Source organism: Staurois parvus, unplaced genomic scaffold (assembly GCF_062004578.1).
Source record: "Staurois parvus isolate SC_StPar_1 unplaced genomic scaffold, SC_StPar_1.0 ptg000436l, whole genome shotgun sequence".
Lineage (NCBI taxonomy): Eukaryota > Metazoa > Chordata > Amphibia > Anura > Ranidae > Staurois > Staurois parvus.
The window spans coordinates 4,611,443-4,748,462 of NW_028318232.1; the positions used below are offsets into that span (position 1 = coordinate 4,611,443).

Sequence of the window (137,020 nt, forward strand, 5' to 3'; positions counted from 1 at the left end):
ACTCAGGGACAGACACAGAATTGTTACTCAGGGACAGACACAGAATTGTTACTCAGGGACAGACACAGAATTGTTACTCAGGGAAACAGAATTGTTACTGAGGGACACAGAATTGTTACTGAGGGACACAGAATTGTTACTGAAGGACACAGAATTGTTACTCAGGGACAGACACAGAATTGTTACTCAGGGACAGACACAGAATTGTTACTCAGGGACAGACACAGAATTGTTACTCAGGGACAGACACAGAATTGTTACTGAGGGACACAGAATTGTTACTGAGGGACACAGAATTGTTACTGAGGGACACAGAATTGTTACTCAGGGACAGACACAGAATTGTTACTCAGGGACAGACACAGAATTGTTACTCAGGGACAGACACAGAATTGTTACTCAGGGAAACAGAATTGTTACTGAGGGACACAGAATTGTTACTGAGGGACACAGAATTGTTACTGAAGGACACAGAATTGTTACTCAGGGACAGACACAGAATTGTTACTCAGGGACAGACACAGAATTGTTACTCAGGGACAGACACAGAATTGTTACTCAGGGACAGACACAGAATTGTTACTGAGGGACACAGAATTGTTACTGAGGGACACTGAATTGTTACTGAGGGACACAGAATTGTTACTCAGGGACACAGAATTGTTACTCAGGGACAGACACAGAATTGTTACTGAGGGACACAGAATTGTTACTGAGGGACACAGAATTGTTACTCAGGGACAGACACAGAATTGTTACTGAGGGACACATAATTGTTACTGAGGGACACAGAATTGTTACTAAGGGACACCGAATTGTTACTGAGGGACACAGAATTGTTACTGAGGGACACAGAATTGTTACTGAGGGACACAGAATTGTTACTCAGGGACACAGAATTGTTACTGAGGGACAGACACAGAATTGTTACTGAGGGACACAGAATTGTTACTCAGGGACACATAATTGTTACTCAGGGACAGACACAGAATTGTTACTCAGGGACAGAGAATTGTTACTGAGGGACACAGAATTGTTACTCAGGGACACAGAATTGTTACTCAGGGACACAGAATTGTTACTCAGGGACACAGAATTGTTACTGAGGGACACAGAATTGTTACTGAGGGACACAGAATTGTTACTGAGGGACACAGAATTGTTACTCAGGGACAGACACAGAATTGTTACTGAGGGACACAGAATTGTTACTGAGGGACACAGAATTGTTACTGAGGGACACAGAATTGTTACTCAGGGACACAGAATTGTTACTCAGGGACACAGAATTGTTACTGAGGGACACAGAATTGTTACTGAGGGACACAGAATTGTTACTGAGGGACACAGAATTGTTACTCAGGGACAGACACAGAATTGTTACTGAGGGACACAGAATTGTTACTGAGGGACACAGAATTGTTACTCAGGGACACAGAATTGTTACTCAGGGACACAGAATTGTTACTGAGGGACACAGAATTGTTACTCAGGGACACAGAATTGTTACTGAGGGACACAGAATTGTTACTGAGGGACACAGAATTGTTACTCAGGGACACAGAATTGTTACTCAGGGACACAGAATTGTTACTGAGGGACACAGAATTGTTACTCAGGGACAGACACAGAATTGTTACTGAGGGACACAGAATTGTTACTGAGGGACACAGAATTGTTACTCAGGGACACAGAATTGTTACTCAGGGACAGACACAGAATTGTTACTGAGGGACACAGAATTGTTACTCAGGGACACAGAATTGTTACTCAGGGACACAGAATTGTTACTCAGGGACAGACACAGAATTGTTACTGAGGGACACAGAATTGTTACTCAGGGACACAGAATCGTTGAATTAAAGAGTATGTCAGACAACACGCAGAGGAGTGGCAGAGGAGGCAATGTTTTAGGAGCGAGCAGACATGGCAGCAGAGGAAGGGGTCGAGGCAGCACTAGTCGCAGCCAGAGGCCAGTGCTCCCGGTGTCATCCAGCGGTCGTGTCTCCACCAACAACCCTGCCGTCATCGATTGGTTGGCTCGGTTGTCTTCCTCTTCCCAGGTCACCTCTGACACCTACAGCCAACGGTCGGTGGGTACGTCAGACACAACCCTTAGTTGGCATGGCCCGGGAGCAAGCCCACTGAAATCACGTGTCCTCTACCTGCCCCTGTCCTTTGGTGTTCCCTCACCAAGCGAAGTATCGCATGCTGTGGGCTCAGCCCCACTGTACAGTGAGGAAGAGCTAACAGAGGGCGGTCAGGAACGGGGGGAGACATCCGCCTCTTCAGCAGCCAGGCGAAGAAGTACTGACGAGGAGAGTGGCTCGGTAGCCGGTCTAGAGACAGGTCTGTCTCCTGACCCACACGCAGCCGAGGGGGCTAGTAGTGAGGCGGAGACCCTAATTGATGATGATGAGGCTGATCGCACTTGGCAGCCTCGTCGTCATCAGGCTATTGCTTCCGCATCATCAGGAGAAGAGGGTGCCAGCTTGGCAGCGGGCAAAACAGTCGGTGGGTTGCCCAGGAGGCAGCAGGGTCGCAGCAGTGTCAGTGGAGGCAAACGGCCACGGAGTAGAGCACCAGCTCTACTGCAGCCTACCACCACGGCCAGTAGTGGTGCCGGTGTGCACGGAGGAAGTAGCAGTCAGCCAGTGAGGAGTAGCGGGGGCAAAGTTTCCTACTCGGCGGTGTGGCAATTTTTCGTCAAGCCGCCCGAGGAAGTAAACGTAGCCGTATGTTGACTATGTGGCCAGAAAGTCAAGCGTGGCCAGGGGGCCCATGTTGGGACTACAGCGTTGCGTCAGCATTTGCAGCGTCGCCATTTGGTGGCCTGGGAAAACCGTGATAAAGATACGGCGGTTCTGCCTGCCCCAGCCCCCGCTCCATCACCCGCTCCGTTACTTGCTCCGTCACCCGACGTCAATCGCCCTCTATCAGCCAGTCAAGGCTCCAACACCTCTGCTGAGGGGAGTTGTCGTTCGTTGGCATCTTCCGCTCGTTCAGATGCTCCTTCTCCTGCTACTCCTCTTCACGGATTCCGTCAGCAGTCTTTCTTGGAATCCGTTGCCAGGAGACAACAGTTTGCGAGCACGCACCCGACGGTGCAGAAGCTGAACGTCCTCCTGTCCAAGTTGCTGGTGCTGCAGTCCCTCCCTTTCCAAGTGGTGGACTCAGCACCTTTCCGAGAAATGATGGCTTGTGCCGCGCCGCGGTGGAGAGTGCCAAGCCGGAATTTCTTCGCCAAAAAGGCAGTGCCAGCCCTGCATTCACATGTAGAAGAGATGGTGGGCCAGTCTTTGAGCATGTCGGTCTCTGCCAAAGTGCACGGCAGCGCCGACGTGTGGAGCTGTAACTACGGTCAGGGACAGTACATGTCATTTACGGCCCACTGGGTGAACGTGGTGCCAGCACAGCCGCACCAGCAACTTGGACAGGTCACGCCGCTTTTGCCTCCACGTTTGCACGTCCTTGGTCCAGCAAAGATGTCCGCCTCTACCACCTCTTCTTCCGCCGTGTCCTCAGCCGCCACCCCCGTGCCAAGTCCCATTACCCGACCGGCATATCACATGTGCAGGGCGCAACGGTGTCACGCTGTGCTGCACCTGGTATGCCTTGGCGAACGTAGTCACACAGGGGAGGAACTTCTGAGTGTAATGAACAGAGAAATCGACAGATGGCTGTCTCCGCGCAAACTGAAAATTGGAACCATGTTGACCGACAACGGAAAGAACATGGTGTCTGCTCTGCGTCAAGGAAGGTTGTGCCATGCGCCATGCATGGCTCACGTGTTCAATCTGGTTGTCAAGCGGTTCCTAAAATCCACCATCCCACTGCAAGACATCCTTAAAATGTCACGTAAACTTTGCATGCATTTCAGCCATTTCTACACCGCAAAGCACACCCTCCTTGAGCTGCAGCGGCAGAACGGAATTCCACAGCATCGCCTGATCTGCGACGTTGCAACAAGGTGGAATTCAACCCTACACATGTTAGACCGCCTTTACGAACAGCGAAAGGCCATCACCGATTTCCTGATGTTACAAGCGGATAAAGGTACTCCCCTGTGTAACTTCGATGTCAGCCATTGGCAGCTCATGCGTGACACCTGCCGCTTGCTCAGGCCCTTTAAGGAGGCCACGCTATTCGTGAGTCGGCAGGACTATGGGATGAACGACGTCATTCCTCTGTTGCACGTCCTGGAACAAATGCTGTTAACAATGGCTGGTCAGGGTGCGGTAGACGTGGCGCACAGATCTCAACGCCACATGACCCCTGTGGGGGCAGGACAGGAAGAAGAGGAGGAGGTAGAGGAGGACATTGGTGCTCAGGAAATATTGAGTGAAATGGGTGGTTTTTCCACTCAGCGGACAGGAGTGGAGGAGCAGGAGCATCTGGTAGAGGAGGAGGAGGAGACAGAGGACCCAGACGCACCGTGGCAGTATGCTGTGGAGATGGAGGCAGGGAGTCCCTCGCATTCCTTGGCACAAATGGCCCATAGCATGCTCGGTTGCTTGCGTAGCGACAGCCGAATAATAACCATCAGACAGAGGGATGACTTTTGGCTGTCCACCTTGTTGGACCCTCGCTACCGTTCAAAAATGGTGGCCTTTTTCACACCTGCTGAGAGGGAGGCCAAAATAACGTACTATAAAAACCACCTATGTAGTCAGTTGGTCTCTGCCTTTCTGCGCCAACATCAATCCTCAGACACTGTGGGCTCTGTGCGCTCGCGTTCCGCTGCCATGGCAGCAGGGGAGGGGTGGGGTGGTAGGAGCAGTGGCAGCTCCACCAACAGCGGCTGCCTCAGTCTGCAGTCGATGATGAGTAGCTTTCTTCACCAGCGCAGTGAGGAAACTACTAACCAGCCGCAGCAGCAGCAGCATCAGGTGGACCTGGAGCAGGACCTCAAACAACAGGCTTGGGCCTACTTGAACAGCACCCTGCCAACCGAGGTAGACAATCCCCTTGACTACTGGGCAACGAAACTTGACCTTTGGCCCCAACTAGCTGAATTTGCCCTTGAAAGGCTGTCATGCCCGGCCAGTAGCGTGGCATCGGAGCGCGTGTTTAGTGCGGCAGGAGGTATTGTAACTCCGCGGAGGACAGGACTGTCCACCCAAAGTGTGGAGAGACTCACGTTTGTGAAAATGAAACCAGGGGGGGATTAGTCTGGATTTCAAACCACCAGTTCCTGACACAACTGACTAAATCCGCCATGAATCATGCCCCAAACATGTTAACTCTGCCATGTGCCACTTTCAAGTCTCCTCACACTGCTGGTGGGTTCCATTTTGTCATAGGGTGCTGGCAGATTATGGGCCTCCCATTGCTGCTGCCAGGCCCGTAATCTGCCATGGGCCCCCGTACCGACTCCTCATGCTGCTGCCAGGCCCGTAATTTGTCATGGGCCCCTGTACCGCCTCCTCATGCTGCTGCCAGGTCCAGAGTCTCTCATGGGTCCCTGTACGGCCTCCCATTGCTGCTGTCTCCATCGCCACACTCTGCCATGTGCCACTTTCAGGTCTCCTCACACTGCTGGTGGGTTCCATTTTGTCATAGGGTGCTGGCAGATTACGGGCCTCCCATTGCTGCTGCCAGGCCCGTAATCTGTCATGGGCCCCCGTACCGCCTCCTCATGCTGCTGCCAGGTCCAGAGTCTCTCATGGGTCCCTGTACGGCCTCCCATTGCTGCTGTCTCCATCGCCACACTCTGCCATGTGCCACTTTCAGGTCTCCTCACACTGCTGGTGGGTTCCATTTTGTCATAGGGTGCTGGCAGATTACGGGCCTCCCATTGCTGCTGCCAGGCCCGTAATCTGTCATGGGCCCCCGTACCGCCTCCTCATGCTGCTGCCAGGTCCAGAGTCTCTCATGGGTCCCTGTACGGCCTCCCATTGCTGCTGTCTCCATCGCCACACTCTGCCATGTGCCACTTTCAGGTCTCCTCACACTGCTGGTGGGTTCCATTTTGTCATAGGGTGCTGGCAGATTACGGGCCTCCCATTGCTGCTGCCAGGCCCGTAATCTGTCATGGGCCCCCGTACCGCCTCCTCATGCTGCTGCCAGGTCCAGAGTCTCTCATGGGTCCCTGTACGGCCTCCCATTGCTGCTGTCTCCATCGCCACACTCTGCCATGTGCCACTTTCAGGTCTCCTCACACTGCTGGTGGGTTCCATTTTGTCATAGGGTGCTGGCAGATTACGGGCCTCCCATTGCTGCTGCCAGGCCCGTAATCTGCCATGGGCCCCTGTACCGCCTCCTCATGCTGCTGCCAGGCCCGTAATCTGTCATGGGTCCCTGTACGGCCTCCCATTGCTGCTGTCTCCATCGCCACACTCTGCCATGGGCCACTTTCAGGTCTCCTCACACTGCTGGTGGGTTCCATTTTGTCATAGGGTGCTGGCAGATTACGGGCCTCCCATTGCTGCTGCCAGGCCCGTAATCTGCCATGGGCCCCTGTACCACCTCCTCATGCTGCTGCCAGGCCCGTAATCTGTCATGGGTCCCTGTACGGCCTCCCATTGCTGCTGTCTCCATCGCCACACTCTGCCATGTGCCACTTTCAGGTCTCCTCACACTGCTGGTGGGTTCCATTTTGTCATAGGGTGCTGGCAGATTACGGGCCTCCCATTGCTGCTGCCAGGCCCGTAATCTGCCATGGGCCCCCGTACCGCTTCCTCATGCTGCTGCCAGGTCCAGAGTCTCTCATGGGTCCCTGTACGGCCTCCCATTGCTGCTGTCTCCATCGCCACACTCTGTCATGTGCCACTTTCAGGTCTCCTCACACTGCTGGTGGGTTCCATTTTGTCATAGGGTGCTGGCAGATTACGGGCCTCCCATTGCTGCTGCCAGGCCCGTAATCTGCCATGGGCCCCTGTACCGCCTCCTCATGCTGCTGCCAGGCCCGTAATCTGTCATGGGTCCCTGTACGGCCTCCCATTGCTGCTGTCTCCATCGCCACACTCTGCCATGTGCCACTTTCAGGTCTCCTCACACTGCTGGTGGGTTCCATTTTGTCATAGGGTGCTGGCAGATTACGGGCCTCCCATTGCTGCTGCCAGGCCCGTAATCTGTCATGGGCCCCCGTACCGCCTCCTCATGCTGCTGCCAGGTCCAGAGTCTCTCATGGGTCCCTGTACGGCCTCCCATTGCTGCTGTCTCCATCGCCACACTCTGCCATGTGCCTCTTTCAGGTCTCCTCACACTGATGGTGGGTTCCATTTTGTCATAGGGTGCTGGCAGATTACGGGCCTCCCATTGCTGCTGCCAGGCCCGTAATCTGTCATGGGCCCCCGTACCGCCTCCTCATGCTGCTGCCAGGTCCAGAGTCTCTCATGGGTCCCTGTACGGCCTCCCATTGCTGCTGTCTCCATCGCCACACTCTGCCATGTGCCACTTTCAGGTCTCCTCACACTGCTGGTGGGTTCCATTTTGTCATAGGGTGCTGGCAGATTACGGGCCTCCCATTGCTGCTGCCAGGCCCGTAATCTGTCATGGGCCCCCGTACCGCCTCCTCATGCTGCTGCCAGGTCCAGAGTCTCTCATGGGTCCCTGTACGGCCTCCCATTGCTGCTGTCTCCATCGCCACACTCTGCCATGTGCCACTTTCAGGTCTCCTCACACTGCTGGTGGGTTCCATTTTGTCATAGGGTGCTGGCAGATTACGGGCCTCCCATTGCTGCTGCCAGGCCCGTAATCTGCCATGGGCCCCTGTACCGCTTCCTCATGCTGCTGCCAGGTCCAGAGTCTCTCATGGGTCCCTGTACGGCCTCCCATTGCTGCTGTCTCTATCGCCACACTCTGCCATGTGCCACTTTCAGGTCTCCTCACACTGCTGGTGGGTTCCATTTTGTCATAGGGTGCTGGCAGATTACGGGCCTCCCATTGCTGCTGCCAGGCCCGTAATCTGCCATGGGCCCCCGTACCGCCTCCTCATGCTGCTGCCAGGTCCAGAGTCTCTCATGGGTCCCTGTACGGCCTCCCATTGCTGCTGTCTCCATCGCCACACTCTGCCATGTGCCACTTTCAGGTCTCCTCACACTGCTGGTGGGTTCCATTTTGTCATAGGGTGCTGGCAGATTACGGGCCTCCCATTGCTGCTGCCAGGCCCGTAATCTGCCATGGGCCCCTGTACCGCCTCCTCATGCTGCTGCCAGGCCCGTAATCTGTCATGGGTCCCTGTACGGCCTCCCATTGCTGCTGTCTCCATCGCCACACTCTGCCATGTGCCACTTTCAGGTCTCCTCACACTGCTGGTGGGTTCCATTTTGTCATAGGGTGCTGGCAGATTACGGGCCTCCCATTGCTGCTGCCAGGCCCGTAATCTGCCATGGGCCCCTGTACCGCCTCCTCATGCTGCTGCCAGGCCCGTAATCTGTCATGGGTCCCTGTACGACCTCCCATTGCTGCTGTCTCCATCGCCACACTCTGCCATGTGCCACTTTCAGGTCTCCTCACACTGCTGGTGGGTTCCATTTTGTCATAGGGTGCTGGCAGATTACGGGCCTCCCATTGCTGCTGCCAGGCCCGTAATCTGCCATGGGCCCCCGTACCGCCTCCTCATGCTGCTGCCAGGTCCAGAGTCTCTCATGGGTCCCTGTACGGCCTCCCATTGCTGCTGTCTCCATCGCCACACTCTGCCATGTGCCACTTTCAGATCTCCTCACACTGCTGGTGGGTTCCATTTTGTCATAGGGTGCTGGAAGATTACGGGCCTCCCATTGCTGCTGCCAGGCCCGTAATCTGCCATGGGCCCCTGTACCACCTCCTCATGCTGCTGCCAGGCCCGTAATCTGTCATGGGTCCCTGTACGGCCTCCCATTGCTGCTGTCTCCATCGCCACACTCTGCCATGTGCCACTTTCAGGTCTCCTCACACTGCTGGTGGGTTCCATTTTGTCATAGGGTGCTGGCAGATTACGGGCCTCCCATTGCTGCTGCCAGGCCCGTAATCTGCCATGGGCCCCCGTACCGCCTCCTCATGCTGCTGCCAGGTCCAGAGTGTCTCATGGGTCCCTGTACGGCCTCCCATTGCTGCTGTCTCCATCGCCACACTCTGCCATGGGCCACTTTCAGGTCTCCTCACACTGCTGGTGGGTTCCATTTTGTCATAGGGTGCTGTATGGCCTCCCATTGCTGCTGCCTCCACCACCACACTGTGGCTCCACACTCTGGTTTTGGCCCCGTGACTGCCCAAATGAGTGAAGTGTGCCGTGTTTCTAAGATCGACGGCACTCATCTGCATGTCATACTGACTGACAGTATTATTTCTCTTCCCTAGCAGACTCCAAGGGCATTTAAATTAAAGGTACAGTGTTCTGCACTAATATAAAGGCTCTCTGAAGCCTAGAAACACCCTTTTTATAAGTTAAATTCACAGCGAATATATTCGCATCGAATCGAATTTATTCCTCGAATTTGCCGAATCAGCCGAATCGAATTTTTGAATACTTCGCTCATCTCTAATAATAATCTTCTAAATTATTGCAATTTCTCCTTAGATGTAAAAACTGTGCCTTGGGAATGTTGTTGAGCCATAAGGGACGATGACAGCTGTCTGTAGGGATGTAGCTATTTTGATCTATACATTTAAAAAAGGTCTTTGTGATAATTCTGGTACCAGTGTTAATAAGAGTTAGATCTAAAAAATTAATATACGTATAACTGTGTTGATAGGTAAAATTAATATTATGATCATTAAAATTCAAGGTGTTAAAAAAATTAATTAAAGTAAATTCGCTGCCTTTCCAAAGTAAAAAAATATCATCAATATATCTCCTATAAAATTTTAACTCCGGCCAGTCTCTAGCATAAATTATATCTTCCTCCCAATATGACATGAATAGGTTCGCAAGGCTGGGCGCAAATTTTGCACCCATAGCAACACCCGTAGTTTGAAGATAGTAATGGTTATTGAACCAGAAGTAATTATGGCTCATAGCGAAGTCTAATAATTCAAGTATAAACACTTTTTGCCTCTGCGGAATGTCTTCAGCTTTATCCAAATAAAACTCTGCAGCAATCATTCTGTCACTATTTTTGATATTACTGTATAATGAGGCGACATCCCCAGTTACTAAATATGTGGAGTTATTAATTTCAATATCCTTCAAATCATTTAGTAGTTGTTTCGTGTCCCTGAGATACGCTAGGGTATTAGTTACTAGAGGTTGAAAAAAGAAATCTGTGAACAAAGGGATCCAATGCCACTTATAATAGGCCTGCCAGGGGGGCATACAGGATCCTTATGTACCTTTGGAAGGCAATACAACACCGGGACTTTAGGGGCAGTCGGACACAAGAATTCTCTTTCTTTTTGATTAATTAACCATTATCAAACCCTTTCTTAATTAAAGTTTTCATAACTTTTTTATATTGGTATAAAGGGTTTTTAAACAAAGTCTTGTAAGTGCTCTCATCATTTAAGATGTCTTGTACTTGTTTCATGTACATAGATTTATCCAGCACAACCACACCACCACCCTTGTCAGCAGGGCGTATGACAAGATCTTTGCTTTCCAATAGTGTTCTGATACCCTCATTGATATTTTGTTTATACTAATTTTTAATTTTCAGATTATCTAAATCTTTAATTACCATATTCGTGAAGATGTTAACATGGGAATGGGGAGGGGGATTGAAAAGAGATGCATTCTTAAGGTGAGAAGATTTAATTACAGTGGGACAAGAGTGATCTCTAATTACAGGTTTACTAATAAAATGCCTTTTAATTGCCAGCTTCCTGGTAAATTTATGTATATCAATAAACGTCTGGAATTTGTTTAATTTAGTTTGGGTGAAAACTTTAAACCCTTATTTAATAAATTAAGTTCATTATCAGTTAGTTTGGCTTGACTCAGATTAAAAATACTATTTGTGCTCTTATTTTCCTTTTCTATGTGTCTGTTTGTCCTTTTTTCCCCCTCGCTTTCCTCTGCTCTTAAATTTCTTTTCCGGGATTGGCCTTCCCCTAATAAATGATCCCATTGGGGCTGAGATACGGGATTTTGATAAAAATTCCTACATGGAGTGTATGCACCAGAGTTATAATTATTATGAGTTTTAGTAAAATCATTCTGCTCATAATCATCATAATCATAATTAGGTCTCCTATAGCTTCCGTTTGGCCGGTAGCGTGGCCCTTGGTTTTTATCATAATAACGAGGGGAAGAGTGCTGGTTCCCATAGTAATCATTAGAGTTAGTATGATTATGATTGTTAACATAGTTATGTTGTATAGGATATTCAGTATTCCTAGGGCCTCTCCAGGAGGTGTTCCTGGGTCTAAAGTGGCTTGAGTGGCCATCAAACAGATCTATTATTTTCCCGATAAATTTGATTGTGGGGGTGAACCGTCATATCTCTGTCTCCAATATCAGCCTCATTGGAGTTATAAAGGGCCTCAAACTTATTTCTAACTGGAATGTTAAACCTTGGATACCTATTAGCCGGGGGCGTTTGGTATTGCTTGAATGGTGTATGGTGGTTATCATATGGCTTACGTATGTTCTGTCGAACTGCCTTGGTTTTCTTTTCAATGTTAGCTCTTTCAGAGAACAAAGAATGAGAAGATGAAACTTCACCATTAGGATCAGGTTGTGAAGTTAGTTTTTTGCTCTGCCATTTAAAAACAGTCTTATTTTTGTAATCATTAAGCACACCCCTTTTTTCCTTATCACGGAAGTCACGAGCACCTTACTACCATTAATGCAAGTTTTATGAAAATCATTGAAACCTTCCATACTTGAGAATATTTGACACACCTTTGAATATTTTGAGGACTTTTATACATTTATTTATCCATTTATTGTGTCATTATGAGATGAAATTTTTATGTCACTTTATATTGCTTATTGTCTTCATTAAGACACCACATATGTTTCACCTATTAGCGTATAACATTGCACAATTTATGTCACTATTTCACTTTATTATCCAATAGAGCACTGCATTCTTGATTTTATTTATGTTGCAGGATTTTAGGGGTTATCCTTATGCAAGCTGCTTTTATTACTATATCTAACAGCGCTCGCTTTACTATTATATATAAGCTCATTTCAACCTGCCTACAAGTGCCATACATGTAGCAGCCTCAATGTATTTGGGTATCCCACATAAAGCAGTGAGAGTGCTAATAGTAAAAGCTGACCTTCCACCTCCAAGGCAAGGCCATTTATTTAGGCATACTTACCTTCTTGACTTCCTAGGCAGTGCCTAGGTGAGGGTGACATCATTATGGTTCCAGTTAGATCTTGGAAATTGTTGATTAGCCCAAATCCTACAAGAAGACAAACCCATGTTGAAACACTATTTCATCAGATAAAAAAGTTATACTTACCTTTTTCCCAAGTGTCTTCTGTCTAGTCATGTCACAGGTCCTCTTTACCCTTTCCTTCTGTGGGTGATGAGTAATTTGGATTCTAAAGGCTACAGAGAAGCGTGCCACACATTGACATAGGGCAACTGTCTGCAGCATTTTCCTGTGAGTACGGAGCGGGGGCATAGCCTTTATACCCTCAGTGCACAGGATGTGTGTGGAAAGACGTTGGGTGTCATTGAGCTCGATAAAGTGGTGGTGTTACATTGCAGGATCAGTGAGTCTGGGGGACAGCATCAGATAAAGGGTGAGTGTAGCATATGGTACTCCTTTGTTATTTTTAGTTACACGGGGGTTGGAATTTTCAATTTACACCCAAGCTAGATTTGGGATATCACATACAAAGACCTATGCCTAGGAATGCATACCAAACTCTTGCTTGTTCATTCAAGGAGTACATTCCTTAATAAAATTGGGAAACACCAGAAAATAAATACAACTTGTAAAACAAAACTTTTTTTTTATCCTATATAAAACTTATTATTGTTCTACTGTGTTTCTTAAGTCTTTCATTGTCACGGCATTGCACAACAGCAATGTGTTATTATTTAATCACTAGGCCTTCTGTCTTGTCTTCTTCCTCTCCCTAAAATGATTCTGTAATCCATGTTCTTTAAGCTTTAAGCTCTTTCTTATTCTCACTCCACCCTATATTATTTGTGGCTGAGAGGAATAGTCCTCGTACCTCCTGAACTCATGAGTCATTACTCTGAAACCTCTCCACACAAGCATTCCCCTAGGTTTCAGCCATGTACAAATGACTGTTGTCACAACAACATAATTGTCATATAATGCTATAACAAATTCCTGAAGGGAATGTTGCAGTATGTGTACAATATGCATTGACTGCAAACTTCATTTTCCCTTTAAAGCCGGAGCCCGGGTTTTCTCTCACTTTTAATAGTTGGGCCATGCTATTTAAAGTGACAACCACAATATGTCCAATGCACACATTTCTTTGTTGTCGGATATCAATGGGTGCTGCAGCGATCCCCAGCTGGAAACCATCAACATTCAAAGGCACAGGCGTGTCACATGCCAAATAAAGGGGTCTTGCGAGGCCTCTGTAAATATAAAGTGATTGCTAAATAAAGCTTTGGACCCATTTGGACAATCTACATTGTGCTGGTGACATATTTTCCAATTTAAAGTGACAAGGAACCTGGACTTAAGCTTTAGGCCCATTTCACACAGGGCGGAATCTGCTTTGCTCAGCAGGGGATGTTTCCACCAATCCCCTACTGAGCAGAGCAGGCAGATAACAGGTCGCATGTCTTCTCAGTGTATGCAGAGCGGACACAGGCCAAAACCACTCTGCTCTATGGGTGGTCAGGTGTAAATGGACTGGCTGTCTGTTTAAATCTGATTGCCCCCTGATCTGCCTAGACGAAGTGAGACAGATTTCCTTCTGGTTTTATTTTTTTTAGTGGATTGGATCAGATTGGAGGTAGGCAAGTGTAAACAGACCATTTACACCCACCAGTCCATAGGGATACATGGACCATCTGCCATCTGACCAGTTCCGCCTGAAAAACTGATGCATTCCATCTATTCCTATGGAACCTCCTCTGTGGAATGCATTCCAGTGGTGGCAACATCTGATAAACACCTGCGGTTTTGTGAAGCATGCCATTTTTACTATACAGAGATGTGAGGTGAGTTGTGCCTTATGTTATTTTTCATTATCTGAAGCACACCTATATCCACATATGTTTTTTTTTTTCCCGCATATGATCATGTGATCAGTCTCAGTGTGTATTGTATAAAAAGCCCGTTTGAGTTTAAAATAAAGCGTTCCATGTGCAGACAGACTGGTGTTGTCTAGTCTTGTATGGTCAGCTGTGGTCTCTGTTGTCGGTGTTCGGACGGGGAAGCGGTATTCTAACAGAAGTACTCAAGCGCGGTCTGGGTCGGTTCCGTTACAGTGCCCCCTTGTCCTCTGTGATGATCTAAGGTTTAGTAACTCTACACCGAGTTCACTATATGAACCACTGATGTATTTATACATGTTGATCATATCTTCTTAATCTCCTCTTCTCAAGAGAGAATTAAATCAGTTCCTCTAATCTTTTCTCATAGCTGATCTCCTCCATGCCTCTTATAAGTTTGGTTGCCCTTCTTTGTACTTTCTGCAGTTCCCCAATGTTCTTTTTGTAAATTGGTGCCCAAAACTGAACTGCATATTCCAGATGAGGTCTTACTAATGATTTGTACAGGGGTAAAATCATATCTATCTCTCTCTGGAGTCTAATACAAGAGAGGATTTTGCTCACTTTAGAAACCACAGCTTGGCATTGCATGCCATTATTAAGCTTGTGATCTACCAGAACTCCCAGATCCTTCTCCACCATTGATTCCCCCAGTTGTACTCCCCCTAGTATGTATGATGCATGCATACTCTTAGCCCCCAAGTGCATAACCTTACATTTATCAACATTAAACCTCATTTGCCACACAGTTGCTCAATTAAACAGTGCATTGAGGTCAGCTTGTAAATTGAAGACATCCTGCACAGCTTGGTGTCTGCAAAGAATGAAATAGGATTTTTAATCCCAGACCCTATATTGTTTATAAATATACTGTATTAAAAAGTAAGGGTCCCAACACTGAACCTTGGGGTACACCACCGACAATCCTAGACCATTCAGAGTATGAATCATTAACCACTACTCTCTGAATACGATCTTTTAGCCAGTTTTCTAGCCATTTACATACAGATTTTTCCAAGCCCGTAGACTTTACCTTACACATTAGCCGTGTCTGGGGAACTGTGTCAAACGCTTTTGCAAATTCCAAGTATACCACGTCCACTGCCACCCCTCTGTCCAAGGTTTTGCTCACCTTCTCATAAAAAGAAATGAGATTTGTTTGACAACTTGTCTTTCATGAATCCATGCTGTCTGTTGCTTAAAATATTTTTTCCCAGCAAGAACTCATCTATGTGGTCTTTTATTAAACTCTCCAGTATCTGCCCAACTATAGAAGTTAAACTAACAGGTCTATAATTACTTGGTAAAGATTTTGACCCCTTTTTAACCAATTCAATACCAGGCAATTTTACACCTTCCTGCCCAGGCCATTTTTCAGGTTTCAGCGCTCTCACATTTTGAATGACAATTGCGCGGTCATACAACATTGTACCCAAACTAAAATTTTATCATTTTCTTCACACAACTAGAGCTTTCTTTTGGTGGTATTTAATCACTGCCGGGGTTTTTATTTTTGCTAAATTAACAAAAAAAGACCAAACATTTTGAAAAAAAAAACATGTTTTTCTTTGTTTCTGTTATAAAAGTTTACAAATAAATGATTGCTCTTCATAAATTTAGGCCGAGATGTATTCTGCTACATGTCTTTGGTGAAAATAACCCAAATTAGGATGTATTTTTTAGTTTGTAGGAAAGTTATAGATTTCACAAACTATGGTATAGATCTGAAAATTGATCAATCCTGAAGTACTGACAGCCAATCTAATTTCTTGAGGTCCAAGAATGTCAGAACAGTACAGATATCCCCCAAATGACCCCTTTTTGTAAAGTAGACAGTCCAACTTACTTCATAAGAGGAATGGCGAGTTTTTTGAAGTTGTATTTTTTTTGTCATAATTTTTCGGAAAATTATTTTCACTATTTTTTTTTTACATACTGTCACCGGTGCAGTACAGCATCATCATATAACTGGCATGGCAGTGACCAGGGACACTGACTGGTGGCAGTATGAAAAAAAAAAGTATATATATATATTTTTTTTATTATTATTTTTAATTGTTTATCACATTTTTTAATTTTTTTAAAGATTTTTTTTCATATTTTACTATGACCAAAGTAGTACAATGTTACCATAGTAACCATAGTAGCATAGTAACATTGTACTACTTTGGGGAAGTGATCAGTATTTTTTTTTTTACACAATTTGCTTATAGCAAAGAATTACTTTGCTATAAGCAAGCATTTACCTGAATGACATCGATTCATTCAGGGTCTTTTTTTTTTGCTTAGCTGTGATTTGGCCACAGCTAATCACATGACGTGCATGTGATCGCTGTGACCATTCACAGCTAGACACTAGTATACAATGGATGGCATGAATGAAACCATCCATTGAATACAACTGTCATGTGACCTGCTGTGATTGGTCACAGCAGGTCACATGGTACCGGCAACGGGGCCGATACTAAGATCTGTCATCGGCCGTGTCCGAGGTACATGGCCGGTGAAAGATCGCGCCGCTGCGCGGCTCTGCAAGCGCGAAAACTGCACATGTGTGGGAGGACGCCAAATGGCGTCCACCCGGAAAGCTAGTGCATTTTTGCGGCCTCCAAACGGCCATTGGCCGGGCGGCAAATGGTCAAATATAGGTACCGCATTGGCCTTACGCCAATCCAGAGGTACTATGCCAGTCATTAAAAAGTCCCTAAAAATTATAAACAATGGCTTTGAAATGACAGAGCTCAATTCTTTAAGGACCCGTGGGTGTGTGCCATCCAGTCAGGGTGCTTTAGTCACCTTTATTCTGTCTAAATATTTCTGGTTCATATCAATTGTGAACCAATGTGGATCATCCGGAGCTGTGTCAATACCTTGGCCATTATGGACAAGAGTTCCCCCATGCTCCTTTGTATATACAGAGCTGAAGAAGGTATTTAATACATTTGCCTTCTCTTTGTCCCCAGTCACCCACTCTAGATTATTTTGTAAAGGGCCTACATTCTCGGACCTGACCTTTTTACTATTAATATATTTGAAGAATTTTTGGGGATTTGTCCTGCTATCTTTTGCAATCTGTCGTTTGTTTTCAATTTTTGCGGCCTTTATTTCCTTTTTGCATATTCTGTTATATTCTTTGTAATGTTTAAAGAATGATAGCATTTTGTAACTTTGGCTGTAAGCCACATGGGTTTGATTTTTAGCCTTTTAAACTTGTTGCCCATGGGAATATATTTTGCAGTGTGTTCATATAGTCTTTTTGAAGAACTCCCATTTCTGTGTTGTGTTCATCAATGCCAATATTTCCTCCCTGTCTAGGTCTTGGAGAGCAACTCTCAGCCTTTGAAAATTAGCTCCCTTAAAGTTGAGCATTTTTATTTTTCCCTTATGTGCTTGATGTTTACAGCTAACAAGAAATTAAATCATGTTATGGTCACTGCTACCCAGATGTTCTTTTATATGTACATTTATAATAAGCTCTGCATGGTTTGAGATTGCCAGGTCCCGCAGAGCATCATTCCTAGTTGGTGCTTATACAGGGCGGACTAACCATTCGAGCACTCGGGCACTGCCCGAGGGCCCAGGGTCAGTAGGGGGCCCCATGAAATGCCCCTGGTACCTTTTTCTAGGCTTTTTTGGGTGTGCTTTGAGTGTGGGCAAAGACACAGGGGCCCCATGATCCCCTATTGCCCGGGGGCCCCATGAGTTGTCAATCCGCCCCTGGGCCTATGTGAACTGTACCATAAAATTCTCCTGCAGTAGGTTTATACATTTTTGCCCTTTAACTGTTCCTGCAGTACTATTACTCTAGTCAATTTCTGGGTAGTTAAAATCCCCCATTATTATCACTGTCCCAGCCCTTGCAGCCCTTTCGATCTGTGCAAGAAGCTGAGTCTCCGCCTCCTCATTAACACTGGGAGGCCTATAACAAACTCCAATGATTACCTTTGTAGTACGTACCCCCATGTGCAGTTCCATCCATAATGCTTCAGCATCATCACACTCCCCATCAACTAGGTCCTCTATCACTCTCACTCTGAGATTTGTTCTCACATACTGTAGAGACAGACACCACCACCTTTCCTTTTTACCCTGTCTCTCTGAAAGAGAACATAGCCAGGAATGTTAATGACCCAGTCATGTGAAGAATGAAGCCAAGATTCAGCAATACCAATTAAATCATAGTTCTGTTCATGCAGCAAAGCTTCCAATTCACCTATTTTGCTTGGCAGACTTCTGACATTGTTGAACAAACACTTTAATTCAGGGGTCCTCAAACTTTTTAAACAGGGGGCCAGTTCACTGTCCCTCAGATCGTTGGAGGACCGGACTACAGTTTTGAAAAAAAAAAAACTATGAACAAATGTGGACACAGTACAGGAGATGACCAGAGACTGCGGACATACAACAGCGGCGGGAATACTAGGCCGGCCGCTCCATAAGACGCACAGACATTTCCCCCAAGTGTGTCTTTTGGAGCGAAATAGTGCCCCATCATTGGTGTCAGTGGGAGGAATAGTGCCCCATCATTGGTGTCAGTGGGAGGAATAGTGCCCCATCATTGGTGTCAGTGGGAGGAATAGTGCCCCATCATTGGTGTCAGTGGGAGGAATAGTGCCCCATCATTAGTGTCAGTGAGAGGAATAGTGCCCCATCATTGGTGTCAGTGGGAGGAATAGTGCCCCATCATTGGTGTCAGTGGGAGGAATCGTGCCCCATCATTGGTGTCAGTGGGAAGAATCGTGTCCCATCATTAGTGTCAGTGGGAGGAATAGTGCCCCATCATTGGTGTCAGTGGGAAGAAATGTGCCCCATCATTGGTGTCAGTGGAAAGAAACGTGCCCCATCATTGGTGTCAGTGGGAGGAATAGTGCCCCATCATTGGTGTCAGTGGGAGGAATAGTGCCCCATCATTAGTGTCAGTGGAGGGAGGAATAGTGCCCCATTGTTGGTGTCAGTGTGGGGGGGGGAATAGTGCCCCATCATTGGTGTCAGTGGGGGAAGGGGATAGTGTCCCAACATTGGTGTCAGTGGGAGGAATAGTGCCCCATCATTGGTGTCAGTGGGAGGAATAGTGTCCCATCATTGGTGTCAGTGGGAGGAATAGTGTCCCATCATTGGTGTCAGTGGGAAGAATAGTGCCCCGTCATTGGTGTCAGTGGGGGGGATAGCAACATTGGTCTCAGTGGGGGAAGGAATAGTGTTCCATCGTTGGTGTCAGTGGGGGGGTGGAATAGTGCCCCATCGTTGGTGTCAGTGGGAGGGAGGAATAGTGTCCCATTGTTGCTGTCGGGGGGGAGGAATAGTGCCCCATCATTGGTGTCAGTGGGAGGAATAATGCCCCATCATTAGTATCAGTGACACCAATGATGGGGCAGTATTCCTCCCACTGACACCAATGACACTTAACTTGCTGACCCCTGTTCCAGCATGGTGGTGCTGCAGCCAGCATACAGTTGCAAGAAAAAGTATGTGAACCCCTTGGGATTACGTGGAGTTTTGCATGAATTGGGCATAAAAAGTACTCTGAACGTCATCTAAGTCACAACAATAGAAGAACACCGTCTGCTGAACATAATACTACACAAACATTAGATGTTGCCATGGTTTAATTGCACATAACATGTAAACATTCACAGTGCAGGGAGGAAAAAGTATGTGAGGCCCTAGCTTAATGACTTCTCCCAGACCTAATTGGAGCCAGGAGTGAGCCAACCTTGACTCCAATCAGTGTGATGATATTGGAGGTGTTGCTGACAGCTGTCCTGCCCTTAAAAAACACACATTTGTTTTGGGTTTACTGGTTTCAAGAAGCACTGTCTGATGTGAGCCATGCCTCGCAGAAAAGAGCTCTCAGAAGACCTACGATCAAGAATTGTTGACTTGCATGAAGCTGGAAAGGGTTACAAAAGTATCTCCAAAAGCCTTGATGTTCATGTGTCCACGGTAAGACAGACTGTCTACAAATGGAGAAAGTTTTGCACTGTTGCTACTCTCCCTAGGCGTGGTCGTCCTGTAAAAATGACTGCAAGAGCACAGCGCAGAATGCTGCATGAGGTAAAGAAGAATCCCAGAGTGTCAGCTAAAGACCTACAGAAATCTCTGGCACATGCTAACATTTTTGTTGACACATCTACAATAAGGAAAACATTAAACAAGAATGGAGTACATGGGAGGACATCACGGAGGAAGCCATTGCTGCCAAAAAGGAATATTGCAACACGTTTGAAGTTTGCAAAAGAGCACCTGGATGTTTCACAGCACTACTGGCAAAATATACTGTGGACAGATGAAACCAAGATTGAGTTGTTTGGGAAGAACACACAACACTATGTGTGGAGAAAAAAAGGCACAGCACACCAACATCAAAACTTCATCCCCACTGTAAAACATAGCGGAGGGAGCATCATGGTTTGGGGCTGCTTTGCTGCCTCAGGGCCTGGACGGATTGTTGTCATTGATGGGAAAATGAATTCCAGAGTTTATCAAGACATTTTGCAGGAAAACGTACGACCATCTGTCCGTCAACTGAAGCTCTGCAGAGGATGGGTGATACAACAGGACAATGACCCAAAGCATACAAGTAATTCAACAAAACAATGGCTGCAACAGCACAGAATATGCCTTCTGGAGTGGCCAAGTCAGAGTCCTGACCTCAACCCGATTGAAATGCTGTGGCATGACCTTAAGAGAGCGATTCACACCAGACATCCCAAGAATATTGCTACACTGAAACAGTTTTGTGAAGAGGAGTGGTCCAAAATTACTCCAGATCGTTGTGCAGGTCTGATCTGCAACTACAGGAAATGTTTGGTTGAGGTTATTGCTGCCAAAAGAGGGTCAACCAGTTATTAAGTCCAAAGGTTCACATAATGTTTCCTCCCTGCACTGTGAATGTTTACATGTTATGTGCAACTAAACCATGGCAACATCTAATGTTTGTGTAGTATTATGTTCAGCAGACTGTGTTCTTCTATTGTTGTGACTTAGATGACGTTCAGAGCACATTTTATGCCCAATTCATGCAAAACTCCACGTAATCCCAAGCGGTTCACATACTTTTTCTTGCAACTGTACCTGGTTGCAGCAGCACCATCTGCACGGCACACTTACCTGTCAGCTGTCCTTCTTCATTCCGTCCCTCTCCCTCACTCAATGTTCGCGGGGCCACTCGGCTGCCTCCTCGCAGGTGATTGGCCGTCTGTGCCTTTCCTGAGCTACAGTTCTGGCGCCCAATCACCGGTGAGAAGGTGGAGCCAAGCGGCAAGAGTGAGGGAGTAGCCGGAGTGAATGAAGGAGCAGCGCTTCCTGGACTGGATCATCGTGGGACTGGAACTGGAGCCAGGTAAGGTACAGCAGCCCCCTGTACTTAGTGTCCCTTCCTCGCGGAAAACACGCCCCTGCCGGCGGGCCGGATAAATGGCCTCGGCGGGCCGCATGTGGCCCACGGGCCGTAGTTTGAGGACCCCTGCTTTAATTCATTGACACCTTGTGCACACGTATTTAGCATTTTTTTTTTTTCCTACAAATGGTACCAATTCCAATGGTTGTTTGTAACATGGGAATCTTCTTATCATCTGCCATAGCCCTCGCCCCCATTATCTAATTCTCCTTCCCCCTCGATCCTAGTTTAAATACTCCTCCAGCCTCCCCATAAACCTCTCCCCTAGCACAGCAGACCCCCTTCCATTTAGGTGCAAAGCATCTCTAGCATATAGGTTGCACCCCAATGAAAAGTCAGCCCAGTGCTTTAGAAACACAAATACTTCCCTCTTACACCAGGTCTTTAGCCATGCATTGAGTTCTCCAATCTCCCCTTGTCTTTCCTGAGTTGCGCATGGCACAGGTAATATTTCAGAGAATATCACCTTGGAAGTCCTTCCCTTCAATGTGCAGCCTAGTTCTTTAAATTAATACTTAAGGAGCCTCCACATTCCATGTATTCTGTCATTGGTTCCAACATGGACCAAGACAGCTGGGTCATGCCCAGCCCCTCCCAGTAATTTGTCAACCCGGTCCACCACATGCCGAACTCCAGCACCAGGGAGACAACAAACCATTTGGTTGAGGCGATCCTGGTGACAAATTATTCAGTCCGCTTGATTATAGAATCCCCAACTACCACCAACTGTCTAGGCCTTCATGCACTACCCTCACCACCCCTCCCAGAGGGTGATTATTTGTCTATTGGTTTGAGGTCTGTCCAGAAAGTATCCTGTCATGTAATATGAACAATAAAGCATTAGTGAAGTAGTTTACAAGATGCAAGAAACATTGTACATAGGACAATGACGCCTCAGTCTCCTGAAAAGTAGGCATACTGAGACCTCACAACATGTTTAATACCAAGATCCTGCATCAAAATCTCAGACACAGTCGTTTCTGGAATCCCCAGCTCAGCTTCTAGCTCTTGCACTGTCAGTTGCCAATGTTTGTTGATAGAAGCCCATACATGTTCAACATTCTCTGGTGTTCGGCGTGTTGCAGGCCTACCAGAATATGGATCACTTTCAGAATATTCTCGACCATTTTGAAGTCTTTGTGCCACACTTTTACAAGTACAGTGAAGTCATGATTGTTTATGCATACGCATTGCAGTCCACTTTCCTTGGCTGCCATGTTACATTGATGTTGCGCAAACCAACTCGTTATAACAATGGCTGGACTTTTTCCAGTCAGACCTCATATTACGTTTTCAACACTAATTAGTGCTGCATTTAAAGTAGAACTAAAGGCAATTTTTTTTATTTTGGAGCAAGTAAGGGAAGGTTGTAACCCCTGTCAGTTTTTTTGCTGTCTCTGTGCCACTGGGGAGATTTTCCTTTGCTTCCTGTCTCATAGCCAAAACAGGAAGTGAAAAGAAATCCCTCCAAATTGACGGAATCCCTGGTTGTAACCAGGGTCACCAGTACCAGTGCCTTCAATGGAAGATTTCCCCTCTATTACTGTTTTATGGACAACCGAAAATATGGGATTTTATTTTACTTTCATTTTCAATGATAATGGTAACCAGGACAAATAGAGAGGATGAATCTCACTAACAGAGGCACGGTCAGCAATAAAGATCTGACATATGTTCTAATCCCTCTCCAGTCTGTTCTGAGGGGAAAAAAAGTTTTTCCTTAAGTTATACTTTCATTTTTGCTTGTTTTGTTTATTTCTTTGTGTTAGAATAGCACAATAGCACACTTATTAGGTTTATATGTTTTGGCTTTCTAGCACAAGAGAATATTTTTATACACGATACAAATAGGACAAGGGATAGAGGCTGTACAATATGTATTATTATGTTGTTATGATGTTAAGTTATAATGCACCATTCCTACCATATATTTTGTTAAATTGGCTCTTATTGAGGATGCCCCACCTGGGCGTAACGCATATAGGAGGACGAGCCACGCATAGTGTGCATCTTTAAGTCAGGTGGTAAAAGTTCCAGATTTGATTTTAATTCTTTTTTAAATTCTCTTTCACGGGTCGGCTGCGGTAGCGGCAGTGATGGCGGGCATCGTGATTGATGTTAGATTTACTGCGGGGGACATTCTTCTGTTTTTTTCTTTTAATAAAGGATTTGTCAAAGACCGTGACCTATTTTTTTCACACTACAATTTTTGTTTTTTGTGAATGAGTATTGGGGCCATGTACTCCATACTCATTAACATGGGGGGGTGGGATCTGGGGGCCCCCTTGTTAAAGGGGGCATCCAGATTCCGATAAGCCCCCTGCCCGCAGACTCCCAACCACCAGCCAGGGTTGTGGGGAAGAGACCCTTGTCCCCATCAACATGGGGACAAGGTGCTTTGGGGGGGAGCCCCCCTGCCTCAAAGCACACCCCCATGTTGAGGGCATGGGGCCTGGTATGGTTCACGAGGGGGGGCGCTTTCTCATCCCACCCTTTACTCACCTGCCGGGCTGCATGCTTGGATAAGGGTCTGGTATGGATTTTGGGGGCGACCCCCACACCATTTTTTTTTTTAATTTTAGCATGGGAGTTCCTCTCAAAATCCATACCAGACCTGAAGGGCTTGGTATGGATGGGAACCCCACTGACAGCTGAAACATTAACAGATGGTTGTCACTTCTAAAATACCGCATGACTTATTAAATTATCTCATGCGGTATTTTAGTGGCGTTTACTTTTTTCTGACCCCCAGAATGGATTAATTGGCTTTCAGTGCATTCCTATGGGTAACGGCGTTTCGGTTTACGAATTTTTCGCTATACGAAAAGTCCTGCAGAGCAAATTAAATTCGTAAACCGAGGAATTACTGTATTTGCATTCACCATTTTAAATGGGGGAGGTGTAATATAGCACCATAAACTATTTTAATATGATTTAGTTTCACCATAGATATATTTTGCAAGGTATTCCATATTTTGGAGGAGGTGCACTATAGCACTTACTAAACATTTTTTGACTAGGGGGGGAATTATAATTTAAATTTTATTTTCATCCACTTACTTTGTGGAATCAGCTGAGGAGATGAAATAGGAGGAGAAGCGATTTAACCTTAAACTGCATAGAGGGTTCTTTTGTGTCAGAGCGGTAAGGATGTGGAACTCCACAATCGGTGGTGTCAGTGGGAAGTGTTAATATTTAAAAAAAAACTCTTAGATGGGCATCTTAGCAAACGCAATGTACAGAGCTACAGGAAGTGGTATTGATATAAACACACACACACTTCCAAACCCACACAGGTTTATCTGGATTGACTGGTGCCTTTATTCAAACTTGCCAACTATGTAACTTTCACCCCCAAGCTAAACTGTGCTAACCCCTCACTGCACCCCCAGCTGCTTACTTACCTAGTTTAGGAGCTGCAACCTCCTCAGATAGCTGCGTATGCACATTGTGCCCTCACTGAACTGAATAGTGCTGCTTCTGATATTGATGATTCTTGGTATGTGGTCCAGTTCAAGTCAATGGGTCTGCAGTGCATAGGCATGGCTAGAGCTGAAGGGATTTCATCCAACAGGCTGGAAACACCAGAAGGAGGTGGAGACTCTGAAAGGTAGGTCAAAATCTGAGCAAGGTACTACAGTGTACCTTGGAACGGGTGGGGGATTTAGCAAAAGTAATAATAATGGTACATCTGTCCTTTTAAGAAGCATAAATGCATTGATACATTGACAGAACTTAGGAGTTTGGTCTGATAGCTGATAATAAAATGCAATTTTTATGCGTTGATATACCAGTTGTAATGTAAGGTGTAATTGTTCTAAAGACAAATGGGTTAATGTAGTGTTTGAGGCTATTTTAACCAGTTGAGGACTTTGCACATATGGTGAATGCTCCAAAAACTTCAACAAAGTACTTTGGGTGTTCCTGTCCACTTGCTACCACACTTGTTAGCAAATCCCAGCTGGCATTTTGGCATTATTTTAAAAAATGAAGCCTCTAAACAGTGATAAAAACCTTTATTGAGAAATGTGATGTAATAACTGTAGCACTACCCCCACAGGGGCCGCTGAGTCATTTTGGGATTCCCTGTCTTGCCTGACCCGTTCTGAAAGCCTAACCCCTGCTGCCACCACCTTAAACCTCTGGCTGCATTGTTTTAAGGTCAAAAGTAAGCACAGTAAGGCAAGAAAGAAATGTCTGCATGAAATAACAGTTGTTACTCTTATCTCCTCTTATATAAGGGTCACAACACAACACAATCTGAGTCAGTTCTAGATGTCCTGCAATTTAGAATGTAAACAGTGGCCCCAGTCTAATTTGTAGGTTACATTATCATTTTAGATTGTGTAAAACCTTTTCACTCACGAGTACTTGATTGAATTGATGCTTTATATCTATCTGTTAGTTATATAAGTTACAGGACATGGTGTATCATCATTAGGGCTGTGCTTCATGTTTGAGTCGAACATAAGTTCAACTCGAACATGGGCCGTTCGAACAGTAAGGGCATTCAGCGGGCTGTTCGTCTGCCACACCCCACAATGCACTGTGCCCTGACAGTGCATTGTGATTGGCCAAAGCAATGCACCTGACCACAGGTCAAGTACAATGCTTTGGCCGATCACAGTGCATGATGACATCACAAGTGGTCACAATATTTAAGAACCGCAGCTGTCAGATGGTGAGAGTGAAGCATTTTGTAGCACACCCTTAGGTGATGCTTGGCTAGATATATAGGTTCAGCTCCCACCTGAATCTGGTGACACCTCCGATTATATCCAGAACACTCCGACACTCTGAGAATATTTTTTCTTGTTCAAATATTTTATTGATTAAATGTAAAACAAGACAAGTTATAAGTAACCATATGGGACATTGGAGGTGTACAGTAGATGAACGATAAGAGATCCCATTAATACAGGGTCAGGTAGCACTAACATGAGTGAACATCAACTATCAATTAAGGCCTAACAAGAAGGGGGGGAGGAAGGATGGAGTAGGGCGTACAGCTCCAAGGAAAGGGGAGAAGGAAAATAGCCAGATAACCTCAATATCAGCACGGGATGGTACCAGTAAAGCAGAAGGCATAGATTACGGGTTGAGAAGGGAGTCGTCAAAATTGGATGGGAGGAAATGCTCTACCCAGGGATTCCAAATCTTTTTAAACTTGGGGATGGAATCTAAGATAGTGGCTTCTATTTTTGTGTGGATCATCGCCTGAGTGACCCTAATCATAACTGCAGTCATACTCAGTGAGGGAGATTTCCATGACTTAGTGATAACCTGCTTGGCCGCAGTGGTGACTTGTAGAATGAGTTTAAAATTTGCCTTCGTGATGTCCGGTGGTCGGTGGTTGAGAAGCACGACTAGTGGACTTGGTTGGAGGGTTATGGCACTGAGTGCAGATAGTATTCTAAAAACCTCCGCCCAAAAAGCTCGGACGATTGGGCAATCCCACCAAATATGAAAAAATGTTTTCAGGTCTGCGCAGCCTCTGAAACAAACTGGGGGGTAATCAATGGTAAATTTCGCAATTCTAGTTGGGACAAGGTACCAGCGGATCAGGACTTTGTAATTGGTCTCCAGGGCCAATATTCTGCGACGACTCTTTGGTATTGGACCAAATGAGGTCCCAATCTGATGGGTCAACTTGCCGGCCTAAATCCGCTTCCCATTTTTCCATATACGAGGGTAATGGAGATACGGTTGAGGTTGTAAAAAAGGAATATAAATAGGATATGAGGCCTCGTCTATGAGGGTCTCTGAGACATGCTCTCTCAAAAGGAGACAAAGTGGAAACTGGATTGGCAACCATTGTGTACGGAGAAAAGAAATGTTTCAACTGCAGATATCTGAATAACTCAGAGGTGGGGAGGTTATGGGACTCACATAGTGAGGTAAAAGATTTAAATTTATTTCTGAGTACGAAGTGTCGGGTCTGGGTGAGACCAGCCATAGCCCATCGGGTAAAGACATGTGGTGCGGACCAGGCTGGGGGGAAGGCTGGATTACGAAGGTAGGAAAGGAGGGGATTATGGGGTGATTGTAGGAGGTAACGAGACTTCAGTTTATCCCAGAAGGACAAAAAATGTGAGGTGATGGGATTCTCAATTGTGCGGCGGTCAATGCGTCTCAGCCAAAGAAGGTTTGCTGTAGAAAAGGGGTCTCACTCGATGGATTCGAGAATGACCCACTGCGGGATACTTCGGCAGTTGTGCCATATGTGCCGCTTGGTAGTATTTGCTGATCTCAGGGAGGCCCAGACCGCCATAGAGTTTAGATCGGTATAGAGTACAGCGGGGGACACGGGGGCGGACTTAGCCCCAAATGTAGTAAGAAATGCGGCGCTGCAAAACACGAAGGTAGTGGGCGGGTACTGGGATAGGGAGAACTCTGAAGAGATAGAGGATTTTGGGAAGGATCGACAGCTTCACGACCGCTATCCTGCCTAGTCAAACTAGAGGAAGGGAGGACCATTTAGTCATAAGTGCCGTTAGATGAGCCAGCATAGGGATGTAGTTAGCGGTATAAAGACCTGAGATATGCGGGGTGAGTTTTTTACTCAAAAAGGGAACGGAGTCTTGCGACCATGAGAATAGCAAGATCAGTTTTAGGTGGGTAAGTTCGTTAGGTGAGAGCAAGATATTAAGCGCCAATGATTTCTGGGGATTAATTTGAAGGCCAGAGAGCGCACCAAACCTATCAAGTAGACGAAGTAGGGTAGGTGTAGAAGTTAAGGGAGAGGTGAGGAAAAGTAGGACATCATCTGCAAATAAGCACAGTTTATGCGAGGTGCCTCCTATCTCAAGTCCGCGGATATCTGGGTTGGTTCTAATAAAAAGTGCCAGCGGTTCTATAGCTAGTGTGAAAAGCAAGGGGGATAGGGGACAACCTTGCCTGGTGCCACACAAAATTGGGAAATGAGCGGATCGATGTCCTAGGTATTTGATTCTGGCCGAAGGGCCCTGGTAGAGAAAAAAGATCCAGGTTTAGAAATGTGGGCCAAAGCCCCATCGGCGCAGAATGTAGTGTAAGTATGGCCATGAGACTGTGTCAAACGCCTTCCATATGTCCAAGGACAAAAAACATGTGGGAATATTGCGGGATTTGGCTAAATGTGCTAATAGGGATGCGCGTCGGACGTTGTCTCCTGCTTGCCTGGTTGGTATGAAGCCAACCTGATCATTGTGGATCAGGGATCCAATGCATGTATTGAGACGAGTAGATAGGATTTTGGCTAACAGTTTAACATCTGCATTAAGGAGGAAAATTGGTCTGTAATTAGACCATTGTGTGTCATCTGAGTTCGGCTTAGGAATCATAGAGATTTTGGCTTGCACTGTATCTGCGCTAAAGGTATGACCCGAGAGTATGGCATTAAACGCATTTGTCATAACAGGTATGAGAATGGGGGCAAACTTTTTATAGTACGTGGCAGAAAAGCCATCAGGTCCTGGGCATTTGCGGGGCTTCAAGGAATTAATAGCATTTAAGGTTTTGACTGTAGTGACGGGTCGTTCCAGTGCTGCAAGATGATTTTCGGCCAATTTCGGAAAAGGAAGGGAAGCGAAAAGGACTTCGGCCTGGGAAGACTCAAAGGGTGTGGAGGCAGAGTAGAGAAGCGAGAGGTGCTTGTGGAAAGTTCACAGGACCTGTTCCGGGTTGCTGGTGAAATTTGCAGATGAGGTCCGTAACCGTATGGGCTTAACGGTTTGGTCTAGTTTACTGAGAGAGAGAGAGCAAGAAAAGTGCCAGGTTTATTGGCTTTAGTGTAAAATTTGTGTCGAGACCTGCGAATGGAGAGCTCGGCTTGGTCTGTAAGGAAGAGATCCAGGGCTAGTCGAGAGTGCTCAAGGGCTTTTTATTAGCAGGGGTAGGGGATGTTTGAAAGGCACTATGGGATTGGTCGTACGCTTGTTCAAGGAGGAGGCGTTTCTGCCTCCTTTCTCTGCTCAGGAAGGAGGCTTTACTGATACAGAATCTGCGGAGTACTGGTTTGTGGGCTTCCCATAATAGGAGGGGGGAGATCTCAGGGGTTTGATTTAAGGAGAGATACTCTTTGAGCGCAGCTGCTATCTCTGTGCAATGAGCTGGGTCGGCCAGCAGGCGTTCGTTAATGATCCAAGAGGGATCAGGGGGAGAAGGAGCTAGAGAGGCAATGGTGGTGATCACTGCACAGTGATCCGACCATGGAATCGGAAGGATATCGTAAGCCAAAATACGGGGGGAAGAACTGGCGGTCATAAAAATGTGATCGATTCTTGAAAAGACTTTATGTGGATGGGAGTAAAAAGTGTACTGGCGTTTAGTAGGATTGAATTCCCTCCAAGAATCAACCAGTGAGTACTGTTGCAGAATGGATTGGAAGGAGTGTTTGGGGGTGTGCGGAGAAGGGGATTGCAGGGATTTGTCTAGAAAAGGGTATAGTATACAATTAGAGTCTCCACAGACTATGAGCGTGCCTCGTTTATGATGATCAATAACCAAGAAGAAATTAGAAAGAAATGGCAGAGGACCCTGGTTTGGAGCATAATAAGTGGCAATGGTGACCTCAAAATCCAGCAATTGCCCAACAAGTAGAAGGTAACGACCCTCTGGATCTTTAATTTCAGTGTATAATTTGAAGGGTGTAGTACGGTGAAGAGCAATTAAAACCCCCCTGCGCTTAGTAGTAGCAGAGGCCGCGTAGACCTACGTAAAGGGGGCCAAAAAACTTGGGAATAGAGGTAGGAGTGAAGTGTGTCTCCTTTAGGCAGACTGTGGGCATTATGGGACACAAAAGAACAGAAGGCTTTGTTGCGCTTCTGCGGGACATTAAGACCCTGAACATTCAGAGTGAGGATATTCAGGGAACCCATGGGTAGAGCAAGCAGTGATTAAGTAGATAGTGGGGTACCATCGGGAAGAATATCTTGCGAGTTGGGCAAAGGGAGAATATGCGGTTGCAGAAACTAGACATTAACGAGGAGCCGTACATAAGAGTAAGGGTAGGGATGGGGAGGGGGAAGGTTGGTCTATGGTAGGTAAAGAAGACCGTAAAGAGACCAAGAGAAAAAGGAAAAGAAAAGGGTCCCCGGGGATACCCAGAATCTGGGTGGCCTGGGGAGCGGTTGTAGCCCAAGCGGTGTCAAAAAACGGGACACCAAGGGGGCTAGTGGCAAGTGCACGGGTACGCAGGCGACTAGGAAGACAGCGTGTAGACATATATATACTTGGGCAATCCTGGTGAGAAAAAAAACATCAAAATCAGCGGGCAAGGAACCTGGAGAACCTTGGCGCCGGCGACCCCGACCAGTCCAGCACGGCCTCCAAGAGACCGGATCAACCAAGTCGCCGGGACCGAAAGTCCACCAGGTAAGGTAGAGGCCCAACAATAGCCCAAACATGGCAAACAATAAACCAAGTAATAAACCAATGCAATTCTCATCTAGGGCAACATGTATGCTAAGTTGGTCGGACGAAAGTAGAACAAAAACAAATGAAGCCCAGCAGACAAGTATAAGGATACAGGTGCACGACGTCAACAGTCAGGTGGGGTGTCAACTGACTAAACCCTGCGAGTAGCGACTGCGTGGGTGGTAACGGTCCGCCACCTGGGGAACAGGTTGGAGGAGCAGAAGTGGTCAACAGGATTCAGTCCATAGAGTCTTGTGGAGAGGGAGCAGGAGATGAAAAGCAACCCCGCTTGTGTGCGTTAAGGTAACCATTAGGGAGCCGTGGAGGCTGCGACTTCTGCGGTGAGCACGGCGCTGATTGCCTTCTGGAAGTCTCTGATGGTGTAGCGGGGGGTTGTAGCTGGAGGTTCCGTAGTGTGTCCAGAAGTTCGTCAGTGGTCTTGCATATGTGGTCCCGGGCTTGATACCTGAAATGCACTGCAAAGGGGGAGCACCATTTATATGGTATATTATGCTGCTGAAGCACTAGCAGGTGCGATTTCATGGCTCTGCGCTTGGTGATAGTAGTGGGGCAGAGGTCCTAGAATAGCTGATAGGCATGATCTTGGAACATGAGGGACTCAGAGTTGCGGGCGGCTTGTAGCAGTTGCTCTTTTGTTCGGAAAAAAATGGAGTTTAGCTATGATATCTCGCGGCGGGCCATCAGTACGCTTAGGAGCTAGTGCCCTGTGAACCCTATCCGTCTCAAGGCGTTCTATCGGAATAGCAGGGGCGAGCTCTTGGAATAGCGCAGTAACTGTAGAGTGGACATCAATGATCAACTCAGGGAGGCCACGAATACGTACATTGGAGCGTCTAGCCCGGTTCTCAAAGTCCTCTAAATACACCTGAAGTGTAATGTTTTTGTCGCGCAGCAGGTCAAGCTCGTCCCCCTGCGTTTGGAGTGATGCGTCAATGTCCTCCACTCTCTGTTCCAGGTCTGCATTGCGTTGCCCCAGCTCGCGGATTTCCCTGAACAGCTGGTCAGTACTGCCGTCAGAGGTCTGTTTCAGGGCCTTGTGCAGCATTTTTTCAATGCGAGCCAGGTTGTCAGGGGCAGTAAGGTCAGGCGTCATGACAGGCATGGAGGTCTCAGTTTCATCATCAGACTCACCCTCCGAAGAGCATGGGTGACTCGGCTGCTCTGGCTGTAAGGCTGCAAGCCTGGAAGATGCTGGCTGGGCGTTGTAGTTCCCCGCTGCGGCGGCCATCTTGGAGGAGGCCCGAGCTAGGGCCTCCTTTATGGGTTTGTGCGGCGGCGCCGCCTGGTGTTTATGTGCCCCCTGACCATTATAACAGGTGGCCGGGGAGTTTTAGAGGTGATCGGTGCCGCTCATAGAGCGGTGCGGGCCCGGATCGTGCGGCGGTGAGGCTGTCTTCCCAGCGGCACGGAGGAGCTTCAGGGAGACATGTCCCGTGCCGTCAGCCGCGCATGCGCACTCCCCCTGAGAATTTTTTTTATGGGTTTTTTTGAAGAAGACAAATACTGAAAAAGAACTAGCTGATTTAACACAGGTAATGTACATAAAACACAGATACCACTTTGCATAACACAGTTAGTAAGAAGTCACAATTCACTGGCCAAAGACTCCAAAAACTGACGAGTATCACACTGACTAGGGTGACATATGAGAGTGACATTGACACATGAAACAATAACTGTTAATGAGATTTAGCAGCTTATTGACATTTGTTATAGCAATACTATCTAGAGCAGAAATGTCCTACCTAACCACTGGCCAGTGGGATGAAACTTAAAGTCTCTCAACGTTGGGGCCCTTTAATCAATGGAAGAGTGCTCACTCTCTGGGAGAGTATTTGTAATCCAGGGGTAGCAGGATAGCACAGTCTCCTTTAACCTCCCTGGCGGTATTCCCGAGTGTAGCTCGGGGTAAAGTTTCAGTACCAAAAACGGTAACCCCGAGCTACACTCGGGCTTACCATGCGGCGTTGCTCAGGGATTCCCTACAGCGCTTACCTTGTCCTTCGCTGCCGCGATGTGCCCCCCTGCAGCATCCTCGGCCATCTCCTCCAGCCGATGCTGGCATCCGGCTTCCGTGTTCCGGTCCCTGTGACGTCGGGATGTACTGGCGCTGGAACCGGCAGCAAATGTGAAAGTTTTAAAAAATTTCATTTTTTAAAAAATGATTATTACATAGCAAAACATTGCTGTTTCAAAGTATTTCACATACATATTGTCCCTACTGCTTTGTCCTGTGCCCTGCCTGCATTTTGACTGTTCTTTCTGCCTGGAAACTGGGAAAAGTCCATGGCGTCCAAAAAGCAAATGGTTACCGCTGGATGTGCGGTAATACGGTAGCTTCGGCTACATACAGTATACAGTATATATACAGCCCGCTGGATGTGCAGTAATACGGTAGCTTCGGCTACATACAGTATACAGTATATATACAGCCCGCTGGATGTGAGGTAATACGGTAGCTTTGGGCTACATACAGTATACAGTATATATACAGCCCGCTGGATGTGCGGTAATATGGTAGCTTCGGCTACATACAGTATACAGTATATATACAGCCCACTGGATGTGCAGTAATATGGTAGCTTCGGCTACATACAGTATACAGTATATATACAGTCCACTGGATGTGCGGTAATACGGTATCTCCAGGCTACATACAGTATATATACAGCCCGCTGGATGTGCAGTAATGTACATACAGTATACTGCGCTGAGCCAAGCTGGCTGAAAACAAATGTCCCTATGACAGATTAATCTGTCAGCCCGCTGGATGTGTGATATATACAGTATACTGAGTATATACCACTGTGGTATATACAGTATACTGAGCCAAGCTGTTTCAAAACATACCGGTACGTCCCTACTGTAATCAGCCCGCTGGATGTGTGTATGTACAGTAGCTGAGGCTACGCTGGGCCAATCACGGTGAGCGATGTATTCTACTAATGAATACAAAGCCTGCTCGGATTAGCTGAGGTTGTGACATCATCAGCCCACCTCTCTGACTCAGCCAATCCGAGCAGGCTTTGTATTCATTAGTAGAATACATTACTCGCCATGATTGGCCCAGTGTATACTGTATGTAGCCGCAGCTACCGTACATACACGCATCCAGCGGGCTGATTACAGTAGGGACGTACCGGTAAACAGCTTGGCTCAGCGCAGTATACTGTATATACCGCACATCCAGCAGGCTGACAGATTAATCTGTCATAGGGACATTTGTTTTGAGCCAGCTTGGCTCAGCACGGTATACTGTGTACAGTATTACCACACATCCAGCCAGCTTCACCCAAACAAAATCAAGGTTCACATTTTATACCCCGCGTATAAGACGACCACCAATTTTTGGGGTATATTTTTAAGTATAAAAAGTAGTCTTATACGCCAGAAAATACTGTATTTATTAAATTATAATTTATGATTTCGTGTTTCAAGTTTTATCATATCCGGAATGTTTACTAGACTCTTGTTCGGACAGATTTCAGTGAGTTATTCCTAAAAATGACAGGCCTACAATAAAAGAACTACATATTTTCATGCAAAATAATGGTACCGCTTTCAGCACCAAAAATCTGAAATAATCATACAGCCAGGGAGGTTAAGCAGAATCTTCCAGTGAACATTGCAATAGGACAAAACAGCACTTCAACAAATCTTTACCATACAGGTGAAATCCTGATATACTGACACTTGCTCAGTATAATTAGAGCAGCAAGCTTCTGTGGGGACTTGGAACTAAACACACTTTTCAGCCACAGCACAAGTTTTGAGGAGACAATCACCAGTAATATACAGAGACAGAGTTCTCTCATCAATCATCAGCAGGAATAGCTAATTCTGAGCAGCTTGGGCTTGCCAAGATCTGTGTCACTCTGAGAATTAGAGAGCAGGTTTTCCCATGACCATTCTCCAGAGATGAACAGCAAATACAGAAATATCAAAATCCCCTTTCATCACAGAGTACTCACTGTTTCTGGATTGTCCTCTAGCATTAGACAGTAGTAGAAATCCTCTCTCTTTCAGCAGCTCCAAACTTTAAGAGACACATACACTTGAGTGGCTGTAATCCTGAGTGTCAGACAGGACAATCCTTGATTTGCACACTGTCCTCCTGCAACAATTCCTCTGCTACACACTCCAAGCCCAACCCATGGGCTCTAGCAGCACAGAGAGTGAGACTCTGTGACTTTACACCAGGAGCCCTTGCTCTATGTGGTCCCCTGAAAATGTCTGCTTCCCCACATGTGCTTCTTCTTCCCTTTTCCTCTCTCCTTTCCTCCACAGCCAATCATAATTTCAGCTGCAACAGTGCTGCTATGGGTGGATCCTTCTCAGCTGTAGCAACAACCAATCAGAGCACAGTCCTGCTTTTCCTGTCTGTCACTCACAAAGAGAGAAAAGAAATATAAATACTTTGCAACTGCTGTTTAAGATTTAAAGCAACCAGCACAGGTTTTTTCAGGTTGGTGGTGATGGCGGGCATCGTGATTGATGTTGGATCTACTTCAGGGGACATTTTTGTTTGTTTGTTTTTAAAAAAAAGTATATGTCAAAGTCTGTCTCCTGTCATTTTTTTTGCTACACTTTTTTTGTGACTGGGTAGCAGTACTATGTACCCCGTACTCATTCCCCATGGGGGGGGGGTCTGGGATCTGGGAGCCCCCTTGTCAGTGGGAGATTCCATATTCTGATAAGCCAGCCCCCCCTCAAAGCACCCCCCATGCTGAGGGCATGTGTCCTGGTATGATTCAAGGGGGGCACTTGCTCGTCCCCCCCTCTTTACTGACCTGCCAGGTTTCATGCTTGGATAAGGGTCTGGTACGCCATTTTGTTCTTAATTTTGGCATATGGGTTCCCATCAAAATTCATACCAGACCCCAAGGCCTTGGTATGAATGGGGGGGACCCCATGACATTTAAAAATTAAGAAGAATTGCTGGCATTGTTCAGCAAATATTTTTCATTCAGCTGTCATTGGGGAACCCTGCTGACAACTGAAACATTAAAGAATGTCTTCACTACTAAAATACCACATGATTTCATAATACAACTTGTGCAGTGTTTTAGTAGCTCTGCAGTATCTTACCCCATACTCAGATGCGGTAAGATACCACTTAATGAATTGTCCCTGTTCGAAGTTTGTGGTTGAACTTTCGGTAGGTTCGAATGTTCGACCACGAACTGGAGGGTGTTCAGCCCATCACTTATAATCATGTTGATTGAACTATTTTCCTGACTGTATCTTGCCTACCTAAGGAGGTTCACACCAGATGGTGTCCAGTGCATTTTTTTTCTGCATCAAAAATGCATGCACAGTGTTTTCCATGTATTTCAATGGCATTAGTTCACACCAGTGCAGTCAGCTTCAGCCCATTTCCAGTGCAGAAAAAAAGTAGAACATGCTACATTTTTTCTGCACAGAACTGTACTGGAACACAGCAAAACGCATCAAAAATACACCAGAACAGAGTATGGTGGGAACTATAAGCACAAACGTATGTGAAACACATCCAGAGTGCATTTTTGTGATGTGAACTGGTCCTACATGCACATACATACAGTACATACAAACACACACACACCCAGTATACATACACACTGTACATATACACATACCCACATACATACTGTATATACATAGGCAGCCTTTTTTTCTTTAAATGTCAGTTCTGTACCTGCACTCACGCTACCGGGTACTGCACTGTAGGGGGAGATGGAGAAGTCAGTGCTGAGGAAGACACCTCCCCCTTCCACTGCTTTTCCTTTCACTGTCCTGATCAAGCTCCTACTGTGCCAATGTACAGTTCAGCTCAGCAGTGGCAGCTCAGTCTAATTTGAATTACATTTCTTAACCGGGGTGCCTTGTGCAGTCATCAGGGGTGCCGTGGTATCCTGGTTGAGAAAAAGCTGACCTAGGTAATTGTTCAGGGCCTCCTATACCTGATAGTACCTCATCTGTACCTTTTAACCTGTGCAGCTATTCTATGAAAAAGGATAGACTCCTGATTTCATTTCAGGGTGTCAGCTTGACCTTGTGAATTTTCAGAGTAGCAGCATTTGCCACACTGGAGTATACACACAGAATTTATTCTATAAGGAACTACAGGCAGAATGAAGTGGGAAGGGAAGCGATGTCAGAAGGAAGTAAAGGCACCAAGCTCAGTGAGGTGAAAAACAAGAGAGGCGCTTTTCTATTCACATGAGGCTTTTCATTTCACAAAGAGCCCTTGCTACCTGGTACAGTATTTCAGCATATTGAGCCTCGCTTGATTTTTTTGTCTGAGGCCCCAGTTTGTCTAAAACTAACCCTGTGAGCCATGACCTTCTTTGTGGATTATTCCACATTCTATACTACTTAAATCTGTATATGGAATGCACTACAACTCATCTGTATCCACAGTGCTTCAGTCTTCATGAAAAGAAAAACATTTGTGGCAATCAAAGTACATTTCTTGTGGTGGCTGGAGCTTGGCAACATAGATAAAAAATTACACCTCAACAGACTTTGTCTGATTGACATCCTGCTGATGGAACAGCTTTAGAATACAGGAAATTAAAGGGGATTCCAAAATAAAATCTTTCTATTTAATGAGGGGTACTACCTCTCTGAAAGCCCTCTAGTAAATAACAATAATGTCCCTGTTCTGCACTTGCTTGGAGTGATGCTGTATGTGGATTTCTCTAATTCCATGTATCTGTCTTGAGAAAAACCAGATGCTACAAAAGTGTGGTATCCTCCATTTTGCTATGAAGAAGGGTATTTCCAGTTTTCCTTGTAAAGGTAGGATCACAAGTGATCCTAAAGCAGCCAAAAATGAGTCTTTTTTATTTGTTCAATCAGTGAGTTGAACAACTCCATTCCTGCATCCACACACTTGATGTGGATGGGGGAATCCTCTTGCTAAACTATTGAATTCTGATAGTGAAAAGGCTTCCATGCTGTCAGAATACACTGATCAGTACTATCGGGCTTAGCTGGCAGGGCTGGTCAAGCAGGAAAATTTAACTGGCTGGTTGTACACAAGTTGATCGGTTTGTGTACAACCAGCCTGTCCATACTTGGATCAAAGTTCAGCTGGTCCCTGCTGAACCAGTTAAATTTCAGTTCACTCCTGCTTAACAGACAATGTGGTCGGTATATATAAAGGAAGGGAATGGGAAGTGTTTGAATTACCAGCCAAGAGGGGCTTCAGCTTTCTGCCACTTTTTCTAGTGCTGATAAGAAAATGCATGGAAGCAACGCACTGATAATAATGGATACTGTCCCACTCTATTAACACTGTGGTTGTCAATCACAGAATTTCATTTAATAAAATGTATATAACTGTTTATAGTTTTAACGTAACTATGTAAATTAATTCAAAAGAAATGTACAGTATTTTTGCCAGTGTCCCTCGTATTGTAGCAGTGCAATGTAGTGTTACAGGACTTTTGAAAGAAATGTGTACTCTATATAGAAGGAACTTTAGGCCAGTTAGAGTAAGTGTTCAGTGTAGAAACAATATTTTGTTCTTATTGTTCCAAATCACTTAATAATAATGTTTGATGACAAGCATCTAAGGAGAAAACACATGAAATATGGAATGTCATTAACACATATCCATGTTTACTATTCATTTTAAAGTGTTACTAAATCCACAACAGTAAAATCAGTCTGTATATGCAGTAAAGCATGCTTGTTATACTCACTGTGGATCCTAGGGGGTTAATCCTCTGCATTGTGTAAAAAGGCTGTTTGATCCTGACTTCTCTAATCCTCCACTTCTTCCAGTGCCCCCCTTTTATCTCCTGATAAGATATATTGTGTGGAGTCACTCTGCACATGCTCAGTTTGGTGTGTACTGCTAGAGAGTTTTTTTTTCTTGGGAGAGTGCATGTGATCAGCACAGGGCCAATCAGCACTGTCCAGACAGAGGTCAGGGGGTCCTGCATCCTCCTGGAGCAGAATTAAACTCCTCCTACAAGCTTTAACCAGTGCTCTGGTGGACACTGATAGAAGTCACAAGACTGCTCTAACTGCTGATGAGAAAAGGTATTTAGCAGTTTATATTTACTAAAATAATTGCACTTCCATGTTCTGTGTACTGTGGGAGACCAAATATAGTGAATGCAGGGTCCAGGGTTTAGTAACACTTTAAGCACGAGCCATGTTTCAGATGAACATTTTGGTCAGCTGTTGTATGATCTGGATGTGTAGTCTAACAAGTCTAGGAGACTGTATTTTTTGTTTGGTTTCCTAAATAATATTTTACGTTTAACATAATATTTAACTTTAGGATGCATTGTGAGAAGCCTTTCATTATGTTCAGAATGTAAAAAAACCCATTTGCATCACACCTGCTGCTAACCTTCAAGCATTGGAAGTAGGGAAGGGTAAATGTGCCCGGGTTCGATTTGTCAAGGGTTTGGAAAAATCTTGTTTTAAAGGATCCAGTTTACAGACCTATTTCTACATACTGTAAGCTCGAAAGAGCAGGGCCCTCGATCCCCTCATGTTTTGCATTGTATTGGTATTGTTCTGTCACATGTTCTGTTCCCCTCTGTAATGTACAGCGCTGAGCGAACTATTGGCGCTTTATAAATACTGTATAATAATAATAATACTGCAGTGAGCTGCATTTCCCCACACTGAATTAATGCAGGTCACTGTTTGAACACATAGAAAGGTTAGCAGGAAAATGCTTTTCGGTATTTTGTCCCTTGCATGGATTGATAGGGCAGCCATCTTTGAGAAAAAGTGTGTGTAGAGAAGAGTGTGTATAGTGAGGTCTCTGCATCAAACACAGCAGTTGGGGGAAAATTGGTAAATCGGTGCAGGAGCACGAGGAGCCGTATGACCAGTAACACAATAACTGCAAGAAGGCCCTTGTATGGTGCCAGATTACAGCTGCAGTATACAGGGAATGGGAACAGCAGTCAAGGTCTCAACAAAATGCCACTAGTGAGTATCTACTGTATAGCATAGTGCAAGTAAGAAAACCTGCATGTGTTCCCACAAGATTTACACCAGAGTGATGTCCCAAAGAGGTTTGTTAGGGATTCTGGTTAAGGATGCCTTTGCCTCTCCACTTCTTACTTATTCCGCATACTGTTTGCAATAAATCACAGTGCAAACAACTATTTTTTAGTTCTATGCATTCACGGCTGGGTAAGAACTTTCTCCCACACTGACAATTAGTAGCACACTGGGTGGTGTCAGGTGACATCATGGCTGTGAATTTAGCTGTGATGTTAAGTCCTGCAGCAGGAGCTGTGCGGTCACATAAAAGTTCTGAAGAAGGGCAAAAAAAAAAAAAGATATGTAATGTGAGATTTCTTGTAAATTGTATCCAGCATGTTTATCGGCAGTGGGGAGGCAAGATTTTATATTTTATTTAATTTAGCCTTTCCTTTTATATTGTACATAAAGGATGGATCATGTGTCTATTTAGTAATGCACAAAAAAAGCATCTATTTGCAGTTTAATTAACAGACTTCTAACATTAACCACAAATCACATAATAGTCAAATATATCAAATACTATCATAGCATGAAAAGGGTTATAATCCTAAAAAGTTTAAGCAAACTGATCCTGCCAAGGTACTTGATCCTCAAGGGCAATGCCACTGATAAGGGGGTACCTCTGAGCTTCCTGTAGAGGGCCCGGGCCCTTCACTGTGACAGGGGGGGCCCGGCCAGCCAGCAACTTCAAATTTCATCTTAATGCAGGAGCTAAGACCTCAAGTGCTGGCCACTTGCATTGCCGCTCACTACTGTCAGCTGTCACTTATAAAACACAGAAGCAAGGCTTCTGTGTTCTATAAGTTACAGTGATCTTCTCCCAGCAGCACACTAAACCCTCCCTGCTCTCCCTGCACATTCATGGATGCTGAGGAGGGGACAGGGTATGCACAAAGCTCCAGCCTCGCACCCACAGCATTTACAGAAGCCCAGCTCGGCAGCCTGACTCCCTACTGTAGGTTACTGTACATTCCCTTCTGTGCGGTAGAGGAGTGCTGTGTATTGGACAGGGAGGAGAAGAAATGTCTAGAAGAGGAAGAGAGGTGCGCTCTGCACTGGGCAGGGAGGAGAGAAGAGCTCTGTACTGGGGAGGAGGAGGCAGAAATGTGGGAGGAGAGCTCTGTATTGGGGGGGAAGTTGTTACCAGGCCTGTGAGATATGCAGACCTGCACTCTGTACATAACACAATCTTTAACTCTGCGATCTGAATGTAACACACTCCTGAATCCTGCACTGTGAATGTAGCGCACTGTTGAACTCTGCACTCTGTAAGAGCACACTCCTGAGCCCTGCACTCTGTATGTAGCCCAATCCTGAGCCTCACGCTCTGTATGTAGCGCACTCCTTAGCCCCACGTTCTGTATGTAGCCCAAACCTGAGCCCCGCGCTCTGTACTTATCCCAGTCCTGAACTTTGCACACTGTACGTAGCCCAATCCTGAACCCCCCACTCTGTACGTAGCCCAATCCTGAACTCTGCGCTCTGTACATAGCGCACTCCTGAGCCCTGCACTCTGTATGTAGCCCAATCCTGAACCCCGCACTCTGTATCTAGCCCAATCCTGAACACCCCACTCTGTACGTTGCCCAATCTTGAACCACATGCTCTGTACATAGCCCAATCCTGAACTCTGCACTCTGTACATAGCGCACTCCTGAGCCCTGCACTCCATATGTAGCCCAATCCTGAACCCCGCACTCTGTATTTAGCCCAATCCTGAACCCCGCACTCTGTATCTAGCCCAATCCTGAACACCCCGTTCTGTACGTAACCCAATCTTGAACCACATGCTCTGTACATAGCCCAATCCTGAACTCTGCACTCTGTACATAGCGCACTCCTGAGCCCCGCACTCTGTATGTAGCCCAATCCTGAACCCCGCACTCTGTATCTAGCCCAATCCTGAACACCCCACTCTGTACCTAGCCCAGTCCTGAACCCCACATTGTGAGATATGCAGACCTGCACTCTGTACATAACACAATCTTTAACTCTGCGATCTGAATGTAACACTCCTGAATCCTGCACTGTGAATGTAGCGCACTGTTGAACTATGCACTTTGTAATAGCGCACTCCTGAGCCCTGCACTCTATGTAGCCCAATCCTGAGCCTCACACTCTGTATGTAGCCCAATCCTGAGCATCACGCTCTGTATGTAGCGCACGCCTTAGCCCCACGTTCTGTATGTAACCCAATCCTGAGCCCTGCGCTCTGTACATAGCCCAGTCCTGAACCCTGCACACTGTACGTAGCCCAATCCTGAACCCCATGCTCTGTACGTAGCCCAATCCTGAACTCTGCACTCTGTACATAGCCCACTCCTGAGCCCCGCACTCTGTATTTAGCCCACTCCTGAGCCCCGCACTCTGTATTTAGCCCAATCCTGAACCCCGCACTCTGTATCTAGCCCAATCATGAACACCCCACTCTGTACCTAGCCCAATCCTGAACCCCACACTGTGAGATATGCAGACCTGCACTCTGTACATAACACAATCTTTAACTCTGAGATCTGAATCCAACACACTCCTGAATCCTGCACTGTGAATGTAGTGCACTGTTGAACGCTGCACTCTGTGATAGCGCACTCCTGAGCCCTGCACTCTGCACGTAGACCAATCCTGAGCCTCGTGCTCTGTACATGGCGCAGTTCTTAGCCCCATGTTCTGTATGTAACCCAATCCTGAGCCCCGCGCTCTGTACATAGCCCAGTCCTGAACCTTTCACTCTGTACGTAGCCCAATCTTGAACTCCATGCTCTCTACGTAGCCCAATCCTGAACCCCGCACTCTGTACGTTGCTCAATCCTGAGCCCGCACTCTGTATTTAGCCCAATCCTGAACCACGCACTCTGTATGTAGTCCACTCCTGAAACCCGCACTCTGTATCTAGCCCAATCCTGAACACCCCACTCTGTACCTAGCCCAATCCGGAACCCCACACTGTGAGATATGCAGACCTGCACTCTGTACATAACACAATTTTTAACTCTGCGATCTGAATGTATCACACTCCTGAATCCTGCACTGTGAATGTAGCACACTGTTGAACTCTGCACTCTGTAATAGCACACTCCTGAGCCCCGCACACTGTATGTAGCCCAATCCTGAACCCTGCACTCTGTATCTAGCCCAATCCTGAACCCCCCACTCTGTACCTAGCCCAATCCTGAACCCCACACTCTGTACCTGACCCAATCTTGAACCCCCCTCTCTGTACCTAGCCCAATCCTGAACCCTACCCTCTGCACGTAGCCCAATCCTAAACCCTACATTGCATGGAGCCCAATCCTGAACCCTGCACTCTGCATGTAGCCCAATCCTGAACCCTGAACTCTGTACATAACCCAATCCTGAACCCTGCACTCTGTACATAGCCCAATCCTGAATCCTGCTTTCTGTATGTAGCACACTGGCGTGGGGGTATTGTGGATGATGTTGATGGCCAGTGATGCGATGGGGGCATGATAGAGTTCCTGCACCTATTTTCTGAGAAAAAAAGCCCTTAGTCCTGTAGCCTTAGGCCTCATTTACACCTGTATTTGTAACTGATCCCCCTTCTACTGCATACCTGACAAAGCTGCATTTTGTTTCCAGACGGGTTCAGGGGAGAGGTCAGTTGTGGGGTCAAAGGGGGTCCCGTCAGGTAGACCTCAGTCCATGATTTCTAACTGCAGCCCTACTCAATGGACTTGTAGTGGTCAAGCATTCTATTCCTCAACTGGAGCGCACTTGAAGGACCTCTATTCATTGTTTATTGTGTGTGTTGGAAGCTGTTGGACATACCGTCCTCCATATTGTAGCCCTTTCAGCCATGTACAGTATCTTGCAGAAGTGAGTACACCCCTCACATTTTTGTAAATATTTTATTATATCTTTTCATGTGACAACACTGAAGAAATTACACTGCTACAATGTAAATTAGTGAGTGTACAGCTTGTATGACAGTGTAAATTTGCTGTCCCCTCAAAATAACTCAACACACAGCCATTAATGTCTAAACCACTGGAAACAAAAGTGAGTACACCCCTAAGTAAAAATGTCCAAATTGGGCCCAAAGTGTCGATATTTTGTGTGGCCACCATTATTTTCCAGCACAGCCTTAACCCTCTTGGGCATGGAGTTCACCAGAACTTCACAGGTTGCCACTGAAGTCCTCTTCCACTCCTTCATGACAACATCACGGAGCTGGTGGATGTTAGAGACCTTGCGCTCCTCCACCTTTCGTTTGAGGATGCCCCACAGGTGCTCAATAGGGTTTAGGTCCGGAGACATGCTTGGCCAGTCCATCACCTTTATCCTCAGCTTCGTCTTGGAGGTGTGTTTGGGGTCATTATCATGTTAGCATACATCCCTGTGGCCCAGTCTCCGAAGGGAGCGGATCATGCTCTGCTTCAGTATGTCACAGTACATGTTGGCATATATGGTTCCCTCAATGAACTGTAGCTCCCCAGTGCTGGTAGCACTCATGCAGCCCCAGACCATGACACTCCCACCACCATGCTTGACTGTAGCAAGACACACTTGTTTTTGTACTCCTATGGTTGATGCCACACATGCTTGACACCATCTGAACCAAATAAGTTTATCTTGGTCTCATCAGACCACAGGACATGGTTCCAGTAATCCATGTCTTTAGTATGCTTGTCTTCAGCAAACTGTTTGTAGGCTTTCTTGTGCATCATCTTCAGAAGAGGCTTTCTTCTAGGACAACAGCCATGCAGACCAATTTGATGCAGTGTGCAGAGTATGGTCTGAGCACTGACAGGCCTTCAACCTCTGAAGCAATCATACGTCTGTTTCCCAAAGACAACCTCTGGATATGATGCTGAGCACGTGCAGTTAACTTCTTTTGTTGACCATGGCAAGGTCTGTTCTGAGTGGAACCTGTCCTGTTAAACCGCTGTATGGTATTGGCCACCATGCTGTAGCTCAGTTTTAGGTTTTTGGCAATCTTCTTATAGCCTAGACCAGTGGTGGGCAACCTTTTTTTTCAACTGAGCCAAATCTCGCCAAAACCACGATTGAAATTTATTTTGAGAGCCACATTTTTAAAACTGAAAATACATAGGATGGTACACTGTTTTTAGTTTCAATAGGTTTTTATAGTAATTCATCCCCCATAGTAATTCATCCCCCATATAGTAATTCATCCCCCATATAGTAATTCATCCCCCATAGTAATTCATCCTCCATATAGTAATTCATCCCCCATAGTAATTCATCCCCCATATAGTAATTCATCCCCTATAGTAATTCATCCCCCATATAGTAATTCATCCCCCATATAGTAATTCATCCCCATAGTAATTCATCCCCCATAGTAATTCATCCCCCATATAGTAATTCATCCCCCATAGTAATTCATCCCCCATAGTAATTCATCCCCCATATAGTAATTCATCCCCCATAGTAATTCATCCCCCATAGTAATTCATCCCCCATAGTAATTCATCCCCCATATAGTAATTCATCCCCCATAGTAATTCATCCCCCATATAGTAATTCATCCCCCATAGTAATTCATCCCCCATATAGTAATTCTTCCCCCATAGTAATTCATCCCCCATATAGTAATTCATCCCCCATAGTAATTCATCCCCCCTATAGTAATTCATCCCCCCTATAGTAATTCATCCCCCATATAGTAATTCATCCCCCATATTAATTCATCCCTCATATAGTAGTAGTAAGTAAGTAGCAAGTAGTAAGCCAAGTCCCCCCTGTGTCAATTCACTTACCTTTGCTCCGCGCGTTCTTCTCGCCGTGTTCCCGCACCGTTCCGGTCTTCAGGGCGGACTGTGAGAGGAGCCTAGCTCCTCTCACGTTCGTCACACTGCCCTGCCTACACACATCCTGACAGCCAATCACTGGCTATCAGGATGTGAGTGACAGCGAGACTGGCCAATCATTGCATTTGAGCGCGCTGCCCTGGCTGTTTTTTTTTTGGAGCACGCTCTGCGGGCTGGATTAAAAGGTCCGCCGGGCCGTAGTTTGCCCATTGCTGGGCTAGCTGCAGAGTCCTGACTTTTGGGGCGGCCGCCCGAGAGGAGGGAGGGGAGCGGGCGCCCGGCACACAGAAGAGCCGCATTAAAGTGTGTAAAGAGCCGCATGTGGCTCGCGAGCCGCGGCTTGCCGACCACTGGCCTAGACCATCTTTATGTAGAGCAACAATTCTTTTTTTCAGATCCTCAGAGAGTTCTTTGCCATGAGGTGCCATGTTGAACTTCCAGTGACCAGTATGTGAGAGTGAGAGCGATAACACCAAATTTTTCTCACCTTCTCCCCATTCACACCTGGGACCTTGTAACACTAAGGAGTCACATGACACCTGGGAAGGAAAATGGCTAATTGGGCCCAATGTAGACATTTGCACTTAGAGGAGTACTCATTTTTGTTGCCAGTGGTTTAGAGATGAATGGCTGTGTGTTGAGTTATTTTTAGGGGACAGCAAATATACACTGTTATACAAGCTGTACACTCATTACTTTACATTGTAGCAAAGTGTCATTTCTTCAGTGTTGTCACATGAAAAGATATACAATAAAATATTTACAAAAATGTGAGGGGTGTACTCACTTTTGCAACATACGGCGTAGTCATGCAGCAAACAGGTAGCCTTAACCACAGTTATCAGCATCCAAATTAAAGAATCAAGCATTCTCCATTTGTTGGTGAAGATGCCAAAAAAAGCATTCTATCATGCTGAAAGTGCAGAAGAGTCTTTAGTTGAAAATGTGCTTCTTTTGGCTAAGGACTCTTTAAAGTCTGGCATAACTTTCTCTAAATGGCTTTGTGGGTTGCGACAATGATGAAGTGTATTGTCAACTTTCCAAGGAGGAACTCAAAATACAAAGCAAAATAAGAATGTCCTGTACCTAGAAACCTGAAATTAAAAGAAAACATTGTTAAGATATTACACTTTTCAATTTTATTTGTAGTCAAGGTCCTGAAGGCCAAATGGAAGAGAATACAGGATAACAATAGAAAGGAGTTGATGTTAATGTTAGCTTCTATTTTCAGCACTCAGTGCACATTTGAATATGAGGCGGAAGAAAAGGAAGCACAGGGGGAAATTTGTCTGGCTGCCAAGTCTCGCTGAGTCTGTGGATGCATCAATGGATGTGTCTTATTCATCTGTCACCACACAGTATCCCGCAGTGCAAATGTAAGAGCAGTCTGGCCCATCCAGCACCAGGCCAAGAACTCAAGCCAGAGACTGCCTCCCTAGAGACAAGCACAGTGGGCTAACACCAGTGGAGATGCCATGAGGGCCATACACAAATTAGTTGAAAGAAGGAGCATGGAAGATGAATATTACCTAGCCATGGCTATAATCAGGATTGTCAAGTAAGTCAAGTGCCAGTAGAAAAGAGATCTACTGGGGCTCTTCAGAGTGTTTCATTCCCACATTCATAACCCCTACCTAAGTGCTACACTTGCATTTCTACTGCCACCACTTCCACCACCACCAGTGGCCCATTATTCATATTGGGCTCCATTCACAGGAGCAGATTGTACATAGTAGTTAGGTGTCTGGACACATAGGGGTTTATTTACTAAAGCTGGAGAGTCCAAAATCAGACTCCCTTCTGCATAGAAACCAATCAGCTTCTAACCTCAGCTTGTTCAATGAAGCTCTGGCAATGAAACCTGGAAGCTGATTGGTTTCTATGCAGAAGTGAGTCTGATTTTGGACTCTCCAGCTTTAGTAAATAAACCCCATATTGTATGTGATTCTAAAACTGTCAATACATTATACCGTTTTGCGGTATTTATAGCAAAATGCTCAAAACACTCAGTAAATACCACATGAAAAGGCATTAAGCTCAATTCACAGAAGGAATTAAATCATTAAATGCTTGCAATAATTAACCACTTGCCCTCCAGAAGATTTAATTCCCTTCCTGACCAGGCCATTTTCGCAATACGGCTCAGCGTTATTTTAACTGACAACTGCGCAGTCATGCAATGCTGTACATAAATTTTTTATTTTTTGTGCTATATTTTTGACTTTTTGCTATGAAATATATCCAATAAAAAAATGTAAAAAATAAAATGTCTTCATTAATTGGTTTATGTGAAAGTTATAGCATCTACAAATGGCGGTATATATATTAGAATTTTTGTTTATTAAGTGTTCTTGCATGGCAACACCACTTACTGTTATCTCACATATATATTCTTATTATTATAGCCAAATGTACCACCCTAACTCCTCCCACAGTTTTTACACTACATAGACAGTAATATACCGAAACGTGCAGATTGTTCCCGATTGGTGTGCTATTACTTTGTGGAACGTTTCGCCGAATGGTTCATGAAATATCAGCATTTTTGTGGTGAAATTGGTCCCATAGGAATGAATGGCGGAATGTTCAAAACTAGAAGGGGAGCTGACAAAAGCTAGAGTGTGAGCTGAAAAATCAGGACATGATTTCTAAACTGCCATCACTCCCTCATTTTCAAGCCCACCTACACAAATCTTATATCAAAACGTGGAGGCAAGAACAATTCACACAATCCCCAGAAATTGTAGCTTTTCTAGTTTATTTTTTTATACTAGTAATGGCGGTGATAAGCGACTTATAGTGGGACTGCACAGCAGAGAGATAGAAAGCAGCAAGTTCGTGCCAACAGGAGAGAGACTTGTGTTGTTTATACACAGATTTCTCCCCTCTCAGCTTTGTCAACGATCACTAAGTCCAGACCGGGAATCGCTGGCCAGGACCAGTGCAGCCGCCCTGTAGCAGTATATCTGCTATTCGGCGCCGGGAAAGCAGTTAAGTAGTGGTCCAGGGCAGGTATGCGGTATTTAAGAAGTGTAAAAATAATAATAGGCAATTTTGAGTGGTTTCTGCCTTTTTGGATCAGTTCTCTCAACAGTAATGCTTAGAAACTGGAATATGGAAATTATTGGGGTTGATATACTTAACCGCTTCATGCTGACCTAACACAAATATGCGGCCTCACGGAACTGGGCTTTTTTCTGTGGGGCCGCATATTTGCGTACCTGTCTTTGTGCTGGGAGCACGCCGCACAGCGCGCTCCCAGCACAAAGACCGGGATGTCACTAAGAGCCCCGGGTCCCGTTCTAACGATCGGGACCCATGACTCCTGATTCCGGGTCACATGATCACTGTGATAGCCTCTGATTGGCTATTACAGTGATCAGTCACTGTACAGCCCGCCCCCCTTGTTTTTGTTTTCTCTCTGAATGGAGAAGAGAGATACGTTGTATCTCTCTATCTCCTTGCATAGAGGAAAAAAAACATAAATAAATACATATTAAAAAATAAAATAAAAAATACCTAGATCAAGGTTTGATCTATTTCAGTGCCAGGGATAGTGTTTGGGTCAAGGTTAGGGTCAAAGTCAAAGGTCAGGATTTTTTTGTTGTTTTTTTTTTTATTGATATTAGTGTCAGTTAGTGTCAGTGTGTTTTAGGTAAAAAAAAAAAAAAAAAAAATGTGCACTATTGTTTCTGGGCTGTACTGTGGGTACAAACAATAAATAACATGCACATATATGGTATTGCTGCAATCGTCAAGAGCTGGAAAATTTATTCTAGGTTGTTCTTTGGTGGTAGGTTATGGTAGTAACAAGAAACACACAGCTAAATTTAAAAAAAAAATTTTTCTTTTTAAGTATTTTGGGCCAGTTTTCCTTTGATAATAAAAAAAAATCAGGAGATATCCATTAGCATTTACTACCAAATGAAAGCCCAATTTATCCTGAAAAAAAAACAAGGTGTAATCCACCTGGATGTACAAAGTAGTACGGTTTTACTAACACATGTCAAAGTAGCAAAATTGTGCTTTTACGTTAAGATTTGTTTTACCCTTAGGCGTGAAGGGGTTAAAGAATACCTAAAGGAATTTTTTTTTCACTTTTGAATAGAGTGGAATTGGATTCGAACGCCTGTCAGGTTTTTATTGCTGTTTGTGTCCCCTGATACTAATGTATTATGAGATGTAGATATAGTAATTTTTAGCATGAGATTCCTGAGACTGGAAAGTTATTTCAAGGGTTGCTCTGTGTTGAAAAGGTTGAGAAATGTTGCTTTAAAGTGTAACTAAAGGCAAAACTTTCTTTTTCATTTTGGATAGAGTAATGGAGGGTTAGAATGCCCTGTCATTTTTCTTTTTTTTTTTCTTTTTTTTTTTTTCTTTTTGGTAATTTGTGTCCCCATTTGAACATGTCTCCTCTATTACTTTTCTGGGGACAACCCACAATTTGGGATTTTCTATTCATTCCACTTTCCATGGTAACGGTAAACAGAACAAATAGAGAGGACAAATCTCCCTAATGGGGACAGACAGCAGTAAAAATCTAAGAGCTGTTCTAATACACCTCCTCACTATCCAAAACTAAAAAAAAGAAGTTTTCCTTTAGTTATACCTAAAGTAAATACAAAATATCTTTCTAAATGTCAAATTCTGAGTGAAAATAGAATAACAAATCACACATATATAATTACACTTCTTCTGCCTATAAAAAAGGCAAAATATTTTGGGTTTTTTTAATGGGTAAAGGGTAATTATACAGTATACATATACTGTATGTGTGTGATTTTTTATACTATTTTCATTCAATATTTGACATATAGAAAGATTTTTTGTATTTACTTAATTTAATGTAGTTATTTTTGATATATCTCATGTGTCTTGTGAAAACAGCCTCTCTTTGACTGAAAAGTATTCCTTTTTTTAATTCGTATTAATAAATATGCTGCAAGGACCACACTGACTTAGTGAGTTGCCATATTTCTACGGTTTAAACTGTTTGACCTCTTTATTAGCAACTGACAGGGGCTCTAATCCTTCTCCACTGTATCCATCACACTGGATATTGCACAAGATAAAATACCACATGGTTTCATGAGATAAATACAGCATATTTCATAAAAATACCACATGCAGTATTTTAGAAGCATTTTTTAGTGAATGCCAAAAATGTTTTTGTAAAACACTGAGTGGTATTTTACAGCATTTCTTAAAGTCATAGATATGCTTTGTGAATGGAGCCCACTGTTAGCAACAGTATCAATTTCTTCATCCCTAATCTACTCCAAATGTGCAATACCAGTTGCACGAGCCCTACTCTTCCCATTGCCAGGGCTCACATGCCATGTGCCATAGACCACAAAGCCAAAACCAGGGACTGGCAATGGCTCAATTCACCAATAAAAGGGACAGGAGGAGTAAAGTATGGTGTATGTAGTGCAGAGGGCAGTCAATCCGCACAGGGTCTGCACTCACCTACATCAACACCACCTCCATTCTTTGATTGAATTTACTTATTTGTTTTTGGTGGCTTTTGTACAGTTATTGTTATTTATGTTACTAGTTCTTATGCACTTTCAGGCACACTTTTGATGCCCTTGCTGAATTTGGGCCTAGTTTGTTTGCAATTAGAAACATTTACTTTTTTGCCTTTTATAAAGTGCTAAATAAAAAAACAAAAGAAACAAGCTTTGCAGCACATGATGTGAATGCACAGTATATTCTTTAGGTATATCAAGACCATGCTTTGTATATTTGGGATTAATTCTATATTAACTATGTGATATCTGTAAGGTATGTGTACAACAAAAACATATAGTTCTATGCATAGAGTGCTAACTGGAGTGTTACTAGCATGTGCTCTGAAGGTGACACAGTCTTCTGGTATGTTGTATCCCGCACCTCGAGGTCAGGAATGAGGATTTCTGGAGGATTGCCAAGACTGAAAAAAATTACATCATGAATTTTCAGTGCAGTGGGTTTGTGCACTATATAACTGGGATGTAAATTGTATACCCCATAGTTTACCCACATTTTCAGACTTTCCTTTCCATGTATAAGCAAATAACTTGTCTGCGTGAAGGTGCAAGTCCCAGTAAAACTGCCCTTTATTCTCACATTGTGTAAGCAATAGATGTACTCAGTAGCGCCTTTTGGCCTGACTCAATCTCATCTTCTTCCTCCTTCTCAATATAGCTAGCACAATCACTCTGATCAGGGCTGTTGCACTAGACATCACATTTGCCAACAAATGCCTCTTCAAAGCCCAAAAACCAAATGTGCTTCTCTCTGTCTCTAAAGCCCTAAAGATGAATTTAACAGAAGTCTATAGGAGGCGAATTGTGTTAGTAATTCTGCCTATTTTTAGAGCTAATAGGCAGGCTACTGTCAAAGAAGGCATGGAAAATTGGGCACTGCCATGGGACACGTACCAATACTAAAAAAAAAAAATAATACCTAACAGCAGGGAGAGGGTCATTTATGCAGTTTCGAGAGCAACATTAAAATTACACAAATAATTTAACCACTTGAGAACCATACTCATATATTGCTGGACTTCAAGTGGTTATACCAGGATGATGCTTGCAGCTTCAAGCATAACCCCAGTACGGGTTTTTTTAGAGCTCTCATAAGAGCCATGCAGAGTGGCTAACTAACTGCTCGAGTGCTTTTACAAGCAGTGGGAGGGGATCCCCCTCTAACCACCTTCTGCCACTCTCTTGGGATCTCCCGTCCCACTGGGAAACCAAAGCGGCCATCCGGCACTTCTGCCAGCTGACCCGACAGCCGAACAAAGCTGGGGTTGGCTTTGATCAGCTCTCTGTTATAGCAACCTGGAAGGAATGACCTGACATCACTTTACTTTGAACTAAACAATGCCATTTTTTTTAAAAATGAAGGCATTCAAAAACACAGAAATTGGTTATTTGAATGCTTTTAAGTGCAGAGGAAGGGTCTTATAGACCCCGGATCCTTGTATAAAGAGTATCTGTCTCATGCCTATTGCTGTCACAGGAAATGTTGCATCTGAAAAACCACTGTGCAAATATCATATGAAATAAAAAATTGTAAAACCCACCATTTGTTATTCTCTAGGGCCTCTGCTTAAAAAAAATATTATATTTGGGGGTTCTAACTCATTTTTAATAAAAAAAATACTGATTTTTACATGTAAACAAAGTGTCATAAAACTGGCCTGGAGCCCCAAAAAAACAACCCCCTGAAATAAAAGTCCATTTTTTTAAAGTGAAGTCTTGCAGCACAAAAAAAAAATACTATGGATGTGACCATAAATCAACCACAAAATAAAATGAAACACAAAAAAGAGAGACTAATAAGAACAGAAAAAGCTAGCAGTCAGAATTAAAGGAGAACTAAGTTCTCTTGGCCATACTTCTCCTGTGAGTCACAGTGAGTCACAAGAGTGCACTTAGCTCTGCATTCCGATTCAGGCAACATCAGGCTAAAGCCCATTGTCAGCTGATGTCACAGAGCTAGTAAACACTCTGCAGGGATCCCTAAAATAATGTCAGGATCTATCCAGATACCTGACTGTCTGCTAACTCAGCTTTTCAGTGTGCAAGCTGAGAGTCTGAGCCAGCCACTCTTGCCCCTCCACAGCCTGGAACCCCAAGGAGCACTGGAGGGACAGAACAGAATGCCTGCAGACCAGACCTGAGAACTGAGCAATCAGCGATCTCTGCGGTCTTTGATTTCTCAGTTCTAGGTGTAGAGCCAGAGGGGACAGCTGCAAGATTAGATTAGTTTTTTTTTTCAAATTCCTGCACTTCTCTTTTAAAGTACAATTACCTAACTGACTCTAATCTCTCTCCCTATGCACTTTGTCAACTTTCAAAAAAAAAAACAAAAGGAAAAGAGCGCAACCTATATATGATCTAGAGGTGGGGTAAAAACACAAATAGGAGCACCAATAAACATCAATATGCAGGAAAAAAAACGTATAAATAAATACCAAACAAGTGGAACCAAATAATGTTAGAGATAAAAAAATAATAAATAGGGGATGTTCTGTCAAGCTACCACTGACAGGTGTATAGCCAACAATCCTATTTGTAGTTTTCTGTGAATAGAAACTTGAGTCCAGAACGATACATGTAAGAAAAGAGAGGAGATCCTTGAGAGAAAACAGAAATATTAGAGAAGTCATTTGAGGAAATAGACTAGTATCATAAGAGTATTATCAGACAAAACTGTTCCAACACCATCAGCTTGACAAAGAAGTGCACTAGGACTGCCATCTCACAGCGCATGCTCAGGAAATGCGTTGCACGATGCCCGGTGATGTCATCAGCTGCTCCACTGTGCATTCCAAGCCTCGGTGCCAGACCTCTTCCATCTTGCTCATCTTGCTCATGCCTGACACTGACAGATGACAGATCATCATTCTGCACACTATGCTGTTCACCGAGACTAAAACCCCATTGATGGATGTTTAAGTGCCTTTTATCTACTCTCTTGTAAGTTGCTGTCTTTCATGTGCAAATAAATCAAGTTTTTACAGTTTACACTTAGAGGCGTCTTTCACCTCTTTTTTCTTACTTTGTCATCTTTCCCTTTCCTTTCCCTATAGCAGCCTCCAATACACTGACACTATCGATGTTCTGTGCCCCTTCCCCACCTCTTTTTATCCTTCTTAGTCTTCTGACTATAGTTCAAAGGCCATACAGTGCATTATGCTCAAAATTATGGCCTGCTGAATTTCTGCATTAATTCACTAAGATTGTGAATCTCAAGCCTGTAGATTTCACCTTCATCCCATGATAGCATCAAATCCAAACCTCATCCCTAATTGCAGTGTCGGTATCTCAATTTAGATATATGTAAGGTACCTCTAAGTGATTTTTAAGGCCACTCTTGTGCTTGGAGTTGCTTTGATTTTTCTGATTGCTATTAGGGGGTGTGAAAGCAAATGTCCCGTGTTCAAAGATTAGGAAACTCTAACCAGGGGATTATGATGGCTTTCTTTAACCGCTTCCTTGCCACCCTATAGCAGGGTGGCAGGGTTACACAAAATCATGTGTATATATACGTGATTTGCATTTCTGGGTAGGGGGTGCGCGCCGCCCTACCTGTGCCTCTATTGGCGGCTAAAGATGTTGATCACCGGGTCCTGGCCGGAGATTCCCTGCCGGCACCCAGCAATTGCCGAGAAACAGTGACAGGGGGGAGACCTGTGTGTAAACAACACAGGTCTCTCTCCTGCCAGCAACAACATGCTGCTGTGTATTTCTCTGCATAGCAAAGGAATACACAGCAGCATGTTTTCCTAGAAAAACACACAGCACACAGAATAAAACAGCACACAGTTAACCCTTTGATCGCCCCAGATGTTAACCCCTTCCTGCCCAGTGTCATTAGTACAGTGTCAGTGCTATTTATTAGCATTAATCACTGTATTAGTGTCACTGGGAATGTCAGTGGCAGTTAGTTCCCCTCCAGTGTCAGAATGCCCACTGCAGTCCCACAGTGCCATTGCTGATCGCCGCCATTGCTAGAAAAAATAAAATAAAATGAAAATTCCAGTATATATACCACCATTTGTAGACATTATAACTTTCACGTAAACCAATTAATTTACATGTATTGGGATTTTTCTTAGCAAAGACATGTAGCAGAATACATTTTGGACTAAATTTATGACAAAATATGTTTTTTTTTTTGCTGGATATGTTTTATAGCAAAAGTAAAAAATATTGGGGGTTTTTTTCAAAATTGTTGGTATTTTTTCATTTATAGCGCAAAAAATAAAAACCACACAGGTGATCAAATACCACCAAAGCTCTATTTGTTGGAAAAAAAGGACATACATTTCATTTATGTACAGCGTTGCATGACTGCGCAATTGTCAGTTAAAGTAACGCAGTGTCATATCGCAAAACATGGCCTGGTCAGGAAGGGGGGTAAATCCTCAAGAGGGCAAATTGGTTAAGCACATGATTAGTGGTGCATAAACATCATAACTCATATGGTCAGCTAATCTGGCTTCCGCCCCCTACACTCCACCGAAACCGCCCTACTCAAACTCACCAACGACCTGCTAACCGCCAAAGCCAATGGCCACTACTCAGTGCTACTGTAAGCCGTGTACCGGGGTGGGCTCCCCAGGATACAGTGAAGTCACGAACGAGGAAGGCAACCCCAACACCAGGTTTTGCAACAACAGAATTTTACTTAGATGTGGCAAATAAACACAACCACAAATGCTGGGAACATAAAATAAATTTACATACACCCAGCCCAAAGGCTGACACCCTTGTGCTGCACATCACGGCGCCTTCTGATGGATGAAGGTAGAAAGTGAAGTAATTCACCTACTGGCGGGCACAACTAAGCTGCCACACCTTACCTGTTATAACCCTAAAAGAGCAGGAATCAGTGTATGGGTGTATGGTATGGGCTAGCCTGCGGTGCAGCACAACAGCTTACAATCTTACACAAATCTACAGTATTCCCCCTCCCATAACTGGTCCTGTAGCACGTGCCTGAGTATTCCTTCTGAGCAAAACGCCAGTCTGGCTTGAGTTTGTAGGATTTTATCAGCTCTCCAATGTGAAATGTCACTTTAAGTTGTGGAGTCCTTCCAATAATCAGTAACAACACTTGTGGCATGACACAAACAGAGACCCTAACTAACTAACTATACGCCTGTCTCAGTCTCTGGGCGCCAACACTGAAATGAGGTGCGTGCACGATCTTACCGACCCGGGTCTGCCTTGTATACGCTGGTGACTCAGAACAGAACAAATGTCTCTCCAACAAGCATGCGATCTCATCAGCCTTCCTGGCAGCGATCTTCCTTTCTCTGAACAGGATCAGCGTCTTGAACACCATCAGCTTCACTAGCTGCAGTTCTCACACCTGGATGCCAACGGATTCTCTGCTCACATGTCTCTTTTCCTTCACCATCATCAAAACATGGCTGCAGTCTCTCTTCCTGTTCACTGAGCTCCCATGTGTAAAACCCCACCCCTTCCTGAATATAGAAATATCTATGCAGTCTGAGGCTGTGTTAGAAAAACAGTGACATCTTGTGGCTAAATCGCAGAATGTCAGTAAAACATTTCAAAACATTTAATTCACAATGAGAGCTGTTTCCCCATCTCACACTACTACTCCTCGACCTCTCCGCGGCTTTTGACACGGTAGACTACCCCCTCCTCCTCAAAAAACGATACTCTTTCGGCCTCAGAGACTCCGCTCTCTCCTGGCTCTCTTCCTATCTATCCCAACGCTCCTTCAGTGTTACCTATAACGCTGCCACCTCCCCCTCACTCCCTCTCTCTATTGGGGTCCCCCAAGGCTCTGTCCTTGGGCCCCTTCTCTTCTCCATCCATACCTCCTCCCTTGGCCAACTGAAGCACTCCCACGGCTTCAACTACCATCTCTATGCCAATGACACTCAAATATATCTCTCTACCCCTCACCTCACTCCTTCAGTCTCCGCCCAAATCACTAGCCTACTGAACGACATATCAGACTGGATGTCACTCCACTTCCTCAAGTTAAACCTTGCCAAAACCGAGCTCTTAGTTTTCCCACCAGCCCGCGTCCCCCCCCCCCAACCTCTCCATCACGACCAACAACGCCACCATCAGCCCCACCACGCAAGCCAGAGTACTAGGTGTTATTCTAGACTCCAATCTGTCTTTCCAGCCCCAGATCCAATTGCTGACAAATTCATGCAGACTCCACCTCCGCAACATCTCCAAAATACGCACAATCCTAACTCCAGAAACTACAAAGCAACTCATTCACTCCCTTATCATCTCCCGACTTGACTATTGCAACTCCCTCCTTGCCGGCCTACCCCAACACAGGCTATCCCCGCTTCAGTCTATCCTGAATTCTGTGGCCAGACTCATCCACCCTACCAGCCACTCCGTATCCGCCACCCCCCTCTGCCAATCCCTCCACTGGCTTCCGATTGCCCAACGCATAAAATTCTAAATAATAGCATTACCATACAAAGCTGTTCATAACACTGCCCCAAACTATATCACCGACCTGATATCCATCTACAACCCAAAACGCACTCTCTGCTCCTCACAAGACCTCCTTCTCTCCAGTTCCCTGGTCTCCTCCCATGCCCATCTCCAGGACTTCCCCCATCCTCTGGAACTCACTACCCCAATCCATCAGAGTGTCGCCTTCCCTCCTCACCTTCAGGCGCACCCTGAAAACCCATCTCTTCAGGGAAGCCTACCTCCCTCTCACCTAATTTGCTGATCTCCTCCGCTCTTCTCACCGCTCCATCCCCCACAGCTATTTCCTCCTGTACCACTATCCCCTCCCTCCTAGATTGTAATCTCTAAGGAGCAGGGCCCTCGAACCCCTCGTGTATTGTATTGTATTGTTACTGTACTGAGCCATAATGTACAGCGCTGAGCAAACCGTTGGCGCTATATAAATACTGTATAATAATAATATGTTGCAATGGGTTTTCTAATTCTAATTACATTTTTTAATCAAAACACAATTTTCCTTACAATTTTGCCATGGTCATGTTGCAGTAGCATGAAAAATCAGTGCACCTTAAAATGACTGGTTAACTACTTAACAGGAATGTGGTATAAAAAGCACAAAGTTTCCTCTTTAACCTCAGCTCATTCCAGTAACACATGGTCACCCACACATTGTTTTTCTTCCTAGTTGTAAATCTGTGTTTTCGTAAACAAAGACGTTTCCCGAGGTTTCTCTGCACATCATTGTGGCATGGTTTAGTCATTCATTTTTAGTCATTCTACCAAGAAAAATGTAGCTGTGACTAAGACAGTACAGAACATATTACAGCTCTCAGCCACCTCCCAATTCTTCTAGCTGTATGACTGCCAAAAAAACAGGGTGTTGCTGAATTCTTTCTCTGCTCTTTCTTTGCATATAGGTTCCAATAAAATACACACAGGCACCTCCCTAATTGCATCACAAAAGACCTATAACTGCTGGTGAAATATTACTATGAAAGTATTGCCATTTACACTAAAATAGAGTGAGGACTTCTGGAGCGATCCTAGTCGTGTAAGGTAAGCCTTGCAGTGTATTTTCTTTGACAATGACAAAATTGCAGTAGTTCTTCTTAAATGTATTCACGGATAATACACCAACAGCAACAGAAATAGTTTTATTATGCCAGATATATGAAAATAAATTTACTATTCAGATATATGAAAAAGAACTTACTATTCAGATAATTCTAATCGATTAGCTACACAATAAATTATAGGCCCTCTGGTGAAAAAATAGTTCAGAAAAATAGGGAAAAGGAAAAATGTAACTGTTTTGCTTCCAAAACCCTAAACAGTTTCTATTTTACTATATGAATTGAATACAACACTAATATTAAAGTCAACTCTAGATATTGTTTTCTTAAAAATAGATTTTAAAAGTTTTGCAAAAAAATGCTACAAATTGTAATATTAATGTTAGCATGAAGTTGATATAGATCAAAATGCAAAAAAAGTGCTTTTTCAACAATAGATTATACTGATAACTAATGCTAAACAGATTTTATTATTAACATTTTTTTTACAAAATTTATAAAAATTGATTGCATTAATATCTGAATGCACAACATTTATAAAAAAAAAACCCACTTCCAGGAACAATGTAATTGCTTACCCAAGAATGGAATGTAGCACTTGTCCTAGGTGCCAATTAATGCAAGAGAAGGGTAAAATGAGTAGGACTGAATCCTTAGCAGGAAATCCAGAAGGCATTTAATTTATGATTCCAGCCCTAGGCTGGCAAGATTGTGACAACATGAAATTTTGTTGTAATGAAATTATATTCCTTGTAAAAACAAACCTCATCATTTTGTAAAATAGTTTGTTATAAAATTATACCTCGGCGTGATTTTGCTACTTTGTTTGTACTGTACATTTTTCAGCAAATGGAAGAGAATCATTGACAATGATTAATGGATTGTTCCAAAACAGGGGTCCTCAAACTTTTTAAACAGGGGGCCAGTTCACTGTCCCTCAGACTGTTTGAGGGCCGGATTACAGTTTAAAAAAAAAAAACTATGAACAAATGGGGACACAGTACAGGAGATGACCAGAGACTGCGGACATACAACTGCGGCAGGAATACTGGGCCGGCTGCTCCATAAGACGCGCAGACATTTCCCCCCAAGTGTGTCTTATGGAGCGAAATAGTGCCCCATCATTGGTGTCAGTGGGAGGAATAGTGCCCCATCATTGGTGTCAGTGGGAGGAATAGTGCCCCATCATTGGTGTCAGTGGGAGGAATCGTGCCTCATCATTGGTGTCAGTGGGAATAATTGTGCCCCATCATTAGTGTCAGTGGGAGGAATAGTCCCACATCATTGGTGTCAGTGGGAAGAAACGTGCCCCATCATTGGTGTCAGTGGGAAGAAACGTGCCCCATCATTGGTGTCAGTGGGAGGAATAGTGCCCCATCATTGGTGTCAGTGGGAAGAATCATGCCCCATCATTGGTGTCAGTGGGAGGAATAGTGCCCCATCATTGGTGTCAGTTGGAGGAATAGTGCCCCATCATTAGTGTCAGAGGGGGGAGGAATAGTGCCCCATTGTTGGTGTCAGTGGGGGGAGGAATAGTGCCCCATCGTTGGTGTCAGTGTGTGGGGGGGGGGATAGTGCCCCGTCATTGGTGTCAGTGGGGGAAGGGGATTGTGTCCCAACATTGGTGTCAGTGGGAGGAATAGTGTCCCATCATTGGTGTCAGTGGGAGGAATAGTGTCCCATCATTGGTGTCAGTAGGAGGAATAGTACGTCATTGGTGTCAGTGGGGGGGGAATAGTGTCCCATCGTTGGTGTCAGTGGGGGGGGAATAGTGTCCCATCGTTGGTGTCAGTGGGGGGAGGAATACTGCCACATCGTTGGTGTCAGTGGGGGGGAATAGTGTCCCATCGTTGGTGTCAGTGGGGGGCAGGAATACTGCCACATCGTTGGTGTCAGGGGGGAGGAATAGTGCCACATCGTTGGTGTCAGTGGGGGGAGGAATAGTGCCCCATCATTGGTGTCAGTGGGAGGAATAATGCCCCATCATTAGTATCAGTGACACCAATGATGGGGCACTATTCCTCCCACTGACACCAATGACACTTAACTTGCTGACCCCTGTTCCAGCATGGTGCTGCTGCAGCCAGCATACCTGGTTGCAGCAGCACCATCAGCAAGGCACACTTACCTGTCAGCTGTCCTTCTTCACTCCGGCCCTCTCCCTCACTCGATGTTCGCAGGGCCGCTCGGCTCCGCCTCCTTGCAGGTGATTGGCCGCCTGTGTGCCTTTCCTGAGCTACAGTTCTGGCGCCCAATCACCGGTGAGGAGGCAGAGCTGAGTGGCAGGAGTGAGGGAGTGGCTGGAGTGAATCAAGGAGCAGCGCTTCCTGGACTGGATTGTCGTGGGATTGGGACCGGAGCCAGGTAAGGTACAGCAGCCCCCTGTACTTAGTGTCCCTTCCTCACAGAAAACATGCCCCTGCCGGCAGGCCTCGGCGGGCCGCATGTGGCCTGTGGGCCGTAGTTTGAGGACCCCTGTTCCAAAGGATAGGATGTGCGTCTCATACTTCTTTTTTGCAGACACCCATGCATTCAGTGGGATTGAGCCTTTCACTTTGCAAGGCGTATGTTCACTTACACATTATTGGTTATTCAAATAAACACAGGTTCACCTTATGTACTAACATTCACTTTGCAAAATGAACAGCCTGTACATCTTTATTAAATCAACCCTTATGTTTTGTCATACATTAAAGCAATATGGCACATTTGTTATTCAAATGAACTTTTCTCACCTCCAGCTTTTCAGTAAGTATGGAACAAATTCTAATGTTCCAGATGTCTTTTGTCCATAAAGCTCAGCTAACAGTCTAAGCTTTGTGGTCAAGACATCCTTTCTGGGTAAATGACTTAGAAGTATTTAAAGCGCTCAATACTGGAACAAAAATGGGGAATGCATCTGTTATGCCATAGAGCCATTTGTTGTGATTAACATTTTTGTCTCTCATGCTAAAGAACAGTGGTCTCCAAACTGTGGCCCGGGGGCTGGATGCAGCCCTTTGCCTGCTTTTATCCGGCCCTTGGAGCAATATTTCATCCTCTGACACCAACAATGGGACATATTTTCCCCCACTGACAGCAACAAAGGGGCACAATCCCTTCAAATGACACCAATGACCCCTGCTTCAGACCATTATAGCGTAAAATAAATCCAGAGTTAATGCACTAAAAGTTCTTATTAATTTTAAACACTGACTGGCAACACTTTACATTTGTTTACAAAAATCAGTTATCATGTTATATTAGCAGTACATATGGTAGACCAGAACTTTGTGCACATTTTAATACAGTGTATCGATGCAGGATCTGCCATATCAGAGCTGTTGTACAGTGACATTTTGTAGCCATTCACAGGTAATGACATTTAAAAAAATAAAACTGAAAAAAAGTAATGAGCTAAAAAAAAATAGCCCAACACTTACAAGCCCAATCTTTTTATTTGTAATTGGCGGTAAAGACATAATTCGTTCAATGGTTAAGATGTCCTATAAACTGCTAACTTGGCTTTAAAACTGCCTGTCATTTCTTCAGGCAGATTATGTATTTAACTGGTCTCAGCAGTGATGACTTTATGACCTGAGGGCTCCTGACATCTCACTGTCAATATTCTTGTGGAGGGATATTCCGGCAGGCTAGAACATGCATTTAAGTGTTTTGTCAGCGTGACATGTACAGAATATACAATTGTGTATGTGCATCTGTTTACTTTCAAACAACTTTTATATTCAATTTTGTTGGAAAAGTGTCAAGTGCATTCTAAGGGTGTGTATGGGATATATATTCCACTGAATTTGACAGAGGCATGTGAACGCTAAAAACTAATCAAAGAACCAGTCCCAGTCTGAGAACAATAAAATATGCCACAAGATAGGTTGGGTTGCTTAGGATTCTGTTTTGAAATATACAGTGAGTCAGCCATCTGTGAATCTGCCAGCTGGGTGGGGTGGGGGATGGTGTAATAGCTGAGATTTGGTATCACACAATAGTTCTAAGTCATTTGCATGACCTAACTTCTTAGCTTGACTTATTCTTGCAAGATACCTATAGACATTAAATGACAATTGAAAGGTCAACATATCTCGTGTTTGCTCTGTAGAATGATTGTTAAAAAATCCTGCATGCTCATTTTAGGCAAGCATGTATGGTTATGTACTGGGCAAATATCCCTAGTGCTGACCTTCTTATTAGATGAACAGCTGCTATGTACAGAAAGATTCACTTTAAAAATGTTTCTCGTCACCTGGAGTAACTGACCCAGTAGTGTCTGCTGGGATTGTATACATGATATAGACATACACACGACTCTGCTGCCTCTTAAAAAAAAACAAAACAGGAAATTCTTGTAAAAAAGAAGAATATTAAAGCTGTATTAAACCCAAAACCAAAAATGCAATTTATTGCAGCTTACAAATCATCAGATGCAGTGGCTGCATCTGTTTTTCTGCGCTTTTCACTCTGTTTTCATCTGGTGATCTGGCCTGTAACACACCTTCTGTATTTTTGAGACACAACTCTGGAGAAATGAACGCAGGAAGCACAGCAGACAGCAGCCTTATCAGTCTGGGGGAGAGGGGAGTGTTACATGTATTAGCCGGTTTGAGAACAGTAACTAATTGAAGCCAAACTCCAGCTCACAATTTATAATGAGTTACAGCAAAAAGTTATTTCCTATTGGAATAAAGAGTTTACATGAATAAATAAAAGCTGATCCTTTTAACCATCCCTGCCAGTGTTAAATGGTCAATCTCATCCTTGTAAACTGGTGCATTTCATTGGAGAGTTTGATAAAACAACAGATTTACTGGCTGAATCTCCAGATGAAAGTAGAAGGAAGAAAGCCTAAAAAAAGAAAATGAAAGCAGCCATTAAATCTAAGAATTAGTAAGCTGCAATATAATAAATGTTTTTGGGTTAATGCGACTTGAATACTTACTGTACATGTTCCACTTTTGGTGCCTTGGATCTTCATTCTCTTAAAAATCTATTTCAAGCTAAAGAATCTTCTCCATCTCCATCCACCACACCTCAATCCAATACAGAGTGACCGCTGGCCCTCACTTTCTTTCCTACAGGGCACAGTAATCACATAAAGGTCAGTGGATGGAACCAAAGCACATAGCGGCTGAACAGCCATCCAATACACCCAACATCTTTTTGTGACTGCTCTTGCAGATACTGCTGGCCAGGGATTCTTCTAATCCAGCAATCAGCTTTCCTGCATAGATTCAAACAGAAAAGCCTTTACTTTGAGTCCATTCAAGATTCTCATTTTTAACTGAAGACCTGATAACGGGGGAGTCCATTTGACACCCAAAACACATTGGCTGTCTACAATATCAATAAATTAATTTGAACTCTTTTATCTTTTGGTCTGGTGCTCCTTCCATGTAGGCATGTTTTTTTAGAACCTGTTGTAGTACCCACTGGAGGGTAGCCTTGTCTGTTGTGAGCAGCCTAACCTGAGCCAGCAGGCTCTTCAAATGTTTTCTCACTGCTTTGTATAAACTCATATCAAAGTCCTAGCTCCTGTCCTTTTTTTCATTAGGATCCAATACACCCAGAACTGTGTTAGATGCAGAAGATTTTGTAGCTTGTATAGTTCTTCAGCAGAGGAAAGATCTGAGGTATTGGCAGGGAAATTACTGTGTAACAGAAAGGCTTGGATTATTTCCTAAATGCACATAATACAACTGAATACTAATATTTATAGGTAAGGTTGATCCAGGGAATATTCAATTGCCTCTTGGGGGATCAGGAAGGAATTTTTTTCCTTTTTTTAAATTGAATCATGCTTTATTGGGGGTATTTGCCTTCTTCTTTAATCAAATGTGGTTACTGGATGATGCCTATTGGGGGTTTTCTATGTGTGTGTGTGTAATATCAATAGCATTTATCATATTTTATTAGCTGAGATGAATGGAGCTACTTGGAAGGCCTGAATGTAAACCAAAATTTAGAGAGGATAATATATTGCAATAGTCTAAGTAAAGAAACATAAGAGTATAGCTTATTATGCTATCATTATTGTAGAGTTCAATTATTTAATGTTTACCATAATAAACAGACAGAAAACAGGTTTCATCAATTCATTGTAACAAAAAAATGAAAGATGATTTTAATTACTAACATTCGGTCACTACGCTATGAATGTTGGTCTTTGCTTCACTAGAAGTAGTTTAGTACATGCTTTATACTCTAACTACTCAAACCTGTTATTTCAGTTTTTGGGTGGATACTGTACGATTGAGTTGCCCACCCTCTCACTATATTTTTGTCAAATTTGATTGACAAGACCTTGTTACTTATCTTATTCCCAGATCCACCCAGTTGTCCCTGGCCAGGAATATCAAATTATAGATGACAGATGCAGTATACCATAAACAGAATACGGTCAAATCCTTCTATACAAGCACAAGAAGGAAAGGCGTTAAAGAGTAATAGAAGAGAAGACCTTTTCTGGAGAAATTGCTCTTCCACGCATCCTCCTATGTTTCTCACTAAAATAAAAGCCTAGGCATTTTTTCATGTGATGATGTACTAAAGAGGAGGATAGGAGTTCATATTACCACATCCATATCTTCAGCAGAGATTATATGACCAAATAACTTGGCTTGTGGTGACTTATGTTTTTATACATTCTGTATTATTACCCAAAGCAGCATTCTTTGCAGAAATGCTTGCATTGTATTGTTCCTCTTTTATTAATTTAAAGTGGATGTAAACCCTTACATACAACCAGTGAAGTGACTAGCCTAAGGTGATACACATAAATGAAAAAACCCTCCTACATAAGTTGTATCTTTTTATCTGTAGTCTTCTCCTCTCTACAGCTGTTCAAAGTCCAGAATATATAAAGCTTGCGTGAGCTGTCAGAAAACAGGGTGTGTGGAGCTGAGGTTACACTCTGCAGAGCTGAGTGAGAACTGTTTGGAGGGAAGGGAGACCACCCCCTTCACACAGCACATGGGAACAGAGCTGAGGCTGTCGATAACAGGCTGTTTGTTGATGGTCCCTCCCCTGTCACCATTTTTCTCTTGGTGTCAGGAAAACTTGTCAGAAGCGACTCATGCAAATAGCAGAGAATCGAAGGAGCAGACAGAAATGACATGTAGGGATATATACACTGGTGTTGGCTATCGGAGGAGAAAAGCAGATGCTCTGGGTTATCAACTGTAGGAGAGGAGAGAAAGCTGCAGAGATTTTTAAATTCCCTTGGCTTTCTCTTCTCTCCTTGCAGGGATGACAGTACGGGCTAGACAGTTTTTAATTCGTCAGCACTGTCGAGGCCGTCTATTCCTGCACTGAGAGGAGAGAAAGCCTGCTGGGATTTGAAATCCCCATGGCTTTCTCTCCTTCTCTTGCATGGATGGCAGTATGGGCTAGACAGCTAAAGTCAGTTAGCCTGTACTGTCATCCCTGAACGGAGAAGCTGAGAATCTGGAGCAACAGCCTCCATCCTCTGATGGCCGACACCAAGATATACATCCCCACACGCCCTTCTCTCCAATTCTCCTCTCAGCATGGGATCAGTCCAGGGAGGTTTCCTTCAACGCTCCTGCGTGAACTCAGGCTATAACAAGCCTGGGTTCACACAGGAGCAGTGGGGAAACCGCATGCAATTTGGACAGGAATAGCATTCCTATTCAAATCGCATGCTATTCTTTGAGGTGCAATTTGCGTTCATACATTTTGTATTGATGCAAATCGCACCACAAAGTACTCGCTATCGGCAAGTACTTGACTGAAAGTATCGTTACTTATACTCGCTGATCAAAAAATGGTATCAGAGCATCCCTAGTTGCTAAAAAAAGTTAATGACAGATGTACAGTTACATAGTTAGGTTGAAAAAAAGACACAAGTCCACCTAGTTCAATCAATAAAAATAAAAAGCACAAACAAATAGAAAACCTCCATATACACAATTCTATAGCCACAGTTTATCCAGAAAAACATCCAATAAAACATGATCCAATTTTCTCCAGCGGGAGAAAAAAATCCTTCCTGATCTCTTAGGAGGCAATCAGATATTCCCTAGATCAACTACACATTTTGTTATTACCTACAAATGTTAGTATATAGTTATATTTTGTATATTCCACATTTTCACAGCTTTTACTGTGAAGAAGCCTTTCTGTATTTGGAGGTTACATCTCTTTTCCTCCATGATCTATTTGCTTCTGCAGGAGAAAAATTCCTTCCTGATCCCCCAAGAGGCAACCGGATATTCCCTGAATCAATTTAACATATAAATGTTAGTATCCAGTTATATTCTGTGTATCTAGGAAATAATCCAGGCCTTTTTTTTAAAGCAATATACTGAGCTGGCCAGAACCAATTCTTGAGGGAGTCTTTTCCACATTTTCACAGCTCTTACTGTGAAGAAGCCTTTTTGTAGTTGGAGGTTAAACCTTTTCCTCCAGATATCGAGTGCCTCTTGTAGTAATCATATCCCCCCTTAATCTCCTCTTCTCAAGAGAGAATAAATTCAGTTCCTCTAATCTTTCCTCATAGCTGAGCTCCTCCATGCCTCTTATCAGTTTGGTTGCCCTTCTCTGTACTTTCTCCAGTTCCCCAATGTCCGTTTTGTGAATTGGTGCCCAAAACTGAACTGCATATTCCAGATAAGGTGTTACTAATGATTTGTACAGGGGTAATATGATATATCTCCCTCTGGAGTCTTTACCTCTTTTAATACAGGAAAATATTTTACTTGAAAACTGCAGCTTGGTATTGTATGCTATTATTAAGTTTATGATCTACCAGAATACCAGGATCCTTGTTGTGCCTGTTCCTAGCCAGAAACTTACTTTTCAAAATGTTACAGTGATTGACCATTTTACTTTAAAATAGATTCCATCTTCATAAAGGCAATGGCAAGCTGAGTTTGGAAGGACCGGAAAGATGGGTCCAGTCATTCAGCTGTTTCAGATAACTTTTGAAAGCAGTCTTGAAAAGGATGCAGAGCTGTATGTGATGGTTGCTTCCCTTTAAACACATTGGAGTTCATCTAAAACAGCATTAGAGACTGTTCAAAAACTATCAGCAAAAATCCAGTTTTTTTTCCCTTTGCATATAATTGGGTAATCAAAATGAACACAGGTTCGCTACATTCACTACCATTCACTTTGCTAGTTGAACAGTCGTTATTTCTTTAGTAAATTAACACCACTGTTTTCTGAACTTGATCCTTAAAGGCTAAGTTTACCTTCTGAACATGTTACATGTCATACCTGTACTTAGTGAGTAACATGTTCAGCACCCCAACCTCACCCCTGACCCCTCCCCTGCCCTTCCTTGTGAGAGCATGCGGGTGTTCTTCTTTATGCAGCCACTGTCACATTTTAAAAACTCTGCCTACACAGCTACGTCATTCATTCGCAGAGATCTGTGAATGAATGAACGACAAGTCCTGGCTTGTAGTTCTCAATGAAGTATGATCTACTGATCAGCATCCTCATAGGTCATTGACTGTTCCTGCAGCTCAGTAACTTCGGAAGTACAGGCAGAGAGCTGTGCTTAGTGTCTGTAGGAGCCTGGCACCGCACCACTGATCATGGGTGCAATTCTTTGCAGGTTCCAGTGTAAAAAATAATAAATACTCATTCATTTAACTGCAAAATCATGTGCATTTATTATTTTTTTTACTAAAGGCAAACTTAGCTTTTAAAGTGATCTAGCATGGCATAAAGGGCATGTGATTATAAGCAACAATAGTACATATTCCTAATGAAGTGCATTTTGAAGGGAATTCTCTCAGTGAACATTTATTCCAAGGAAATTCATCTCAGAGTATTTTTAAATTCTTTGTAAGAGTAAAGCTTCAAATAACATACAACCTTCAGCTTTACGCTTCATTGCAATACTATATTTACAGCTACCTTTCCTTTATCAGCATCATTTTATTTTATTGCTAAGATTTTATGATTGGTGACATTTTATTTCTCCCTTTGCTCATCTGAAATTTTTTGGAAGGTACCAAATTATTAAAATAAAAGATTTTTTTTTGTTATTTACAGCAAAGATTTTGTAGTCATAGCAAATTTCAGCAAGAGTAGATAGATTAGTAGGATGAGATCTCTGATTGAACTTTGAGATATATTTGGTGATTTAGCAGCTAACATTCCGTCATGTTATATGAATATCCAGGGCACAAACTGATTGCTACAATGATTGAGGCTTAACACCAAAGCGAATGGGTACTTTTGATGTGCCATTTTGAGGATGCACTTTAAAAGACCCCTTCCACTATGAAGTTAAACCTCAGTTTTTGTATATATCTACCTGGGACATGGAGGCATACAAAGGTCTCCATCCACTTTGGCATTAGACCTCAATTTTTGTAGATAACTACATGGAATGTGGTGCTAAGATGAAATTGAGAGGTGGAAAATTAGCATTTTGATTGCTACAAAGGTCAAAATAGTATAAATGAACAATTAACATGAACCCATTTGAACTTTAATTTGTCTAATTATTTAATATTTTTAATACTGTAAGGTAAGCCCTTTGTGCTTGCTTTTATGTACAACAGCTTTTATCTACTGTAAAGTGACTTAAGAACACAAGCAGTACGTAGACTGTGGGATGAATCATCATCATTTTTCATTCTCATCAGGGTGTGGCACAAGTGGCCAATGCCGAAGAACCTGACATTGTTTCTGATGGTAACATATGTCTTGACATTTTTGGGGGGATTTATTTAGGATAGGTTCATACTAGCCATCATTTGTTAGATCAGTAAAGATGTAGGATTGGTAAGTAATCCACTTTGTACAGTGGTGTTTGCAGGTGAAAGATGGGACAACAAAGATGCTCTTTTTACATCCATACACAGCAGTATAATAAAGTTTATAGCTCTTTTATTGACTTGTATTACCAGTGTAAATAATACAAGGTGTTTTATTAATTGAGTAGTTTCACAAAATACTATTTACAGATTGATTACTTGCATGGTTCATGGTTCTATTAGCAGTTTATTCCAATGAGCAAGTTTATAGTTTACAAAACAATTTACTTTCCATCATTGTCTTAAGATGGTAACACACAATAGAGCTGACTTCTTTTACGGTGGCATACCTATACACTGCTCAGTACATGGCACTATGTTGGGTTACTTTTAAGTACACACAATTAGAATTTTGTAGAAAAACTCCTACTTGTCTGATCAAAAGCAAATACAATCATTCGTATTCACGTAATAAACCTGTAACATCTGTATTTTGTGATATCTCACTGTGTATGTCAATCTTACTCTTTCCTCTATTTACATTAAAAGCTCCTATATAGCTGTATTCTTTCTCCTTTCAAAACTCTCCTTCTTATAACTACATTGTTGTTGTAGGTTACGAGCCAATTATCTATTGATATACTGAATGTATGGTATTTATTGCAAAGGGAAGCAGCTTTTAAAGTGCCAGGCCCATGCTGTAAACTAAAGAACAATCATATTTTCAGAAAAATGTGGTATTCTGTATATAGTCTGGTAAAAGACCCACTATGGTTTTGCAAAAGATAAAGAGATGTTTAGCTTTGTTTATAGATGTATTGCCTTTTTTTACTGTGACTCAATGCATGTAGTGCATTCTCTGGGTCCTCCAGTTTTTTCCCACACTCAAAAGAAATACTGGTAGGTGAATTGATTCCTGTCTAAATTGACCCTTGTATGTGTGTATGTATGAATGTGCGATTGGGACCTAGATTTTAGGCTCCTTAGGGGGAAGGGAGTGATGCCCATCCATGGGCCTAAGATTACTGGGCCATCCATGTTGGTCCTTTCATAACCTGGTTATTTGGTCACACCCATCGGCCCAAAAGTAGTTAAAAATGAATAGTAATGCCCATACATTTTTTATTATCCACATAGGGAATTTTATAAAACATGTTACAAGCTTACCAGAAGGAAATAAGAGGGATGTGAAAAATGCAGAATTGCTGCTTTTTCCTGACATGTCTCTATAACAAACCAACAGTTGATTAAAAAAAGGAATGTGTCAGTTTTACTGGGGACTTTGGACTGGGCATGATTCGGAAGGCCCTGTCCCAATAATTCCCTCTGCACCTCTTGAATTTATATCCTAGGGTACAAACTGCATAAATTCTGAGGCAGTTTGGAGCCACCAATCTCAGAGGAGTACCATTGATTGCTAGTACTCTTGGCAGAGAATTTGGAAGAGGCTTGTGACCACACCCTTTGCAGATGGGTGTTGGCTCAGGCCAATAAATATTAGAAAGTGTTCTATGGAGCAACCAACTCTGACTAAGCAAACACATTAAGGGCGTAGAGATACAGTGAGTACAGAGTGGGTTTGTGCCAGTACTTGTACCCTAGACATTTCTGCACGTTTCCGTATAGTAACTCCACGTTTCTTCAAGTGTTTTAGAGCTCCATTCAGAGCACAAAAATAGACAACGCCTTAAAATAACATCATCCTTTTGTAAAAAATCCCAGTTAAGGAGAATTTTGGTGTATCCTGGTTATCCAGAGATAGTGACAGAACGTGATCTTTTTATCTTCAGAGGCCCAAATATTGTAACTTTTATCTTGTGTAAAGAACAATCACCTGCTACTCACTTTACATGGCCATTCCATCTTCTTTGAGCACACTTGCAATGCCAGCCCCTTTTCCTTATGACATGCACACTCTTAGGCTTCTTTTACGCTGGCAGAATGCTTACCACCTACTGAAATGCAACTCACGCTACTGCAGCCTCTTGAAACCTTTATTTTTCAAATTGCTGAATGGCAATTTTACATTGCAGGACCACAGTACAACTGAAAGCCGAATGTTTGACTCACGGTCAGGAGCGTATTTGCCGTGAGGCAAACAAGGCATTTGCCTAGGGTGGCACTTTTCAAGGGGGCGGCACGGTGGCATTGCCGCCCCCCCCTTTCCCACGGAAGGGACACTTCCGTGGGAAAGGGACAGGGGCTGCTGTGTCTTACCTGACTTTGTGTCCCACGTCGATACGGTCCACAAGGCGCTGCTGGAGGAGGGGTGCAGAGGGTGTCCGTCCGGTGTCTTCATCTTCCTGGATCTTGATCGTGATGTGGGCGGGATGACAAGCCGCCCCTCTAATCTGGTCACACCCCTGGGATCACTGGGCAGCCGCCATGGCTGATGGTACAGCAAGGAGGGTCACCCGGGCCAAGGGACCGGCTGCAAAGGAGAGCGGATGGCCAGAAGGTGCCAGCGAAGGAGGAAGCAGAAGAGGACAAGGTCAGGGTGGAGGAGCCCGCCCGCTCTTTTGCAACCACCGCCGGAGATCCTGGGGGAGAAGGGACACAGGCACCCGTACTGGAGTGATGCTGACACCATCTAGAGGAGTCGCTGCTGGACAAGTAAGTGCTTGGAGGACTGGTGCTTCCCCATTCCTGTCTCACTGTCCCCCCGATACACTGCCCCCCACCTGTTCCACTTCCCCCCTCCTGTCCCCCACATTGTCCAACTACCCCCCATCTGTCCCCACTGCCCCCCACCTGTCCCTCTGTGCTCCTCCTGTCCAGCTGCCCCTCACCTGTCCCTCTGCGCTCCTCCTGTCCAGCTGCCCCTCACCTGTCCCTCTGCACTCCTCCTGTCCAGCTGCTCATTCCTGTCCCATGCCCCCTGTCACGCTGCACCCCACCTATCCCTCTGCACTCCTCCTGTCCCACTGCCCCTCACCTATCCTTCTGCACTCCTCCTGTCCCTCTGTGCTCCTTCACCTGTCCCAGTGCGCTCCTCCTGTCCCACGGCCCCTCACCTGTCCCACTGCGCTCCTCCTGTCCCACTGCCCCTCACCTGTCCCACTGGGCTACTCCTGTCCTGCTGCCCCGATCCTGTCCCATGCCCCCTGTCACGCTGCCCCCCACCTGTCCCTCTGTGCTCCTCCTGTCCCACTGCCCCTCACCTGTCCCACTGGGCTACTCCTGTCCTGCTGCCCCGATCCTGTCCCATGCCCCCTGTCACGCTGCCCCCCACCTGTCGCTCTGTGCTCCTCCTGTCCCACTGCCCCTCACGCATCCGTCTGCGCTTCTCCTGTCCCGCTGCCCCGATCATGTCCCATGACCCCCGTCACGCTGCCCCCTACCTGTCCCTCTGTGCTCCTGCTGTCCCACTGCCCCTCACCTCAGGGGCGTATTTGCCGCGAGGCAAACAAGGGATTTGCCTAGGCCGGCACTTGTCAAGGGGGCGGCATGGTGGCAGTGCTGCCCCCCCTTTCCCATGGAAGGGACACTTCCGTGGGAAAGGGACAGGGGCTGCTGTGTCTTACCTGACTTTGTGTACCACGTTGATCCGGTCCACAAGGCGCTGCTGGAGGAGGGGTGCAGAGGGTGTCGGTCTGGTTTCTTCATCTTCCTGGATCTTGATCATGATGTGGGCGGTATGACAAGCTGCCCCTCTAATCTGGCCACACCCCTGGGATCACTGGGCAGCCTATGGCAGCCTGCCCCTCCCTCTGCAAGCTCCGCCTCCTTGCCGGTGATTGGCAGCCAGATCTGTAGCTCAGAAAAGGCACACAGGCGGTGGAGCTTGGAGAGGAGGAGCTGAGCGGCAGCGCGAAGATTGAAGATCGAGTGAGGGAGCAGCTGGAGCCGGTGAAGAGGAGGAGAGCGGCTGGAGAAGGAAGTCAGCTGATGGGTAAGTGTCTGTACCTGAAGGAGGGAGCCTGGGCTGGAGCAGGGATCAGCACAGCGATGTAAGTATAATTGGTGTCAGTGGGAGTAATAGTGCCCCATCATTAGTGTCAGTGTGGGAGAAATAGTACCCCCTCATTGGTGTCAGTGACACCAATGAGGGGGCACTTTTCCTCCCACTGACACCAATGATGGGGCACTATTCCTCCCACTGACACCAATGATGGGACACTATTCCTCCCATTGACACCAATGATGGGGCTCTATGCCTCCGGGCCTCCCACTGACACCAGTGATGGGGCACTATTCCTCCCACTGACACCAATGATGGGACACTATTCCTCCCACTGATAACAATGATGGGACACTATTCCTCCCACTGATACCAAAGATGGGGCACTATTCCTCCTACTGACATCAATCATGGGGCACTATTCCTCCTACTGACACTAATGATGGGGCACTTCCTCCCACTGATACCAATGATGAGGCACTATTCCTCCTCCTGACACCAATGATGGGGCACGATTCCTCCCACTGACACCAATGATGGGGCACGATTCCTCCCACTGACACCAATGATCGGGCACGATTTTTCCCACCCTACACTAATGATGGAGTACTATTCCTCCCACTGATACCAATGATGGGGCACTATTCCTCACACACTGACACTAATGATGGGGCACCATCATTGGTGTCAGTACCAATGGCCACAGTACTATGGCCACATTCTTGATATCTTCTTGCTAAAAAGAAGATCTGCAGGCACTTTAGTTGACTTACTAAAGCGATAGAAAAGATTCACTTAGCGTGGTGAAAGAGATGAAGCTATATTCACTTTAATAGAAGGGGATTTTAAAAATACCACCAGTTGGGGGGTTAAATAGCACTGTTTCTGAGCACCAGTGCAGGAGAAAGGGTTAATAGCACTGCCACTGACAGCAGTGCTGGGGGTCATTATTGCAGTTACTGACACCAAAGCTGGGGAAATTTATTGCAGGCACTGACTACAATGAAGACTTCAACTTTCTTTTTTGGTGTGTATTGTGGTATATTGTGGTATATTGCAAAAAATGCACAATAACATTTTCAGTTGTGTAATAGCCCATTCATTTTAATTCGCTGCCTAACTCAACACAATGCATCTCAGTGCACGGAAATATGCTTCCATGTGTGGCCCTCTAGAAGTGCTGATGGCCAAACTTGAGGTCTTCTATTTTTATTTATTTTATTTATTTGTTTCAGGTACTTATATAGCGCCGTCAATTTACACAGCGCATGGGTTGATTACCATTGCTATAGGCAGTCATGCAAGCACTCCTGGTGCCAGTGAAAACACTATTTTATTTAAAAGTCTATTCATAATATAGAACCAAAACTGTTTTACTATAACTGAAGTATGCAAAATCTGATGCAACTCTGCATAGAAACCAATTAGCATCCAGGTTTTATTGCCAAAGCTTAATTGAACAAGCCGAAGTTAGAAACTGATTGGCTGCTATGCACCACTTCACCAGATTCTGAGTGCAGCAGTTTTAGTAAATCTCCTTAGTTGTATTTTAAATTATTTTCAATACATGGTTAGCAGCCATTTAATAATTTAGTGCACATTAAATGTTAACGTCTGATAATGGTGCTTTTGCACAATGTATTACTTTCAATGAAAACTAAAATAATTTCCACACGTAGGCTAATATCTGACAATACTTGCAATAAATACTCATGTAGTCGTGTAGTATTACCAAAAGTGTGACTGATCAGTGAATGGGATGAATGCTGAGTTTCTTAAACTTTCCCTAATGGTATGAATGTATACATATTTCAGCAGTCTGTGGAATGTAATGTATATCACAATGTACATAGTGCAACAGTTTGTGGTATGTGGTGTACCATTACTTTGATGATGGTCAGTGGAAAAATGGTGGACTGCAGGGGTAGTTAGAAGAAAAGTGCATGATTGCAGTAGCAGTCAATGGAGTAGTGCAGAGGCACAGTTGCAGTCAGTGCAGGGATGCAATCGCCAGAGGTGTATTTAGGTTTTGTGCTGCCCTAGGCAACACAAAAATGCCCCCCCACCCCCGTACACCCACTACCATGCCGCCTCCTCACCCAGCGAGGGGAGGCGAGAGACACCTTCACAGCTCCAGACACCCCGGGAACGCGAGTCGGTCACTGCATACACAGTCAAGAAGCCTGCAGCCTCTCATGGATCCCACCTAGACCTTATGCCATGTGTGTCCCTTCTTCTGTCTCTTCTTCCACCCCCCCCCCCTGAAAAATGCCGCCCTAGGCAAATGCCTTGTTTGCCTTGTGGTGAATACACCCCTGGCAATGGCGATCAATGAAGAAGTATGTTCTGTGCACTGTTACAGAGGAGACAGTAGGGATGAGCCCGAGGTTGGATCCGATCACAGGTTCAGACTGAACCTTGGCTGTTCTGGCAGCTTTGGCAGGAGCCAAACCTCATAAATATTAGCAGTATTTGTACCACTACTACATATAAGACCTTCCTATCAACGGTAGCTAACGAAGTTGCAGGTGCAGGCATCCATCACATCTTTAACAACCAGCGACATCGACTGTCCCAATTCATTTACAGGCTTAGGAATTACCAGTCATGCAAACAAAGGTTCGGGTGTAACGTGACATCACCTGGGAGAACACGCGCCTTTTATAAATTTGTACCGGATGAGCCCTGGAAGATGTAATACACAGTGAGTCAGTGATGGAATCAGACAGATCCTTCAATTGGCAAGATTTTTTTCCTCCAGTGGATGTTGAGCATTGCTCCTCATGATTGACATGGATTTTTTTTTTATAAAGGGCTTGTCAAAACTGTGTAATTGTCTTTATTTACTGTTTACTTTTTGTATGAATCTGTGGCGCTACTATGTACCCTTTACTCATTCACTATGAGGGGTCGCTATCTGTTCACTTATTGTTTAGAAGGGCTTCCAGATTTTGATAAGCTTCCCCCAAGGCTGTGTGGTAGGTTCTGGATGTGAAGGTTCTGGTATAGAATGGGGGGAATGCTGTTTTTTTTTAATTTCAAACTGAAATAAGCAGTCAAAGCTGGCATTTGCTGCAAGTTAAATGCCAAAATTTTCATTGTAAGTGTCAGTTTCATTGTAGTAGGTTGTATACATCCTACAGATGCACCACTTGTCTAGCAGGTTAGGAACATCCCCCTTACATGTTATTTAAAGGTAATTTGCATAGTTAATGTTTCACATAAAGGATTATTAAAATCACTTTTCCCTGCCAAACTGAACTTTTAAAAATATTTTTTGGTTTGCTAAATATTCCCCAGGAGAGTGCGCAGCTACTGTGTCTTTTGTTTGACAGTTCTTTACCTAGTATCCTAGGAAATGGCCATTATTGTCCATTATACAGTATTTTCTGCAGTCACACTTTTGAATTGGAAAGAATATAGCATTCTCATGTGATTTTGCCCCATTTGCACAGAACAAAATATGCAATCTTTTCATAAATACACTACTATATATATTTGTGAAGGCAAAGATACAGATGTAGTTTTCCCATAGGATATCATACATGCCCCATTTGTAATGTAGTCAGTCTAGCAATCAATCACTGACCAAGGTTACTCAAGAAAGGAAACAGGACAGATCACAGGGCAGTCGTTGTTACTTGATAAATCTTTAGTATGGGATTATTTGGTATTTGAGAGTAAAATGCCATTATCTTCACTTAACTGAAACTTCAACATGGCTATGACAGATTTACCTGCAGAAATCCACATAGAGCAAGAATGATAACAGTAGTGCCTTGGGCTTTTTCCTGCTTAAATAAAGTGTACCCTACAAAAATTATTGTAAACTTGAAAAATGGTGCCCACGTGCTTGCTAAAAATAGCCTTAAACTTAAACAGCCCCAGGTTCCTTTACCTCATTATAAAGATGAAAGGTGGGATGCCTCAGGCCAATGTGCACTGACTGCTTCTGACTTAAACAGAAGAGCTCATTCACAGAATATGACACATCACATGCTGACCATTTTTAGTGAGAAGGATGGAAAGAAAGTAACCTTTCACAGTTCTGCCATTGCTGCAAGGATGATGATGCATGTTATGTACTTGTTTTCTGTCCTCAATGTGTAGTGGAATAAACACAAAGAGGATGCACAATGTAACTTCTAAAAACACTGAAAATACAAGTTACACTTGCACTTCTGACTTTACCAGTTGTGCCAAGTATTGTGCAGGCACAGTGTAAGACTTGTGATTTTCTGACCTCTTGGTTTCAGCTCTGCTGGCTGCTTAGCTCAGAGATCATAGGCTTTCCCTCTCAGTGTGTCATTCTGTTCTTATATTGACGTAAGTGGCATAAACCATCCCTGAAGTAAACAGTGTGGTCCTTCCCAGTCTTGTACTGTGTTCTGTCTTCTCATTTGCTCACAGCTGCATTTTTTAAAACAAGTAATAAGTCCATAATAATAGAGCAAAAGAAAGGGAGGATGGGGTTACAGGTGCCCTATTACATGCCCAATTCATGGCTAAGAATAATAGTTTGTACAGAGAGTTTCCTGTGATGATTATACCACTTCCATCATATGGTGGCACTGCCCTCATCACCTCCCTCCAATACAGAGGAAGAGACTAGGCAAGATGGCATGTGGATAATAATGCAGTATGGATAGTGCAAAACGGTAACACCAATTAGCAAGTATGGATGCATGCACAATTTTTAAATTTCTCTTTAGCGTTTGCAATAAAAAATATAAAAAGACAATGGATCAAATAGCAGTAAAGGACCATCCATATAAGGAAAAATTGTACATATGCCTGAACACCCCACTGCTGCTGTGTTAGCACATATAGTGAAACCAATAGCTTAACAAAAGGAACAGCGCTGTGAGAGTGGCTAGTTGAACCTCGCTGGGAGGTGTACCTTTATTGTAATACCAGTTGGTATGAATCACAAGGAATGCAAGGAATGCCTGGGCCAGGATGGACGGCCCGTCCACTACGATATGGATAGTATGAGACAAGAGGTTCTCCTGTCACTAGTGATGGACCACATGACCTCAGTGACATCATTCCGGGACACCATGGTCACGTGGTCCATCACCAGTGACAGGAGAACCCCTTGTTCCATACCATCCATTTCGGAGTGGACGGACTGTCCATCCTGGCCCAGGCATTCCTTGCATTCCTTGTGATTCATACCAACTGGTATTACAATAAAGGTACACATCCCAGCGAGGTTCAACTAGCCACTCTCACAGCGCTGTTCCTTTTGTTAAGCATTAAAAAATATATATGCTTTAATACTGGTATAACCCTCTCACTGCCCGGTGCATACGTCATAGGAACCTAACAGCAGGGGGTTTTACACAATCTCCCGCATTGTGAGGTTTATTTACTAAAGCTGGTTTGCTGAGAATCTTGTGCACTTCTGTATGAAAACCAATCAGCTTATAGGTTTTATTGTTTAAGCTTAATTGAACATGCTGAGGTTAGAACCTTGATTGGCTACCATGCACAGGTGCACGATATTCTAAATGAACCAGCTTTAGTAAATCTCCCCCTGAATGTAAATCTGACAAGCTGACTTCTGGCTGTCAGATGAAAGCAGTTCTGCGCCTCCAGTGGCACCAGATTGCTTTCATGCCCCCCTTGCCCATCTGGGTGCCCGGGACCAGCATAGTGAGTGCCGCCAGGTAGAGTGTAGGGAGCAGAGCACACATACATCTTCTCTCCTCTCCTTTTTGTTGCTGACCCAGAAGCAATGTGTAAAACATCAAATCCAGGTCCCCTGTCAGTTTTCCTGGCCAGTATGGCTGGGAAAGAATGCATTGCAATGCCATCTGCATTGCATTACATTGAATTGAGAACAGGGAAGACATCCAGGGTCTAAAAGACCCTGGATATCTCATTAAAATGAACCTATGTGATGAAAAAAAAAATGTAAGAAAAAAAATGATTTTAAATTTAAAAAATTAAAGTTCCTCAAAGCATATACACCCCTCTCCCCCCAAAATTTTTGAGGCCCCCACATATACACGCATACGAATGTAAGCGTACCCATCGGCGGCACCTATGCATGAAAAAGTCAATTGAAATACATAGTGTTACATATCACCATGCACACTGGAGTGAGAGCAATATTTCTAGCACCAGATCTCCTCTGTAACGCTAAACTGAGGACCTACAGGGGGCTTTTAATGTGTCACCTACAGGAAATATACATTAGTTTGTCGCCATTTCACAGGCAAGCACAAAATATTAGCTTGACATGTTGGGTATTTATTTACTTGGTGCCACCTCATAGTTTATATTTTACTAAAAAAGTTGATAATTTATTGCGTTTGTGCGCCCTAAAGTTAACTTTAGTGTTTTTTTACTGAAATTTTGTGTTTCCTAGACTTGCAGTAATATTGTGTGGCTTAATAGATTTGAACTAGCACTGTTACATTCTCTAGGGTGTCTGCTTTCAGAAAATATATAATTTTTTGTGGGTTTATGCAATAATCTGGCCTAAAATCATTTTTTAATCATGTGTGCAAAAAATGCAAAAACAGCTGGCAGTGAAAGGTATTAAAACTTTTGCTGCCAGTGCCCTTTTTTAATCTTTTTGTACACGTTAAAATACACACTTTAGGCCTGGAGATTAATTAAAACCCCCAAAGTAGTATATAGTTTCTGAGAGCAGAGAACCAATAGAATAAAATTGGGGTAGTTGAAAGTTTTTACTATGTGTGAAAGTGAATGGGCCAGATCACTTCTACTAGAAAGTTGAAAGTCAGCTGAAGAAATAGAAACAGCATCCCAGCTGCTATAGCTGGAAGGAGTCAATTTACAGGCTGGTGTTGTCAACGACAAAAGCCATACATTGGTGGAAATATAGGTGCCAAATTGATCCTTCAGTTAAAACCTGCTATAATAAACACATTCCAAGTGGATCAAAACAAAAGATGTTCAATATCTTAAAGTTTGTTTTCTTCCTAAAGCAGCCACAGACTGAGTAAAAAAGCCTTTCCCATGCCAGCAGCTGCATAATGGGGTCCTTGCTCTGTGTGTGGAAGCAGAGGTCCTACAGGCCCCCTACAGATTCAAAATCAGACCTATAGCTTTGCACACGGCAAACCTCATGCTTCTTACTGATTTGAGAGCTCTAGTTCTCAATCATAAGGAGATGCGTTGGGTCTCTGCATAGAGAGCAAGTGTCCCACTCTGCAACATGCTGGCAAATGCAGGCTTTACAACAGATACAGGCTAGGTCTGCTTTAGAGAAAAAACAAACGGTAAGACAATGAACACCTTTTGTTTTGATGCACCTGGAATGTAGTTGGCTGACTTAATCTGAAGGTTCGATTGGGCTTTCAGTGTTTCACACAGGACTGATACAAGGAATTTCTAATTCTCATAATGGTATTATTGTCTCAGTACAGGGTAATTGAGCAATTTGTAGGTGTGTTAGCTCTACCTGTATTCTTTAATGAAACCTATTTTGTCATTACCTGGAAATTGCCACTAACGATAATATGGACCTTGTTGGAGCTGAATTCAATGCTCATTCCTCAACAGCATATCTTTACCTAAAATACGTGGAATTTGTGAGTTTACAGTGTTTCTCCATGTTCCTCTGTGTGTTTTATGAACCTGTTGTCTTCTCTAAATATTTTTGTTCCCCAAATATGCCTTGCTCTCCTTACAGAGCAGAAACTAAAATAACCTTAGCATTTGTTTATTTTTGGGGTGGACTTAGACTTTATGTTTCTTGCAATTAAATTAAATAAATATATATATTGAAAGCTACATTTCGTACGTATATGTTGTAATAATAATAATGTTGTAAAAACATTTTTTGTAAAGAATGAAAAGAGATTACATGTATCAACATAGGCACAGCTTGGAAAATTCCTGATGTGAAATGAGTCAGTTCGTTAAAAATAAAATGATGTAGCAAAAAAGTGTAACTTATTATAGTTTTATAGAGAGATTTTTGTCCTGGTAACAATCATCATTAATGAGAGACTTAGCCTCTGGATACCACATCTGCCTTGGAAAAATATATGTGTAAAATATCCATTGAAGCTTGCCACCCTTCTTGGTTCTTTACCCGGTGATGAAATGTATTATACAATTTTAAACAGCAAAATGCCAAAGATTATATTTGATCTTGTACTTTTTTAAAGACTGAAATTGGAGACATTTAATTCACCAACAGACACACCCTGGGGAATTTCTGATACAAAATGATTCAGTTCATTTAAAAATGAAATGATTCAACAGAAGAAAGGGGCTTTGTATGATTGTGTAGACAGTTTTGTAGACTGGTAACAAATGCTGTTTTTCAAGCAACCCCTCTATGCCGATTTTGTGTTCTTGAAATTCTTGAAAAATTTTGTGGCATGATATATATATATATATATATATATATATATATATATATATAGTTACACAGTTAGTCTGGCTGAAAAAAGTCCATCCAGTTCAACCATTTAACAAAAAAAAAAAGTTATAATCCTATACCCACAGTTGATCCAGTGGAAGGCAACAAAACCCAGTAAAGCATGATCCAATTTGCTCCTGCAGGTAAAAAAATTCCTTCCTGTTCCCCGAGAAGCAATTGGATATTCCCTGGATCAACTTTACCTATAAAGGTTAATATCCAGTTATATTCTGTGTATCTAGGAAAGAATCCAGGCCTTTTTTAACCACCTCCCGCCCGCCATATAGTAATATGACGGACGCAAGGGGGTTCTCTCATTCTGGGAGGATGTCATATGACGTCCTCCCATTTTCACCGCGCATACGTGGCTCAGAGAGCGCGCAGCGCGGCGATCAGCAGTGCGCTGTGCCCCTCGGACACAGCCGATCACCGATCACGGAAAGAGCCGAAGATGTCGGCTGGATCATGTGATCAGTTGTGTCCAATCACAGCTGATCACATGTAAACAGGGAAATGCCGGTTTTCGGCATTTCTCTCCTCTCGAGCTGTCACGATGACAGCTCGAGAGGAGAGCCAGTAATCGGCTTTCCGCAGAGGGGACATGTACACTGATCATCAGGGCACTGATGATCAGTGTAGCCCCAGCAGTGCCACCTGTCAGTGTCCATCAGTGCCTTGTGTCAGTGCTCATCAGTGCCTCGTGCCAGTGCCCATCAGTGCCACATCAATGCCACATATCAGTGCCTACCAGTGCACATCAATGCCACATATCAGTGCCCATCTGAGCTGCCTTTCAGTGTCACCCATCAATGCCACCTATCAATGCCAATCAGTGCCGCCTATCAGTGCTGCCAATCAGTGCCATATATCAGTGCCAGTCAGTGCCACAAATCAGTGCCAGTCAGTGCCGCCTAACAGTGCCAGTCAATGCCGCCTAACAGTGCCGCCTAACAGTGCCGCCTATCAGTGCCATATATCAGTGCCATGTATCAGTGCTGCCTTTCAGTGCACATCAGTGATGCCTGTCAATGCCCATCAGTGCTACCTACTAGTGCCTCCTCATCAGTGCCCATCAGTGCCACCTATCAGTGTCCATCAGTGCAGCCTATCAGTGTCCATCACTGCAGCCTCATTAGCGCACATCAGTGAAGGAGAAAAATCACTTATTTACAAAATTTTATAACAAAAAGTAAGAAAAAAAAATTTTTTTTTCAAAATTTTCAGTGGTTTTTGGTAGAGATGAGCGAATTATTCAAAAATTCGGTTCGGCTGATTCGCCGAATTCGCCGAATAAATTCGCTTCGAGACGAATATATTCGCTGCGAATTTAACTTATAAAAAGGGTGTTTCTAGGCTTCAGAGAGCCTTTATATTAGTGCAGAACACTGTACCTTTAATTTAAATGCCCTTGGAGTCTGCTGGGGAAGAGAAATAATACTGTCAGTCAGTATGACATGCAGATGAGTGCCGTCGATCTTAGAATCACCGCACACTTCACTCATTTGGGCAGTCACGGGGCCAAAACCAGAGTGTGGAGCCACAGTGTGGCGGTGGAGGCAGCAGCAATGGGAGGCCATACAGCACCCTATGACAAAATGGAACCCACCAGCAGTGTGAGGAGACCTGAAAGTGGCACATGGCAGAGTGTGGCGATGGAGACAGCAGCAATGGGAGGCCGTACAGGGACCCATGACACACTCTGGACCTGGCAGCAGCATGAGGAGGCGGTACAGGGGCCCATGACAGATTACGGGCCTGGCAGCAGCATGAGGAGTCGGTACGGGGGCCCATGGCAGATTACGGGCCTGGCAGCAGCATGAGGAGACGGTACAGGGGCCCATGGCAGAGTGGCGGAGCGTAAGCAGCTAAAATTGAAGGCCATACAGAGGCCTATGTTAAAAAGTCCCCCCAGCAGCAGCGTGGGGAGACGACTATCAAGAGTCCAATGGCAGAGTGGCGGAGCAGAAGCAGCTTCAATTGAAGGCCAGACACAGGCCTAGGTTTAAAAGTCCCTCACAGTTAATTCCAATAACGAACTCTACTCCTCCGTGCAATCTACTTACGAGACCCTGGGCAGGTCTGGGTCCAATTTGTGGTAGAGACTGGTTTTGTTCAGCCATGCTTGAGCGAGTAATAACAGGTCTGTGCTGCCCTTTGGTGTGTGGCTTAATGCGCACAACACTGAACGTCCCAGCGTTTGTCAACGATTTGCCGTTAAGTGATGCAAACCCGCTGAACCACGTTCATGAGGAGCCGGTACAGGGGGCCATGAATCAGTATGGACCTGGCAGCAGCGTGAGCAGACGACAGAGGCACATGGTGCAGGGTGGCGGTGTAGGCAGCATTATTCTGAAGCCATACACAGGCCTAGGTTAAAAAGCGGAAGCCGTCAGCAGCGTGAGCAGACGACAGAGACACATGGCGCAGGGTGGCGGTGGATGCAGCAGTATTCGGAAGCCAAACACAGGCCTCGGTTAAAAAGCGGAAGCCGTCAGCAGCGTGAGCAGACGACAGAGGCACATGGCGCAGGGTGGCGGTGGAGGCAGCAGCAATGGAAGGCCATACAGCACCCTATCACAAAATGGAACCCACCAACAGTGTAAGGAGACCTGAAAGTGGCACATGGCAGAGTCTGGCGATGAAGTCAGCAGCAATGGGAGGCCGTACAGGGACCCATGACACACTCTGGACCTGGCAGCAGCAAGAGGAGGCGGTACGGGGCCCATGGCAGAGTGGCGAAGCGTAAGCAGCTTAAATTGAAGGCCATACAGTGATTTCAGTGGGCTTGCTCCCGGGCCATGCCAACTAACGGTTGTGTCTGACGTACCCACCGACCGTTGGCTGTAGGTGTCAGAGGTGACCTGGGAAGAGGAAGACGACCGAGTCAACCAATCGATGACGGCAGGGTTGTCGGTGGAGACACGACCGCTGGATGACACCAGGAGCACTGGCCTCTGGCTGCGACTAGTGCTGCCTCGACCCCTTCCTCTGCTGCCACGTCTGCTCGCTCCTGAAACATTGCCTCCTCTGCCACTCCTCTGCGTGTTGTCTGACATACTCTTTAATTCAATAAGCACCCCAAAAATAAAACCGGATTTAACTCTTTGAACGTACAATAGTGGTTGTGAAGCAGAAAGTCAGTTTATTTAGCACAATCGGTCAATTGCAGCTTGCCGTTGGCTGTAAACTGTACGTTTATGTCACTGGAATGCACTAATCACCCAAAAAATATTACCGCCACCCGGCGTGTATATGGATTTAACTCTTTGAACGTACAATAGTGGTTGTGAAGCAGAAAGTCAGTTTATTGTACACAATCGGTCAATTGCAGCTTGCCGTTGGCTGGAAACTGTACGTTTAGGTCACTGGAATGCACTAATCACCCAAAAAATATTACCGCCAGCCGGCGTGTAAATGGATTTAACTCTTTGAACGTACAATAGTGGTTGTGAAGCAGAAAGTCAGTTTATTTAGCACAATCGGTCAATTGCAGCTTGCCGTTGGCTGTAAACTGTACGTTTATGTCACTGGAATGCACTAATCACCCAAAAAATATTACCGCCACCCGGCGTGTATATGGATTTAACTCTTTGAACGTACAATAGTGGTTGTGAAGCAGAAAGTCAGTTTATTTAGCACAATCGGTCAATTGCAGTTTGCCGTTGGCTGGAAACTGTACGTTTAGGTCACTGGAATGCACTAATCACCCAAAAAATATTACCGCCACCCGGCGTGTAAATGGATTTAACTCTTTGAACGTACAATAGTGGTTGTGAAGCAGAAAGTCAGTTTATTGTACACAATCGGTCAATTGCAGCTTGCCGTTGGCTGTAAACTGTACGTTTATGTCACTGGAATGCACTAATCACCCAAAAAATATTACCGCCAGCCGGCGTGTAAATGGATTTAACTCTTTGAACGTACAATAGTGGTTGTGAAGCAGAAAGTCAGTTTATTGTACACAATCGGTCAATTGCAGCTTGCCGTTGGCTGTAAACTGTACGTTTATGTCACTGGAATGCACTAATCACCCAAAAAATATTACCGCCAGCCGGCGTGTAAATTATGTTTAAATTATCCCCTAAGCTTTTGCACCTTTATTACTTCTTCACCTCATAATTAAAGGTGCGGCACACAATCAAAAATTTTCAACTAGTTATAACTATAGCCAGTCTCTTAGTTATATAGCCAGGCTATTTTGTGTCCGGAATTGGTCATGTGTCCTCAAATTCCTGTGGTTAAGGCAATCAGCTCTAATAAGCCCTCACCCAATCACCCAATCAGAGTTTTTCTCCTAGTTGCAATTATTATCCCTGCTATTATCTAAAATTCACAAACAAACTGAATAAAAATGTCAAAGGCTTGCAATTTTAACATTAGGATCACACTCTTTTTAGATTCCAATGCTTCAGTGATGTTGGTCAGTAATTGTAAATGTATAAAGTGCAATATATAGTTTGTTCGATAATCTAATTTCTTGCATGCCTTAGCTCAGCTGTATTATTTTTCTTGTTGTAGCTCCAGAATAGGTACATAGCTGGCCTTTATACCAATCAACAATGTAAGCAGTGGTGAGCAATTGGTTGTAGACCATTCGGTAGATGTAATAGGAAACATTACTAATAAATGTTAAAACCATATCAAGGTTTCAGAATTAGTGAGTTGAAACTCCTGATTTTGTTTATGGTACAGTATCATGATTTATTATTGGAAAAACTGCTCACTTTCAGGGTTGTGAGATTTTAAGAATATTCTGACTACTAATCCTCAGGTTAAAGTTATTCTAAAGGCTTTTTTTAAAGAACAAAATAACAAACATGTTTATATTTACCTTCTGTGTGCAGTGGTTTTGCACAGAGCAGCCTGGATCCTCCTCTAGTTGGTTCCCCCACAGGCTCTCCTAGCCTCTCCCTCCTGTTGGCTGCTCCCACAGCGAACAGCTTGCTATGGGGGCACCCGCTGTTCCATGTGTCCATTCACACAAGGAGCCTAGGCTCGGTCCGCCCCCTTTCTTTTCTCATTGGCTCACTGGCTGTGATTGACAACAATAGGAGCCAATGGCTCCCGCTTCTGTCTCAGTCAATGAGAAGAGGGAATCTCAGGATAGCTCAGACTCCAATGCACATCACTGGGTCAAGAGGGGGTTTAGGTGAGTATTAGGGGGGGCTGGGGGGGATGCTGCACACAGAAGGTTTTTTACCTTCAGGCATAGAATGCATGAAGGTAAAAAACCTTCAGCCTTTACAACCACTTTAATTTTTAATGCCCCAGTAAATTTTGCACTTCTCCAGTTCGGCCTCTAAAGCCATAATGTCCTCTATTACACCAGAACCTTTCTGTTTCCCTAATCTCAGTCTACATTAACACTAAAGACACAGAATGCTGTTTTCATAGTAATTGTATAGATGTGTCCAGATAATGTTTCTAGATACTATGGACTGTACATTAATTTAATGCAAATATATTATACAATGCTATTGATACCTGCATAAAACACTGTGTAGCCAGACAGCACTGGCCCCCACAGTAATTGCATGGTTTGCCATTGATCTAGTTATGCCCTTTCCTACTGCTTTCAAGTGATATTTATAAGTTTAATTTTTGTAGTACAAATGAACAATATTGTAATAATTATTATGAAGTTATATTATAATAGATACATGACACTAAAGAAAAAGTGAAAATACCGATGATTTTTAAGTATGGGAGAGCATGTGATCCTCTTCCCTTCCTCCAAATATGTAGTATACATCACTCAGGCAGCCCATTGTCACTTGAAGATTGGGGAAAGGTCCTTAGCTATGACAGAACAGAAAAATAGAACATTTTACTTTGCCCTGAATTGGGAAGGCAACAGATTAACGTTAAATTGTAATTTGGATGTACCTGTATTTAAACAATGTGCACTGTAAAGTTTCCCAGTCTGTGTCATTGCAGCATCTGTGTCTTCTACCAATGGATCATAAGTGCTTTTGGCTTATCATTGAAGGCTGTTTCCAAATTGTTGTAACATGTTTCTGTACTACTATACTGCCTAACCAAGGTGTCTGTCCAGGCATGTTAACACATACAGTGGTGAAAAGCAAGTCCCTTCATTTGTAATGTTCATTATTATGAGGAAGGTGGGACATTTGTTTCCCACACTAGGATGTAGTATCTATTTACTAGGTAAGAATTGATTACACAATCCGAGCCAAAATGATGACACTGGGAGTGTCAGTAGGCAGAGTGTTCAAATTGACAAGATATTTACAGTATATTGATTTATCTTTCCTTACATATTTAAATGAATGATAAAACATGTTCTGTTAGTTCATTTGAAGATATGAGCAGACTTTATTTTATTTTTTATTTCAGGTACGTATATAGTGCTGTCAATTTACGCCGTGCTTTACATATATATTGTACATTCACATCAGTCCCTAACCCTCAAGGGGCGTACAATCTAAGGTCTTTAACTCACATTCATATGTGCACATACTAGGGACAATTTAGACAGGAGCCAAATATCCTACCAGCATGTCTTTGGAGTGTGAGAGGAAACCGGAGTACCTGGAGGAAATCCACGCAGACACAGGGAGAACATGCAAACTCTAGGCAGGTAGTGCTGTGGCTGGGATTTGAACCGATGACCCTAGTACTGCCAGGTGAAAGTGCTAACCATTTAGCTACTGTGCTGCCCAAATTATTTCATGGTGACAATGTCAGCAGTGAATAATCAGTTTCCCCAGAACAAGGTGGTATTTTTTTTTAATTGAAAATAAAAATCAATAAAATTGACATTTATTGACAATACTTTTTCCCTTGGACGAGCAGTTTTTGGGTACCATCTGCAGATAAGATATAAGCCCATCGAACACCATGAAATGTGATGCAACAAATTACTATGACAGATAATGGTGGTTACATAGTTACATAGTTAGTCTGGCTGAAAAGAGACAAAAGTCCATCCAGTTCAACCATAAAAAAAAAAGTTATAATCCTACACCCACAGTTGACCCAGAGGAAGGCAGAAAAAAACAAAAAAAGCATGATCCAATTTGCTCCTGCAGGGAAAAAATTCCTTCCTGATCCCCCGAGAGGCAATTGAATATTCCCTGGATAAACTTTACCTATAAATGTTAGTATCCAGTTATATTCTGTGTATCTAGGAAATAATCCAGGCCTTTTTTAAAGCAGTCCACTGAGCTGGCCAGAACCCACTCTTGAGGGAGTCTATTTCACATTTTCACAGCTCTTACTGTGAAGAAACTTTTCCGTATCTGGAGATTAAATTTATTTTCCTCCAGACGTAAAGCGTGCCCCCTTGTCCTCTTTGATGACCTCAGGATGAATAACTCCCTAAATGGTGATAAGTGGTGATAGACATTATGAATTGTTTTTTTTTAGTATTGGAGAAGAGGTGACTGAAATTGTGTTTGTCCATGCCTAAATAATTTACTGAGGGTGAACAAAATTCTGGACAAATCCTGTGGACAATTTTTGTCCTTTTTTGGATGTGTTGAGTCCATCTCCAATATTGGTAAGGTCACCAATATAACATCTGGATGGTAAACTGATCCAGTTAAGGCCATTGTCCTAGTTTGCAGGCCACTGGCCTAGTTTGTGGGTTCATAGGTTTAGGGCTCAGGGCAGTATAGAAAAACTGTGATTATCTTTTCTAGCCATATCCTATAGGTTTGGTACATGGCTTCAGCCTTGTTTTGCTGCCGCTACAAATATTTAACCATCTTACCATGATAATGATAATAGTGATGTAAATGATGATTATCCTTTATTCATAAAGTGGCAACATTCTACAGAGTGCTGACAAAAATGAAAAATTGCAGCATGTGGTAAAGAACATTACAGCATTTTTTTCCTGAAGCTGTTAGTGCTGAGGCTTTCCTCAGGGCTGATAGAGGTAGTAGTGGTAGAATAGTGATGCAGTGAAGAGAGAGGGGCTCGTCTTAGACATTGGTACCTGTTGGTTACCTTCCCTTTCAGAGGGCTCAGAAATTCTAAAATTTAGATTTTTTTAAAAGGGTGGCTATGCAAAATTCCTTTGTTAAATACGTACAATATGCTTGTCAATCTGTCAATCATACATAATATTATATTTTCCCATCTTACGGTTCTTCCTGCACGGTGCCCAATCATAGGGGTGTTGACACCAAAATAAATATTCAAAATAATTTGTCTAACTTAAAACAGCTTCTTGGTATAGGTACAGTGACTCTATTATAACATACTTAGGTTTACTGGCAAAAAAAGGGGGACAGTTGAAATTAAGTGTACACAAAAAATTTTTAAATTGTCATTTACATTAGTAAAATCTTTGTTGAACTGTGTAAACATCCCATGTGACCCATTACAAGCTGATGGTTTTCAGTCTATCCATTTATGAATGCACTCTGGTGTCTGTACAGAAATCTGTGTACAACACTGTCTGCTTTCACGTCAATAGAAATGGTGAAGGAGCATTGAGAGGAACACAGCTGGGGAGGGGTGTGTGTAGTCAAGTCAAAGGGAGTGGCTGCAGTGAGAGGGGCAAAGATTAATTTTCCACTTTGTCTGAAGTCAAGATTAAGTAAAACTTGATGGATGTGTTGTTCATCCCTAATTCACACTTAGGTTCTCATTATGATCTATAAGGCGTGACTACCTGCACATATATAATTTGAGAACAAGCAAACTTTAAGCATGCAAACAGTTTAAATTTGTTTTAGTGAATGTAAACATTTCAGGATGCTGATATAGCAGGTCAATCACTACAGGAGCACAGCAGGGACTGCTACTAAAGGTGGACAGAAAAACAGGAGATGCAATATCACATTGGTCAAAGTCTGTGCATGAGGTTCATACTTGAATTGAATTAATTGCAAAAATGAATTCTGGAAGAATGGCAACTACCTTAGAAATATAGTGTGTAGTTATGAAAATTGACTTAAAATGTAGCACTGTGTTATGTATTATTATGATCTCTGTGTCCAGGGTCAGGGTACCAATGTGACTCATGAAAATGGGATTCATTGATTGGAAAAAAGTGGCACTGTATTCTTCAGGCTGCATTTACCATGCATGCAATTTTTTAACTTATTATATCTCATTAAAAGAAGACTGTTCTACAGAATAATACCTACACATTAATTAAAACAAAAATGTAATACAATTTAAATGGTGCAACATATTCTGTGCATAACAAATTGTCATGTACCTGGTCTGAGGCCGATTTGACGAGAGGGCTTTCCTTGCAGGAAGAAGCCAGGTCAGGCTGGCAGGACCAGACTGAAGAAGCATAGTCAGGATGATAATCAAAGTCATACATGGGAAGGCAAGGCAGAGAGTAGGAAAGAGCATGGTCAGGAACAGAGCTAATGTCATATACAGGGTTCCAATGAAGCAGGTAGAAGAGTAGTCAAAGGAGAAAGCCAGAGTCATACACAGTAAAACAAGAGAAGCAGAGTCCTTCTAAAAAGCCGGATTAAACCAGGAATTGGGCAGAAAAGGTCCAGAGGCAAGCTGGGTCAGTAACAAAGATTACAGGATACACAGGAGCAAGGAGCGCTGGTAGCTAAAGATAATTTAGCAAACTCTGAGCACAGCCACTGTCCTTATATAGGGCATTTGGTACCAGTTCTGGCAGCAGATGTGAGTGAACATGCTTCAGTGTGCATGTGCGCGCATCAACCATGTACGACCATGTACATTATTGGCAAATATGTTAGTTCTTCCCCTTAGCACATCTTTGTTTTGCCATCTCCTTCTTAGCACATGCTAACATTTGTTCTAAATAGCTCCCTGACATAAATCAACAAAGCTCTGCATTTTAGATATGCTATTTCAATGCATTATTCCTTTTTCAATGTTATCTTTTTTTCACTCAATATTTCTATAAAAAAACTCGCTATTTGTGTTTCCATGTTATATAAGGTCCTGGGCAGGGGCAGATTGAGAACTCATGGGGCCCCCGGGCAATAGGGGATCATGGGGCCCCTGTGTCCTTGCCCACACTCAAAGCACACCCAAAAAAGCCTATAAAAAGGTACCAGGGGCATTTCATGGGGCCCCCTACTGACCCCGGGCCCTCGGGCAGTGCCCGGGTGCTCGAATGCTCAGTCCGCCCCTGGTCCTGGGTCAGGTTTGCATAGACTTAATTACCAATGGGAACACCAACATCCAATACTCCCTGCACTCTTAAGAAACCTTTTAGTGATATGAACAGCTGACAAGCTAAAGAATGCTTATGGCATTTATTATAGGAGATCAGGCTACAGATTTCTGCTACCTCGTTCTACTGTACATTCATCTAACATGAATGACAGGTGACATATATGGTCTAATTCTCTTTGGTTACATTCATTTTAAAAAAATTTTAGTTATTTCAGTGCTTATATTTTGTAGACTTTGTAATTGTTTTAAATGCTATAATAAATGTTTTCTTATAGATCCAAGCCCCCCATTAATATCAGAATTCCCCCAATTGCATCAATTGTATGGTCTCTCCTATACATTAGAGGCCCACCCATTACGTCACAGCCTGCCCACCATGTCCAACCCATTCCCACAATGACAATTCATGACACCGATCAAGGGCAAATTGGGTCCCATGCTTGTGGCACCCTGGGGGAACCCAGCTGGCACCCTGGTTGAGACACTGATTTCGACAAAGCATCATATATCTCTCAAGTATGCAAATGTTACAATGTAATACAAAATTCATTCTTGAAACATTAATGTTGAATAAGTTCTTGAAGTGTTCATTCACATTGACATGTTTGATCTCCAGACTACTGTATATGCAGCTTTATTCATACATGTAGATGATTTATATACTTACATAGTTTTTTGGTTTGAAAAAAAGACACAGGTCCATCTATTTCAACCTATGTGTGTGCGTTTTTATTTTCTATTAATTCCCACAGCCCTGTATATTCTGCTTCCTGAGGAAGACATCTAAAAGTTTTTTTGAACTTGTCTACACTCTCAGCTAGTACTACTTCCTGGGGGGAGATAGTTCCATATTTTTAATGCTCTAATAGTAAAGAGCCCTTTCTACAATCTAAAGTAAAGCGTTTTTTCCTCTACCATCAGGGACCTTAGAGTAAACAGTTTTTTAGATTTACTGGAGTCACCTTTCGACATATTTGTACATTCTAGTAATATCCCCTCTTATTCCTTTTCTACAGCGTTTCAATCTGTTCTGCAACAGTCATCTGCCCTCACATGTGAAAAATTCATTTTACCTTGGGATTAATTAATTCACTTTTGTGTGCAAATCAAAGTGTTACCTTACACTCAGTTTAGCATAATTGTACATAATTATGTGTTGCCTCATATAGTATGCAGTAGTATCACTTCATACATGTAGTCACCAATGTCACAGATAGTTCTCTTATATTTATGCGGTTGCTAGAGCTCTTCATTTATTTTTACTCTGTCACTGTACACACCCAGTGGAGTGGCCCTGGTGAGTTACAACAGAAACCCCTGGCTTAAAATCAGAACAGATCCAGGCTGAGGTGTGGCATCAGTTTTCATCCAGCTCTTGTAAAAACAAGCCTACAAAACTTGACGATTGTTTTCTTCTGCTGTATGTCCCATTGACTATTTTCCTGGAATGTTATATTACTGTGCAAATCGGTGAACATTTCTTCCTCTATGTTTTAAAATTAATTAACTTTATTATAGGACAATTGTGTGCAGGTTTTCTTAGTAGTCATGCCAAAGGTGTAGATATTAACAAGAGCTGTTAAAATACAACTAATCATAATTACAAGTAGGTCTGACACTCACTTTTAGAGATGAGCGAATCGAACATGACGAAGTGGAATTCGTTTCAAAGATTAGGAAAAATTCGATTCGCGCCGAATCCGAAAATTAGCAAACTTCGGATGCACGAATCGAATTTTCCCAAAAATGGCGGCGACACGTGTGGCGACGGAGCGGGGATCTCTGGGAAGGCGTGCAGACAAGGCGCGCTGACCCATAATGCATTCATTCATGACATGTGATCGCATTAGCCAATCAGCAGTCAGCCAGCCAGCACTGTGTAATGGTGGAGCTATAAATCGCGGCCATCTTAGAATTCTCCATTAGCCTCCGGTCATTCAAGAGAGACAGACCTGTCTGTATTAGGGACAGAGTTAGGGCCACAGAGACTTTAGGGCCACAGAATCGTTACTCAGGGACACAGAATCGTTACTCAGGGACACAGAATTGTTACTCAGGGACACAGAAATGTTACTCAGGGACACAGAATCGTTACTCAGGGACAGACACAGAATTGTTACTCAGGGACACAGAATTGTTACTCAGGGACACAGAATCGTTACTCACGGACACAGAATTGTTACTCAGGGACACAGAATCGTTACTCAGGGACACAGAATTGTTACTCAGGGACACAGAATTGTTACTCAGGGACACAGAATCGTTACTGAGGGACACAGAATTGTTACTGAGAGACACAGAATTGTTACTCAGGGACACAGAATTGTTACTCGGGGACACAGAATTGTTACTGAGGGACACAGAATTGTTACTCAGGGACACAGAATTGTTACTCAGGGACACAGAATCGTTACTGAGGGACACAGAATCGTTACTCAGGGACACAGAATTGTTGCTCAGGGAAAAAGAATTGTTACTCAGGGACACAGAATCGTTACTCAGGGACAGACACAGAATTGTTACTCAGGGACACAGAATTGTTACTCAGGGACACAGAATTGTTACTCAGGGACACAGAATCGTTACTCAGGGACACAGAATTGTTACTCAGGGACACAGAATTGTTACTCAGGGACACAGAATCGTTACTGAGGGTCACAGAATCGTTACTGAGGGACACAGAATCGTTACTCAGGGACACAGAATCGTTACTCAGGGACACAGAATCGTTACTCAGGGACAGACACAGAATTGTTACTCAGGGACACAGAATCGTTACTCAGGGACACAGAATCATTACTCAGGGACACAGAATCGTTACTCAGGGACACAGAATCGTTACTGAGGGACACAGAATCGTTACTCAGGGACACAGAATCGTTACTCAGAGACACAGAATTGTTACTCAGGGACACAGAATTGTTACTGAGGGACACAGAATCGTTACTCAGGGACACAGAATTGTTACTCAGGGACACAGAATCGTTACTCAGGGACACAGAATTGTTACTCAGGGACACAGAATTGTTACTGAGAGACACAGAATCGTTAATCAGGGACACAGAATTGTTACTCATGGACACAGAATCGTTACTCGGGGACACAGAATCGTTACTCGGGGACACAGAATTGTTACTCAGGGACACAGAATCGTTACTCGGGGACACAGAATCGTTACTCAGGGACACAGAATCGTTACTCAGGGACACAGAATCGTTACTTTCTGTTTCACAACCACTATTGAATTAAAGAGTATGTCAGACAACACGCAGAGGAGTGGCAGAGGAGGCAATGTTTCAGGAGCGAGCAGACGTGGCAGCAGAGGAAGGGGTCGAGGCAGCACTAGTCGCAGCCAGAGGCCAGTGCTCCCGGTGTCATCCAGCGGTCGTGTCTCCACCGACAACCCTGCCGTCATCGATTGGTTGACTTGGTCGTCTTCCTCTTCCCAGGTCACCTCTGACACCTACAGCCAACGGTCGGTGGGTACGTCAGACACAACCGTTAGTTGGCATGGCCCGGGAGCAAGCCCACTGAAATCACGTGTCCTCTACCTGCCCCTGTCCTTTGGTGTTCCCTCACCAAGCGAAGTATCGCATGCTGTGGGCTCAGCCCCACTGTACAGTGAGGAAGAGCTAACAGAGGGCGGTCAGGAACGGGGGGAGACATCCGCCTCTTCAGCAGCCAGGTGAAGAAGTACTGGCGAGGAGAGTGGCTCGGTAGCCGGTCTAGAGACAGGTCTGTCTCCTGACCCACACGCAGCCGAGGGGGCTAGTAGTGACGCGGAGACCCTAATTGATGATGATGAGGCTGATCGCACTTGGCAGCCTCGTCGTCATCAGGCTTTTTCTTCCGCATCATCAGGAGAAGAGGGTGCCAGCTTGCCAGCAAGCAAAACAGTCGGTGGGTTGCCCAGGAGGCAGCAGGGTCGCAGCAGTGTCAGTGGAGCCAAACGGCCACGGAGTAGAGCACCAGCTCCACTGCAGCCTACCACCACGGCCAGTAGTGGTGCCGGTGTGCACGGAGGAAGTAGCAGTCAGCCAGTGAGGAGTAGCGGGGGCAAAGTTTCCTACTCGGCGGTGTGGCAATTTTTCGTCAAGCCGCCCGAGGAAGTAAACGTAGCCGTATGTCGACTATGTGGCCAGAAAGTCAAGCGTGGCCAGGGGGCCCATGTTGGGACTACAGCGTTGCATCAGCATATGCAGCCTCGCCATTTGGTGGCCTGGGAAAACCGTGATAAAGATACGGCGGTTCTGCCTGCCCCAGCCCCCGCTCCATCACCCGCTCCGTTACTTGCTCCGTCACCCGACGTCAATCGCCCTCTATCAGCCAATCAAGGCTCCAACACCTCTGCTGAGGGGAGTTGTCGCTCGTTGGCATCTTACGCTCGTTCAGATGCTCCTTCTCCTGCTACTCCTCTTCACGGATTCCGTCAGCAGTCTTTCTTGGAATCCGTTTCCAAGAGACAACAGTTTGCGAGCACGCACCCGACGGTGCAGAAGCTGAACGTCCTCCTGTCCAAGTTGCAGTCCCTCCCTTTCCAAGTGGTGGACTCAGCACCTTTCCGAGAAATGATGGCTTGTGCCGAGCCGCGGTGGAGAGTGCCAAGCCGGCATTTCTTCGCCAAAAAGGCAGTGCCAGTCCTGCATTCACATGTAGAAGAGATGGTGGGCCAGTCTTTGAGCATGTCGGTCTCTGCCAAAGTGCACGGCAGCGCCGACGTGTGGAGCTGTAACTACGGTCAGGGACAGTACATGTCATTTACGGCCCACTGGGTGAACGTGGTGCCGGCATAGCCGCACCAGCAACTTGGACAGGTCACGCCGCTTTTGCCTCCACGTTTGCACGTCCTTGGTCCAGCAAAGATGTCCGCCTCTACCACCTCTTCTTCCGCCGTGTCCTCAGCCGCCACCCCCGTGCCAAGTCCCATTACCCGACCGGCATATCACATGTGCAGGGCGCAACGGTGTCACGCTGTGACCGACAACGGAAAGAACATGGTGTCTGCTCTGCGTCAAGGAAGGTTGTGCCATGCGCCATGCATGGCTCACGTGTTCAATCTGGTTGTCAAGCGGTTCCTAAAATCCACCATCCCACTGCAAGACATCCTTAAAATGTCACGTAAACTTTGCATGCATTTCAGCCATTCCTACACCGCAAAGCACACCCTCCTTGAGCTGCAGCGGCAGAACGGAATTCCACAGCATCGCCTGATCTGCGACGTTGCAACAAGGTGGAATTCAACCCTACATATGTTAGACCGCCTTTACGAACAGCGAAAGGCCATCACCGATTTCCTGATGTTACAAGCGGATAAAGGTACTCCCCTGTGTAACTTAGATGTCAGCCATTGGCAGCTCATGCGTGACACCTGCCGCTTGCTCAGGCCCTTTGAGGAGGCCACGCTATTCGTGAGTCGGCAGGACTATGGGATGAACGACGTCATTCCTCTGTTGCACGTCCTGGAACAAATGCTGTTAACAATGGCTGGTCAGGGTGCGGTAGACGTGGCGCACAGATCTCAACGCCACATGACCCCTGTGGGGGCAGGACAGGAAGAAGAGGAGGAGGTAGAGGAGGACATTGGTGCTCAGGAATTATTGAGTGAAATGGGTGGTTTTTCCACTCAGCGGACAGGAGTGGAGGAGCAGGAGCATCTGGTAGAGGAGGAGGAGGAGACAGAGGACCCAGACGCACCGTGGCAGTATGCTGTGGAGATGGAGGCAGGGAGTCCCTCGCATTCCTTGGCACAAATGGCCCATAGCATGCTCGCTTGCTTGCGTAGCGACAGCCGAATAATAACCATCAGACAGAGGGATGACTTTTGGCTGTCCACCTTGTTGGACCCTCGCTACCGTTCAAAAATGGTGGCCTTTTTCACACCTGCTGAGAGGGAGGCCAAAATAAAGTACTATAAAAACCACCTATGTAGTCAGTTGGTCTCTGCCTTTCTGCGCCAACGTCCATCCTCAGACAATGTGGGCCCTGTGCGCTCGCGTTCCGCTGCCATGGCAGCAGGGGAGGGGTGGGGTGGTAGGAGCAGTGGCAGCTCCACCAGCAGCGGCTGCCTCAGTCTGCAGTCGATGATGAGTAGCTTTCTTCACCAGTGCAGTGAGGAAACTACTAACCAGCCGCAGCAGCAGCATCAGGTGGACCTGGAGCAGGACCTCAAACAACAGGCTCGGGCCTACTTGGACAGCACCCTGCCAACCGAGGTAGACAATCCCCTTGACTACTGGGCAACGAAACTTGACCTTTGGCCCCAACTAGCTGAATTTGCCCTTGAAAGGCTGTCATGCCCGGCCAGTAGCGTGGCATCGGAGCGCGTGTTTAGTGCGGCAGGAGGTATTGTAACTCCGCGGAGGACACGACTGTCCACCCAAAGTGTGGAGAGACTCACGTTTGTGAAAATGAATCAGGCGTGGATTAGTCTGGATTTCAAACCACCAGTTCCTGACACAACTGACTAAATCCGCCATGAATCATGCCCCAAACATGTTATTATTTTTAACATAGGCCTCTGCATGGCCTTCAATTTAAGCTGCTTACGCTTCGCCACTCTGCCATGGGCCCCTGTACCGCCTCCTCTTGCTGCTGCCAGGTCCAGAGTGTGTCATGGGTCCCTGTACGGCCTCCCATTGCTGCTGACTTCATCGCCATGTGCCATGTGCCACTTTCAGGTCTCCTTACACTGTTGGTGGGTTCCATTTTGTGATAGGGTGCTGTATGGCCTTCCATTGCTGCTGCCTCCACCGCCACCCTGCGCCATGTGCCTCTGTCGTCTGCTCACGCTGCTGACGGCTTCCGCTTTTTAACCGAGGCCTGTGTTTGGCTTCCGAATACTGCTGCATCCACCGCCACCCTGCGCCATGTGTCTCTGTCGTCTGCTCACGCTGCTGACGGCTTCCGCTTTTTAACCTAGTCCTGTGTATGTCTTCCGAATACTGCTGCCTCCACCGCCACCCTGCGCAATGTGCCACTTTCAGGTCTCCTTACACTGTTGGTGGGTTCCATTTTGTGATAGGGTGCTGTATGGCCTTCCATTGCTGCTGCCTCCACCGCCACCCTGCGCCATGTGCCTCTGTCGTCTGCTCACGCTGCTGACGGCTTCCGCTTTTTAACCGAGGCCTGTGTTTGGCTTCCGAATACTGCTGCATCCACCGCCACCCTGCGCCATGTGTCTCTGTCGTCTGCTCACACTGCTGACGGCTTCCGCTTTTTAACCTAGGCCTGTGTATGGCTTCCGAATACTGCTGCATCCACCGCCACCCTGCGCCATGTGCCTCTGTCGTCTGCTCACGCTGCTGACGGCTTCCGCTTTTTAACCGAGGCCTGTGTTTGGCTTCCGAATACTGCTGCATCCACCGCCACCCTGCGCCATGTGTCTCTGTCGTCTGCTCACGCTGCTGACGGCTTCCGCTTTTTAACCTAGGCCTGTGTATGGCTTCCGAATACTGCTGCCTCCACCGCCACCCTGCGCCATGTGCCACTTTCAGGTCTCCTTACACTGTTGGTGGGTTCCATTTTGTGATAGGGTGCTGTATGGCCTTCCATTGCTGCTGCCTCCACCACCACCCTGCGCCATGTGCCTCTGTCGTCTGCTCACGCTGCTGACGGCTTCCGCTTTTTAACCGAGGCCTGTGTTTGGCTTCCGAATACTGCTGCATCCACCGCCACCCTGCGCCATGTGCCACTTTCAGGTCTCCTTACACTGTTGGTGGGTTCCATTTTGTGATAGGGTGCTGTATGGCCTTCCATTGCTGCTGCCTCCACCGCCACCCTGCGCCATGTGCCTCTGTCGTCTGCTCACGCTGCTGACGGCTTCCGCTTTTTAACCGAGGCCTGTGTTTGGCTTCCGAATACTGCTGCATCCACCGCCCGCCCACTGCTGCTGCCAGGCCCGTAATCTGTCATGGGCCCCTGTACCGCCTCCTCATGCTGCTGCCAGGTCCAGAGTGTGTCATGGGTCCCTGTACGGCCTCCCATTGCTGCTGTCTCCATCGCCACACTTTGCCATGTGCCACTTTCAGGTCTCCTCACACTGCTGGTGGGTTCCATTTTGTCATAGGGTGCTGTATGGCCTCCCATTGCTGCTGCCTCCACCGCCACACTGTGGCTCCACACTCTGGTTTTGGCCCCGTGACTGCCCAAATGAGTGAAGTGTGCGGTGATTCTAAGATCGACGGCACTCATCTGCATGTCATACTGACTGTCAGTATTATTTCTCTTCCCCAGCAGACTCCAAGGGCATTTAAATTAAAGGTACAGTGTTCTGCACTAATATAAAGGCTCTCTGAAGCCTAGAAACACCCTTTTTATAAGTTAAATTCGCAGCGAATATATTCGCCTCGAATCGAATTTATTCCGCGAATTCGGCGAATCAGCCGAATCGAATTTTTGAATAATTCGCTCATCTCTACTCACTTTCCATCATCCAATCATGTGCTACAATGAAATCACAAGTTTTTCCAGTAGGGAGAGCTGTGCAGACAGTATTAAAGGATAAGTTCACATTTATAGAACATGTTACATGTTACAGGTGTAATGTATAACATGCTCCAGATCTGCCCCCCTGCACTCTCTATTTTCCCCCTTCCCCTGTGACAGCGAGCAGGGGATCTCCTGTCTGTGCCTGCTGTCACATTTTGAAAATAATAATTATAATCATTCATTCACAGCAATTTGTGATTGAGAGAACTACAAGTACCATCTGACAGCAGGTCGTTCTCAATGAACTGTGAGGGCGATGATGAGCACTATTGTAGTTCATTTACAAGCCCTGTAGCTTGTAACCAGTCAGCTAGTATTGGAGGTAAAGGCAGAAAGCTGCAGGGTGTCTCTGCAGGATCCTGACATTGCACCCCTTATCTGCTGATCAATGCTTTGCAGGCTTCTGAGGGGAAAAAATAATAAAGCATTTTCCCTCTGAAATATTATGCACGTTTACTATTGTTTTTCAAAAAAGGTGAACTTAGCCTTTAAAGTACATGTGAACCTTTACCCTATAAAACACAGTACATTTATTATAGAAGCGCACACAAACATTTGTGTATACATTAAAAACATATATAAAATATATATAAATAAATGTTTTTCTTTTTTTTTTTTATAAATATTGGCAACTCCTTGTGACTAAGGAAGGGGGGGGGGGGGGTGATGGACCTAAAATGTTCTATTACCTGGTGTATAATGGTTTAAGAAACTCTTGCACAGACAGAAAAATGAGTAGGAAAGGACATTTTGCTAAATATATTTGCAATATTTTTTTTAGAAAATATTGATGATAAACACTTGTATTCTGTATTAGTAGAAATAATCATCTTTTGTCATATTCTACAGCAGTATATTTTGAACCTTTACTTCATCATCTTGAATAAAATAAGTCAAATATGTAATTGTAGTGCTGTTAAGTCAAGTTCTATTCCTGTACATTAAGTATGGCAAGCAACTGAATCAGAAAATTACAGATATACACGCAAAGGAAGGAATGGCTGTTTTATGATAACCTAATATGTTGGGGTTTATATTAAAAAGATTAGAGTCTTCACTATGCTCAGTGAGCATTGACTTTGCTAAGTGAACAATCCTTCATTCTTTATTAAATTAGCCCCAATGTGTCACCTAAACACTTTCTGGATAGGGGGTGTGCCTGCAATTCACACATACCAATGATGAAGTGATACCACCTCACCCATAAGGACACTCCTTGAGGTTGCAAGTTCAGGTAAAACTAGATCTGGGCTAGCATTCCACTAATATGTAACATTTACAATGTTTAATAGTGTCTAATAATGCTTCCTAGCATTTAGTAGTTTATTTATAGTTTATATCTAACCACTTGATTTTCACCCTATTCATATTCCTTCCCAGTTATCATTTCTTGTTTTCTTATTCTCATGTTTTTCAAAAACCTCCTCCAACCCTTTGTAATGTTCAGAAAAAAATTTAATTGGTTTATGTGTACACTCATGTGTATACCTCTTCTAAAACAACACATTGGGTGGATTTACTAAAGGAAGATAGACTGAACTTTGCAAGTGCAGTTGCTCCGGAGCTTAGTAAATGAGGGGAAGCTCTGTTGACTTCCATTATCTAATCATGTGCAAGCAAAAAAGCTGTTTTCTTTTTTTTTCTTTGCATGTAATTGGGTATTCTTTGTAGTGTGAAGGTTTGCCTCATTTGCTGAGCTCTGGAGCAAATGCTTTGCAGAGTGCAACTGCCCTTGCAAAATGCACATTCTTTCTACCTTCAGTTAATCAACTCCATTGGGGCTATAGAAAACATTTAACACCACCATTTTCACTGCTGTTACTTCCCAATCCACTATGATATGCTAAAATAAATAAATGGTGAAAATAATACTTACCTGTTTAGAATTTAACCGTTACTATGGTACAGGACTAGTCAGTCAACCATGACACACTTTACTATGTTCGCTCTTCTTTGTGTTATAGAGAATTTTTTGTTTTACAGGACAGGTAGTTGTAATTCTTGCCACTAAAAAATGTACAAACATTTGCAGCTCTAACTCGGGGAACTCAGTGTGCAGTTATATACACCTTAAGTCTTCACAGAGGACAAGGGGGCACTCTTTACGTCTGGAGGAAAAGAGATTTAATCTCCAAATATGGAAAGGTTTCTTCACAGTAAGAGCTGTGAAAATGTGGAATAGATTCCCTCAAGAGTTGGTTCTGGCCAGTTCAGTAGATTGCTTTAAAAAAGAACACCATCAGCCACCAGCTGATGATCTCATTGATGCCCACGATACTAGGAAGATATAGAAGACTTCTACTACACTGAGAGTGCCTTAATTTCATTGTACCCTGTGAGCACAATCATGTTTATGTATTTTAATCTTTAATAAATGGAGTTACACTAGGGCGGTTGTGCGTTCTCTGTCTTTTCTGTTTTATTGCTTTAAAAAAGGCCTGGATTCTTTCCTAGATACACAGAATATAACTGGATACTAACATTAATAGGTAAAGTTGATCCAGGGAATATTGGTTTGCCTTTCTGGAGTACAGGAGGGAATTTTTTCCCCTGCAGGAGCAAATTGGATCATGCTTTGCTGTTTTTTTTTTTGCCTTCCTCTGGATCAACTGGGTATAGGATTATAACTTTTTTTTATGATTGAACTAGATGGAATTTTGTCTTTTTTTAGCCAGACTAACTTTTTTACTACTACATCACCTCTTAGCTCTTGCTTGCTGCAGTGGTGGTAGAGGTAGGAAGACATAGAATTTACAATGCTGCCCTGATATCTGAGATGCTGAAACAGCATGGTAAGCTACTGAGGACAGAGTAGTTAGCTGAAAAATGAGGGGTAAACATTGGTTTCATAAACTGATGCCCCTTCTTCCCTGACAACTTCAATCCACAGCACCAAAACCTAGTGTACTGACTAGTTCCCCAGCTATGTCTACCAAAGACCAATGACATTGGGGAGATTGTGCCTCTGCCAAAGAGGTATCAGACAAGCAAAGCACTGCATCTTTTTTTGCAACCAATAAAGCTAATATTGAGTTATTGCTTAGGAACAGTAGTTTCAAAATGTTTATTTTTTTAATATAATGTATAGAGTTTTAAATATACCATTTATGAGGCAACTGTGCTTCCACATTGACATATGTGGCACCACGTTAGTTATGACCCTTCTTGTATCCCACTAACCAAGCAAACATTTGTAGTGGTAGCTTCACCCATTAAGGTCTGTATCACACAGGCTTCAACTTGTATAGGAGCAGTGTAACCAGCAAGCTTTTATGAAACTTTCAGAAAGTTTTTACAAAGCTTTGGGCAACATTCTTTAAGTATTTAGGCCTTGTGTACACTTGCAATTGAGGAGCGGTAAAACCCTGTGTCTGAACCACATTTTTACCACTCGTCAACCACTCCCTCATGTTACTGTTGAGGCAGTGGTTGTGCTTAAAGCAGAACATCACTCTCTCCAAGGTAGCATTGGTAAATAGACAGGAAAGTGTATTATATTGCCTTGCTTTAAGCAATTTTTGTACATTACTTCAGTTACTTTCTGGTTTCCATGCCTAGGCAAATAATGTCATGCATCCCAGGGGTCTTTAGGAGGGGAGGAGGGGTTTTCTTAGCTAAGCACACTCTCCTACCTGCATGCCTAAGATGAGGGTAGATGGATTCCAGGAAGTAAATGCTACATGAATCATCTGCCCTTACTCAAGTTGGCCATGACCATAAATGCTAATAAGAGTTTTTCAATGTGATCTTTTAACAAAATAAAGCATGGAGACATGGGTGGATAGGTGAGTTTGCTTTGAATATTAAAAATAATACAACAGCGTCTTTTTTTTTTGTGGTGCTCAGATTTAGTGAAGCTCCACTTTAAGACAGTAAAGTGGGTTTAAATGAGACCTTAAAGTGCCCTTCAGCTCCTGGTTGAAAATGTTATACCCAGATCTTAAAGGATAAGTTCACCTTTAGTAACATGTTACATGTTACACCCATATTTAGGGTGTAACATGTAACATGTCACTAAATGAGCCTCCCAATCCTCTGTTGTAATGGCGGGCCGGGGATGCATCTACTGTCGCCCATCCAGCTGCATTGCTTATTCACAGTGTTCTGTGAATGGGAGAACTACAATTACCATCAGCCATTGTGGCTGACGGCTTGTAGTTCTCAATGAACTACCAGGGCGCTGGTTAGGGCTTTAGGTAATTCATTGATTCTTCTGGTCATTGCATAACTGCCTGCCCGTATGAGATACAAACAGTCAGATACACCAACAGTCTGCAGGAGCCTTGCATTGCATCCACAATCTGCTGATCATAGGTGCAATGCTTTACAGGTTCCCAATAAAAAGAAATAATAAATGCACATTTTTTTTACCTGCAATAAGATTTACATTTATTTTTTTTTTTAAAAAGATGAACTTATCCTTAAATTGGAATACTGACTGTCATGTTTAACAAGCATCTAGCAGGCTGCAGCAGGCTTTCAACAAACTTCAAGCAGTGCTAAAGTCTTCTAGTAGCTTGTTTAAAGTGACAATGAGCATTGCCATGAGGATCTGTGTTTAGGATTTATAAACTGGAGCAGAAGGATGTTTTAAATGCTTCACGGAAGCTTGCTAAAAGCTCTGCTAATGCTTTGTAGAAAGCTTTCAGTTCACACTGCTTATATACAATCTGAAGCCTGTGTGAACAACTTCAGCACTTGTACATAATATACTGTGACTGGCAGCCTGGAGCAGTGCTGGGAGAAGTGATCGAGTTCCTTCTGCCCTGTAGATTACAAGGATCCTTCCAGGTACCTATTAGCCAGTAAGCACCATGATTTACTTGGTGTCATGGTTATTAATCCATCATAGTGGAAATGGTATAATTCAAATATGACATTGAAACACTGCAGTGAACATCACATGTAGCATTTGGGTTGTGCTAGTCTGCTCATACAAACCCAAGGGTGTGCATGGAGTGTGTGATTCACATTTTCCAATCAGATTAAAATAATACTTATATAAAAACATAGTATATACAGTAAATATATATGAGACATATGTACATTCAGTTTATAAGTGACACAGATTTACTGAATAGTATGTGAAATGACCCCTATCAATGTTATTCTTTCTAGGATCTTTAACGCTACTCCTAAGAATCCACCAACATGTTGGTTGTGCTAGCAGCTGTGTTTGTGGTCCATATTGCCACTACTGTAATGCTCTTTGTTGCCACCATTTCCAATGTAAGTATGAAGTGAGATAATCAAAAAATTTTTATCCATGTTTTTATTTAGCCAAGTAAGTATAAAGCTCCAATAAGTTTGCATAATGTCCAACTTTTGTAATAGAAAAAAGTATTTGTTCCTCAAAAGGATGGAAATGTATTGCATTGTATATCATTCTATTTTCAACAAGAAATATTTAGTAAAAAACTGAAATTAAATGAATCACATATACAAATATATGTGCCTATATACAGTAATTACCCATCTTAAATGTTTATTGGGCTTGTTAAATTTAATCAGGTACATGATAAATATTTGTAATGCAGTGTTATATGCAGGTGCATAGTAAATATTTATAGTGTACCTAATGGCAAAACCTTCTTACAGTTCTGGATAGAGTTGTGAGGGAGTTTTTATTGCTGCTTGTGTCTTTGTGTCTTTGCTAGGGAGATTCCTCCTTATTTTTGTCCTGGTGATTGTTTTCACTGGGACTCAAAGTGAGGGAAAATCCTACATTTAAATTTGTTTGGCTCCTTGGAAGATTTTTACCAGGCACTCACAGGTCTTGCAGAGTAGGAAGATCAAAAACAGCATCTCAGCATCTCAAAATCACAAATATATAATGTGCAACTCCTAACAATAGCATATTTAGGTTGTGCACCAAATACATTTCATAAATATTTTATTGTGAGTCCATATATAATCCATATATGTTACAACTTCTGTGATGTGTAAAAATCATGATGACAAATGAACCTCCTCCCCAAACATCACCTCCAAACATGCAGCATAACCACTTACCTACTGGGCACTTATATCCCCCTCCTGCCCAGGCCAGTTTTCAGCTTTCAGCGCTGTCGCACTTTGAATGACAATTGCATGGTCATGCAACACTGTACCCATATGACATTTTTATAATTTTTTCACACAGATTTCTTTTGGTGGTATTTACTAGCCAGTGGGTGTTTTATTTGTTGTGCTGTAAACAAAAACAAATTTGAAAAAGAAAAGTATTTCTCTGTTTCTATTATAAAATTTGGCAAACAGGTAATTTTTCTCCTTCACTGATGTGCATTGATGAGGCTGCACTGATGGGCACTGATAGGCAGCACTGATGGGCACTGATGAGGTGGCACAGATAGGCGGCACTGATGAGACGGCACTGATAGGCAGCACTGATAGGTGGCACTAAGGGGCAGCACTGGTGGGTGGCACTGACTGACGACACTGATGGGCACTGACTAACGGCACCACTGGGCACTGAAGGGCAGCACTGATGAGTGAAAATGATGGGGGGGCACTGCTGGGCACAGGTGAGTGGCACTGCTGGGCACAGGTGGGTAGCACTGATGGGCACAGGTGGGTGGCACTGCAGGGCACTGAAGGACACATGTGGGTGGCACTGATGAGCACAGTTGGGCAGCACTGCTGGGCGGCACTGCTGGGCACTGATCATCAGGGTACTGATCATCAGTGCCCTGATGATTAGTGCTGATCTGTTCGCTGACAAATTCCGGTTCTCTGAAGTACTTTCCTCACGTTGTGACAGCGTGAGGAAAGTGCAGCCGATAACCAGCAACTGTATTTACCTGGTGATCTGCTGTGTCATTGGACACAGGTTATCAAGTGGTTGGCCTTTTACCACATCACGTGATCAGCTGTGTCCGTAGGACACAGCGATCATGGAGAACACCGGGTGTGCATCCCTAGGGAAGCGCAGGAGGGTGCGTTCTGGGAGGACATCATATGACGTCCTCCCAGTACTGGACAACTGCACTGTAGCTGTCATTCAGCTATAGCATGGTTGGCAAGTGGTTAATTGCATAATGTAGAGCCCTTTTCCCAAAAGTCCAGAATGGTACCACCTGGCCTGTCCCCAACAATTCATCCTTTAAACATTCCATTGAATCTCCCTTCCAGGAAGCCATAGAATAGAAGATATTGCAGCATAGAAAAAAAACACCACAGCCACAGGGACAGCCTGTCCCATGCCACCTGATTCCTATTGCAGCTAGTCTCAATCTACATACAGCAACTCTGCCTGAGTGCCTCTGGATGTTCCCCTTCAAGCACATTCTCCCTGAGAATTGGTGACCAAAAGTGGCCACATACTGTGAACTAACCAGAGTTTTGTAAAGTGGTAGAATTATAGTTTTATATCTTGAGTAGATCCCTTTTTAATGCATGTTAATATTTTACTGGCCTTGTTTGCTGCAGCTTGGCATTGCATGCTATTGCTGAGTCTGTGAACTGCTAGGATCCCCAGATTCTTATCCATCCATGATTCCAGAGGTTATCCCCCTAGCAAAACCCTCCCTCAAAAATGTAAAAATTCTACCCTCCTCCCAGTAAAAATTTCCCCCATTCCCCTCCCAACTCAAATCCTTCTCCCCAATCACTTCTCCAAGCAGAAATCTCCTTTCCCCTCAAATCCCCCTCCCAGCAAAAAAAAACCTCTCCTCCCTAATCTCTTGTCCCAGAACAAACTCCCTACATCACAAATTACACAAAGTGCCAGGGTCAGGAGTGCATAATGTAAAGAATACAGAGGTCAAAGGTTGATATTGCAGAGAGTGTAGGAAGTCAGGAGTGCACAATGCACAGGGACAGTGCAGGGGACAGGAGTGCTTAATGCACAGACTACGTGGCTAAAGAGTACACAGCACATAGAGTACAGAGATCAGGAGTGTGTAACGCACAGAGTGCAGGAGTCAGGAGTGCATAATGCACAGAGTGCAGAGGTCAGGAGTGTGTAATGCACAGACTGCACGGCTAAGGAGTGCACAATGTGCTGCAGAGGCAGACAGCACTGGAAGTTATCAGCTAATAAGGTTTCCTGGACAATCTACAAGCAATTTTTTTACTTTTTGAAGAGATATAACAGAATACTTTAAATGGTACAGTATATATAATAAACCATAAGGGATCAAATATAAAAATGTCATTGTTTGGATTTACATACACTTTAACTTACAGTGAAAAAATTAATTCTAGGAAATTAATAACATAAAGAAATTTAGTAACCCTTAATTCATATGACACAGAACACTAAATAGTTAATACAATTTTGAAAATCCTTACCATAGAAGAGAAAAGTTTAATTGCATTTTTGTGACCTCATCTCTGTAATTCAAAAGATAACAACATCTGCTCTGCCAAGCAGCAGGTGTAAAAGCAGAGATTACGTCATATGCTGTCCACTCTCTCTGCTGTAAAAGGAAACTACAGTTTCCATCAACCACAGGGAATTGCAGTGAATGTGGGCAACTACACTAGGCCTGTATATGTTGAATGTGTCTGAGAGTATCGGTCCTCCAACCACTGCACTGGAGATAGAACTGCAGAAGAGATGTGCCAATACCAATGGCTGGGGAAATAGGAGGCATAGCAGCCACTGGTCTTATAAACAGGAAACCAAAAAAACCAGTTTGATTTAAAAATTAATAAGCTATTTCAGAGCAACTACAGAATGAACCAGAATATGGATAACATATTCAGTGAAGGTAGGAAATCAGCAACAAGGACATGCAAAGAGGTTTTTGTCCAGAGTTCTGCTTTAAGTTTCTATTTGAACATATTAATTAGGTCACCTCTAACGCACATTTGTTTCTGAAACTGAACATAGGTAATTTTTGTGCTGTTTCACTGTGAGATTTTGAATTGCTTTTAAGTACATTCCTAGCAAAAAAGGATTGTAGACCCCCATTCCCCTAATTTCCTGTCCTGCTCTCCAAATGGGGTTATACACAGCATTAAAAATTCTAGAGGGTGTTCTGTATTTCACTGTATTCACAACTGCCTCCGTGTGCAACAGCCTCTGTTAACTATACAAGGAATTCATTGTTTTCAGAAGATTGCTACACCTTCTGACTGCAGTATTAGAAGAAGTGGTTAAGCAAAACCATTGTATAGTATTATAAAGTAAGAACCCGAGGATGCTTATGTAATGAGTAAATATGGCAATATACAGTCCATACCTAACCCACTCAGTAAACTATGCTGCCATGGAGTTAATAGTTACTTATATATTTAGTCAGGTTGAAAACTAGTTCAACCAATACAAAAGAAAATATATATATATACACAATCCTATACCCACAGTTCTCCCAGTTTTCACAGCTCTTACTGTGGAGAAGGTTAAATCTATTTCCTCTAGAAGTAAATAGTGCCCCTTTGTCCTCTAAATTCACTATATGGACCACTTATGTATTTATACATACATGCATATGATTATATCCCCCTTATTCGCCTCTTCTTAAGAGAGAATGCATTCGCCTCAGCCAATCTTACCATATTCCACATTAATTAAGAACAAGATTTTTGTCTTTAGATATATGGCAATTTCATACAAATTTTAGAAAAGTGGAAAAATACAGTTTAATAACCATTTTTTATCAGCTATTGTTCAGGTAAAATTTGATGCTCGCTCTGTTAGACACTCTGGTTTCATATCTAATGTTCTTGTGCATTGACTAGACTATTAAGTATTATGAAGAATCTGAGTTCAGGTAATGCAAAGACAGAACTGTAGACGTGCAGAAATATGGTACGAAGTGCACCCTTGGAAATAAGAGGGTACTCAGTAATTAGACTTTGGGACTAATGATTTGCTAGCATTGAAAAATGTAAAGGTCTGTTAGGCACATGTGAACACACTAATGATAGCCTTGTTATTACAGGTGTGGTTGAAGAATACGCTAGGCACTGAGTCAATGGGCATTTGGATGCGATGCCAAGGAAATTGTGAATCTATATTTAATTTCATTCCTGCAGGAGATCGTAAGTATTTTTTGTTTTATTAGCTGTTCCTGTGTAATCTTTTCAACAAACGATATAAGACAATAGTACTTATGAAATTACATATTACAAATCAAAATTATGGGGGGGATTTACTAAAACTGGTGCACTGAGAATCTGGTGCAGTTGTGCATGGGAGCCAATCAGCTTCTGTCTTCAGCTTGTTCAATTAAGCTTTGACCATAAAACCGGGAAGATGATTCAATTCTATGCAGAGTTGTACCAGATTTGGCACCAAGCAGTTTTAGTAAATAACCTCTATGTGTTGTAATTAATCCACCACACAACTTTATGGCCCCTTTTCCACAGTCTGCAATGCAATGGGGTCTGCACTGCAATCCATGAGGTTCAAAATTTACAGTCCCAGTGAACTAATGTGGAAATTCACCAGACTGACTTTTGAACTTAAAGAATATTTAAACCCAACATTTCATATTCCTGACATTTGCTTGCTGTAGCACGTACTTATATGAAAAAGTATCCTTTTCTCTTTGTATTGCTTCCTTTGTGTGCACTCTCTCTGCTTTCTTATTAAAAGCTGACCACACTAACTAGGAAATCAGCCTGTTCTCCTCCAGTGATCAGACTTATGCTGACCCACCCCACCCCCTGCACAGCCATTCACTGGGAAAATTAGTGTGCTTCTCCTCCTCCTCTAGCTCTCTGTTCTCAGCTGCATAAGGAGCTTAGAGGGAATGTGATCACTTATTAACAAAAAGGTGTTTGCAGGCATACCTCGGTTTATGAATTTAATTAGTTATGCGGGACTTTTCGTATTGCAAAAAATTCGTAAACCGAAATGCGGTTTCCCACAGGAATGCATTGAAAACCAATTAATCCGTTCCGGAGGTCAGAAAAAAAAAAAAAAAAAGTATTTTATCTGTTCAAAACTCTTTATAAAATGCACTTTAAAGGCATAAATACTGTACAGGAACATGAATAAAAATTAATTCGTAAATGCATTGAAAACCAATTAATCCGTTCTGGAGGTCAGAAAAAAAGTAAAAAAAATTCTTATCTGTTCAAAAAAGGCATAGTACTGTACAGGGACATGATTAAAAAACAATTCGTAATTGCACTGAAATTGAATTAATCCGTTCGTATTAATTGGGGGTGGATGGTGGGCAGCAGGTTTTTGTGTTGCCTAGGACAGCACATATTCTAAACACACTCCTGGTCATAATGGGGTTTTGGATGTGCTAGCCCTCTTATTATAAAACAGCAATCCCCAAACTTTGGCCTTTTGTCATAGACAGTGGTGTATTTACCGCAAGGCAAACAAGGCATTTGCCTACGGCGGCATTTTTCAGGGAGGCAGCACTGCTCCCAAGAAGAAGGGACAGAGGAAGGAAAACACGCAGCATGGGGACCAGGTGGGATCCAAGAGAGGCTGCGGGCTGCTTGATGGTGTATGCAGAGCCTGACTCTCATTCCAGGGAATGTCTGGAGCTGTGAAGGCGAGTGTCTTTCTCTCTCTCGCTGATGATTTTTGTGTTGCCTAGGGCAGCACAAAACCTAAATACTCCACTGGTCATAGACCATGCAGGGCTTGCTCATTGCTCACTGAGAAGCTGTGTAGAGTGGCAGCAGATGCCAGGCACTAGAACTCAGAGTGTTCCAGCACTGGGTAATATAACAGGCCCTATAGAGTAAAGTAATCTACTAGAAAGAACAGAGCAGGATATGAAGCTTGACATAGAGGTAAGTGTCTATGAACAGCAATGATGGGGCATCACTTACACAAGGACACACCTGAAACAGAAGCACCATTTCTACTGACCAATGACACAAGGGCCTCACTGACACAGAGGCACTATTTGCACTGACCACTGACACAGCAGCCTTTTGTAGTCCCACTGACTACAGTTTAGCCCATAAACAGTGTGATAGACAGTAAATCTACCTTTTGTTAAAAGGTTTGAGGACCCTTTCCGTAAAAGGATGGACTCATGGCAGCCATATTGTTAGTGTATGTTGCTAGTATTAGGAAGGGCTGACAATCTCTGTAGACTGGAGAAATGCTACGTTATTCTGTACATTCCTTGTGTACCCCCCTTGTTCATAATTCAGTAGATGCAGCAATCCTTAGGACTACTTTTTTTACTTTAATAACAACTTATATATAAGAAGTCCATCCATGGCTCTTTTAATACACACAGTGGAGAAAAAAACATATCCACAAAGGGAAGGGAAAGGTGTTATTTACAAGACTATCAAGTGAAAGTAAAGGTAAAAAGACCTTACAAATACTGCAGCTGCTGACTTTTAATAAAGAGACACTTACATATCCAGGGATCCAGAGCTGTCCTCGCCCAGGCAGGTTCTCTGCTGGTCTTTGGGTGCTTGGTGCTCCCTTGTTAACTGTGGGAAGTCAGCTGTGACTCCTTGCAGCTTCACAGCTGGATCCCCACTGTGCATGTGCTAGCCATGCTGCGCCCTGCAAATGGTCCTGCAGCCTCCTGGGAGATTGCAGGTGGGATTGCCTTGGCAATTCTAGTAGAAGTGGATGTCATGAACGCGAGATCACTGTGACCAATATGTGACGACCGCGGCATCAGACCCCAGCCCTTCTCACCAAACTCGTGACCGAAGGACTAGCCAATCTAAAACCGCGCTGTCACGTGCGTAACAATGCCACAAACAGCTGCACCCTGCACAACGATTTTCCTGCTAATTGGACCACAATCGATATACCGGCAGCCTGAATGCACTTGTTACTGAGTCAGGTTAATTACGCAATTAACCCTTCACACTGCCACCACCTCCTTTTTCGTACAGAGAAAGAGGAAACTCAGCGATATCAGCTATAACACTATAATGGTTGAGATAATTGTCTGTATAAAACGGTCACCACAGGCAGGTTATACAGAGGGTTAAACAAACACAGTAGCGTCTCTTTTAGAGGCAGGAATTCATAAATTGCAATTAAGAGCTATAGAAACAGTTCAACACTTTCAGAAGGAACGATTTATTACTAAAAGGTCAAACGGGTGCAATAAAAATATTTACAGAAAAAGATTTAACTAAGATATATACAGAGACCGACAGCACAGCAAAGAGATATCAGAGAGAGGTGAAAGGGTTAAGGTACTTGCCAAAGTCCTGGGTTAGCAGATCCAAGTTTCAGAGCGAAGGGGCATAGGTCTCCCCAGGTGGTACTGATGTTAAAATGGGAGACGTCTTCAACTTATTTTTCTTAGGCCTGACAGCCCAATTTGTAGTTCCCCAGCAGGGGGTGTCTCTGAAGTCAAGGACCAATACCCCGTGTAGGGTGTGAAGGTCTGGCCGCGGACCTAAACTAGAGCCAAAATCTTGTTTAGTTCATATTTTGGCTCATAACTTTTCCTATGCACAAGTAACACTCCACCCGCGGGTAGATTATTATGCAGACACGTCTGAGGATTGATTAGATATGAATTATGAAATTATACACTGAATGGTTCCCAAGATCTACTTTTCTGCTTTCCTATGTATTCGGGACAAGGAGAGTGACCCATCAAATTGTTTGTCTCCTATTAGCCAATCTGACGATATGTCTGGTTTTTATGTAAGTCTCTCATATACTCCAAGATATGAGACATAGGGGAAAGATGGATTTCGAAAAGTGGTTATCTGATCGTGTTTCCTGGGAATGTTCTTTGAACTCCTGGGAAAGCTTGCCTTATCTTATATGAGGTGTTACATTGCACAGATTCTCTGAACAGCGAGGCCCCAGCTCCCTTGGGGACTTTATAGCTTCTAGCCCCCTGCTGGGCCCTGGCCTCCTGTGACACTCCTAACACACACACACACTGGCCAAATGTCGCTGTGACTCTCAGAGAGGGAGGGGGAGAATGAGGGGGAAATATGTTTGTCAGGATGGTTAACCCCTTTGCCAAGATGGAGGTTGAAGCCAAAATGGTTGAACCGCGTCCATCTCTGTGTGTGCGCTTGTTACAGTGGATACCTGCTAAAAATAGGTACCCTCTCCCCCCAAAACAAAAAGTCCCAAAAGTGTTGGGAAGCATCAGCGGTAGTTCCGTTTGAGGACTTCCTGGATTTATTTATTCCAAATAATGGGTAATAGAGTAGAAGCTGCTGGAATTTGCACAATCAAGCAGGAGTATTCAGAATTCCAAGGTGAACAGGGACAAATTTGTGAATAAACATAGGCAGATGCCACTGTTGGATATTTGGGTGGACTGAACATTTAATAGTTAAAGTGACACTAACCTGTGGTTAAAAAAAATAAAAAGCTATTCATGTATTTATTCCTAAAATTACATTCTATTGCTCTCAGCCTACCCCAAATCTACAGACTCCTTTTTATTGTTGTTGTGATCTGACATTTTGTTAGAGGGTGACTAAGTTCATTCTCCAGGGTCCCACTGTATGTAATAATGGAGCCAACTTCTCTTGCTCACTCCCAAGATGGACTATGAACAATGGGATTTGTAGGGTGCCTAGGGCAGTTCACATGACCACAAACTAACATGCACTGCTCATTCCAAACAAACAAAAGTGATAGGGAAATGAGAGATTCAGGAACTCATAGAGGACATCACAAGAAGACAAAAAACACGGTAAGGAACAATTTCATGAAAAATAGTTTACAAGGCTATTAAGCAGTGGAGGTATATGGATTATTTTTGAAGAATAAGGATATTGTTTAGTGTCATTTTATATTTCAATGTTTTTATTAAAAGAAACAAACAATAATCAATTGTGAAAATAAATGACACAGAGATTAAATAGAGAGATAAAAAAACATCGGACTTAGCAAATAGGTAAAGAACCAAACAGTCCCTCCGGTGCAGTCTGCAGACAAGGAGAATAAATCACAACAATAAACAGAAATCTGGTATATAGTGCACTATGAAAAACAATTAAACAATTAACAAGCATTATCAGCCTATAGTCAGGCACCAGTATGTAATACAGAAAAATGGCATGTTGGAAAATAAAGATGTTAAAAAAAAAAATTATGAAAAAGAAAGTGAGAATAAGAGCAGAGAAGGAAGGGTAAAGTAAACAAGGATCAGCCATAGTCCCATTAAGGGATGGAGAGGTATCGAATCCACGGATCCCATGTATTGTCAAATTTTGACTCATTATTATTAAGAATACAGGAGAGTTTGTCATTAATCATGATCCAATTAAGGTTATTTTTGACATAATCAAGTGGTATCACCGATCGCTTCCAATATTTGGCAACTGTAATTCTTGCAGCCATGATAATGTAAAGAATCAGTTTGATCGATTTTGTAGGGATACCCAAGGGTAGTGTAATTTTAAAGCATGAAGTATGGGTTTAGATATTGGCAGGAACGCTAAGTCAAGGGCTTACTTTAGAGATGATCTTACAGAGAACCTGTCATGAGAGAATAATGGAGGATGCATTAATACCTCTTTTTTTATGAATGCTAGTTCTCTGGAGGTCAGGTTCATGCTTCGGCCTCAATGCTGACTTAGAACAAGTACAAAGATAAAGTCCTTGCAATCAATTAAAGTGGTAGTAAATTCTGGAAGAAAAAATTATTCCCCTGCAGCATAATGTCATAAAATTCTAGTATGAACTGCATACCTGCACAGTATGACAGATGTATATTTCAAATGAAGCCCTCCAGCAGAGTGCTGCCATCACTGTTGGTACTTCCATCTTCACCCGGTCTTCCTTCCGGGTTTGAGCTATCTGGTCATTTGAATGGACGGCAGCAATGATGTCACTCCCATGCATGTACATGGGAATCATGATTGCAGCACAGTGCTCTAAGTTGATAGCACACTCAGAGTACACTGCACATGCATCAGTGATGTCCCCGGCTGCTGCAACTGTGAATATTATCTGTAGGTACACCTGTAGGTACAAGTGAAGAAGCAGCATTTGCTATCTCTTTAAGTTTCTGCTTCATAGAATACCTGGTATAATTTTAACTACTGCATATTTCTCACAGTTTCTTTATTTCTCTTTAACCATACTGGGTGTTTAACATGTGGAGAATATTTACATAAAATAGTGTTGGTCCTTAGAATGTATCATTAACTATTCAATTTTTCAGTTCATCTCTAAGATATTTTTATTTTTTAGATGCTTCTATGAAAACGGTTGAAGCTTTCATGATCCTGTCCATTATATTCTGCTGTTTTGCACTGATCTCATTCATTGCACAGCTCTTTACTCTGGGTAAAGGATGTCGCTTCTACATCACAGGAGCCCTCATGCTTTTCTGCTGTAAGTATCACTATTACTTGTAAACTGCAATGCTGTGCATGATCACAATAACAATAACTATAAATTCTTATACTTTCTGATAAAACTTGAGAACTTTACATTAAAATTGAGAGTACACAGCTGACCTATTGAATCGCACTAGTTTTACCCAGCGGTATCCCTGTATTTGCCTGTGGTTTTTAAATGACCTTCAATCCAAGCTTGTAAAAGGGTAGACATATGTTTTAGGACTTTTTCATCTCCCTTAGTCCGCTATAGCCCACACAGCAGCTTTGCTATGGTTTTGTTTTGTAGACTTTCAGGATTTAGCACTGTTGCAATTTCTGGAAATCACTGCTAGTTTACTGACTGATTTCACTTGTCACCTGGAGTTGCCTGTTAAAGCAGTATTAAACCCAATTACATTAATGTATTTTATTGCATATAACTAATTCCTAAACATAGTGGCTGCATTGATTTTCTTTTTTTAAGCTTTTTCTTTATTTTCTCCTGGTGATCCTGCCTAGATTTTTGTATGAGTATTCTCATTAGTACATTTGACAATATGATGAATGCCATTCCAAAGTACATAAACAAATTTAGCTTGCTTTTAATATTTGATTTTGGAGTGAATGACATTTCCTGAACAAAAACCATATTCATTGTTAAAAATTCATGCATATGAGAAGAAAATTTAATCCTACTCCTTTAAATTTTCAGGTCACTGCAGTCCAAAACAAATGCTGGTTTGACCCCACTAACAATTAGAAAATCAAATGAACATTCTTAAAAATTAAACATTTCAAACTAAATTCTGCTAGTGTATGGCCACCTTTAGTCAGTTATTTTTCAACTTTTTTTTAACAAACCAAGAGGTCCAGCAAAAATGGTATTTAGAAGGCTGAGAGCCATTTAACGCTGAGACAAGGGTGCTTACAATGGTCAAATATTATTCATTTATGTAAAACCTTTATCTCAATAGGGAAAAAAAACTACTGCAACTGCTTAAAAAGTGGTTGCTGGAGTTACACTTTAATTTGTTAGTCAAGTCCACCTAATCTGCTAATCTAACACTCACCTCTACACAGATTGACAGTGTTGCTGTCCAAAGGTGTCTCCATTACTCCTCCAACCAGAGTGAAGGCATTCTAAGGGCCAGTTCACACCACAAAAATGCACTCCAGATGCGTTCTGGATATGTTTTGATTTCCAGTTCACACCACACTCCGTTCCAGTGCAGTTTTGATGCTGTTTGCTATGTTCCAGTACAGTTCTGTGCACAAAAAAATGCAGCATGTTCTACTTTTTTTTCTGCACCGGAAACTGACTGAAAGTGACTGCACTGGTGTGAAATAGGGCCATATGGAAAACAGAATTTTTGATGCAGAAAAAAAAAACACACTGGACTGCATCTAGTGTGAACTAGCCCTAAGACTTGAAGTGTGTTGCTGTCCAGATTACCCTATGAAAATAAAATAAAAACAGGTTTAAAAAAAACCTAATACAGCCATTAGATATAAAGCAGTTCTAAAGGCTGAAGGTGTTTTTATTCTATAAAACCTTCCGTGTGCATCTCCCCCCTCAGCTCCCCCTAATACTTACTCAGCCCGATCGCCAACCAGAGCTGTCCACAAGAGCAAAGGCTGTCCCGGGTCTCTCTATCCTCAGTGGATGAGACATAGCAGCAGGAGCCATTGGCTCCCACTGCTGTCAATCTTAGCCAGTATGGAGGGAGCATGAGGTGGCTCGGGAATAAGCACGCACAAATGCCCCCAGAGCAAGCAGTGCTGGGGGCACTCAACATGGGGGAGGGACCAGGAGAGCCAGCGGGGAACCCGAAAAGAGGAGGATTGGGGCTGCTCTGCTCAAAACCATTGCACAGAGTAGGTAAGTATAACGTTTGTTATTTACAAAAAAATTATGGAAACCTTTAAAGTGGCTGTAAAGGCTGAAGGTTTTTTGCCTTCATGCATTCTAAGCATGAAGGTAAAAAAAAACCCTCTCTGTGCAGCATCCCCCCAGCCCCCCCTAATACTCACCTAAGCCCCCTCTCAATCCAGCGATATGCTCTGGAGTCTTGGCTACCCGGCACTCCCTCTTCTCATTGGCTGAGACAGAAGCAAGAGCCATTGACTCCCACTGCTGTCAATCACAGCCAGTGAGCCAATGAGAAGAGAGAGGGGGTAGGGCTGAGCCACGGCTCCGTGTGTGATTGAACACATGGAGCAGCGGGTGCTCCCATGGCAAGCTGTTTGCTGTGGGGGGACCCAACAGGAGGGAGGGGCCAGGAGAACCTGCTGGGGACCCGAGAAGGGGAAGATCCAGGCTGCTCTCTGCAAAACCACTTCACACAGCAGGTAATTATAGATATGTTTGTTATTTAAAAAAAAAAGCCTTTAGAATCACTTTAATATCACTTTGAGCATTGCTAAGCTGCAATATATACATTTCTTGGTTTTAGGGTTTAATACATCTTTAACTATTGGCAGTGGATTTTCACCTTTAAAAATGGATCCTTCCTGCATCAGAATGTAATCTTACTGCTGTCTTAGAAACACCATTTTGGTGATCTGGCAGAGCTATGAATTCCAGTACAGAGATTTTGACTCAGGAAATCCCAAAGAATGCAAGAAACTTTATGATGATTCAACCAAAACAAAAAATAAATTGTTTCAAATAATTGATGTCCAATTCTTTCTCATTCACAGGGCTCTGTATCCTTATTGGAATTTCAATCTATACTGCTCGATTTGCAAATGCTTCTCTAGGTTTTTACCATGCATATTGCTTCATTTTGACGTGGATCTGTTTTTGCCTTAGCTTCATACTTGGAATTCTCTATATGGTCCTGCGGAAAAAATAATAATTTTACAGATCTCTATTAACCATATTGCCTGTGAACTCTAACTTCAAAAACAACCCCCAAACCTGTCAGTACAAGTACTGCTCCATCATGATGGCATAGTCTGCAGGGAAAACTCTGTGGGTTACTTCTATCAGAGGCACAAAAAAAAAGTTGTAATGTTTAAAATAAATATATGACTTATTGAGAGTAAACAATATAACTGAACAACTGACCATTTTTCAATTACAATGATGCTGTTCAAATTTCTTTACATAAAAAACAGGTATATCTAAAATTATCTCCAAAGCCAAAACTGCGATTTACTTTGAAAAAAATATTTAGGTTTTAACTTATTTTAATTGTATTTCTAAAATGTTGTTAAGTAAAATGCGTTCTGTATTAGGGACACCGAGTGGCAGCCTCTTAGTATTGCACATTAACTTCATTACCAAGAGAATTGCACAGCAAAAGGGTGACTATATTTAGATTTTTTACATTTTGTCATGTTGAACCCTTATACATTATGTAAAATCAAGAGAGACAAAACAAAGGGCTCTGTGTTTTATATATACATATGTTTAGATAGTATTGTTAAACATTTATAATATTAAAAATTCTATCATATGAAACACTTGTATGCTACTTAATGCTATAATGTGTGTGTGTGTATATATCTATATATATATATATATATATATATATATATATATATATATATAAAAACATAGTTAATTGTTGTTCTTAAAATTACCATTCTATATTGGAAGTTATATAGCACGGATCTCTTGTTTACATCTGCTGAGTGCAGTTTAGATTTGATGGCACCACCACAACAAGCTCTTTCTGGCATGCTTGAATTTAGACTAAATAGTAGCAGTTTGCTCTATTCACACTAGAAGATATGAAAACAACACTGGGTGCCAATAGGGGATATATTGTTCTGTTTAGGATGACTGAACCCCTTATTATTTTTGGGTAAGTTGGCATTTCTTTTAAACATTCTTTGCAACACAGCCAACAAGACTCATAAATATCAATGTATACAACAAACACCATTCTCCACACAGTATGGGGTAATGAATGCCTAACATTATATTCCATCCCCCAATCTAAGCTCACAAAATGTTCTGTTCAGGTCATAACTATGTCTATTTTAAGGCTCCTTTTACAAAGTCATTCCAGCAAGATCAGTCTGTCAGTTTTTCAGGAGGATCTGAATGGAAGCTCAATGTTAGTCTATGGGCAGGCATGCATAAACATACATGTGTCCACTGACATCCAATTTTGCCTTTCGCGTACACATAGGCAGGGGCAGACTGACCATTTGGGCACTGGGGCACTGCCCAAGGGCCCAGGGTCATTAGGGGGCCCCATGAGATGCCCCTAATACCTTTCATAGGCTTTTTTGGGTGTGGTTTAAGTGTGGGTGAGGACACATTGGCCCCATGATCCCCTATTGTCCGGGGCCCCATTAGTTATCAGTCCGCCCCTGCACATAGGTTAAAAAAAATAGAAATGGTCTGTATTCTTTTCCATTATTTGGACATAAATATAGTTACATAGTTAGTCTGGCTGAAAAGCCCATCCAGTTCAATCATAATATGTTGTTGATGGATTCTAGGTAAAAGGATGTAAATGGGTGCACATCAGTTTAAATCCACTTGCCAAAAGACGCCACATTGGTCTATTAAGCTCTATTTTTTCCTTCATCACAAGATGAGGAAAAGTCTGAACAGACGCTGATGTTCCAAAAAAAAAAAACATCTGTTCTGTTCTGCACAGATTCAGTATCTGTTCATGGATTCCCTACTGCTCAGATTGGGCACAACTCATGAGAAAGGACCTCAATGCAGAAGAACCATGTATAACCATGTATTGTGCAAATATTAAAATATGTTTCTACCAATATCACCAATGTTCTCAGGTATATAGGTAGACCTGGGATTTTCCTTTCTCATTATAGTGTATATTCCTACTAATGGGCATTGTATATTGTATGAGGGCTATTGCTTCTTTTGGAATGGAAATCAACCTACTTAATGCACTAACTGTAAATATTTTGATACAGCATTAAAAATCTCTATAGAACTCAGTTTACTTTATTCAGAACAATGTGCCTGTGTTTTTATTTTTCTTCTGTTTCTTTTTTTTGTTCTCCAAAATCAGTGTTTTTCACATTGAAGTGTTAACTGCTAATAAAGCACAAGCCTAGCTAGCATTGTATATAAAAACTTCAGGAAAATTAAATGTGCCAGAAGGCATTTCCAAATTCCACGTTATTTCCATGAAGGTGAGCAAGTGAAAGCTGACAGCAAATTAGGTGTGAATTTTCATTTTCTAAGCTACAGCAATAGTAGCTGGAATGTGATATAGAAAATCATTTTGTTATGTTTTGTATAAGCTCAGCTCAGGTATACCACATTAACACAAGTGACTGCATAAATGTTTTGTGAAGTCTGCCCAAAGAACCTGAGTTAAGTTTAGAAGTTCTTTTTACCCTGAATGACGGTTGATATAAATAAAGAGCAATAAAGAGGCTATGAGTTTATGACTATGGGCCTGATTTACTAAAGAAATATGGACTGTACACTTAGCAAGGTGAAATATTAATTTTGCTTAGCAAAAAAGGTAAATCTGTGTTCCCCTCAATCATCCTTTAATTAGCAAGCAAAATTACTGTTTTTTAATTTTACCCTCAAATGATTGGGTATTTAAAATAAAAACAGCTTCACTAAACTAAGAGAAAACTCATTTTGCAAAGTAGACAGCTACTACGAAATCAGTCCAGCATTTAGGTGACCTGCACTCACTGCAAGACAAGCATGGTACTAGAGCTACTAACAAAGTGACAAAACCTAGTGCCACGAGGAATATACGCAAATGAAAATTGACAAAAGCTAGAGAAAATGAATATTTTTGTGGTGCATTTCAAATTGATTACTTTTCTGTTTTCATAAGATTTTATTAAAGTGTTTTTAAACATAAAGAACAGGAACCATCATTCTATAGGAAAAGGATGCATTTACGGGAACCAAAGCATGAAAAAATAATGACCTAGGGGCTAGGAAAACCCATCCTGTAGCCAGTGCACAAGGTACCTGCAATCAGGGAAAAAAACTGAGATACTGTAGCTTGAGTGGGACATAGTCCCACCATCTTTTCATATGAGAGATAAGATTGCCATCTTATCCTTCATCTGTGCCACCAGGGGAGGTGGAGGTTCACCAAACTTTAGTAAAGACCTGGTTGACCACTCTGAAAAGAAATGTAAGGAAATAGAATTGTGTATTCATACAATCCCTGGGTTTAAGGGTAAACCTGGAGTCTGCCACCCCTAAAACATAACAAGTACATTTTGTCAGATATTGCAGGACTATAAATCACACATTGGAACTGCAGACAGTCAGTATAATACATCTTGCAGTTGGGTCTTTAGGACATATCTGTTCAAATGGTACGATGGTCTAAAAAGAGGATAATCTTACTTTGGTAGAGGTAACAACATATTTAATGTGTATATACTGGCAGATCTCCAAGGGTGGAGCTTCATAGGAGCTCTGTGAGGAACAATACCAATTTTAACACTCTGTATAGGCCCTTGGAGGTCCACCATCAGAAACAAATTCATTTGGTAAAACCTGGCATAAACATGGGGTTTCAATTCAGGGTTGCTATAAAATATAGACACATCAATTTGTATGAGTATTTAACACTGTCCCAGGTTTGTAAAGAATGATGAATACATTGATAAATGTTTTGTTTGTGGATATAAAGATGGATCCACAAAAGTGTCTAATCTGTAATAGGTTAAAGTACTACTGCTTCTAATGAGACCAAACGTGGAGGTCAAGTTAGGGCATTAGGGCAAATTGTGCCACAGTATAATAATTCACTAAATGAGGGACTGACAAGCCACACCTATGCCTAGATTAAAATAGTATCTGCTGTCATATGCAGTGTCTATGGCTACCCCAAATAAAAGAAAAAAGTTGTCTTTGAAAATTATGCAAAATGTGTGGATGAGAGTAGATAGAGGTAGTGAACGAAGGTCCCCAGTCTTTTTTGTAATAGAATAGAAAATGTATTAATTTATCTTTTGGAGAATCTGCGATCACAACTTTACCATTTGCGTCTTTAAAATGGAATTCAACTTGTATGATTCCCCCCACAAGCTTTTGCCATAATAATCAAGTGTATGACACACTTACTTTGAAAAGTTCAAATCTCCAGGGATATGCCATCCATGCTCCCCCTTGACATCCAATCACTGGCATTCCATCTGCTCCCCCATTTCTCCTAAGTTCAATATTCTTCAGCTGCTTTACCTAGCTGGGATGACTAAGCTCTGAAACATTACATGGAGTTATGTAATGCCATGGAGTTATGTACAGATGCCATGGTAAAAATCGGTGTGACTAAATTGCACTGAATATTGGCCGCGGCTTACAGGAGCATAATTACATGGAGTCTGGGGCTACATGCTGCATATACTATACACAAGGTTGTACACACAGACCACTCCACAGCTACTGTGTTATGACTGAGTCTTACATAAACCTAAAGGACCAATTAAAAAAAATACACAGGAAGAATTGAAAGAAGAACTCCATTTGAAAAAGTGGCAAACTACACAGTAACAAGCAATATCTCTTGTATATCTCTGATAAAAGGTTAATATAGCTAAAGCTAAGTGAAACTATGTGTTCGGAAGACATGCCATAATGTTTAGAAAAAGAAGTCACTAAATAGACAAAGGCAGCTAAAGAAGAAATAAAGTCTGTGTATAATAATCAACCATAGACTCTCAGAAAACTACCAGTTTGCAGAAAAGCCAAGGGCTGAAAATGGACTTTTAAGGTCAAAGACAACACACATGTCAAGCTTGAATGGTAAAACATTATATAAACCAGACTGCACACGTACCTCATCCCTAATATATCGTATAAAGAACCACAAAACACAAACATTAAATGGAACTTTACTTGTACAGAAAACGGAAAACCTCATATTACTGTATAAAACATGTTTATTGAAACATATCCTCCAAAAAATTTACCATAAAAACAGTATTTTTGCTAATCAGCCAATCTTTACAAAAAGAAACCTTCTCCACAAACTTACATTATTATTATAATTACTATTACTATATTACCGCTCATGTTGACATGTGAGTTTGTGGAGAAGGTTTCTTTTTGTAAAGATTCTGTGTAATAATTACAGCATCACACAGTTGCTGCAGATTTGTCAGCTGCACATCCATGATGTGAATCTCCGGTTCCACCACATCCCAAAGGTGCCCTATTGGATTGAGATCTGGCGACGGTGGAGACCATGGGAATACAGTGAACTCATTGTCATGTTCAATATACCAGTTTGAGATGATTTGAGCTTTGTGACATGGTGCATTTATCCTACTGGTAGTAGCCATCAGAAGATGGGTACACTGTAGTCATAAAGGGATGGACATGGTCAGCAACAATATTCAGGTAGGCTGTGGCGTTTAAACGATGCTCAATTGGTACTAAGGGGCCCAAAGTGTGCCAAGAAAATATCCCCCACACCATTACACCACCCCCAGCCTGAACCGTTGATACATGGCAGGATGGATCCATGCTTTCATGTTGTTTACGCCAAATTCTGACCCTACCATCTGAATGTTGCAGCTGAAATCGAGATCTATCAGACCAGGCAACATTTTTCCAATCTTCTACTGTCCAATTTTGGTGAGCCTGTGCGAATTGTAGCCTTTATTTCCTGTCGTTAGCTGACAGGAGTGGCACCTGGAGTGGTTTTCAGCTGCTGTAGCCCATCTACTTCAAGGTTCGACGTGTTCAGAGATGGTATTCTGCATACCTTGGTTGTAACGAGTGGTTATTTGAGTTCTCCTCTGACATCAACAAGGCATTTTTGTCCACACAACTGCCACTCACTGGACATTTTCTCTCTTTTGGACCATTCTCTGTAAACCTTAGAGATGGTTAGGCGTGAAAATCCCAATAGATCAGCAGTTTTTTTAATACTCGGACCAGCCCATCTAGCATCAACAATCATGCTACGTTAACCACTTGCCCTCCTGAGGATTTGGCCCCTTCCTGACAGGCCTCTTTTTGTTATTTGGCACTGCACTATTTCAACTGGTAATTGCGTGGTCATGCAATGCTGTACCCAAACAAAATTCACGTCCTTTTTTTCACACTAATAGAGCTTTCTTTTGGTAGTATTTGATCACCTGTGCACTTTTTATTTTTTTGCACTATAAACAAAAAAAGACCCAAAAATTTAAAACAAAATTTTTTTTTACTTTTGCTGTAAAAAATATATAGTAAACTCAAAGTAAAAAAAATCCCAATAAGTGTATATTGATTGCTTTATGTGAAAGTTATAATGTCTACAAACTATATACTGCAATTTACGCTATATTTTGCTATACAGCGCTGCACTAGTTTAACTGACAATTGCGCGGTCATGCAATGCTGTGCATAAATTAAATGTATGTCCTTTTTTTCACACAAATAGAGCTTTCTTTCAGTGGTATTTGGTCATTTGTGTGCTTTTTATTTTTCACGCTATAAACAAAAAAAGACTGAAAATTTTGAAAAAAAACCCCCGATATTTACTAATTTCTGTCATAAACAATATCCAAAAAACTCAAATTTCGTCATAAATTTAGGCCAAAATGTATTCTGCTACACGTTTTTGGTAAAATAATCCCAATAAGTGCATATTTATTGCTTTGTGTGAAAGTTATAGCATCTAACACTATGGTATAGATAATGGAATTTACACAGCTTTTACTTTCTGACTGCCCATCACCTTTCTTGAGGTGCTAAAATGCCAGGACAGTACAAACACCCCTATATGACCCCTTTTCGAAAAGTAGACACCCTAAGCTATCTGCTGAGAGGCATATTGAGTCCATGGCAGATTTATTTTTTTTTCCACAATTTTTTGGAAAATCACACAAACATTTTTTTTTATACAAAGTTGTCATTTAAATTATATATTGCTCACACAAGCCAATGGTATATGTGGAACTACACCCCAAAATACATTCTGCTACGTCTACTGAGCATGGGGATACCACATGTGTGAGACTTTGTGGGAGCCTAGCCACATACAGGAGCCTGAAAGCCAATGACCACTTTGAAAGCCTGAAGTGCATAACTTCCTCATATAACTTCCTCACTACTTATCACAGTTTCAGAGGCCCGGAAATGTCAGTAGAGCAGCAACCCCCCCAAAATGACCCCTTTTTGGAAAGTAGACACCCAAAGGAATTTAAAACAGGTATGGTGAGTATTTTGCAGATCTCATTTTTTCTTAAAAGGTTTTGAAATATTAAATAAAAAGAAAAAATATGTTTTTGTTTTCTTTCTTCATTTTCCAAAAACTTGTGGCAACAAACGAGATCTGCAAAATACTCATCATGCTTCTTATCAAATTCCTTGGGGTGTCTACTGTCCAAAAAGGGGTCATTTGGGGGTGGGGTGGGGTTCCGGCATTTCAGGGCCTCCAAAACTATGATAGGTAGTCAGGAAGTGTAATGAGGAAATAAAGCCCTTTAAAAGCCTGAAAGTGCTTATTGGATTTTGGGGTCCTGTACTTGGCTAGACTGCCAACAATTCTCTCACATGTGGAATCCCCATACTAGGGAGAAGCAGCAAAATGTATTTTGGGGAGTAATTCTACATATAACCATGGCATGTGTGAGCAATAAATCATTTAAATGAAAATTTTGTGTAAAAAAAAAAAAAGTTGTCATTTTCCAAAAATTTGTGGAAAAAAAATAAATTCCTCTATTGATTCAACATGAATCTCAGCAACTAGTTTGGGGTGTCTACTTTCCAAAAAGGGGTCATTTTGGGGGGTGGGGGCATTTTATGCCCAGCATTTGAAGTTTATGCCACACATCTTGCACTCTTCTAACCACCTGAAGACCAAGCCTTTTCTGACACTTTTTGTTCACATGAAAAAAATCTGTATTTTTTGCTAAGAAAATACTTTGAACCCCAACCAAACAATAGATATTTTTTTTCGTTTACAAACAATTTTATTTTTCAAGAAGTAGACTGTAAAATTATATTACAACTTCAAACGGTGTGTAAAACAGTAACAAGGCACAACTGAAGTGTACATTTCAAAAAAGCACAATCGTATAGATTAAAGAAAAAATTAAAAGAAGAAGAGAGAATAGAGTTCAAGTACATGAGCAATATAAATTAAGAGAGAGGCAGAGTTATACACTTACCAACAGAGTAAGTCAATCAACCCAAATAAGGAATGCCTTTAGTCATGTAGTAAATGTCTAATGTGTTTTCCAAACTTCCCATTTTTTATCAAATAAGTGCATCTTGTCCAATAAAGTATAATGAATTCTTTCCATAAGCATCACAGCATCAACTCTGTTAAGAACAGAGGCCAATGGTGCTGTGGTAGATTTCCAGTGCAGGGCGGTAGCCCATAGGGTGGATATGCAAATGGTATGGATTAGCCTCATACCCTCAGTCTGAACACCCGTAATATGAGCTCCCAATAGGCAGGACTGCATAGTCAGATGCACCGGGGTACCCACCAGTGCGGAAGCTACCTCAGAGATCTTATGCCACACCAAGGAGAGAACTGGGCAAGCCCAGAATGTATGCACCAGAGTACCGGCAAGGCCACAGCCCCGGAAGCATAAGTGGGAGGTCCCTGGATACAGGGCATGTAGTTTAGATATGGTATAATACCATCTGGTTAATACCTTAAGGGCTGTCTCCTGGAGAGAGAGAGATCTAGAGCTCTTACGTATTTTATCTATCATGGATTCCCAGTCCTCATCCGAAAAGGTGATACCACTATCAGCTTCCCATTTTTGTCTATATAGAGGGGGTGTGGGAAAGGAACCAACCAGAAGTTGGTGATACAAATCAGAAATAAGACCCTTGCCCCTGGGAGAGTCACGGCTAATGCGTTCGAAGAACGAAATCGGAGAAGAAGGTATAAGGCCAAATTGTGAATTAAAAAAATGTCTAATCTGTCGATAACGATGATATTCCCGAAGCGGGATATCGAAAAGTATACGTAGCATCTCAATGATGACATAAGATCCTCCTCTTTGAAAATCAGATAACCTGATAAAAGATCTATCATACCACCATCGGAACGTCTGTGCAGAGGAAAATGCCAAAATAAAATTCGGGTCACCAAAAAATGATGCACCTGGAGAGACAGAGGAGACCAAATTCAATTTAAGTTTGTATCGGGAGCAAAGCATCAGCGAATGGGCAACAATGGAGTTATGAATACATAATGAGCGGGGGGGATTTTGGACCACAATATACTGTACCTGGTAAGCAAAATGGACGTATAGATTGAGATTCAAATCTGATCCAGGGGATCTGAGAATTAATAGTCGCCCATTGTGATAAGTGTGCGAAACGGGCCGACAGGTAGTATAGCCAAAAATTGGGAAGACCGAGACCTCCCATCTGTTGTGACCGGTATAAAACCGACGAAGTAAAACGGGGACGTTTGTTACGCCAGATAAAATTATTGATCATCCGTTGAAAGTGATCTAGGAACGTTTTTGAGACAGGGATTGGGAGTGCTCTAAACAGATACAGCAATTTAGGCAAGATATTCATTTTGATTGCCGTGACTTAACCATGCCAGATCTTCAATAGTGTAGAGAGGCGCGACACACATGGTGAGTAATTAGCAGCAAATATTTTTGAGTATCTGGGGGTAAGGTTAATGCCCAAGTAGGAAATCCGATCTGTGGCCCAACGAAATGGAAAAGAATTACGGAGAGATGCACTCAGGGAATCAGGAACATTGATAGGCATGACTACTGGTTTAGTAAAATTTACCGTAAGACCTGACACTATGGCAAAGTCATTCAGTACTGTGCATAAATTAGGTAATGAGATTAACGGTTTAGTAAGGAAAAGCATAACATCATCAGGATACATACAGATTTTGAAATGTGAAACCAACAATGGGCAACCAGAGATATCTGAGTGTGATCTTATTGCAATTGCCAAGGGTTCCAACACTAGCGCAAATAATAAGGGCGAAAGAGGACAACCCTGATGGGTGCCCCTGCCCAGTGTAGAAAAATCGGAGTTGCAGCCTCGAAGCCTTATTCTCGTTTTGGGGGAGTCGTACAAGGCCTATACGCCAGACAGAAACTCGTCACTAAAGCCCATCCTCTGTAGCAATGAAAACAAATAGGGCCAGAGAACACTATCAAAGGCCTTGTTAATGTCCAGGCTCAGTAAGAAAACTTCTTTAGAATGCAAATTAGCATCCTGAATAACGTTTAATGTGAGATGAATGTTATCCGTAATAAGTCTGTCTGGGATAAATCCCGATTGGTCCGGAGAGACCAAAGAAGAGATAGTAGGAGCCAACCTATCGGCCAGAATGCAGCTGAATATTTTCAAGTCATTGTTCATTACCAAAATTGGTCTATAATTTTGAGGTAAATGATGGTCTTTTAGTGGTTTAGGTATTAGAGACATGTTAGCCAGTAGCATTTCCTCGGGAAACCTACCTCTCTGCAAGACAACATTAAATAAAGACATTAAAAAGGGAGCCAATGTAGGGGAAAAATGTTTATAATAACTGGCAGTAAACCCATCAGGGCCCGGTGCTGTGGAAGTGCGCTAATTGCACGAGTTATTTCCTCCAAAGTGCATGGAGCATTGAGAGAGGATATCTGAGAGGCTGTGAGAGCAGGGAGAAGTATAGAGTCTAGCCATGAGCAGTTCAGGGAAGTGGGAGTTGATTGCGGGGGAGCTAATAGGTTGGAGGAGAAATTCTCAAAAACACCCAGGACTTCATGAGGAAGAGAGGAGATACTACCAGATTTGGTAAGCAACTTATACAGTTGTGACCAAAATTATTCAACCCCCACTGAAATTGAGTGTTTTGGCCAGTTTGACATTGCTTTTGATCATTCAGTCATCTTGCTTACATTTACATTAAAGAGGCACTTGTAGGTCAGACAAATATAACATAACAGTTATAATGAAATAACCACAAATGTCTTTTCTGTGCTCACAGCATTATCAGTTTTATTCAACCCCCAAGTGACATTCAATCTTAGTACTTAGTACAGCATCCTTTTACAGTTATAACAGCTTTTAAACGTGAAGCATAGCTTGACACAAGTGTCTTGCAGCGATCTACGGGTATCTTCGCCCATTCTTCATGGGCAAAGGCCTCCAGTTCAGTCACATTCTTAGGCTTGCGCACTGCAACTGCTTTCTTTAAGTCCCACCAGAGGTTCTCAATCGGATTTAAGTCTGGTGACTGCGATGGCCACTCCAAAATGTTCCAGCCTTTCCTCTGCAACCATGCTCTAGTGGACTTGGAGGTATGCTTGGGATCATTGTCCTGTTGAAAGGTCCAACGTCTCCCAAGCCTCAGGTGTGTGACGGACTGCATCACGTTTCCATCCAATATCTCCTGGTACTGAAGAGAATTCATGGTACCTTGCACACGCTGAAGCTTCCCTGTACCTGCAGAAGCAAAACAGCCCCAAAGCATGATTGACCCTCCACCATGCTTCACAGTAGGCAAGGTGTTCTTTTCATCATAGGCCTTGTTCTTCCTCCTCCAAACATAGCGTTGATCCATGGGCCCAAACAGTTCTAATTTTGTTTCATCAGTCCACAGAACACTATCCCACAACTTTTGTGGTTTGTCCACATGGCTTTTGGCATACTGCAGTCGACTCTTCTTATTCTTTGGAGACAGCAAGGGGGTACGCCTGGGAGTTCTGGCACGGAGGCCTTCATTACGCAGTGTGCGTCTTATTGTCTGGGCTGAAACTTCTGTACCCACATCTGACAAATCTTTTCTCAGTTCCTCAGCAGTCACACGGGGACTTCTCTCCACTCTACGCTTCAGGTAGCGCACAGCAGTCGAAGTCAGCATCTTCTTTCTGCCACGACCAGGTAGCGTTTCAACAGTGCCCTTTGCCTTGAATTTGCGAATGATGCTTCCTAAGGTGTCTCTTGGTATGTTTAACATCTTTGCAATCTTCTTATAGCCATTGCCCTTCCTGTGAAGAGAAATCACCTCTTCTCTTGTCTTCCTGGACCATTCTCTTGCCTTCACCATGTTTGTAACCACACCAGTAAATGTCTAGAAGGAGCTGAGTATCACAGTCATTTTAAAGCTGCCTAATTGGTGCTTATTATGCTTGATTGCTGCTCGGTGACATCCACAGGTGTTTTCAATACCTGATGGAAAGCACCTGTATGAACCTCTGTTCTTCAGAGTGGTAGTCTTTAAGGGGTTGAATAATTGTGGCAATGAAGAAACCACATAAGAACCATTTACTACTGTATTACATAAACAATTGATGTCATTTTAGTTGCATTTGGGTAGTTACAACGTCCTTGTAGGATTTGATTCTGAATACAATTCCAAATGTACACTATAGTCCCTAAACCCCTTTACAGCATTGGGGGTTGAATAATTTTGGTCACAACTGTAGCTGTGTGGGGGACGTATAGAATGGTTTAATTTCTGTGCAAACATAGTAGACGATGAGTTACTATGTAGTAAGGAGGCCTTCGACCAGGTTTTTCAGTTTTCTTGGAGAGCAGAGCATTCAATTCTAAATGCTTTTGTGATAATAATGTTTTGTTAAGGAGAGATAGATTACCAATATGAGTTCTATAATGTGCTTCTAATTCTCGGGTAAGTTTTTGAATTTGTTTCCACTGTTCTCTATTTCTAGAAGAAGCCATGGAAATAAGGCGGCCAAGCAGGACCGCCTTATGGGCTACCCACAGTGTAGCCGGAGAGATATCGGGAGTTTTATTTGACTGAAAGTATTCCTGAATGTAAGTAACAACCTCCTGGCGGGAGTTAGTATCAGTGAGCATAGAGTCGTTAAGTCTCCAGGAATAGGGGGTAGGTGCTAATCCTATAAATGTGATGGATAGCGTGATAATATTGTGGTCCGACCAGGGGCTTAGATGAATGCAAGGTTTCCTAGAGTTAGCTAGCAGGATAGGGGAACAGTAGATATAATCTAGTCTAGCATAAGAGTCATGTGGGTGGGAGTAAAATGAATAATCTCTAGCACCTATATTATGTGCCCTCCAAGAATCTACCAGCTGGAGTAAATCCAATTTTTTGGTAAGGGATTTTGGAAAAGCTTGGGAGGATGGTGAGAACGAGCTTCAGTCTAAAAGGGGGTTAGCTACCAAATTAAAATCACGTCCCACCAGTAAATGGGGGGATAGAAACCCATCGAGAGTCTTGAAAAACCGAGAAAAAAAGGATGCCTGCTCCTAATTAGGCGCATAGACATTAGCGATCGTGAGTTCACGACCCGAGAGGGTGCCTTTAATAATGATAAACCTGCTCAGGGTCGCGATAGACCTGTTGAACATCGAGGGGAAATGAGTTGTGTAAAAAAATGGCCACACCTCTACTTTTAGTAGAGTGTAGGGTGTAGAACCCCTGTTTGTAAGAGCTATGAAAATATGTTGGGTGTTTAGCGGATGCAAAATGAGTTTCCTGTAGTAAAATAATTTTTGCCCCAAGGCGTTTATATTGAAGAAAGGCAGTTTTGCGCTTATTTGGCATGTTGAAACCCTGCACATTATGTGAAATACATTGAATTACCATGGCAAATAAGAAACATATCTATCGGCATTATAGTATACATTTGAAAGGTATCCCATATAGTTTGACTAAATAGTGGAGCATACAGATCCACATCAGACAAGACTAAATCCGCCAATATCAATTTATGGAACATCCATGCCCCAAAATGGTGATCAGGATGTCCACAAACCAGTGCATAAGCAACATCATGTACCAAAATTGTCAAAGAGAAAGAAATATAGAGTAATGGATTTGGAGCTGTAAGAGCTCCTACAGCTAAAGGAATCACTAATAACCATGGATCATGTGGGCTAGCTGCCATGCCTGAAAAAACATAGGAATCAAACATTAAAGGGCCAGTCGGGCCCAAACTCTGCCGCTGTAAAACACCGGGGCCAGAGCTGCCACCCTACAACTGGGCGGTGACATCACAGGCCATGTCAGGCGGCAGGGTGGGGTCGCACGTCCAAGAAATTTAAAACATCAGCATACGGTAAAGTAGAGGTCAGAAGACCTCTGTTAATCTTATGCACAACCAGAGAGATAAAAAGGAAAGCAAATATTATAAACATATAAATGTGAAGAGATCTCAGCAGTGTCTAAAAGGTCTTCCAAAAGGGATATAACCTGCAGATAAACAAAGTCCCTTCATCCTGGTTCTTGCCGGATTCTCTCCCTATCCCTTTGTGGAGATGGAGTGTGCCAAATAGGGGACACCCGAGGAGTAGATGGTAGATGGTGAGGTGAGGGAGCATCCACCAGGCCTAATTTAACCAGGATTTCTCGGCCTTCAGGAAGAGATGTGGCTACATATGTGCTACCATTGTGTGGGACTATCAGCTTAAAGGGGAAGCCCCATTTATAATGGATACGAGCCAAAAAAAGGGTAGATATGATTTCCTTCATTTTCCTGCGTCTCTCCAACGTGGTCGGAGAGATATCCGGAAATATTTGCAATGTTGAGCCTTCGAAAGTGATCGGTGAAGTATTGCAAGCAGCCCTGAGTATATCTTCTTTGGTCAGGAAATCCTTCATACACAGAACAATGTTGCAAGGTGGTTTATCATTAGGAGGTTTTGGGCACAGAGCTCTATGGATGCGATCACAAACAAAGGATCCAACATCGTGGTCTGGGAGGAGGGACTTAAATAACTTGATTGTGGTATGAGAAAGATCAGTTACAGTCTCTGGGACTCCCCAAATTCATAGATTATGCCTGTGGTTACGATTGTCTAGATCAGTGATGGCGAACCTTTTTGAGCCCGAGTGCCCAAACTGCAACCCAAAACCAACTTATTTCTTTCAAAGTGCCAACACTGCAATGAAACCTGAATATCGAGCTTTTGGTTTAGAAAAAACAACTCGTACAGTAGTGCAAACTAATTAACAGTACAGGGATGACCAGAGACTGCGGACACAGTACAGGGATGACCAGAGACTGCGGACACAGTACAGGGATGACCAGAGACTGCGGACAGTACAGGGATGACCAGAGACTGCGGACAGTACAGGGATGACCAGAGACTGCGGACACAGTACAGGGATGACCAGAGACTGCGGACACAGTACAGGGATGACCAGAGACTGCGGACACAGTACAGGAGATGACCAGAGACTGCGGACACAGTACAGGAGATGACCAGAGACTGCGGACAGTACAGGGATGACCAGAGACTGCGGACAGTACAGGGATGACCAGAGACTGCGGACACAGTACAGGGATGACCAGAGACTGCAGACACAGTACAGGGATGACCAGAGACTGCGGACAGTACAGGGATGACCAGAGACTGCGGACAGTACAGGGATGACCAGAGACTGCGGACACAGTACAGGGATGACCAGAGACTGCGGACAGTACAGGGATGACCAGAGACTGCGGACACAGTACAGGGATGACCAGAGACTGCGGACACAGTACAGGAGATGACCAGAGACTGCGGACACAGTACAGGAGATGACCAGAGACTGCGGACACAGTACAGGAGATGACCAGAGACTGCGGACACAGTACAGGAGATGACCAGAGACTGCGGACACAGTACAGGAGATGACCAGAGACTGCGAACAGTACAGGAGATGACCAGAGACTGCGGACAGTACAGGGATGACCAGAGACTGCGGACAGTACAGGGATGACCAGAGACTGCGGACACAGTACAGGGATGACCAGAGACTGCAGACACAGTACAGGGATGACCAGAGACTGCAGACACAGTACAGGGATGACCAGAGACTGCAGACACAGTACAGGGATGACCAGAGACTGCAGACACAGTACAGGGATGACCAGAGACTGCAGACACAGTACAGGGATGACCAGAGACTGCGGACAGTACAGGGATGACCAGAGACTGCGGACACAGTACAGGGATGACCAGAGACTGCGAACACAGTACAGGGATGACCAGAGACTGCGGACAGTACAGGGATGACCAGAGACTGCGGACACAGTACAGGAGATGACCAGAGACTGCGGACACAGTACAGGGATGACCAGAGACTGCGGACACAGTACAGGGATGACCAGAGACTGCGGACACAGTACAGGGATGACCAGAGACTGCGGACAGTACAGGAGATGACCAGAGACTGCGGACACAGTACAGGAGATGACCAGAGACTGCGGACACAGTACAGGAGATGACCAGAGACTGCGGACACAGTACAGGAGATGACCAGAGACTGCGGACACAGTACAGGAGATGACCAGAGACTGCGAACAGTACAGGAGATGACCAGAGACTGCGGACAGTACAGGGATGACCAGAGACTTCAGACACAGTACAGGGATGACCAGAGACTGCGGACACAGTACAGGGATGACCAGAGACTGCGGACACAGTACAGGGATGACCAGAGACTGCGGACAGTACAGGGATGACCAGAGACTGCGGACACAGTACAGGGATGACCAGAGACTGCGGACACAGTACAGGAGATGACCAGAGACTGCGGACAGTACAGGGATGACCAGAGACTGCGGACACAGTACAGGAGATGACCAGAGACTGCGGACACAGTACAGGGATGACCAGAGACTGCGGACACAGTACAGGGATGACCAGAGACTGCGGACAGTACAGGAGATGACCAGAGACTGCGGACAGTACAGGAGATGACCAGAGACTGCGGACACAGTACAGGAGATGACCAGAGACTGCGGACACAGTACAGGAGATGACCAGAGACTGCGAACAGTACAGAAGATGACCAGAGACTGCGGACAGTACAGGAGATGACCAGAGACTGCGGACAGTACAGGGATGACCAGAGACTGCGGACACAGTACAGGGATGACCAGAGACTGCGGACAGTACAGGGATGAGCAGAGACTGCGGACACAGTACAGGAGATGACCAGAGACTGCGGACACAGTACAGGGATGACCAGTGACTGCGGACAGTACAGGGATGACCAGAGACTGCGGAAAGTACAGGAGATGACCAGAGACTGCGGACAGTACAGGGATGACCAGAGACTGCGGACATAGTACAGGGATGACCAGTGACTGCGGACAGTACAGGGATGACCAGAGACTGCGGACAGTACAGGGATGACCAGAGACTGCGGACACAGTACAGGGATGACCATAGACTGCGGACAGTACAGGGATGACCAGAGACTGCGGACACAGTACAGGGATGACCAGAGACTGCGGACACAGTACAGGAGATGACCAGAGACTGCGGACACAGTACAGGGATGACCAGAGACTGCGGACACAGTACAGGAGATGACCAGAGACTGCGGACAGCACAGGGATGACCAGAGACTGCGGACACAGTACAGGGATGACCAGAGACTGCGGACAGCACAGGGATGACCAGAGACTGCGGACAGTACAGGAGATGACCAGAGACTGCGGACACAGTACAGGGATGACCAGAGACTGCGGACAGCACAGGGGATGACCAGAGACTGCGGACAGCACAGGGGA

General features: G+C 43.5%; 1 protein-coding gene across 1 annotated transcript; it reads left to right on the forward strand.

Annotated features, from left to right (window-relative positions):
• The first annotated feature begins 58,576 nt into the window (after positions 1–58,576).
• EMP1 (epithelial membrane protein 1) lies at positions 58,577–121,578 on the forward strand. Its single transcript, XM_089687697.1, has 5 exons — positions 58,577–58,732; positions 105,542–105,652; positions 110,314–110,413; positions 116,499–116,642; positions 119,330–121,578. Exons 2-5 carry the CDS (start codon positions 105,575–105,577, stop codon positions 119,482–119,484), a joined length of 477 nt encoding a protein of 158 aa, XP_089543823.1. The 5' UTR covers positions 58,577–58,732; positions 105,542–105,574; the 3' UTR covers positions 119,485–121,578.
• The last annotated feature ends 15,442 nt before the right edge of the window (positions 121,579–137,020 follow it).

Bases quoted from the DNA above. Each gene is read 5' to 3' on its own strand.
- EMP1 (XM_089687697.1), top strand. From the start codon at position 105,575: ATGTTGGTTGTGCTAGCAGCTGTGTTTGTGGTCCATATTGCCACTACT. The intron at 105,653-110,313 runs GTAAGTATGAAG...TTGTTATTACAG, and splicing joins TTGTTGCCACCATTTCCAAT to GTGTGGTTGAAGAATACGCT. The intron at 110,414-116,498 runs GTAAGTATTTTT...TTTATTTTTTAG, and splicing joins TTTCATTCCTGCAGGAGATC to ATGCTTCTATGAAAACGGTT.